Source organism: Lissotriton helveticus, chromosome 10 (genome assembly GCF_964261635.1).
Source record: "Lissotriton helveticus chromosome 10, aLisHel1.1, whole genome shotgun sequence".
Lineage (NCBI taxonomy): Eukaryota > Metazoa > Chordata > Amphibia > Caudata > Salamandridae > Lissotriton > Lissotriton helveticus.
This window is the reverse complement of record NC_136071.1, coordinates 556,824,694-556,968,872: the sequence shown is the minus strand read 5'-3', so window position 1 is coordinate 556,968,872 and position 144,179 is coordinate 556,824,694.

Genomic DNA, 144,179 nt, shown 5'->3' with positions numbered 1-144,179 from the left:
TGAGTGAGAGGATGAGTTGGGTTTCATCTGAGTAGGAAATTATGATGAGACTGTGGGATCTGATGATGTTGGCCAGTGGGGTCCTATATACATTAAAGAGCATGGGCTGAGGGATAAGCACTGGAGGACACCGCAGGTGAAATCCTTGGGTTTGGAGGTGAAAGTGGGGGGTGGATCATCTGGGCTCATTCCATGAGGAAGGAAGGGATCCATTTGAACATGTCCTCTTGGATGCTGATGTGGTGGAGTCTTTTGATCAGCGTGTGGTGGAATACAGTGTCGAAGGCTGCTGAGAGGTCGAGGAAGATCAGAGCTGCTGTTTCTCCTCTGTCGAGGACGTTTTGGCTGTTGTCATTGGCTGCGATCAGGAAGGTTTCAGTGCTGTGATTGCTGCAGAAGCTGGATTGGGAGGCGTTGAATCGCTGGTTCTGTCCAGGTGTGCCATGAGTTGCTTGTTAATGATCTTTTCCAGTACCTTCGCTGGAAATTAAGGCAGAGATATTGGCCAGTAGTTTTGAGTTTGCTGGGTGTCAGAGGAGGTTTTTATGAGGAGTGGTCTGACTTTGGTGTGTTTCCAGGTATCAGGAATTGTTGGGGTGGTGACAGAGGTGTTGAGCAGGGTGGTGAGTTCCTGGCCCATTCTTTGGTTTCCACGGTTGAAGATGTGGTGCAGGCATGGATCCATGGGAGCTCCCAAGTGGTGTATTTGATGGTGAAGGTGGAGTCCTGGGTGGAAAGGAGGCTACAGGTGATCAGTCTGTGGTTCGTGTCAGTTGCGGTGGTGACGTTATCTATAGTGGAAGTCCGTAGGTGTGGGTTGGGGTTTGAAGATTTTGTAAATGGTTGCGATCTTGTCATGGAAGAAGTCTGCAAGGTTATCGCACAACTCAGGCAAGGGTGTGATGTTGTTGTCCCTCGCAGCCGGGTAGGAGAATTTCTTAATGATGCTGAAAAGTTCCTTGTTGACGCTGGTTTTGATGGTTGGGGCAAGGGCTGTTTTCTTAGTTGCCCTCAGCAGGTGGTGGTAGAAGTTGAGGGAGGTCTTGAAGGCTGCCCTGTCGGAGGTGTAATTGCTAGCGTGCGATCTCCTCGCCAGCTGTTTGCTGTCTTGTTTTGCTGTTCTGAGTTCTTGGGTGTACCAGCTGGCCTTTTTGGATGATTTTCTCTGGATGTTGCTCTTGATGGGGACTATGCTTTCGGCCCAATTGGTGATCCAGATGTTGAGGCTCCTCACTCACTGTTCGAGGTTGAGCCAGGTCTCAGTGAGGAAGACAATGCCAGGGTGGTGATGGGATCCCATAATTCAGTGGTATGCTTGCATAGAGAGCTTGTTGTGAAGGGCGCGTGTGAGTTGGTGTTTTCGTTCAGGTGGTGTGTTTGGTGTAGAGTTAGTCAGGTGGCTGGTGTGTGTGTTGTGGCAGGTGAAGTGGCAGTGGGTGCAGGTGAAGGCACCCATCGTGGTGCATGGGTCAGAGTGGTGGCAGTGTTGCTGCATCTGGAGTCAAGGGTGCAGAGCTCGGCGATGGTGTTTCTTGAGGGAGTAGTAGGGCCATGAGTGATGGCACTGGGCATGGTTCAGGCAAGGAAGGGCTGTATTAAGTAGGTACTGGGGCATGGGAAGAGCGGGCATTCTGTTGACGTGAGTGTGAAAACCCTGGTGGAAAAACCTGGCCAGCAGCGGTGTCACTGGATCAGTCTGTAAACACAGGAACTTATGGCTACAGGCAAGTGGTAGGCTAGATGTCCAGATCCCTAGTCTAATCATGTGGCTTTCTTTTTGAATAGTTTGATTCAAGTATCCTCTGTGGATTTGCAAATCTGCAGAGGATCTGCAAGTTAAGGGTCTAGATATCTCTAGAATATAATCTTGTCATGACCAGACTGAAACATATTTTAGTGCTAATTTGTCAAAAACTACTGAACAGATTTACACCAAACCAAGTGAAGGCACTTCCTTGAGTAAAGTTCTGTGTACACTCCAAGTTTGTTGTAATTCTGTTCTGCTGTTTTTTACTGTATTGATGAGCAAAGAAACCAAAGGCAGTAAAATGGGAACAGTCACTTTTAGGACCCCGCCTATTTTTAGATCACCATTTGAAGAATTTGCACAAAACTTGTCATGAAAAACCCTAAGTGTATGTACTATTTTGAAAGGTTTCTTGGAGATTCATTGAATGATGTGATGGTTAATAAGAAAACAAAAATATGCTTTTTCAATGGAAAGGCTGACCTAATCTCAACAATAGAGGCCCTATCGCTGAGATAAATATATATATACATATATATATATATATATATATATATACACACACACACACACACACACACGCACACACACACACACACACACACACACACACACATATATATACTAGCGATGCCCAAGTGCGAGCGCGCACAAGCAGGACCACGGACACAATTGATGCTGTCGCCAATGCGGAGTGCTTTATTTAAATCAACGAAGGTGCAGTCTCCAGGCGCGTTTCGGACACAAACGGTGTCCTTGTTCACTTGGAAAGGTAAGGAGGCCTTCAAGGGATATATTTCAGGAAAACAATCACTTATTTAATGTCACTTGTGGAGAAGTTAATTCACCAAATGTGTAAATCATATAATCAAAATTTAAATCACATTGAAACATATAAACATATAAACAACAAAACACAGAGGTGTATATAAAAAGAATTTTATCAAAAAGTTCATTAAATCAGCAATAAATCAAAGAAAGCAGGTAAGGAAATGCTGGTAAAAATGACGTAATAGTACAAAAATCAATACCACAGCAAAACCTAAAAAGAACATCTATCTCAGAAACAACGTGAATCAAACACTGTAGAGATAAGATGCAGGTCGACGTTTCGGTCTCTTTACAATAAGTTTATCGAGACCATCCTCAGGACTGATGTCATTAGAACACTGCTATGAGCTGTGCTGTAATCTGTAACATAAATGTTGACAGTTACAAATCTAACGTAATTAAAAACGAATTACTTCATACACCCATGTGACATGACTAACTACAAAGAAACATACCCTATTTGAACTAAACATGACTTACTATGTCAACAAACTGACTATAACAAAACAGACCTAGTTGACAAATGAACAGACACTTAATACAAGATACAAGACAACAAACTTATAACTGCATTGTCAAGTTTGACTAGAAGACAAGTGAATTCATCTGAATTTATGTCATTTAACAACAGCCGGTTGTTTGAAAGCAATCCAGTCAGTTATGCAGATATTGTTAGAGCCCATCACACATTGAGAGCGCGAAATCATAACAGCAAAGATGCTAATGATGAAGTCAGAAAAGACAGGCAATTGCTCAAGAAAATTTTTTTTAGTATGAAACATACATAAGTCGAAACTGAATTTTGCGCCAAAGTTGTATTATTATCATAACTTCAAAATGCCCAACAAAAATAACCTGTACATGTGGGGCCACACAATTATATACAATATAGTTAGAAATGATGTCAATGTTTCACAAACATACCCAATGGACTGAGATATCACAGTGTTGGTCTCAGAAGAGGTTATGTGGCTTTACCCGGGTGGAGGCCTGCATGAGGAATGACGTGCTTAGTATGTATTTCGTGATAACAGGGTGTAAATGATAGAATTAAGTAAAAAATAGGTACCTATATATAGAGCATGACCGTCGCCCAGGCTAGAGCGCTGAGAATGTAGTGGTCAGTCAGTTAAAGCTGGCTGAAGGCGCACCGAAATGGATGCTACGAATTTAAATATAAAAAGAATGTAAGTTTCAAATATACTACTGGGGCAGTTGCAAATAAATCATCAACTAGTTTACACCAACCTCCGTGATGTAAAAAGCAGAAATCTAAACTTTTCCTTTTTGCGCAATATCTGTGTCCACGAACACGTAGTCTGCAGAAAATAAACATGAAAGCCCATTTAGCAGAACGTAGAGTTAAAGACAATGCGTAAAATAAATACGCCCTGTGGCATAGCTACCTTTTCAGTTGAAACAGATATCCAACTGGTAGCATCAACCAGCTAGGTCACTTTTTTGCATGGAGAGCTGAAAAGCCAATAAATAACAAAGAGTCAGCTTCGTGGTTATAGCTTCAAGCAGCAGAGCGCTATGTCAATAAAGCCTAGCTAGCGTATCCGGCTTACCTGCAGTATGAAACGCGGTCAAACTTAATTTGACTAGAAACACGGGAAGAGCCGAGTGGAAGGCGGAATACCGACCTCCCTCTTTAAGGCATCGTTTGGAAAGCGACAAAGGACTTAGCGCATGTCTGTTAGACCCTAACGATTTAAGCGCCATCTTTGAGTGGGGTTGGAACACAATAGAAACGAACCTTTTGAAACATTCAGAAGTCAGCCATTATCAATGCTGACAGTGGATTTGTATAGGAAGGTACTAAAAAGAGGCGCTAATCTGAATGGATCATCACAGTTGTACAGAACGTGCTGAATTTAAAGGGTAAACTAGGAAAGGGTGAAAATTTGCGTACAATGACTGATGTATGTTGGTGAAACATCAACATTTACAACATCCAATACACGAAATATAACATATTTTAAGATTAGCAAATTAAGCAGTCTAAACACTATCTCATTCTAAAATAAACAGTGCATATTTATCAATGCGTCCAAAACAAGGTATAACTAAGGGATCAAGATTCAAGACCAAGAGTAATGTCTAGGGTAGGCACGCAAGAGCATGCCATTCTGTGGCAGAGTTCAGACCCCTTTTGACCGTATCAGTCAGGCAAATTAATTTGCCTTCTCTTAGAGAAAGGATTCTGTCAACGTTGTTCTGGCGTGCATTGGGTCGAATGACTTCCAGCACCCACCAGAGCATGTCAGTTTCTTTATGCCCTAATTCTAAATAGTGTTCAACTAGTGGGGCATTCTCCTTCTTGCAGCGAATTCGTGACTGATGCTGTAAAATGCGTTTTTTGATGGGCTGTATCGTTTTACCCAAATAGTGAAGTCGACAGGGGCATTGAATGCAATAAACCACATTAGTGGTATTGCAGTTGGAAAAATTCTTCGCAGTGAATTTAATGCCATTGATCGTACACGCTTTCATGGTTGTTGTGGTTGCACATGCCACACAGTTGTTACATTTATGGTGGCCAGTTAAAGGGACTAATTGTCTCATATTGTCTACGATATTATCTTGTGCAGTATTGTCATATGCATGGATCAATCTGTCCTGCAGGTTTGTGCCACGTTTAAATGAAAAAAGTGGTTTTTGTCCAAATTCAGGTAAGAAGCGGAGTAAGCTCCAGTGTTTTGAGACAATCTTTTTAATTGCATTAGAATGCGTCCCAAATGTTGAGACACAGACTATATTGACTTTCTTTTCTTTATTGTTCACAGATAGTAATGCCTGACGATCATTGTACCAAGCCCTTTTCATAGATTTTCTTAGTAACCTTGAGGGGTACCCTCTTAGTTGGAGTTTTTCTTTAAGTTTGCGGGCTTCACAGAAGTAATCATCCTTATATGTACAGTTCCGTCGTAGACGGAGAAACTGTCCAAAGGGTAACCCGTCTTTCAGGGCCTGGGGATGGTGACTGGTGTATCGTAACAGAGTATTTCTGGCTGTTTTTTTGGTGAAAAGGCTCGTATATAAAAGATTGTTTGAGTCGACTTTGATCGTAATGTCTAAAAAAGGCATTTCAGCTGTATCATGTGCCAAAGTGAACTGTAAATGCGCATTCCTGGAATTGAGCCATAGATGAAACTCAAGGAGCTGGTCAGCAGATCCTGCCCAAACCATGAAAACGTCATCTATATAACGTAGCCACTTCAATATGTTTTTGGAAAATGGGTTGGTACAGTGCCAAATAAATTGGTCTTCGAAGTGGGCAACATAAACGTTCGCTATATCAGGGGCAAAAATAGCGCCCATCGCCACGCCTTTTTGTTGTAGATAGAACGTGTTTTGGTATAGAAAAAAGTTTTCACACAGAGGAATTCTGATACATTCCCTGATGAAAGAAGATGGAACAGAGTGTGGTCTCGGTCTGGATTCTAAAAGCATGTACAATAGCTCCAGTGCTTCCATCTGCGGGATGTTTGTATACAAACTTTCTATATCCATTGATACAAGTATGTTAGTAGCAGGATCAAAAGGAAAGCCTTCAACTTCATTGATCACAGCTGTCGTGTCTCTTATGTATGATGGGCGCTCAATGGCAAACGGTCGAATAAAAAAATCAGAGTATGTTGCCAGTGGTTTTAAGATGGAATTACAGCCCGAGACAATTGGCCGGCCCGGGGGATTAACAAGGTCTTTATGCACCTTGGGGAGCATATATATCACTGGTATTGTTGGTGTTTTGTTAACCAAATACGCAGCCTCCTTTTCATTCAGCCAACCCCCTTCGAGTCCTGAGTTGCTTAGGGCTTGGATTTCAGCTGTCAGTCTTTTGGTCGGGTTGCTTGTAAGTTTATGATAATGCGTGGAAATGGAAAGTTGTTTCATCATTTCCTGATCATATTTGGACCTTTCCCACAAAACTATGCCCCCACCCTTGTCTGCTGGTTTAAGCAAAGTTTGGGGTAGCTTCTGAAGAGTTTGTAAAGCCAACTGATGTTCTTTAGGTAGATTTGATTTGTATCTACACGGTTTTTGAAATAGAGACTCTATTTCAATAAGCGTGGCATTCTCAAAAGTGATTATGTCCTTGTGTATCATCATGTTAGATGGATAAAACGTAGATGGATTACGCAAGCCCGTGAATCCTCTTTTGGGATCCGATGTTGAGTTTGCGAAGAAGTTTTTTAGCCGCACAGTTCGAAAAAAGCGGTACAATTCCAATTTAGTTTGGAACAAATCATTCCTATATGTGGGCACAAAGCTCAGCCCATTAGACAAGACTGCCACTTCCTGTTCAGATAGATTGTGTGATGACAGGTTAAAGATTGGTATCGTCAGATCTTGGTCTACCACTCGTAGAATTGGTTCCGGGTTCGCCGGAACCCCGGGGTGTATTGTCGGCGGAACCATCCTCGTCTCGATTGTTGAGGTCTCCCCGGTGGTCTGGAGCCTCGTTGGTCCTGTCCTAAAAAAGAAGAAGACTGGTGCGATGTGGAGGGTTGTTGATCCTGTTGGTGATGGTTAGTATTAAAGGATCTATCACTGCCAGACTCCGAGCCTGTGTCTGAAAAATTGACTCTTTTATTGGACTGTTGATTAGGGCCTTGAGAGGTATAAAAGTCCTTCCTCAAATAAGGATATGTTCTTTCTTTATTATATCTCCTGATATCGTTCTGTAGTTTGTCACACTTTTTCTGAGAATTGAACTCCTCAAACTCTTTGATTGTTTGCTGAATTTTATCCAATAGGAGTTTGCTGTTGGAAATCGAGCTATCTCCTGAAATTTTATTCTCTAAGGATTGTATCTCTTTCGTCAGAATTTGTATTTGACGAAGTGCGGTTTCTATGCTCAGAACCATCCAGGTTCTCGAGCATCTGTTCGCAGAGAAACTGAAGCCGATTTTAAATTCTTCGTCGTCTACAAATATGATTGGTACATTACGTATCTGTAGACCCGCCGGTATAATATTCGCGTTCAGGCAATCAGTCAAGAATTTTGCATGTAATTCTGTGCGAACAAGCTTTTTTTTAAGTCTCTCCAACTGATTAAGATCTGAGTCAAGGGGTAAATTAGTGGTAGGCCCCTTGTTCCCCAATAAAGAGGGACCAGATGCAATCTTAAGAATATATTCGTCTGAGTACACCAAAGTTTCTGCCTCAGACATGGAATTGGCTAAAAAGATTTTTACCAGAACAACCACCGATTAAGGTGACTCACAACAGGCATACGCCTGCGCGAAATAATGATTCAAAGAGGTGAGCAACCCAGTTACACCCTTGAGGGCTTGGGTAATTTAAATGAAAAGGTAAGGAGGCCTTCAAGGGATATATTTCAGGAAAACAATCACTTATTTAATGTCACTTGTGGAGAAGTTAATTCACCAAATGTGTAAATCATATAATCAAAATTTAAATCACATTGAAACATATAAACATATAAACAACAAAACACAGAGGTGTATATAAAAAGAATTTTATCAAAAAGTTCATTAAATCAGCAATAAATCAAAGAAAGCAGGTAAGGAAATGCTGGTAAAAATGACGTAATAGTACAAAAATCAATACCACAGCAAAACCTAAAAAGAACATCTATCTCAGAAACAACGTGAATCAAACACTGTAGAGATAAGATGCAGGTCGACGTTTCGGTCTCTTTACAATAAGTTTATCGAGACCATCCTCAGGACTGATGTCATTAGAACACTGCTATGAGCTGTGCTGTAATCTGTAACATAAATGTTGACAGTTACAAATCTAACGTAATTAAAAACGAATTACTTCATACACCCATGTGACATGACTAACTACAAAGAAACATACCCTATTTGAACTAAACATGACTTACTATGTCAACAAACTGACTATAACAAAACAGACCTAGTTGACAAATGAACAGACACTTAATACAAGATACAAGACAACAAACTTATAACTGCATTCAATGTGTGATGGGCTCTAACAATATCTGCATAACTGACTGGATTGCTTTCAAACAACCGGCTGTTGTTAAATGACATAAATTCAGATGAATTCACTTGTCTTCTAGTCAAACTTGACAATGCAGTTATAAGTTTGTTGTCTTGTATCTTGTATTAAGTGTCTGTTCATTTGTCAACTAGGTCTGTTTTGTTATAGTCAGTTTGTTGACATAGTAAGTCATGTTTAGTTCAAATAGGGTATGTTTCTTTGTAGTTAGTCATGTCACATGGGTGTATGAAGTAATTCGTTTTTAATTACGTTAGATTTGTAACTGTCAACATTTATGTTACAGATTACAGCACAGCTCATAGCAGTGTTCTAATGACATCAGTCCTGAGGATGGTCTCGATAAACTTATTGTAAAGAGACCGAAACGTCGACCTGCATCTTATCTCTACAGTGTTTGATTCACGTTGTTTCTGAGATAGATGTTCTTTTTAGGTTTTGCTGTGGTATTGATTTTTGTACTATTACGTCATTTTTACCAGCATTTCCTTACCTGCTTTCTTTGATTTATTGCTGATTTAATGAACTTTTTGATAAAATTCTTTTTATATACACCTCTGTGTTTTGTTGTTTATATGTTTATATGTTTCAATGTGATTTAAATTTTGATTATATGATTTACACATTTGGTGAATTAACTTCTCCACAAGTGACATTAAATAAGTGATTGTTTTCCTGAAATATATCCCTTGAAGGCCTCCTTACCTTTTCATTTAAATTACCCAAGCCCTCAAGGGTGTAACTGGGTTGCTCACCTCTTTGAATCATTATTTCGCGCAGGCGTATGCCTGTTGTGAGTCACCTTAATCGGTGGTTGTTCTGGTAAAAATCTTTTTAGCCAATTCCATGTCTGAGGCAGAAACTTTGGTGTACTCAGACGAATATATTCTTAAGATTGCATCTGGTCCCTCTTTATTGGGGAACAAGGGGCCTACCACTAATTTACCCCTTGACTCAGATCTTAATCAGTTGGAGAGACTTAAAAAAAAGCTTGTTCGCACAGAATTACATGCAAAATTCTTGACTGATTGCCTGAACGCGAATATTATACCGGCGGGTCTACAGATACGTAATGTACCAATCATATTTGTAGACGACGAAGAATTTAAAATCGGCTTCAGTTTCTCTGCGAACAGATGCTCGAGAACCTGGATGGTTCTGAGCATAGAAACCGCACTTCGTCAAATACAAATTCTGACGAAAGAGATACAATCCTTAGAGAATAAAATTTCAGGAGATAGCTCGATTTCCAACAGCAAACTCCTATTGGATAAAATTCAGCAAACAATCAAAGAGTTTGAGGAGTTCAATTCTCAGAAAAAGTGTGACAAACTACAGAACGATATCAGGAGATATAATAAAGAAAGAACATATCCTTATTTGAGGAAGGACTTTTATACCTCTCAAGGCCCTAATCAACAGTCCAATAAAAGAGTCAATTTTTCAGACACAGGCTCGGAGTCTGGCAGTGATAGATCCTTTAATACTAACCATCACCAACAGGATCAACAACCCTCCACATCGCACCAGTCTTCTTCTTTTTTAGGACAGGACCAACGAGGCTCCAGACCACCGGGGAGACCTCAACAATCGAGACGAGGATGGTTCCGCCGACAATACACCCCGGGGTTCCGGCGAACCCGGAACCAATTCTACGAGTGGTAGACCAAGATCTGACGATACCAATCTTTAACCTGTCATCACACAATCTATCTGAACAGGAAGTGGCAGTCTTGTCTAATGGGCTGAGCTTTGTGCCCACATATAGGAATGATTTGTTCCAAACTAAATTGGAATTGTACCGCTTTTTTCGAACTGTGCGGCTAAAAAACTTCTTCGCAAACTCAACATCGGATCCCAAAAGAGGATTCACGGGCTTGCGTAATCCATCTACGTTTTATCCATCTAACATGATGATACACAAGGACATAATCACTTTTGAGAATGCCACGCTTATTGAAATAGAGTCTCTATTTCAAAAACCGTGTAGATACAAATCAAATCTACCTAAAGAACATCAGTTGGCTTTACAAACTCTTCAGAAGCTACCCCAAACTTTGCTTAAACCAGCAGACAAGGGTGGGGGCATAGTTTTGTGGGAAAGGTCCAAATATGATCAGGAAATGATGAAACAACTTTCCATTTCCACGCATTATCATAAACTTACAAGCAACCCGACCAAAAGACTGACAGCTGAAATCCAAGCCCTAAGCAACTCAGGACTCGAAGGGGGTTGGCTGAATGAAAAGGAGGCTGCGTATTTGGTTAACAAAACACCAACAATACCAGTGATATATATGCTCCCCAAGGTGCATAAAGACCTTGTTAATCCCCCGGGCCGGCCAATTGTCTCGGGCTGTAATTCCATCTTAAAACCACTGGCAACATACTCTGATTTTTTTATTCGACCGTTTGCCATTGAGCGCCCATCATACATAAGAGACACGACAGCTGTGATCAATGAAGTTGAAGGCTTTCCTTTTGATCCTGCTACTAACATACTTGTATCAATGGATATAGAAAGTTTGTATACAAACATCCCGCAGATGGAAGCACTGGAGCTATTGTACATGCTTTTAGAATCCAGACCGAGACCACACTCTGTTCCATCTTCTTTCATCAGGGAATGTATCAGAATTCCTCTGTGTGAAAACTTTTTTCTATACCAAAACACGTTCTATCTACAACAAAAAGGCGTGGCGATGGGCGCTATTTTTGCCCCTGATATAGCGAACGTTTATGTTGCCCACTTCGAAGACCAATTTATTTGGCACTGTACCAACCCATTTTCCAAAAACATATTGAAGTGGCTACGTTATATAGATGACGTTTTCATGGTTTGGGCAGGATCTGCTGACCAGCTCCTTGAGTTTCATCTATGGCTCAATTCCAGGAATGCGCATTTACAGTTCACTTTGGCACATGATACAGCTGAAATGCCTTTTTTAGACATTACGATCAAAGTCGACTCAAACAATCTTTTATATACGAGCCTTTTCACCAAAAAAACAGCCAGAAATACTCTGTTACGATACACCAGTCACCATCCCCAGGCCCTGAAAGACGGGTTACCCTTTGGACAGTTTCTCCGTCTACGACGGAACTGTACATATAAGGATGATTACTTCTGTGAAGCCCGCAAACTTAAAGAAAAACTCCAACTAAGAGGGTACCCCTCAAGGTTACTAAGAAAATCTATGAAAAGGGCTTGGTACAATGATCGTCAGGCATTACTATCTGTGAACAATAAAGAAAAGAAAGTCAATATAGTCTGTGTCTCAACATTTGGGACGCATTCTAATGCAATTAAAAAGATTGTCTCAAAACACTGGAGCTTACTCCGCTTCTTACCTGAATTTGGACAAAAACCACTTTTTTCATTTAAACGTGGCACAAACCTGCAGGACAGATTGATCCATGCATATGACAATACTGCACAAGATAATATCGTAGACAATATGAGACAATTAGTCCCTTTAACTGGCCACCATAAATGTAACAACTGTGTGGCATGTGCAACCACAACAACCATGAAAGCGTGTACGATCAATGGCATTAAATTCACTGCGAAGAATTTTTCCAACTGCAATACCACTAATGTGGTTTATTGCATTCAATGCCCCTGTCGACTTCACTATTTGGGTAAAACGATACAGCCCATCAAAAAACGCATTTTACAGCATCAGTCACGAATTCGCTGCAAGAAGGAGAATGCCCCACTAGTTGAACACTATTTAGAATTAGGGCATAAAGAAACTGACATGCTCTGGTGGGTGCTGGAAGTCATTCGACCCAATGCACGCCAGAACAACGTTGACAGAATCCTTTCTCTAAGAGAAGGCAAATTAATTTGCCTGACTGATACGGTCAAAAGGGGTCTGAACTCTGCCACAGAATGGCATGCTCTTGCGTGCCTACCCTAGACATTACTCTTGGTCTTGAATCTTGATCCCTTAGTTATACCTTGTTTTGGACGCATTGATAAATATGCACTGTTTATTTTAGAATGAGATAGTGTTTAGACTGCTTAATTTGCTAATCTTAAAATATGTTATATTTCGTGTATTGGATGTTGTAAATGTTGATGTTTCACCAACATACATCAGTCATTGTACGCAAATTTTCACCCTTTCCTAGTTTACCCTTTAAATTCAGCACGTTCTGTACAACTGTGATGATCCATTCAGATTAGCGCCTCTTTTTAGTACCTTCCTATACAAATCCACTGTCAGCATTGATAATGGCTGACTTCTGAATGTTTCAAAAGGTTCGTTTCTATTGTGTTCCAACCCCACTCAAAGATGGCGCTTAAATCGTTAGGGTCTAACAGACATGCGCTAAGTCCTTTGTCGCTTTCCAAACGATGCCTTAAAGAGGGAGGTCGGTATTCCGCCTTCCACTCGGCTCTTCCCGTGTTTCTAGTCAAATTAAGTTTGACCGCGTTTCATACTGCAGGTAAGCCGGATACGCTAGCTAGGCTTTATTGACATAGCGCTCTGCTGCTTGAAGCTATAACCACGAAGCTGACTCTTTGTTATTTATTGGCTTTTCAGCTCTCCAAGCAAAAAAGTGACCTAGCTGGTTGATGCTACCAGTTGGATATCTGTTTCAACTGAAAAGGTAGCTATGCCACAGGGCGTATTTATTTTACGCATTGTCTTTAACTCTACGTTCTGCTAAATGGGCTTTCATGTTTATTTTCTGCAGACTACGTGTTCGTGGACACAGATATTGCGCAAAAAGGAAAAGTTTAGATTTCTGCTTTTTACATCACGGAGGTTGGTGTAAACTAGTTGATGATTTATTTGCAACTGCCCCAGTAGTATATTTGAAACTTACATTCTTTTTATATTTAAATTCGTAGCATCCATTTCGGTGCGCCTTCAGCCAGCTTTAACTGACTGACCACTACATTCTCAGCGCTCTAGCCTGGGCGACGGTCATGCTCTATATATAGGTACCTATTTTTTACTTAATTCTATCATTTACACCCTGTTATCACGAAATACATACTAAGCACGTCATTCCTCATGCAGGCCTCCACCCGGGTAAAGCCACATAACCTCTTCTGAGACCAACACTGTGATATCTCAGTCCATTGGGTATGTTTGTGAAACATTGACATCATTTCTAACTATATTGTATATAATTGTGTGGCCCCACATGTACAGGTTATTTTTGTTGGGCATTTTGAAGTTATGATAATAATACAACTTTGGCGCAAAATTCAGTTTCGACTTATGTATGTTTCATACTAAAAAATTTTTTCTTGAGCAATTGCCTGTCTTTTCTGACTTCATCATTAGCATCTTTGCTGTTATGATTTCGCGCTCTCAATGTGTGATGGGCTCTAACAATATCTGCATAACTGACTGGATTGCTTTCAAACAACCGGCTGTTGTTAAATGACATAAATTCAGATGAATTCACTTGTCTTCTAGTCAAACTTGACAATGCAGTTATAAGTTTGTTGTCTTGTATCTTGTATTAAGTGTCTGTTCATTTGTCAACTAGGTCTGTTTTGTTATAGTCAGTTTGTTGACATAGTAAGTCATGTTTAGTTCAAATAGGGTATGTTTCTTTGTAGTTAGTCATGTCACATGGGTGTATGAAGTAATTCGTTTTTAATTACGTTAGATTTGTAACTGTCAACATTTATGTTACAGATTACAGCACAGCTCATAGCAGTGTTCTAATGACATCAGTCCTGAGGATGGTCTCGATAAACTTATTGTAAAGAGACCGAAACGTCGACCTGCATCTTATCTCTACAGTGTTTGATTCACGTTGTTTCTGAGATAGATGTTCTTTTTAGGTTTTGCTGTGGTATTGATTTTTGTACTATTACGTCATTTTTACCAGCATTTCCTTACCTGCTTTCTTTGATTTATTGCTGATTTAATGAACTTTTTGATAAAATTCTTTTTATATACACCTCTGTGTTTTGTTGTTTATATGTTTATATGTTTCAATGTGATTTAAATTTTGATTATATGATTTACACATTTGGTGAATTAACTTCTCCACAAGTGACATTAAATAAGTGATTGTTTTCCTGAAATATATCCCTTGAAGGCCTCCTTACCTTTTCATTTAAATTACCCAAGCCCTCAAGGGTGTAACTGGGTTGCTCACCTCTTTGAATCATCCTTGTTCACTTGGAGACACATTACAAAACCGGGAAATTTAAATCGCAAAGCACTTCCGGTTCACGTGATCGGCACATAGATAGACATAGACAAGTTACTTCGCATACAATAACTTCATGCAAAGAAAGACCTTCAATGTACAACCTCTGTTGAGAACGAGAATATAAATACATAATTGTACTTTGCTAATAAATGACATTTCGTTATAAAAGATTACTCCACATGTAGAGATAGATTACATGCAGTCTCATGTCCTAAATACATTATAGTGGAGCTATATAGGCATCGCTATAAGGGCCAGGGATAAGACATAGCAGTACTCAGAAAAATACCATTGGTCAAGAAAGTGCAAAATACGCTAAAAGACACACATATTTACAAATTGTGCAAATTATGCTATCTGAACATATTTCACAGATTATAGAAACCTGATACATGTTGTATAATCAAATGTGGCAATGCTATATTCAGGTGCAAATACGCTGATGTATACATTCCCAGAAAATAATGAAACAATCAGGTCATATTGGTGAACAGTGTGCAAATACGCATAAATATAATATGATAAATTGACAGATACTGTTTTATTGTGTATGCATTTGGCTTGTCTTTTCGCTCCCTTTTTTCTTGCAGGATTTAATCGCACATGAATATTTAATGCTTCTTTCATTTATTGTTGCAATTAATTTTTGTCTAGGACCATTTTGTCTCCTGTACCGATTGATACCCAGGTCCTTCGACTTGTTCTGGGTCACCCCATTTATATCAATGGTTTGCTATAGCAGGGCGGGAGTCGATGTTCCCGTTGTGTCATAGCAAACTTGAGGGTATGTTAACAAGTGCCATTTCGCCGCATTTTTTGTAAAAAGCCAAAAATGCAGTGAAAATTATATCACCCTATTTACTAGGTGACGTTAAGATGCTTTAATGCATGTTAGCAGCCGGTTTGCTAAGGGCTCGCCTCGTATCTCCAATGAGTTGCAATGTAGGTGTTGTCAGTGACAAGGTAGGTGTTTCTAGGAGAATATAAAAAGGTAGAGGGAGGTAAGACAACAGTTTTGTATTTACAAGGCAGCCCTGGATTTGAGGACCAATAGGAAAACTCTCTCTAATTGCGGTTTATGTCGGAGCCTAACATCTGTTCTGAAGTAGACTTAAGTATGCGATGTAGCAGATTTACAAGTTCCTTGCGTCACTATTGCATCACTTTTAACATGGAAAAAGTGACGCGAAAGTGGTGCAAGGGGCTTGTAAATCTGCTACACAGTGTTCTGTCTTAGTTTGCTTTCCTTTCTGTCATGTATTGTATTGTAATTGCATTTATATAGCGCTTACTACCCCGGACGAGGCGTTGAAGCGCTTTTTCGGCGAGTAGCACGCTACTTCGGGACCCATAGATACATTTCAAGTGGTGGATAGGTTAGTCAGTTATTTGGATTTGGAATGATAGCAGAAGGAGAGAGGAGGTCAAAGGTTTGTATTTATATAGCGCTTGTTGGCGCACGCTATTCAGGAAGCCTACAAAGGATTAGTGGTGAATTAATATGGTGAAATATAAAGTAATTTCAGTGGTGGATATTAGTCAGTTACTTGGAGTGAAAAGGATAGCGGAGGGATAAAAGATTTGCATTCAAATAGCACTTGTTACCCCTGAGGGGTGTTAAATCGCTTTTCTGGTGAGTAGCACGCCACTCCGGTACCCATATAGGATTACTATTGAAAATTAGTATAGTAAAAAAAATATGAAGTAGTTTGAGTAGTGGATATGTTATTCAGTTATTTGGGTAGTATATTAGTCTAGTTTAATATGGAATTTGAGAAGTGAACATGTTAGTCTGTTAATTTTGATTGAAAAGGATAATGGAGGGATAAAAGAGTGAAAGATTTTTTTATGTCTTAGCAATAGGAGGAGGTTTTTGGAGTAAATGAGTAAAAAGGAGTTTTGGAGGGGGAGGGCTCAGAGGAAAGAGTTTGGAAAGGTTTGTTTTAGGAGATCGGTATAGTAAAAGTGATGTCAAAAGATACAAGGAGGGGTAGAGTAGGAGAGAGTCTAGAAAGGGTTATTTTGGCAATCGTAGTAGTGGTATGGGGTTTGGGATAAATGAGAGAGTGGATGTAGAGGATATATTGATAGATGTATAGGATGAGAGATAGGGTAGTGCATTGGAAAGGAGTAGTAGAAGAAGTTTGAGATGAGTCAGAAGGTTGGGCTAGAAGATATATTGAGCGAAGTATAGGCTGCGAAATAGGGTAGTGCATTGGAAATGCTAAATTAGAAGAAAATGATAAATATGTAGATCCATAATTACATTGAAAGTATATGTGTTGCAAGAGTTACAAAGTGTGGTGGTGTGCAGTGTGTGTGTTGTGTGTTAGTGTTATTATGGTAGAAGGGAGAGGAGGGTGTTTGTTGGACAACTGATGGAAGGATGATTGCACGTTTGTTAGTGAAAAAAGGTGGTCTGTTAGGTGTAATTACAGGAGGGAGAGTGTGTCTGAATGGGATGTAGTTATGTATGGTGTTGATTGGTGTTGTGTTAGTGATGAGTGTATTGGTTAGTGGTATAGTATAGAGTTGTGTACTGTTTGTAGTGATGGTGGATATGTGTGGTAGTTGGGATGGTAGGGTGTGTAGATGTTGTTTGGTTGGGTTTGTAGTGAAGGCTGGTACATTAATCTGTGCATAGTGTTGTGCGTGGTATACATTTGCTGTGTGTGTGTTGCTCTGTTTGTGGTTGTGGATGGTGTGGGCTGGGTATTGCTAAATGGGAAAATGGGCAGCATTACTGGCCCTAGTCTCAAACAGGATCAAACAGGCAACTGCCCTTGTCCTCTCTGCTCTTAACAGGCTCAAACAGGTAACTGCCCTTGTCCTCTGTGCCCTTAACAGGCTCAAACAGGCAACTACCCTTGTCCTCTCTACCCTTCGCCTCGACGCCCGGGCTGAGACGCCCTAAGCCTGGCCTTTTTTATAGCCCTAGTAATCAGGTGACCCCTTCAGCCAATGGGAACCCTAGCCCTAACACTATTCAATCACAACACTAGCCCTAAAATCTAGGAACCAATAGGAGACCAGGACCTTACAGCCAATCTTAGCCCTAGTCCAAGCACCCAATCAGTTAAAAAACCCTGATCTCTACGTCCAATAAAGGCCCTAGCCCTACCAGTAGTCCCAAAACAAGTCCATGCAACCAATGGCAAAGGTAGCCCTAGTCCCTACTTCCAATAGAAAGCCTAACCCTACTCTAAGTTCCACACCTAGCCAAGCAACCAATCCCACCAGAAACCCTAATCATTACTTCCAATCTAACCCTAGCCCTAGTCCCACCCTACTCCCAACAACCAATAACATAGGAAGCCCTAACCCCTACTTCCAATAGAAATCCTAACCCTAGCCCTAGTCCCAACCCTACAATGATTGAATCACAGACCCAGAAACCAATCAGAACCCTCAAATACCCAACCAATGAGGACATTAACCCTAATCCAATAGAAACACCAGATACAACCACCAATCAGTGTAGACATATACCAACCACTAGCAGACCATATAAGGTCCCAGCGACCTCAGACAAGGTTTGCCGGCCAGGGAGTGGGCAGCTGCTTCTCCTGTTCAGAATCTCCTAGGACAGGCTCAATCCACACTTTGGACTTCAGCAGGTAAGGGTCCTGGGTAAATATAACGGTTTCTGTACAGCCAGTACCTTTTAACCCTACCCCCAAACTGCCTACTGCATGTTACCATAGTAACAGTTCATGGAACACTTAAGTGAGCACACAGGTTACAAGTTCACCACACAATGTTGCTAATCGAAACAGTTACTGTGCTGGAGTTTTTAAAATTTTCCATAGGAACCGTTAATCCCAGGTACAGACTCTGGTAAAGAGCTGGTAAAGAGTTAGCCTCAGTATTATACTTCTAGTTATAAACATAATTTCTATTTTAATTGTGTAATGTTTTATAAGCATATGATTATCACACTAAATAATAGTGAAATGTCAGAAAAATAAGACATATATACTTTTTTATGAATTTTTATTAAAACAACAATAAATAACTGGAAACGTAACTTTAAAATAACAATATAATAAATAACTAGAAACATAACTTTAACATAACAATATAATAAATAAAATGTTTGATGCGCTCCAATGCAAGGAAGGTAGGTGACTTGCAAAACAAAAATGAAAATAAGTGTTTAAAATTAGATCGATGTGACTGAATGAGGTCAACGATCACAAATTAAGGTAACACTTGGCAATATTAGTTAATTTGCAAATCTATAGTGTGCCTGGTACATTCCACCTCTCTTATAGGCCCGCGTTCAAGAGGTGTCTGTACGGAAGTGCCTACTGCGTCAGATTTACATTATGGACCAACAGGTCTTTAAAATGATTCAGAGATGAGACAGAATTAGGTGAGAGAGCACATCATTATGCAGGACAATATTCTTTATTTGGAAAGCATTTATTCTGAGGCATTGTGTATCTAGGCCGCTCTGCTTACCTTGTGTAAACACTGTGGCGAACAGAGTTCACAACTTCAACTCAGCTTTGGTTCTACACTGCAGACTGTATTAAATTCAGCTTTAATTTTTTTTTATCGGCAGAGTGGACAACAGTGTCCATAACTTTAAAAGAGAAAGAGAAACAATGTGAGAGAGAGAAAGAGAGAAAAAACAACATTAAAACTGTGAGAAATAGAAAGTTATAGATGGAGCAGTTAATACTGTAGAAAATCTTCATAGCTCACCTTTTTGCGTCCGTTGTGTGTCCAACGACGTGCCGGTTCATAGTGCACCCTCTAGTTTAGTGATCTGAAAGATAGTATAGAGTTAGTAATAGCAGAGTACATACAACTGCACAAGTATATTTTTGCTTTATGTGTTTGTACACTCAGGATACTGTATTTCATCAACTCCCACTGCAAGGAGGTGTCTGTGTGCTCTTTTTCTTCCAGAGTACTATATCCCATGCACTCCCACTGCATAGCGGTGAGTTCTCATTACTGCGTACCCAGACTGTTGCCCCCCATTGACTCCCAGAGTCCGGAGGTGAGTGTTTTTTCTTGCGCACTGAGGGGCAGATTTACAAGCTCCTTGCGCCACTTATGCGTCACTTTTCCCATGTTAAAAGTGACACAAAAGTGGCGCAAGGGGCTTGTAAATCTGCCCCTCAGATTGTTGCAACCTATCTATTCTCACTGCCCGGAGGTAACTATACATTCCTACGCAGTGAAGCTGCTGCACACTACCCACTCTCTCCGCCCAGAGGTGACTTTTCGTTGTTTCGGAAACAAGCTTCTTTGCTTACCTTGTGCCATTGGCGTGATTCAAAGAGGTTGCACCACGTGTCGAAGCAGCCTTCTCAGACGTTGTTACAATGGCCATGCATCATCGCAGAATCTTCGAACGTTGAGCTTTGGAGGTGTTGGGGGGGGTACGCGAATTTGTGAAACATAACCTGTAAGATAAAAAGGAAGTTAATATTGTGCGTTATTTCTTTATCAAAGGAGAGAGGAAGTGAGAGAGTGACTGAAAAGAATATTCACAGCTCACCTTTCTGTCACCAGTGTGTCTTTCACCACGTGCCAGGATATAATGCACCCTGAAGCTCTACATCTAAAAGATAGTAAAAGAAAGATGTTATGATTGGTGATTGTTACTATCTTAATGTGGAGTAGAATTACATCGCCCTTTCACACACCTTCCCTCCCGCATTTAAAAAACAACTATTTGAACAGTTCCAACTTGTTTAATAGGCTTCGATTTTTGAAAAATTACTATAGTAGTAATGTTTTTTATCTGATTGTGAAAGCAAGTGGTGCACAGTGATGCACGTGGTTTCGATCATCACGAGCGTCGGACATTTGTCCGATTATAAAAACGTTCCTGCTATTGGAAAAAAGAAATACAAATGCAATAAGACACGGTATATAGGACTGCATACGCCTAAATCGCTGCATCGCGTTGTTGTATCCAGTCTGCTGTACCCCATGTACTCCCTCCGCTGCGCACCCAGTCCTCACTGCTCACCTTTTCGTGGACAGGGCACCTTCTACATCATGCAGTCCTGCTCTGCCATCGAGAAGTCTCACATATGGTGCAGAGTTTTAATATCGCTATGGCTAAGGACATACTTGTGCACTCATCTTCATCGCAGGTTCCTCAACCGGTCAGTCTTTGCAGTACCACTAACTCAATGACCGAAGAGGCCACGCACGTAGTGGTGGGCCCCCCTGCTCTGTGGTTCAGGCCTACATGAGGCGTCCGAACCACTAGGACGGGCCATCACAGAGCTTGCGATGGGAGCAACTCTAAAATGGCGTAGCGCAAGTGTGCCCCGTCTTTTTTATTGGTAGGGTCCCATGTGTAGTGATGTATGTGCTGGATGGGTGTGGTGTGGGTGTATACCAGCCATGAGGGAGTGTGTGTGTGCCGTTGTGACAACTACACCTGGAAGTAAGAAATCACTACAATGGAAATCTGGGCCATGTATGTACCGTTGTTGTGTTTTCCTGGTAGCGTAAGCGGAGTGGGCTGGCCTGACGTATGCTAGTGCTCCCCGAGGCTGTGAACAATGACACCGGAGCTATGGGTGTGGTTCCGTTGTGAACTATATGAGCAATCAACTGATTCGGGTGTTCGTGTTGTAGTGGTGCCGTCACCCGGGTCTTACAAACAAATGTGTCATTATGTCTGTAAAGTCCCACAATATGGCTAATATGGAAGGTACAGGGTATCACTAACCCTATATTCATTCATAGTTGCACACATAGAAGATGGTGGACAAGACGTATTTCTGCGAATATGAATGTTTGTTTTACATTCAGTGGAGTGTTGTAGCTGTAGTAATACATGGCTGTGAAAGGTTTAAGTTGCAGTTTTTAGCACATGAAAGGCAGATAATATATATACGTATGTGGTCATTCAGATATACTGTCGAACTTGGTGCTGGAAATCAGTGTTCAAGCCTCGAAGTTGCGTTCACATCCTGTTACCGTAGAGTAATGACGTAATCTACGCGTGCCTGAAAATGTACTGTAAATACGGTGCTCATGTAAATTGCTAATATAGTTTGGGTTGACTTTGCACTATATAAATAGGCTTAAAAAAAAAAGGAGGAATAGCTTACTGTCAGAGGTCAGATGGTTGTATACGCTATTTATAGCACAATATAATGTGGTAGGGCGCAGGAGCAGCATTTTACAAACATAATAAATACACAGACACAGATAGATAGTTGAAGTCCATACGGGCACGTGTGCTCGACTCCATTTTATAATGTTGCTGTTGATAACAAGTTGAATAGTAATCATGATATCATACATAGATATTCAATCGTAAATGGTTTATGACTTCTGCTGTACAAAGGTAGGAGCACTACATGTGAAATAATACACAGCAGATTCTATCATAAAGGGTTCATGAGTTGTGGTGCACTAAGGTAGGGTTGGTTTGTGTGGAACCTGTGATGATGCGTGGTTCAGGCAGACCGCACTGGTAAGAATGTCTTTGGCTACTGATTTTTTTTGCCCTAATAAGGCCACGTAGTGATTATGTATGATGCACTAAGTTAGTGGTACGTATGGTACTCAGCGTGTTGCCTACTGGACTGCATGATCTGTAATCACGATTGAAATAAAAGATGAAACGTATGGAACACATTGTCGAAATATGTATGTTTTAGAGATATTATAGTTCAAGTTGTGACCTGTGCTGTCCGCAGTGTAGATTACCATTGAGTGTGCCTTTGCACTTGCAGCGTGAATTTTGTTTTTCAACTAAACCTAGAACTGATATAAAAGAAGTTTTTAAAGGAAGGCTACTAAAGGGATATTGCGTAAGTTTGAGGGACGTTATACTTTGTTTGGTACTGCACTCTATAAGTAATGAATGAAGAATCAGTTGAATTCTGACTGAATACGGCCATGTGGCGATGAATCATGGTGCACTGAGTTAGTATTAACTTTGGGACTAAGCGTGTACATAACCTGTGATGATGCGTGGTCCAGGCAGGCCGCACTGGGGATAATGTTTTTGACGATATAAAGCTATATAAAGCCTTGTGGTGATTATTTATGATGTACTGAGTTAGTGGTACGTCTGGTGTTTAGCGTGTGCTCACCCTGCGATGATGCGTGGTCTGAAAGGGCTGCACTCAAAGTATTGACTGTTGCATACTGGACTACATGTACTTTGAGAGGAAAAAAAAATACCATGGATGGTTATCAATTCTTCAGCAACAAAATGATCAGAATCAGATGATTCTTCCAGTGGTGTAGCCATTTTTGTCTCCAAAAAAGAAATACAGGTTTCCAACGAAGAAAAAGTGAGGTTCAAATTGTGACATATGCTGTCCACAGTGTAGACTGTCATTAAGTGTGCCTTTGCACTTGCAGCGTGAATTTTATTATTCAACTACATCTACAAGTGATATAAAAGAAGTTCTTAAAGGAGGCATACTAACGGGATATTGTATAGGGTTTGATAAATGTTACACTTAGTTTGGTATTGTACTCTGCAAATAATGAATCAACAGTCTAATTAATTGTGAGCTCTGATGACTGCAGTGTAGGCAGGAGGCAGCGTTTATCAAGAGCCCACGGCCACGTGGCGTTGAGTAGAGCTGCACAGTATTGGTAACTTAGTGTGTGTACAGCCAACGATAATAAGTGGTGCACAGAGTTAGTGGCACCTGAAGCAAAAAGGTTCTGTGGAGTCTGCGATGATGCGTGGTCCGAGCAGGACGCACTGGTAGCAAACTCTTTAAAATCAAGTTTTCTTATAAATACTGGTTGTCCTTTTATGGGAGTAAGTTGCAGTAGATGTCCAAAAACCATGATATGTTTTCTTCAAAATAAGACATCTGACTCAATACGGTCAGGTGGCGATGAATTATGGTGCACTGCGTTAGTAGTAGCTGTGGCACTGAGCGTGTACGTAACCTGCGATGATGCGTGGTCCGGGCAAGTCGCACTAGGAGCAATGTTTTTTGCTTAGTGAATTCTGCCTTAATAAGGCCACGGGGAAATGACTTGAGGTGCAGTTAGTTAGTGGTACCTGAAGAACTCAGCGAGTGCGCACCCTGCGATGATTCGTGGTTCGGGCGGGTCGCACTGGTACAATGTCTCTTGCCTACTGGAATGCGTCATGTTCAATCGCCATTCCACCTGAATCATGAGCCCTCACAATGTAGATCGAAGGCAGTAGTCATCACAAAGATCAAGAAATTCTTTGTGTCATATCCTTTAACAAAATCTGAAGACATAAAGTACAATTATCTCTACCTTAAATAAATCAAGGCTAAATTTCATGCTGTCCGTGGTATAGATTCAAAGCTCAATTGAAGTTGTGAACCCTGCTGTCCGCACTGTAGATCGAAGGCAGTACTGAGCACAGATATGGACAAATGATTTTTGTCTCTTATTTTAACAAAAGCTGAACACATACAGTATAATTGTCTCTGCATTAAATAAATGATGGGTGAATTCCCTACTGTCCGTAGTGTAGATGCAAAGTTGAATTCAAGTTGTGAACCCTGCTGTCCGCAGTGTACATCGAAGGAAGTAGTTGACACGAACATCAATGAATGCTTTTTTGTCACAGTTAACATAATCTGAGGACACAGTACAATTGCCTCTGCCTTAAATAAATCGAGAATGAATGTAATATTGTCTGTAGAGCTGATGCGCTTCTGGTATCAAGTAGTGAACACTGTTGATCGCAGTGTACATTTGAAGGCAGGACTCAGTACAGACATGGAGGAATGTTTTTTGTAGCATCATTTAACAAAATTGTCACTGCTTTACATTAATCAAGGCTAACGTCAATGCTATCCGTAGTGTACATGGAAAATTGAATTCAAGTTGTGAACCCTGCTGTCCGCAGTGTAGATCAATGACAGTAGTTGACACAGATATCGAGGAATGCTTTTTTGTCACATACTTTAACAAAATCTGACAACATAGTACAATTGTCTCTGCCTTAAATAAATCGATTCAGAAAAGGGGGTGGTGATGAACAGAGTGTCTGAATTAAGCAGACCACTCTTACCCAGTCCAAAGATCAGGGCTTGATCCATCACCGTTATTTAGCTCACTGCCCCATCCCAGCTCAGAACCTGGCTATATGCAAATTAGTCTGTCCCTGGCCCAGTGCATCATGGGAACAGGGCAGACCAAACTACCAAGCCAATTCTTCACCAGAAAGGAGACAAGCTACCGGGGACCGGTTTCTGGCATTTCAGCCTCGTCGGCCCGGCTTGCTTGAATCCTGATGGAGCAGTGAGCAAGGGACTCATGTCTGAGTATACCCTGCTACACCTATAGTGGCCAAAAACGATTCAGACAAGGGGGTGGTGATGAACAGAGTGTCTAAATTAAGCAGACCACTCTTACCCAGTCCAAAGATCAGGGCTTGATCCATCACCGTTATTTAGCTCACTGCCCCATCCCAGCTCAGAACCTGGCTATATGCAAATTAGTCTGTCCCTGGCCCAGTGCATCATGGGAACAGGACAGACCAAACTACCAAGCCAATTCTTCACCAGAAAGGAGACAAGCTACCGGGGACCGGTTTCTGGCATTTCAGCCTCGTCGGCCCGGCTTGCTTGAATCCTGATGGAGCAGTGAGCAAGGGACTCATGTCTGAGTATACCCTGCCACACCTATAGTGGCCAAAAACGATTCAGAAAAGGGGGTGGTGATGAACAGAGTGTCTGAATTAAGCAGACCACTCTTACCCAGTCCAAAGATCAGGGCTTGATCCATCACCGTTATTTAGCTCACTGCCCCATCCCAGCTCAGAACCTGGCTATATGCAAATTAGTCTGTCCCTGGCCCAGTGCATCATGGGAACAGGGCAGACCAAACTACCAAGCCAATTCTTCACCAGAAAGGAGACAAGCTACCGGGGACCGGTTTCTGGCATTTCAGCCTCGTTGGCCCGGCTTGCTTGAATCCTGATGGAGCAGTGAGCAAGGGACTCATGTCTGAGTATACCCTGCCACACCTATAGTGGCCAAAAACGATTCAGAAAAGGGGGTGGTGATGAACAGAGTGTCTGAATTAAGCAGACCACTCTTACCCAGTCCAAAGATCAAGGCTTGATCCATCACCGATATTTAGCTCACTGCCCCATCCCAGCTCAGAACCTGGCTATATGCAAATTAGTCTGTCCCTGGCCCAGTGCATCATGGGAACAGGGCAGACCAAACTACCAAGCCAATTCTTCACCAGAAAGGAGACAAGCTACCGGGGACCGGTTTCTGGCATTTCAGCCTCGTCGGCCCGGCTTGCTTGAATCCTGATGGAGCAGTGAGCAAGGGACTCATGTCTGAGTATACCCTGCCACACCTATAGTGGCCAAAAACGATTCAGGAAAGGGGGTGGTGATGAACAGAGTGTCTGAATTAAGCAGACCACTCTTACCCAGTCCAAAGATCAGGGCTTGATCCATCACCGTTATTTAGCTCACTGCCCCATCCCAGCTCAGAACCTGGCTATATGCAAATTAGTCTGTCCCTGGCCCAGTGCATCATGGGAACAGGGCAGACCAAACTACCAAGCCAATTCTTCACCAGAAAGGAGACAAGCTACCGGGGACCGGTTTCTGGCATTTCAGCCTCGTCAGCCCGGCTTGCTTGAATCCTGATGGAGCAGTGAGCAAGGTACTCATGTCTGAGTATACCCTGCCACACCTATAGTGGCCACAAACGATTCAGAAAAGGGGGTGGTGATGAACAGAGTGTCTGAATTAAGCAGACAACTCTTACCCAGTCCAAAGATCAGGGCTTGATCCATCACCGGTATTTAGCTCACTGCCCCATCCCAGCTCAGAACCTGGCTATATGCAAATTAGTCTGTCCCTGGCCCAGTGCATCATGGGAACAGGGCAGACCAAACTACCAAGCCAATTCTTCACCAGAAAGGAGACAAGCTACCTGAGGACACAGTACAATTGCCTCTGCCTTAAATAAATCGAGAATGAATGTAATATTGTCTGTAGAGCTGATGCGCTTCTGGTATCAAGTAGTGAACACTGTTGATCGCAGTGTACATTTGAAGGCAGGACTCAGTACAGACATGGAGGAATGTTTTTTGTAGCATCATTTAACAAAATTGTCACTGCTTTACATTAATCAAGGCTAACGTCAATGCTGTCCGTAGTGTTCATGGAAAATTGAATTCAAGTTGTGAACCCTGCTGTCCGCAGTGTAGATCAATGACAGTAGTTGACACAGATATCGAGGAATGCTTTTTTGTCACATACTTTAACAAAATCTGACAACATAGTACAATTGTCTCTGCCTTAAATAAATCGAGACTGAATTCAATGTTGTCTGTAGTGCATATCCGCAACTGATATCAAGTTGTAAACTCTACTGACCGCACTGTAGATCGAAGGCAGTAGTCAGCACAGATATTGACGAATAATTGTTGTCACTTATTTTTAACAAGGTCTGAGGACATACAGTACAATTGTTTCTGCCTTACATAAATCAAGGCTAACTTCAATGCTATCTGTAGTGTATTTCCAAAGCTGAATTTAAGTTGTGAACCCTGCTGTCCCCACTGTAGATCGAACTCAGTAATCGATACAAACATAACTCTGCGGTGCTGTGGTGCTGAGCTCGCAATGGGCCTGTATCAAGGAGGCACGTGGTCATGGTGGCAGCCACGTGGCAGGGTGAGGACCTTTGCTGTGGTGGAGTCTCTTCTCTTTGCAGAAGTGAACCACGCCCTAGGCGTAGCCTAATTATTTATAGTCTTACGCTGACGTTGCATACGTTGGACCAGCCCACTCCACTTCTGCTTCAAGGGGGTGGCGGAACACAGCTACATCACCGAAATATTCCCCAGTGTCTGAGATAATATGGTTGCTATGCATTACACTACATGTATCAATAGTATATCTACACGGAAAAGTTTTTGGTTTCTATGATGAGTTGTGTATAGTATTTCACAGGTAGTATTGGCAATGTGTTAATTATTGTTGATGTACGAGTTCCTTTCCTTAAACATAGTTGGTTGCCACATCCCTGAACATTGAACTAGTGTGCTGTTGAGGGAATATATGTGAAGGTCCGTTGTCCTGCTTTGCGCTGCCTCTGAGGTAGTAGAGGGGGAGGGGTCAGGAGGGGTGGTTGTAGTGGTGGCGGTGCTGGGTATTGTGATTTTGTTGGGTGTCGGAAATGTATAATTAGTACCTCTATCACATATTTCTCTTTAAATATGGGTGTGAGTTGGATGTAATTCACGCAGTACATAGTCGACGTCCTTACACTAGTTAAATGTTGATGTTAATTTGTTAGTGGTAAGTGGAACTATTGCCTGCTTTTTTAGGTAGCATTGCAGATTTGGTTTCTTGTTGAAGACATGGGGAAGTGGTCAACATTATAATTAGGAAATGTCATTTAAAAAAAACTTTGAAATTCATTGAAAAAAACATAGGTTTCAGGCAGGTTATAGTTAGGAATTATCATTTAAAAAACCTTAGCAATTCACTGAAAAAAACATAGGTTTCAGGGGTGTTATAGTTAGCTGGACATTTCACTCATACAAAACCATTGAAATTCCTCTGTTATAGTTAGCTGTACTAACTGTAACTCTCGCGCCCGCAATTCACTGGTGATGATGTCACATATTACATCATTCATGACATGGTCAGTGACATCACTGATGACATCACTGATGACATAAGATTTTTTAAAATGAGAATTCAGTTAAACGGGATGTTACAGTTAGGTTCAGATTTCACTCATACAAAACCAGTGACACTCAACAGTTATAAGTTATAGTTACCTGAGCTAACTATAACTTATGCGCCCGCAATGCACTGATTATGACATCACATATTACATCACTTATGACATGGTCAGTAACATCACTGATGACATCACTGATGGCATCTCAAATGACATCAATGCTGACATCCTCCAGTGATTGTGAGTGTTTTATAAAGGTTTCAGAGTGTTAAACATATATACTAAGGTACTATAAAAGTTAAATTAGTATACTTTATGTACTACTAATGAATGATTCAACTGTTTAACATATAGTATGTGAGTGGCTGTGTGGCTGTATCCGAGTGTGAGTGGGTGTCTGAGTACCTGTATGAGTGTGTGAGTGGGTGTGTGAGTTGCTGTATGGTTGAATAAATACGTGTGTGAGTAGCTGTATGGGTCAATAGGTGGGTCTGTGAGTCACTGTATGGGTGAGTGAGTGGCTATTTAGTAGATATATTGGTGAGTGAGTAGCTGTGTGAGTGGACATATGGGTGTGTGAGTGACTGTTGAGTGGCGCTATGGGTGAGTGACTCGGTGTGTAAATGGTTGTATGGGTGAGCAAATGGCTGTTTGAGTGGATGTTTGATTACCTGAGTGGGAGTGGGTGTATTGGAGAGGACTGTACAGGTTAGTAGATGTGCGAGGGCTTATATGGATGTGTGAATGGATAATAAGTGTTTGTGTGAATTTGTGAGTGGCTCTGTTGAGAAGTTGTATGGGTGAGTGAGAATGGCTGGAGCAGTGAGTGGCTGTGTGAGTGACTGTATGGCTGAGTGAGTGGCTGTGTGAGTAGTGTTTTGGTAAGTGATTGGCTTTGTGTGTGAATGAGTGGGCATGAGAGGCTCTGTAGTTGAGTATGTGGTTATATGAGTGATTGTATGGATATGTCAATGGGTATGTGAGAGGTTGTGCGGGGTGTGAGTTGATTTTGGATTATATCATCAGTGATGTCATTTGAGATGTCATAGGTGATTTCACTGACTCTGGCATCAGTGATGTAATGTGTGCGATCATAAGCAGTGCTTTATGGGTGTGTGAGTTACAATTATCTCAGGTAACTATAACTGCTGAATTTCACTGGTTTTGTATGAGTGAAATCTGTGCCTAACTATAATGCCCCTCTAACCTTTGTTTTTTGCTGTGAATTCTACGTTTTTTAAATTCTATTTTCTAACTATAACGTCCCTGTAACCTCTGTTTTTTTCAGTGAATTTCTATGGATTTTTAAACTGATTTCCTAAGTATGACATTCCTGTAACCTTTATTTTTTCTGTGAATTTCTATGTTTGTTTAAATTTTATTTTCTATCTGTAACCTGTAACCTTTGGCAGTGTGTGTCTGAGTGGCTACATAGATAGGTGAGCGGGTGTGTGAATGGCTGTATGGGTCACTGAGTGGGTGTGTACATGTTTTTGTGGGTATGTTAGTGGCTGTTTGTGTCTGTGAGTAGGTGTTTGAATGGCTGCATGGGAGTGTATGTGGCTGTGTGAGTGCCTGTGTGAGTGGGTGTGTGTGTTTCTGAGTGGGTGTCAGAGTGTTTGAGGGGGCCTGTGAGTTGGTGCACGAATCTCTGAGTGGGTCTGTGAGTGGGTGCATGAGTGTCTGTGAGTGGATGGATGAGTCTCTGTGTGGGTGAGTGAGTGAATACGTTTCTGAGTGGGTCTGTGATGGTTTTATGAGTCTCTGAGTAGGACTGTGAGTTGATGAGTGTCTGAGTGGCTCTGTGAATAGTGGATGCCTGAGTGGATCTGTGAGTGGGTGCATGGGTCTCTCAGTGGGCTGTGCGAACGTCCATGAATCTCTGAGTTGGTTTGTGAGTAGGAGTGTGAGTGTCTGCATGGATGTGTGAGTGGGTGTGTGAGTCTCTAGGACTGTGAGTGGGGATGTATGTCTCTGAGTAGGTCTGTGAGTGGGTGCATGAGTGTCTGAGTGGGTATGTGAGTCTCTGAGTGGGTCTGTGAGTATGTGTGGGTGAGTCTCTCAATAGGTCTGTGAGTAGGTGCATGAGTGCTTGAATGGATCTGTGAGTGGGTGCATGAGTATCTGAATGGGTCTGTGAGTTGGTATGAGACTCTGAGTGAGTCTGTGAGCGGGTACTCAAAGGTATGACTGGATCTGTGAGTAGGTGCGTGCATGTATGAGTGGATCTGTGAAGGGGTGAGTTCTGTATGAGTGGGTTTGTAATGTGTGCACATTAAAAAAGGAGGGGGCACTGGGGTGCCTCCTCTGCTTGTTTCATGCCTGTTTTTCCACCTCTTCGCTGCTCACTCCTGCCCTTTATTCCGCCTCTTTCTACTCGTTCTGCCCATTATTTTGCCTCTTTCCGCTTGTTTCTGACCTTTATTTTACCTCTTTCTGCTAGTTTCTGACCTTCATTTTTCCTCTTTCTGCTTGTTTCTGACCCTTATTTTGCCTCTTTCTGCTCATTTTTCTGCCTCGTCTCTGCTCTTTCTGCTCATTATTTTGCCTCATTCTGCTCAATTTTGACCTTCGTTTTGCCTCTTTCTGCTAGTTTCTGACCCTTATCTTGCCTCTTTCTGCTAGTTTGTCTGCTTCTCTGCTCTTTCTGCTCATTCTTTTGACTTTCTGACCCTTAACTTGCCTCTTTCAGCCCCTTTTTATGCATTTTCTCTGCTCTTCCTGCTCATTATTTTGGCTCATTATGCTCGATTTTGGCCTTCATTTTGCCTTTTTCTGCTCATTTCTGACCCGTATCTTGCCTCTTTCTGCTAGTTTTTCTGCTTCTCTGCTCTTTCTGTGCGTTAGTTTGCCTTTTCTTTTAATTTCTGACTTTTTTGCCTTTCTGCTCGTTTCTGACCCAAATGTTACCTCTTTCCGCTAGTTTTTCTGCCTTTTCTCTGCTCTTTCTGCTCATTATTGATAGAGCACTTACAGCACTCTAAATTGTGTGGGTGCATTATACTCATGGTGTAAACACACTTACGTATATTTTTGTCATTTGCAGTGTTTCATCATTATTGAAATGCATTCATTCAAGTAACATAAGCATTTGTAATGTAGTATGCACATTTAAGTAGGACTTTGTATGTATTAGAAAAGTTTATTAGTCCTGTATATATAATGTGCAGGATGAAATTATATTTGTACAATGTAACTGTGTGTAGGTTAAGTTGCCTGCATTGTAGGCCCAAACTGCAGGTTGTTTTGAGTTTAGTTTCTCCTTGGTTACTAAAGAAATAATTAAATGAATCCTTCTTGTATTCGAAGACAGTATGTTCTCATCCTACTGCAGGTGCAGGAATTCAACCTTGTTATTCTTAGAGATACTCAGAATGTCTTTGAAGAAGATTGGAAGGCGAAAAGGGAGGACGCCTTTTGTGTTTGGCCCTATCTGGGAACCAAGGCCACTGGAGAGGAGCTGAACAATTAAGGCTCCTGTGGAAACTTACTGAAAATGTTGGAAATGAAAAAGTTCATCATGTGACGTATTGTGGGTTGAACATTGTCTTTTTGTATTATGCGCAGGGACAGATTCGAGAAACTTCTGTTTTTTCAGAGAAGGAGCATCATAGAGCGAGCTCCATAGCCTTAAGCTGTCAGACCCATTTGACGTGAGTACTTCATAGGAAGTCAACACGTGCTGACACCTTTAGGGTATGATATAAAGGAGATAGGCAGGACCCTCATTTAGAAAAGTGTAGGGAAAGATACTTTTTGATTACTTCTCAATGAAAAGAGAATTGGACTCAGCTTCTATTCGGTGTTGCATTTTGATTTTGAAGTTCATCATATTATGCTTTTTCTGCCGAAAGAATTATATTCGTAGACTTGGCTCCGTATTGCTTTTTATGTACCTATATACTCTGATATTAAGGTGTCTTTATGTTCAATTATTTTTGGCCTTATAATAAATCCATCAAAACGAAGTCCAGAGTCTGTGGTCCTTTAAAGCATGACTAATTTGTAAGTATAATCTTTCATTGTTTTGCTCTCCTCTGCCATTTTTAGCAGGCAAATAAAAAACCATTGGTATTGAATTCAGTAGGGAAGGCAAGGAGTAAACAGCCTAATCATTATCTTCCCTCTTTCTTCTCATTTCTGACCTTTATTTTGCCTCTTTCTGCAAGTTTCTGACCGAGGTTATAAACAATAGATTTGAATGCTCGATGGACACAACTGTGCCAAGTACTATCTGTTAACAAATGTAAACAGCTCAAGACTTCAGGGTATCAGATGTGAAAAATAGCGGCATTTTCATCATGTTCTGAAGAGATGCTCACACTTATAGAGATATGCAGACCATGAAAGAGAGAGAGAATGGCGTGGGCGTTGGTGTGCATGTGTGTGCGTCGGAGACTGTGGAAGTCCATGCCCCCACCCCCAAAAATAACAAACAATATAAGTTAATTTCAAAACGCTTACTGGGACCATGAAAGCTAAATGTAAACCTGCAAATGCAGCCCCCCCACCCCACTGTGCCTGCCATATTTTGTCCTCCTCAGTCCGTGCCTTTCACCTTTAAATGGGTTTCTCCAAAGTGGAAGACCCGTGCTCAGCCAGACCTCAGCTGTTTCAAGCAAACTTTTGCGACAACTTTAAGTTAAAAAGTGCCCTGATGCCTGTTATCCCAGACATGAATACAGCCTGTCACCTACTTCTGTCTGAAAAGCTCTGTTTCTTCTGGGTCATATCATGTTCTCGGAAGGACAGCTAGGCCCAAATGACACTACGCTGTGTGCACAGTAGAGTGAGTCCGCCGGGCACAAGGCACTATACTCTTCTGAGTATCTGAATGAAGGGTGCACACGTTCTATTATATATGCACTATTTGTGTGGCTAGCGCCTCTATGACAGCTAGCCACTTCTCATCGTGAGATGCAGAGTGACGTCACCTTAGAGCCAGGGAGCTAATGTGCCAGCATGTGGAACTAACTACACTGTGCTCACAGAGCCTACACACGATTGGATTCACTGCACAGTCCGGGCCTGGACCCCTGGGGCTGTTGTTTAAGCCCCTGGTCAGCTGCACAAATCTCATCACATGTAGAAATCCCTTTTCAGGGATAGATCATAAAGTTAACTATTTTTGTGCAAATATTATTTTTTGATGTCTATACTTAAGAAATACATTATGCATTTAGAACATAGTGCGTGCACATACTGTGAGCTCCTGGCTTTTTCACTACAGCTTTGCATGTTTCTGCTCTGTGTGTATTCAGCTACAGGTATGCACCAACAGCATCAGTGCATACACACACAGTGCATATTTTCACAAACCTGTACTGCGGTGCTGTATGTCCTGAACTGCCGCTCTGCACATTATTTTATTTTGATATTTTGCAGTTTTATACAGCGCGGACTCGTGTGCTTTACATGAGCACTATACTATTTACAGTTTTTCAGTCACGGGACATTCTCATTTGCACAGAATCACATGATGTGGAGCTGACTCCGAGACTCGAACCTGCTCCCCACTTCAAGACAGCTTCAGCCGCAATCTCTTACATTTCACACTGGAGTTGTGGACGTGTCTCCTGTCCACTTTAAACATTTCTGCAACCCCAGCTCTGGACATTAATATACTGCAGCTCTGCATGTCACTGCACTCCAGCATGGCATGTTCTGAACTGCAGCTACATGTTTACTGCAATGCAACTGCAAGTAACCCTGGAGCTTCTTCTGCCAGTGCTACAGATCTGCAGGCTACGCATTGCATTGACGCAAATTTGACCCTGCAGTCCTGTGAATTCTGCACTGCACGGTTGCACATTTATGCACTGCAGCACTGCATCGCAGTTGTACGGGTTCCCAAGACCCCAGCCCAGCCCAGCCCTCCCTGTTTTACAATGCTTGCGCACACACACACACACACACACTCTGTGCATACACAAATAAACACACACACACATGTACACAAATAAACACACAAATACTAGACGCAATACATGCATCTTAGACACAGGTTCCTAACACTCACAGCACATTGTACACGGTCACACACACAATCGACACACAGGCACACCAACTATGGACACAACTGCGCCTCATTCACAGCACACTACACACGATCACAATCATTGCTCTAGAAACCTCTGAACATACCCTGCATATATGCTCACACAGCCTGCATATTCCTTTACCTTTACACACAGCCGTACACTGCACACACACGCTCACCACTCAAGCATTATATATACACACAGACACACACACACACTGTGGCACACGCTTACGCCTCGTCAACCCCAATAAAGCCCCCCCCCCATGAGGGCCCTGCATGGATCGCTCCTGATTAACGGGGCTGGTCTGCCAGAGAGCACCTGGTGCTGGTCTGCTGCGGCCACACAATATGAATCTTCTCTTGTAACTTCTTTTTACCCAGAGGAGGTCTTCGAATGCTATACGACACATCCCCACGGGGTGGGGGTTCAGGCCTGTTGAGGTGGACCGGGTGAGAGTGGCCGTGCACTTCAAGGATGCCTGGGATTCCAAGTGTACATGGACCGCACTCCTAGGGGCTGCTGGTGACTGAGGGAGACGGGAACCCTCAGTTGAGAATTTGGCACATTCTATGCCATGGGACAAACGCATGGAATACATTCCAAACTCACTGCAAGGGTGTCTGACCACATAAACTCTGGTAAATTGGAACACAAAGAAGCACACATGTTGAAGGATCATTTAGAGAGAATTTAAGAGGAGTAAGACGCAGTGTTTCTACAAACAAGCGTAGGAGCCCATGATTTTTTTTTTATTCTTGCCGCAGATTCACTGCTCCATTGCGTTTCCATAGCAAACACTTTTATTAAAAATGCTTTTATGCTCTGGCGGGGTTACAGGGAGGATCACAGTTAGGGGGTCAGGGTAATCCTACTCTGCCCCCTTTTCTTTTTTTTTTATGTTTGTTGTGGCTCTTGGCTGAAACCAAGTTTCAAGATGGCTCCCAACACTTCCTGTTTGAAGTGGTGGCAGCCAATCAGATTTCAGCACGGGGACTGTGAGATTCTCAGAGGATCCGCATCCCTATATGTACGAATTTGGATTTCCCTTAATATATCGAAATATATCCAAAACTACTGAACGGATTTACACCAATTTATAAAAAGGTCACTTTCTAAACCAACAGCTACCTTTCTGCTAATTTTGGTGTAATTCCATTCAGTGGTTTGGGCTGTAGCTATGTCTAAAATCCCTATGGGAAATTGCATGGGGAAAGCACGTTTTGGGACTTTCCCTTCTTCTCGGCCCCTGTTTTACAGATCACTCCGAAACTTTCAAGACAGCAGCTGAAGTGGCTGGCAAACTAGTTTTGTAAATTTTGCGAGAATTCATCAAATAGCGCTAAAGTTATTGGCAATACAAAAAATGCTTTTCCTATGGAAACTAGGGCCTAGCTATAACCACCTACTGGTGACTGCCAATAGGTAATATATATCCATAGTGACCCAGTAGAAGGGAATCCGCTAAAACACGTCCATTTTTTATATGGAGCAAGGATTGTGTAATGCCCTGAATATGGAGAATACAAGAATATAGAAAATAAATAAAGTATTGAAAATCTTACCTGAAGAAGTGTTGTAATCTCTCGACTGTGTGCCACTGGGTGTAGTGCTCGTGAGGAGAATGCCCAAGGAATCATATATATATACTTTGATAATATTCAGTGTAATAATTGAATCAGATTAATCGATTGAGATATGGGAATAGTCGGAACATTACTCAAGTATAAGATCTTAGGATCATAAAAAAATGTCTGGTTGTAATTTTGTAACTTAGGGCACGATCTAGCTAACTTGAATACATTTAATTATTTTATTCATTTATCTCCCGGAAATTGTGATAACGATTGAAAAGTAATGATCTGCACTAGGAAGTAAAACTTTTCTTCCATGCTCATGAAAAATTATTATGTGGTTGTAAGGCGTTCTAATTGCAATATCCTTGTACATTAGTTTTGTTTTCATGTATTTAAATATGAATTTTCATTTAGAATATTTATTTGTACATTGATCGTTTCTTTTGACGAAGAAAGGAGAGAACTCTTGTATGTCTATTGATGATGCAATATGTATTTATTTGCCATTCTGGGATGTTATGTCCGGCCGAAACGCGTTGTTCTTGCACGAATAAAAAACACTGTGGATATAATCGGTGTGGCGTTTCATGGTTATGGGTCACGGGATTTGTGTTTGATTTTGGGAGGCTCCTTCCGCCACCGCTGGCACCGGCATATAAAGGCAGGCGAACAAAATCTTGGGCAGTAATTGGTATATATATATATATATATATATATATATATATATATATATATAGATAGATAGATAGATAGACATAAATGTATATATGGCATACTGACATCCCATGTTTACCCTCCTTTGCATCACCCACCATTCGTCGAGGGTGCCGGAAGACAGGACCGAGCAGGTAAAAAAGACAGCAGGATCCATATTTCCTTGGTAACGATTTATTCTTTTTTTGGAGTATTTTTTCAATTCTCAGCGAAGTGCTAGTGCATACATGAGAAAACAGAGCAATGCGTTTTCGGACAACAGCCTTTGTCATTATATATACATATATATATATATATATATATATATATATATATATATATATATATATAGAGAGAGAGAGAGAGAGAGAGAGAGAGAGAGAGAGAGAGAGAGAGAGAGAGAGAGAGAGAGAGAGAGAGAGAGTCCTCAATCAGGTTTCTTTGGCAAAAACTTTTAATGAAGGCTGCATCGCAGACAGTTCAACACTCCACAGCATGTTCATGAAGCCTGATGTGCTTTGTGACTCTTCACTTCTTCAAAGGCTTGACACCTGGATTAGCGCAACCATAGGCACACCTACTTTTAAGTCCAATTCCAGCCCCCAGTGGGCGTTACCTCTCGCATGGCTTGCTGGATTCAGTAGTTGCCACAATACCGCTGCTGTGAGCTGGCACGCTGTCCTGGAATTGTTAAAAATTAAAACCACAGTGGGTTGCTGAGTCGAGTTGGACTAATCTCCTGCACTTCACTGTCTTCATTATCGGCACCTGCCCCTTGTAGCGCGCTATGCTTGTGGCTTCGCAGGGGTCTGTTTTGACACAGCGGGGCTCTTCATCGGCTGGGTCAGCCATAAGATACGGATGTATGACGTTACAACTCATACTTTTACAATGCATACCATTACAACAAAATTTTTACAACGCAAAAACCATTACAACGCATGTATTTACAACGCATGTTTTGCAACGCAGGTACCTTTACAACGCATACCATTACAACGTAAGTATTGGTAAGTATATATTAATTTATTTAATTTAAAATAATTGAAAATAATATAATTTAATTTAATTTAATTTAATTTAATTTAATTTAATTTTATTTAATTTAATTGATTTAATTTAAATTTAATTTTATTTTATTTTTACTCTGTACCCCTGTACCCCAAAAACCCAAAACTGACCCTGAACCCTAAAAATTCCCATGTACCCCAAAACCCCAAAACTAACCCTGAACCCTAAAAATACCCCTTTACCCAAAAACCCAAAACTGACCCTGAACCCTAAAAATACCCCTTTACCCAAAAACCCAAAACTGACCCTGAACCCTAAAAATACCCCTTTACCCAAAAACCCAAAACTGGCCCTGAACCCTAAAAATACCCTTTTACCCAAAAACTGAAAACTGACCCTGAACCCTAAAAATACCCCTTTACCCAAAAACCCAAAACTGACCCTGTACCCTAAAAATACCACTTTCCCCAAAAACTGAAAATTGACCCTGAACCCTAAAAATACCAAAAACCCAAAACTGACCCTGAACCCTAAAAATACCCCTTTATCCAAAAACTAAAAACTGACCCTGAACCCTAAAAATACCCCTTTACCCAAAAACTGAAAACTGACCCTGAACCCTAAAAATACCCCTTTACCCAAAAACTGAAAACTGACCCTGAACCCTAAAAATACCCCTTTACCCAAAAACTGAAAACTGACCCTGAACCCTAAAAATACCCTTTTACCCAAAAACATGAAAACTGACCCTGAACCCTAAAAATACCCCTTTACCCAAAAACTGAAAACTGACCCTGAACCCTAAAAATACCCATTTACCCAAAAACTGAAAACTGACCCTGAACCCTAAAAATACCCCTTTACCCAAAAACTGAAAACTGACCCTGAACACTAAAAATACCCTTTTACCCAAAAACTGAAAACTTACCCTGAACCCTAAAAATACCCCTTAAAAAAACCCAAACTTATAAAATGTAAAATATAATTATATACTTACCAATACTTACGTTGTAATGGTATGCGTTGTAAAGGTACCTGCGTTGTAAAAACATGCGTTGTAAATACATGCGTTGTAATGGTTTTTGCGTTGTAAAAATTTCGTTGTAATGGTAGTGCGTTGTAATAGTTGCGTTTTAAAGGTTGTTTCCCTAAGATACAGTCCACAAAGTTACCCACAAAAGAAGAGTCGTCAATCAGATTTCTTTGGCTCAAACTTTTACTGAAGGCTGCATACATATATATACCACTATGGTGTGTTTTTATTTATATACACATATATATATATAGGCCCTGTTTAAGTTTGCTATGTTATATGTTCCAGCTGGAACATGAGGACATCCCTAAACGAACACGTTACCAGTATTTACTTTGATCCCTGGTATTCCAAACTAGAGATCAAATGCAAGTTCATTGGCATGTCTATGTAATTTTGTGTTTGTTTATTTTTATTCACTTGAGCACTTTTTCTATATATAGCACACGCACAATACTGAACGTCATCTATTTTGTATGGAAAATCTGTTTTTACTCTCACTTATTGTCCCCAGCTCGTCCAGTAATGATGTTCTATCTTGGCACATAATTGGTTTTCTAAATCTTTTCCATCATTAGAACATCTGAGATTTCCCGTATTAATGGGTTATGTATGTGCATGTATTTGTGCGCTTTACAATCAGTTTCTGGATTTTTATCTGACATTTGCCACTGGAGTGAGAATTGTTGTCTTTTCTCCATGTCCATTCCAGGAGACAGAAATGATGTAGGTATTACGTGAATCTTTTTTTACAAATCTGGAATTTACTATAGCTATGCACTGGGCGGTTTTATATATTGTTATATTAAGCTTGAGTAATTCCGTTGTATGGTATAGTTTCCACGACTCTAATCGGTACCTCATTCCTTATGTAGCTAGTATGTTTATCATGTCTAACCACTTACCTGTGTGTCATATTACATGTGATTGCCTGGGGCATGTTCGTAACGTCACTCTGTTGTGAAAATATTGTAAACAAAAGTAAATAAATGGCAACATCAATTGGAGTCTGTGCCCGTGTGATTTAGCTTTTTTGGTAACATTTGGGATCTTCTGGTGATGATTGATATATATATATATATATCAGAGGTGTGGCGCCGCGGCCAGGGCGACTGACGCTGGAATCTTGGGACCACGGTTCGATCCCCGGCTCCGGCGGCAGGTTAGCCCAGCACCATGTGACTCTGGGCAATAGCTCGCTTAATCTTCCCGACGGCCCCCAGCGCCTAGAGACCCTTACGGGTGATTGTGCGCTTTACAAATGTGGACTTTACTTTACTTTTATATATATATATATATTACCTACTGGCGGTCGCCAGTAGGTATATATAGTTAGGATTTTTTCTCTATGGGATTTTTGAAAATTCTATGTCTAATAACTTTGCCGTTTGTGGACGGAATTGGCTGAAATTTTCAGGAAAATGGCACATTTTGTTTCTGAGCAGCCTTTGAAAATTTGGGGGGGGTTCGTCAAGGGGGGGCCGAGAAAAAAGGGGGGTCCCAAAACGCGTTTTTCCCATGTTAATTTCCATAGGGCGGTTGGCCTCACTTTTAGCCCGAACGGCTGAATGGATTTGCACGAAACTTGGCAAAATTGTAGGGACTGGTAGCCCGATGTGCCTTTTGTAGGTCTCAATATATGTGCTCCAGTGGATTTTGAGAAATTAACGTTTAAAAAAAGATATATATCTGTAAGCGCGGACCGGGCAGCGGCCTAGGACGCGTACTTTTCGCGCAACGGAGCTTTGTGAAGCGAAGCTGATTGGTTCTCCGGCGTCTGTCAACATTCCAAACAGTCCGTAGTGGCCGCAAACAGTCCGTAGTGGCCGCCATCTTGTCTCTCGGTAGGATCGAGAGACAAGAGGAGGCCAAAGCGAAGGGGCAAATGACCATAAGGGGGAATAGTAGATCCTCGCTGACCCCCTAGGTTTGATGTGGAGGTTTTAAAAGGGCCCCGCGGGGCAAAAAAAAAAAAATATTATAATAATCTTACGGCTGAATGGATTTGCACGAAACTTGGCAAAATTGTAGGGACTGGTAGCCCGATGTGCCTTTGCTAGGTCTCAATATATGTGCTTCAGTGGATTTTGAGAAATTAACGTTCAAAAAAAGATATATATCTGTAACAGCGGACCGCTTCGCGTACTTTTCGCGTTACGGAGCTTTGCGAAGCGAAGCTGATTGGCTCTCCGGTGTCTGTAAACATTCCAAACAGTCCGTAGCGGCCGCCATCTTGTCTCTCGGTAGGATCGAGAGACAAGAGGAGGCCAAAGCGAAGGGGCAAATGACCATAAGGGGGCATAGTAGATCCTCGCTGATCCCCTAGGTTTGATGTGGAGGTTTTAAAAGGGCCCCGCGGGGCAAAAAAAATAAATAATAATAATAATCGAACGGCTGAATGGATTTGCACGAAACTTGGTAAAATATTAGGGACTGGTAGCCCGATGTGCCTTTGCTAGGTCTCAATATATGTGCTTCAGTGCATTTTGAGAAATTAACGTTCAAAAACAAGATATATATCTGTAACAGCGCTCCGCTTCGCGGAGATAAAATTATATCTGTATTACGTAGCTGTTGCTAGCACCAGTTAGCGACGGCTAGTAGGAGATAGCGACCATCTTGGGCCCCACTTTGCATGTGAGTGATATTTATCACTAATGACATGCAAAGTGGGCATGCCAAGATGTTAGCGACTGGAAACAGTCGCTAACATCGCTATCTCCTATTATCAACTTTTGGAAATATTCGAGATAAGCGCGAATATCTCCAAAAAGTAACAGCTGCCCTGAGCAGTTCTTAGCCATGTTATCCAATGGGAGGTGGATAACATGGCTAAGAGCATTAGCTCGGTAATGCATGAATATCGCGGAGTTTTCAGCGATATTAATGCATTGCGCTCGTTTTTTATCGTATTTGCGATAAACCTTGATAATAGCAAGGTTTATCTGCGATAATTTCTGACGGTAAAAAAATCTTTGCAATGCATCGTTAGGGATAAATATCGCTTAACTTTGGTAATATGCCCCAACGTCTGTTAACGTTCGATTCGAAGGAAATCAGGAATTGTTGAAAAACATTGTGTGCGCCATCTTGTCTTTTTTCAAATGCCACACTTTTGTCGTGCACGGCAGCCATTTTAGATGCCTTGACCAGATGCACTCTGTGCACGCTGTCGATCCTTAGCATGGCTCCCCACCCTCGCAAGCATCTCCCCCAGGCAGTGGTCACCCCCGCTCTCTGTTTTATGCATGGGTAATAAACCTCCCCCCATCTGCGCTGTTCTTCCCTGAGAATCACACCCTGTGCCCGCCCGACACCTCCCTTTCGCCCTATTCACTACCGCACCCTCTGACACTCCTTTTCCTCTGTGTCCGATTGTCCAGGCCGGTCCTAGGCTATCAGCTAGCCCTGCAGATGTAGTTTATAGCCACAGCTGTAAAGAATCACCCGTCTTCAAAGGAGTTATAGTAGATCAAGGCCCACACTCGATGAGATCCGTCACAGCAGAAGCGTTGCTATTATCTGAAAACCATCCTGTATTGTGATTGGGGAGGGGACCGAGCGTGAAGCGGAAGATTCCAGGGATGACTCTTTGTACATCAAAGTTTTTACAGTTATGTGTCACATTAAAAATATATAGCACTCCGACAAAGTAGTAAGATTATAAAACTTTAATAATTTATAAATATATACAAGAAAACAAAAATAGTAATAACATATAAACATTTTTAGAGAAAAACAACGAAGTAGCGGTCGGCTGTGCGAATAGTCCCAACGCAGCACAACGTCCAGATTTCCGGCGTGGGGCGTCGCGGGGGGTGGGTGATCAGTAGCAAACTGTTGTGCGAATAGTTCCAAGGCAGCAGAACGCGCCGAAATCTAGATGACACAAAAGTGATGTCTAGTAAGTTGCCACCCAGCAAATAACGGCGTGGGGCGTCGCGGGGGGTGGGTCATCAGTAGCAAACTGTTGTGCGAATAGTTCCAAGGCAGCAGAACGATGGCACCAAGGTGATGTCCAGTAAGTTGCCGCACTGGTTTTGGTATCCTACAATGCTGCTCCGAATAACGGCGTGGAGCGCCCCGGGGGAGGCGGCGTGAACGGGCCTCTCCAGGTGGAGTCTCGTCTGTTGTAGTGGGGCGCCCCTTTACCGTTTCAGTTGCCATTCCGTCCGCTTTTGGTCCACTGTGTCAAAATCCGCCATTCAGCTGAGTTGCGCCCACTCTTGCGGTGCAGCGATAGGCGGCTGTCACAGGACTCTCAAAATGGCGGCAGGCTGTTTCCTTTTTGGGCCTGGTCCACTGAAATGGCCCTGGGACACCTTGGAAATCGGACGCTTGTCTGCTAGGTCTTGGACCCCATTCTCGAAAGCGTCCCCTCCGCCTTGAGAATTCATCAAAAGTTTTGGGGGCCCCGACTCCTGCAGGCTTCTGGTGGGGAGCGGCTGCCATGATTGCTCGCGGAATGACCACGACGGAGCTACGAGATGGTGGTGCTCTCATGGTGACGCCAGCTTCAGTCTGAAACATCCAGAAACAAGGTGGGGCTTTCATCGTTTGGGGGAAAAAAAAAGTTTTCATCCAATGAAAAGTGTTGTTTTTAGGTCATATGATCAAGCCTTCCATCATTAGGAAACCAAAAGTAAAATGAACCAATGAAAAGTTTTATAAACAAGTCACATGACCTGTTATGCGGCATAGGGTATAAAATGCGGAGAAAATACGTTGGCACGTGAGGCGGCGTCAGTAGCGGACCGATGTGCGAATAGGCCGAAGGCAACACAACGCGCCAAGATCCGGATGGCATCGAGGTGGTGTCATAGTTGAGAGTTCTGAGCAGCGGTTGTAACACTGTCTGAAGCTTATTTGCAGCTGCTGCAGCTTCACTACGCGCCAAGATCCAGATGGCACCGAGGTGGTGTGTAGGAAGTTGCCGCACTGGTGTGGCCATCCTACAATGCTGAAAGTCGGCGTGGGGCGCCCCGTTGGCCTGTGAGTTTGCGTCAGTAGCGGACCGATGTGCGAATAGGCCGAAGGCAGCACAACGCGCCAAGATCCGGATGGCACCGAGGTGGTGTCTAGTAAGTTGTCGCACTTCTGTGGCCATCCTACAATGTTGAAAGTCGGCGTGGGGCGCCCCGTTGGCCTGTGAGATGGTGTCAGTAGCGGACTGATGTGTGAATGGGGCCAAAGGCAGCGCAACAATATTTTCTACTATATTTCCGGTGTAGAAGAGACCACAAGGCGCTGAGATGCCAAGATCCGGATGGCACCGAGGTGGTGTGTAGCAAGTTGCCGCACTGGTGTGGCCATCCTACAATGCTGAAAGTCGGCGTGGGGCGCCCCGTTGGCCTGTGAGATGGCGTCAGTAGCGGACCGATGTGCGAATAGGCCGAAGGCAGCACAACAATATTTTCTGACTGACACCACAAGGCGCTGAGATGCCAAGATCCGGATGGCACCGAGGTGATGTCTAAGTTGCGGACTGATGTGCGAATGGGGCCAAAGGCAGCGTAACAATATTTTTTGTATGGAAGATACCACTAGGCGTTGAGATGCCAAGATTCGGATGGCACTGAGGTGATGTCTAGCAAGTTGGTGTGGTCATCCTACAATGCTGAAACTCGGCGTGGGTCACCCCATTAGCCTGTGAGATGGCGTCAGTAGCGGACCGATGTGCGAATAGGCCGAAGGCAGCACAACGCGCCAAGATCCGGATGTCACCGTGGTGGTTTCATAGTTGAGAGGCACTTCATCTGCAGTGGGGCGCCGAGATCCGGATGGCACCGAGGTGATGTCTAGCAAGTTGCTGTACTGGTGTGGTCATCCTACAATGCTGAAACTCGGCGTGGGTCGCCCCATTAGCCTGTGAGATGGCGTCAGTAGCGGACCGATGTGCGAATAGGCCGAAGGCAGCACAACGCGCCAAGATCCGGATGTCACCGTGGTGGTTTCATAGTTGAGAGGCACTTCATCTGCAGTGGGGCGCCGAGATCCGGATGGCACCGAGGTGATGTCTAGCAAGTTACTGTACTTGTGTGGTCATCCTACAATGCTGAAACTCGGCGTGGGTCGCCCCATTAGCCTGTGAGATAGCTGTTCTTTGGATTTGGGCCTGGCTCGTCTGCTGTAGTGGGGCGCCCCTTTACCGTTTCAGTTGCCATTCAGCTGAGTTTCGGCTGCTCTTGATGCTACAGCGACAGGCGGCTGCAACAGGACTCTCAAAATGGCGGCCTGTTCTTTGGATTTGGGCCTGGTCCACTAAAATGGCCCTGGGACACCTTAGAACTCGGACGCTCGATTTTTTTTTCCTTTCCTGTACATGCAAAAAAAGGTAAATGCCCGGTACGTTACACGCTTCATCTGCCACGATGAACTCTCCAGAGGAACCGAAAAAAAATATAGTTGTGGTAACTATACCATGCATCGTCATATGGAGAGGTGGCACCAATTAATTATAGTGCTGCATAAAAGAGAGATTTGGAGGAGAACCCCTGACCTGCTAGTACATTCATCAAAGAAGTGGCACTGAGAGCTTCAGAGGCAAGGGAAACGGTCCCAAATTTTTAGAAGAACTTTGGAAAGATTAAAATGACATGTTTAGATTGTGGCAAATTAATTTCATGTGGACAGATGAGTGTTACTCTAATAAATACAGCATATGAACATCATCATAGTCGATGGTTGGTAGAGACATTTTGACTATATCCTGGACCTGCCCGTCCTCGCCCAAAATGGCGCCGAAATAAATGGGACTCGTAACTCCTTGTTGTGTACTGGTTGCAGAACCTTGAAATCACGAGATACGTATGCAGTTTTGAAGCACATGGCGGGCGGGGACGAGAATTGATTGAATATTTCGACATCCCTATTGATATTAAGTTCTGATGTGTTATTGATTACTGTACTGTTGAAAGTTCGAATTAACGTCACCCATGGTACTTGCCCGCAAATGTATATCTAGATAATTTTATTGTAACTGGCCCTGTCGTATTTTAATTATAAAATGTACGTCCACCGATTCCGTAACTGTTAGACACCTTAGTTCTTGCAACCTAATGGCCCGCCCGTTACGTTCCTCTACAGTGTAAATGTCTACTCATCACATACGATTACAGTTTGCTCCGTGGCCGGCCCACGTGGTTATAGGCTCGTATTTGTATAATGAAATTTTCACAATAAAGGTTTTTAAAAGAAAACATGGTAGTAGTATATACATTGGTAAAGTTTGTAATAATAGTCACTGTTTTAGAATCATTAAAAGGCAAGTGAAATAAAGCAGACCAATTACATGAAGGGTAAAAGGTATAATACGAAGGAACGCAGTAAAGATAAATGGTCAAGGGCTGTTGTGTTTTCTATTCCTGCAACATAAAGTGATCGATAAGAATCTCATATTCAGGCGTATCGGCGACTAAGACAGCAGGTCGACCCTCTTTTGCTCAACGGCTCCATCATGGGACGAAGAAACGCTCTTTTTCTCGAAAAAAGAATATATTTTACTTGCAGGACAGTTGTAAAATTTCCGGGAAAGTACATTAGTCTGGAACATTATAACATATATTTAAGAAAAAATAATGTTCGGAAGTAATGAAAAGCGTAATTTTTAGGTCATATGACCAAGCCTTTCATCATTACAATAAGAAAAGTAAAATGAACCAATGAAAAGTTTTATTAACAAGTCACATGACTTGTTATGCTTACGTTACGCGCTGCGCGCCCCGGATGACTTCCGGATGCGCTAACGCGGCGCGTCATATGACGCATTACGCGACAACGCAGGTCCAGAATATAGTCAAAATGTCTCCACCAACCAGCGGTCGGAACACAACCCCTTTCAGCAGGCTAAATAGTTCTGTTAAATGACAACAGAAGGGACAGGCAACAAGAACCATCAGTCAAAGAGGGGAGGGCTAGTTCTTCTCTACCGGGTTACATTGGGGCGCTACCGGAACTGATCGAATTGGTAGTCTACAGTGTTTCTGGATGTTTCAGACTGAAGCTGGGGTTAGCATGAGAGCAGCATCATTTCGTAGCTCCGTCGTGGCCATTCCGCAACCAATCATGGCAGCCGCTCTTTATCGTTATTTTGGGCGGGGTGGGTGGCGGAGCCGAGCTGTTTTGCAGCCATCATTGTGTGGAGTTCAGTTCATCTCACTAGTTTTGTATTTGTCATGAGGGGTTGTTCCTAATGTTTCTATTTTAGCGAGGTCAAAAAGAGATCCCATTAGTGGCCTACTGATTTTGCTCGATTCCTTTTCTTTTTTTTACACGATTTTTCGTTATCTGCAAAGACTAAACAGAGTATTGCGACTCTGTGTTTGTTTGTAAATAGAGAATGAACCAAAGAGAACTAATTCTAAAACAGTAAATACTTGGATAACAATCAATCAAATGGAGAGAGAAGCAGGCACGATGGATTACAACGGGGGCAAAGGCCTGCGTTAACTACCTTTCACTATCTGCAAAGAGAGAGTACTCCTAATAGAAATGAGGGGGGGGCACCATTCAAAGCAGATCAGTGTGCATAAACACGAAAATGTTTTCACTTACCACGTACTTGACATTCGACAGCTTATGATATTTGCTATTAAAAAACCATTGAAATTCACTGAAAAAAACATAGGTTATAGACCATATATAGTTAGGAATTAGCATTTACAAAACCTTGAAAATTCACTGAAAAAACCATAGGTTATAGACCATATATAGTTAGGAATTAGCATTTAAAAAACCTTATTTTACTCACACAAAACCATTGAAATTCCATATATAGTTAGTTGCACTAACTATATATTGCGCACCCGCAATCCACTGCTGATCATGTCACATATTACATCATTCATGACATGGTCAGTGACATCACTGATGACATCACTGATGACATCTCAAATGACATCACTGATGACATCACTGATGACATCTCATTTGACATCAATGACCACATCACTGATGATATTATTCATGTGACAATACAATGCATCTCTTCACATTTTAATATAACCTCTGTTTCACCCAGTGTTAAAAACAGAGTATAATTTTTGAAACCATTGACACACCAATACTAGTTACTACATACGTACTCACTGATTCCTACGTCTACACACACATTCACTCATTCACCCATACAATCATTCATACATACAATCACTCATGTTTACAACACAATCATATGCACTCATACACCTATACAGACACTCACACTCTGCCACTCATCCATGGAGTTACTCACACACCTAGTCAGTCCTGTAAAGAATCAATCACACTTCCATTTTCTACTCTATACAGTTAAACATAGAGCACCTTACGTTTTCAACCATATACTAACACATACTTACTCTCTTATACAATCATTGATACAAGTACACATTGATCTGTACAGAGTCACACACCTCCCATCCAGCCACACACACACTCAGTCTCCCATGCAAATACTTGGGCAATCAATCAATAACCCATATAGTTACTCATATAGCTACTGATCAACACATGCAGCAGTTTACAGAACAACAGACATAATGATGCACAAATTAAGACAGTTTAGTCACTAACCCATGCACTCAGTGAGACACATTTAATCACTCACTCATACATTCAGTCATGCACCTACTAAATCCTTCGTCCAGACACTTATACATCCACTCATTCTTCAATATGTAAGACATATTTTAACTTTACAGAAACATAGTCACTGGATGTTGTCATCAGTGATGTCATCAGTGATGTCATTTGAGATGTCATCAGTGATGTCATCAGTGATGTCACTGACCATGTCATGAATGATGTAATATGTGACATGATCAGCAGTGGATTGCGGGTGCGCAATATATAGTTAGTGCAACTAACTATATATGGAATTTCAATGGTTTTGTGTGAGTAAAATAAGGTTTTTTAAATGCTAATTCCTAACTATATATGGTCTATAACCTATGGTTTTTTCAGTGAATATATATATATATATATATATATATATATAATGCCAAAACGATCCTTCACCAAGATGCGCACAGCTGTGGGTGCTCTGCAGAGGGGCCGGATCCTAGCCCAATTCAAAAGAATTTAATCCAAAGATGCGGCACACAGGTAGGGTAATAGACCCCGATCTAACTAACTGAAATATCGTGTAAATATCTTGTAAATATGGTGAGGCTGTTACACTAATATACATGTATTAATTAATGTATATATATTCATAGGGTACTATACCCGACCATTTCCATATAAATGATTTAATTCATACATTTTGATATAATGAGCGCGAATTAAGCAGCCATTTGAAATCGATCAAGTAATGTAGTAGGAGCGTCCCCAATGCACAAACATTTTGTAATATACAATTGTTGGGAATTAGAATGGGTTTAGCTCCCTGGTTTAGTCCCTGGTCTAGTCTTTTTTCATTTACTTTGTTTTCTATGGTGTCCTTCCTCTGTTTCCTTGTTTTCGGTAACCCCGCCCCCCTTCCCTCCGTGGATTTAGGTCGCCAGCACTGGGGCTCTGTGCTTGGTTTCTGACCTTGTTGGCGTTTTTCGGACGTCGGGATTTCGCGCACTCCTGGATTCTTTGTGGGAACCTGTGGGACTTTGGACACTCGCTTTTCAGCATACGGAGGCTTTCTGCTGCACGAGGCTTCGTGTCAGCCGCCCGGATGGGTGCAGCTCTGGTCGGCTTCCAGCGAGAGTGAGCAGCGGCGGTAAAGGAAGCGGCCGCTTTGAAACGCGAGTACACTTTCTGTTGCTGTTAATTCGGGACTGTGTGAAAGGGTTTCCTCGACGGGAGACCCTTGTAAGCTTTACCGGGTCCTGGTCGCCCGAGGTTAGTGTAGTTTTTTATTAGCGCTATCATGGTGGCGCGTTTAGTCTGTGGCCACAGAGAGTGGGGATTTTGTTGGATTGTTTAGTGCCCAGTGCGCACTATACGTTTTTCTTCCTGGGGTTTTTTATGTCAGACGTATGACTTTTTTCCCCCTGTCACGTGAATCGTGATAAGTAGGATTTGGACTCGATTTTGGATTGTTTGCTCTCCTCGGATATTCCCTCAAATGTTACACAAGTAAGGAGGGGATTGGGGTGTGTTGGATGTGTTTATTGTGTGGGAACGGGGAATCAAAGGAAGGAGCACTGGGCTATATGTTAACGTATTCTTTCGTTTCTGTATTTCTTTTCTCTTGTGGCTGCAGGTCAGGATTCCCTTCCCCAAGCTACAGAAGAGGGTCTGCTGAGCTGTAACGGAGAGAGAGCATTGGCTTTGCTTTTTCTTTGTTTTACGTTTTTCCTACCTTCTCCCTTCTCTCGGTTCGCGTTTCACGCTGTACATAAGTGCGTGGGGCGATCAGAGAGGAGGCAGAGGAGTGGGGCCATCCTCGCTTCCGTGGTTGTGGGTTGAGTCGGCGAAAGATCCAACAGAAAACCAAGCCCACGAAATTGCAACCACCTGAGCGAGTATGGATGAGGACGGGAATGTGTTGGAAGACAGGGACCCTACAGTGCAGGAACTAATGGGGGCTGTTCATGCACTTCAGATTAAGGTGCAAGAATTACAGCAAGAGAACCAAGGGTTACGTCAGGAAATGAGTGCAGGGAAGGCTAAGGCTCCGGTTTGGGGAATGGGTAAACCTTCTATAGTACAGCCTGCTACTTTTCAATTTGATAGGGGTGCGAGTACCAGTAATCCCCCCCTAACAGTGAACGTGACAACACCCTCCCCTGTACCTCTGGCAGTTCCTGAAAGATTCACTGGAGACCCCAGTAAATATAGCATCTTTATGAATCAGTGCCATTTGCACTTTATGTGTCGACCTGCATCGTTCCCTAATGATTCTACCAAGGTGGCTTTTGTTATATCTTATTTAGCCGGCACTGCGGCGTCTTGGGCCGTGCCCCTGGTAGAGAGAGATGACCCTGTTCTGAATGATTATGGGGCTTTCAAGGAACAGATGCGTTGTCTCTTTGCCAAGCATGCGTTTATGCAAGCGAGCGACTCTGAATTATTGAAACTGAGACAGGGAAGGCAAGACTTAATGACTTATGTGTCCACCTTTAATCGGTTGGTTTCCGAAACCCATTGGCCCGCTGAGAAAAGGACTTCCTTATTTTATCAAGGATTGTCTGAGGACCTAAAAGACATAGTCTCACAGGTGGTGAATCCACCTGAAGACTGTGTAGAATTCATTGATCTTGTGGTGAAGCTGAACCACAGGCTGACTGAACGGAGAGGTGAGAAAAACCGCTTTCAGTTCTCTCGCGTGGTTCCCCCTAAGGTGGAGGTGAAGAGCTCAACAGAGAGTAGGGCGATCACTGAACCTATGGAGATAGGAAGTGTGCGGGGCCCTTTAACAGCTGAGGAAAAAAGCAGAAGACGAACTCAGAATCTGTGTTTGTACTGTGGGTTAGGAGGACACTATGCCAGGGATTGCACTGTCAAACCTTCTTCCTTCTCTAACAGGAAGGTGGTGGCTTGTGTACGGCCTTCTGCAGAATTGGAGATGACAGATCGACGTAATCCTTCCTACCAGATTTCTGGTATAGTCAAACGAGTCCCCAAACATTTCATGATTACTGTCTGCTTAGTGATTTCTAACAGCCACAGGACTCCGGTGGCAGCCTTATTGGATTCAGGGGCCACTGGCAATTTTATGGACATTAAGTTAGCGGAACAATTGAAAGTGCCCTGGATTCTGAAGGAGCAACCCGAACCTGTGAGGGCCATAGACGGAACAGAATTGTCCTCAGGTACTATTACTAAACAGACTGAGCCTTTATGCATGGTCTGTGATAATGGACATTCAGAGTACCTTGGGTTTGATTTGATTGATGCCCCTTCGTTTGGTGTTGTGTTGGGGGTTCCTTGGTTGCAATCACACAATCCTCGCATTGATTGGTTTAGGAGAACAGTGACTCTTGATTCTGTGTTTTGTTTGCAAAGTTGTTATAAAGTTGCTACTGATTGGGTTACGCCTCTCTCTTGTGCAGTTGGAGATGGCTTGCGGTGTGACGTGCAGACAATCCCAGAAGCTTATTTGGAGTTTGCGGAGGTGTTTGACAAAGGGCGAGCGAGGGACCTGCCTCCCCACCGTTCTTTTGACTGTCGCATAGACTTGATACCTGGGGCAACTTTACCTTGTTGCCGTGTCTATGCCTTATCTGGGCCGGAAGAACATCATTTAAAGGAGTACCTAGACGAGATGCTGGCTAAGGGTTTCATTCGATCTTCCTCTTCTCCTGCCTCTTCGGCTATCTTTTTCATTCCCAAACGGGAAGGTGGTCTACGCGCCTGTGTAGACTATAGGGCGCTCAATAAAGGGACTATTAAGAACAAGTACCCTCTCCCTTTGATCCCGGTATTACTTGATCAGCTGAGGCACGCGACGGTGTTTACCAAATTAGATCTCCGAGGGGCATACCATCTCATACGAGTCCGTGAAGGCGATGAGTGGAAGACCGCCTTCCGGACTAAATTCGGACTGTACGAGTACTGTGTTATGCCCTTCGGGTTGTGTAATGCCCCGGCTGCCTTTCAGTTTTTTATCAATGAGATACTGAGGGAGTTTCTGGATGTGAGCGTGATAGTCTACATAGATGATATTCTGATCTTCTCAAACACGGATGCGGAACATGTCAAACACGTTCGGCAAGTGTTACAGACCTTGAGAGATCATCAATTGTTTGTCAGACCTGAGAAGTGTACTTTTCATACCGACAGGGTTGAGTTTCTTGGGTTTGTTGTCTCGGTGGAGGGCATTAGGATGGATCCTCGGAAGATCGAGGCAATCACCTCGTGGCCAGCGCCAAAGAATGTGAAAGACGTCCAGGTGTTGTTAGGATTCGCTAACTTCTACAGAAGGTTTATCTCCCATTTCTCTGAGATAGTGGCCCCTATGACGGTATTGTTGCGGAAAGGTGTTCCTTTTGTTTGGTCTTATGTGGCTCAGATGGCTCTGGATCAGCTGATAGAAAGGTTTACTTCCGCTCCCGTTTTGGTCCATCCAGACCCGGCTTTGCCCTTTTTTGTTGAAGCTGATGCTTCCTTGGGTGCTGTGGGGGGGGTGTTGTCACAGAGGGATGTAGAGACCGGATTTATGCACCCCATAGCTTTCTTTTCGAAAACCCTGTTGCCTGCCGAAAGAAACTATACGGTTGCTGAGCGGGAATTGCTGGCCATTAAATTGTCCTTTGAGGAGTGGAGACATCATTTGTGGGGGGCCCGTCATTCTATTACCATCTTTACAGATCATAAGAATCTTGAGTTCTTTCGATCTGCTCGGGCCCTTACCCCTAGGCAGATGAGGTGGGTCTCATTCTTCAATGAGTATGATTTCATTATCACCTACAGGCCCGCCGCTCAACAATTGAAATCGGATGCTCTATCTCGCATCCATGTCAAACCTAATGAGTGGGGGACCGATAAGGACTCAGGGTGTTTTATTCCATCCGAGAAGATAGTGGGGAGTATCACACTGGATGATTTCGTGGCCTCGGTGAAAGATAAGCTGAGGAATTTGGATTTAACATCTTGGTCATCTCTGCCTTCCTTTTCTCAGAGAGATGGGTTACTGTACCACGGCTCGCAGTTGTTTATACCTCCCTCTTTACGTGACCTTGTGGTGGAATGGTGTCATTCATCTGCTCTGGTTGGGCACCCAGGAATTCATAAAACCAGGGAATTCTGTTTACGTTGGTTTTGGTGGGAGTCATTGACTCAGGATGTGCAGCAGTATGTAGCTTCTTGTCCGGTTTGCGCTGTGAGTAAACCATCTCATTCCAGCCCATCTGGCCTGTTGAGGCCCTTACCTGTACCTCCTGCACCCTGGCATACGATTAGTATGGACTTTGTTACCGACCTACCTTTGAAATCAGGTTGTACGGTGATTCTTGTCGTGGTTGATTCCTTTACAAAGATGAGCCATTTCATCCCCTTGCCTAAACTACCCACGGCCAAGGAAATGGCATTGATATTCGTGTCATCTATTGTGCGGCTGCATGGGTTGCCTTCCTCCGTTGTGTCTGACAGGGGTTCCCAGTTTGTGTCCCGGTTTTGGACTGAGTTAGGGGAGGCCCTTCAAATGAAACTCTGCCTTTCTTCAGCCTATCATCCCCAGTCCGATGGTCAGACAGAGAGGGTTAATCAAACCATGGAACAGTACTTGAGATGTTTGTTGACTTCCCTAACCTGTGATTGGGTGGTGGCCCTCCCTCTTGCGGAGTTCGCGTACAACAACAGCTTTCATTCCGCGTTGGGAATGTCTCCCTTTTACTGTTCTATGGGGTTTCATCCCAGGGCAATTCCCATTCAACCCACTGGTCATGTGCCTGCTGTTGATGCTTTAGGGACAACCTTGAGCCGAATATGGGATTTGGCAAGGGAACATCTGGTAAAGGCTAAAGATGACATGAAGCGACAGGCAGATAGACACAGGATCCTTGCTCCGTCCTATGCCGTAGGGGAGAGGGTGTGGCTGTCTACTAGGAATCTGCACCTGGATGGCCCTAGGAAATTGCAGCCTAGGTTTGTGGGTCCTTTCCCCATAGCTAAGGTGATCAACCCGGTTGCAATGAGGCTGGAGTTACCGGATGAATATCGCATCCATCCGGTGTTTCACACCTCACTGTTGAAGCCATATGCAGATACTGATCAGACCTTGCCCCCGCCCCCTCCTGTGATGGTTGAAGGTGAGGTGGAGTTCGAGGTTCATGCAATCCTAGATGCAAGGAGGAGACGAGGGAGGCTGATGTACTTGATTGATTGGAAAGGGTATCCCCCAGAAGACCGTTCTTGGGAACCTGCTACTGAAGTGCATGCCCCCAGACTGGTTAGGTTATTCCATCTCCGTCACCCGACCAAACCTCGCCCGGTGGGGAGGCCTTTGAGGGGAGGTACTGTTGGGAATTAGAATGGGTTTAGCTCCCTGGTTTAGTCCCTGGTCTAGTCTTTTTTCATTTACTTTGTTTTCTATGGTGTCCTTCCTCTGTTTCCTTGTTTTCGGTAACCCCGCCCCCCTTCCCTCCGTGGATTTAGGTCGCCAGCACTGGGGCTCTGTGCTTGGTTTCTGACCTTGTTGGCGTTTTTCGGACGTCGGGATTTCGCGCACTCCTGGATTCTTTGTGGGAACCTGTGGGACTTTGGACACTCGCTTTTCAGCATACGGAGGCTTTCTGCTGCACGAGGCTTCGTGTCAGCCGCCCGGATGGGTGCAGCTCTGGTCGGCTTCCAGCGAGAGTGAGCAGCGGCGGTAAAGGAAGCGGCCGCTTTGAAACGCGAGTACACTTTCTGTTGCTGTTAATTCGGGACTGTGTGAAAGGGTTTCCTCGACGGGAGACCCTTGTAAGCTTTACCGGGTCCTGGTCGCCCGAGGTTAGTGTAGTTTTTTATTAGCGCTATCATGGTGGCGCGTTTAGTCTGTGGCCACAGAGAGTGGGGATTTTGTTGGATTGTTTAGTGCCCAGTGCGCACTATACGTTTTTCTTCCTGGGGTTTTTTATGTCAGACGTATGACTTTTTTCCCCCTGTCACGTGAATCGTGATAAGTAGGATTTGGACTCGATTTTGGATTGTTTGCTCTCCTCGGATATTCCCTCAAATGTTACACAAGTAAGGAGGGGATTGGGGTGTGTTGGATGTGTTTATTGTGTGGGAACGGGGAATCAAAGGAAGGAGCACTGGGCTATATGTTAACGTATTCTTTCGTTTCTGTATTTCTTTTCTCTTGTGGCTGCAGGTCAGGATTCCCTTCCCCAAGCTACAGAAGAGGGTCTGCTGAGCTGTAACGGAGAGAGAGCATTGGCTTTGCTTTTTCTTTGTTTTACGTTTTTCCTACCTTCTCCCTTCTCTCGGTTCGCGTTTCACGCTGTACATAAGTGCGTGGGGCGATCAGAGAGGAGGCAGAGGAGTGGGGCCATCCTCGCTTCCGTGGTTGTGGGTTGAGTCGGCGAAAGATCCAACAACAATGTAATGAACTACTAGTCCCAGAATGCATCTTAATGGCTAACTGAGATAAATAGTAGACATAGAAGTATGCTCACTTACCGTGAACAAAGCCTATACTAGGCTGAAACGCGTGGGTACGAGCATTGGAGTGAATAAAGACATTTGGTGATATTACCCTACCTGTGTGCCGCATCTTTGGATTAAAATATATATATATATATATATATAAAGTCCAAAATATCCTGGCCCACCTTCTCAACTCGATGGGATACCCCAGGTACAGACCACACAGATTGCCACAACGTCCACAGTTTGCCGTTCAAAAACTGTGCTTTATTCCTAATCCATCACCTCAAATCATAACAGACAAGTGTCCGCCATGACGTGTTTCGATCGGAAAACCGATCTTGATGCAGGTCGAACTCTTTGAGTTTGAATTCAGGAGCGCCGGCATTGGCAGGCATCGGGGCTGCTGTGTGAAGTGAACCGGTGCAACGTGCAGTGCCCTCAGGTCACAGGGCAGGCAGCGGCTTGGTGACTGTTGTCCAGCGGCGTCTGTAGACCCAAGGCTGTGGTGCGAGACTGGGCAATGTAGTGTGTGGGTTCCACAGTTCGCGGTGCAGGCAGCAGTTGAGGAACTGGAGTTGATGTTGCTGTCGTCAGTGGGCAAAGGCTGTGGTGTGGGACGGCCATTACAAAAAATGGGGTAACCCAAAAATGCTCACGGACCTGGGTACAGTATAATACAAAAAACAGTGGTCCTAGACCTTCATTTAGAAAGACATTAATCAATTTCCTATTTGGTGTATTTCAGTAACAAATTTCATGAGCATTTCTAGGGCACAATGTACTTGCTCATAGGATTAGATAAATTATTTAGAATTTAAACCAAGAAGTGCAACAAACCATAATCTAAGTTACTATGCATTTATCTTTTATATGCCAGACGGTGTACAGATTAGAGAATTTTTCATTGACTGTACGTTTATCATTGAGTGTAGAAGGTTGCTCCAGGGGGAACGTGCATAGAAGAAGGGTGCTCAAGTGTAAGGGGGTGAAGAAGAGACTTCAAATTAGTGACATAAGGAAGAACACTTAATATTTTAAACAGCTGGACTGGTTATAATTCACCGTCCAATCGAGCCTGGCCACGTTTACAGTAAAGAGTCACAATTTGGTTACAATTTCGGTTTACATAGACATACATTCTTGTGTGGCACATTTAGGAGTGTGTGAGAGGTCCAGGCTATTTATATGCGCGTCAACGTTTTGACCCGTCTTGTGGCCATGAGGGTGATTCGTGCCTCGGCCTTGCGGTCTTCTTCAGGACAGGGTGGGGCAACCTGGATAGGTATAGGGCCAAGTCACATACCCACCATGATTTGCTGGAAGTGGAGTCCAAATCAATGGTGGGGTCCTAACAAATAGTGGCGGTCCACGGAAGTTCAGTGGCCATGTGCAATTCCGCCGGTAATTGCGCTTCAAAGCAAGGGCCGGAAGCTTAAAAGTGCTGCACCAGGTAAATTCCAAAGTTTTTAAGGGCTAACGGTCCACGTGGTGAAACGACCATAGAGTAATGCCAGCAGTGACTTACGGGAGCAAGATCATTACTTATGCGCTTTGTCAATCCGCATCAACGTTCCGCCACCTCCGGCTGGAAACTAGTTGAGGAACTGAAGTCGATGTTGCTGTCGTCAGTGGGCAAAGGCTGTGGTGTGGGACAGGGCTGTGCATCATATAACTTACAAGCGGTGCCCCCAAAACACGGTATGAGCACCGGTGTCGATATCAGCTCGGAACGGCATTGTCGGTGAGACCAGGGATGCGGTGCGAAGCGGGACAGTGGTCCATGTTCTCCACGAGGGGTAGCTGCAAGTGCAAGCAGCGGTGTAGGTGAAGGTGTTGCGGCTTCAACGGGGATACCAAGGCGGTGGTGTAAAGCGAGGCAGTGCAAAAAAAGGTGGTGTCCTCTGCAGAGCCGGCAGCGGCGTTGTTGACGGTACCGGGTTGCCTTTTTCCTCTGTCACATCTGAAACATCTAGTTCCAGAAGCCGGTACCCAGAAGAAGTTGAAGTCCTTAATTTCCCTGAGACTTCCAACTGGAGGCATGCTCTACATTAAGCCCTTGGAGATATTTAGAATGCAGAGAGAACAGTCCAGTCCTTTTCCTGCCCAAGACAGAAGCAGCAACTGCAGTCCAACCCAGCAAAGCACACAGCAAAGTGGTAGTCTCTCCTCAGAGCTCTTCTTGACAGGTTCCTTAGTCCAACAGTAATCTAAATTTCTGTGGTCAGGACCCCAATATTTATACCAAATTTTCCTTTGAAGTTGGTACAAACAAAGTTCCTCTAGCACATATAAACCAGTTCAGCCTGGCTCAAGCGAGGTTCACCACAGGAGGTGGAGACAATTTTGTGAGAGGTAGCCACAGTCCATTCGGGTGGAAGCAACAACTCCTCCCACTACTCTAAATGCAGCCAGGTCTATTCAGCCTGGCTATGAGTCAACCAGGAAAGGCAGGACACACCTCAAACCCCCCGTGTCTGTCTAATGCAAATGCATATCCCCTGCTCCTCCTGTTACTCTAAACCCAGACAGGGAATATACATCAGGCAGAGACTCACCGGATGGTTAATCCAGAAATGCCCACTTTCTAAAAGTTGCATTTTCAAACACACAATATAAAAATCATCTTTACTAAAAGATGTCTTTATATTCTGAGTTCAGGAAGCCTAAACTCCATTTCTATATCGTGTTCCCATGGAAAGTTACTTGTAAGATGTTACAAAGCAACTCCCATGTTAACCTATGAGACGGATAGCCTTGCAATAGTGAAAAACGAACTGCCCAGTATTTTACTATCAGGACATGTAACACACACCAGTACATGTCCTACCTTTCACATACACAGTACCCTGCCCATGGGGGTATCTTGGGCCTACCTGAGGGGTGTCTTACATGTAACAATAGTGAAGGTTAAGAGCTGGCAAGTGGGTGCACTTGCCAGGTCGTCATTGCAGTTAAAAACGGAGCTCAGACACTGCAGTGACAGGTTTGAGAAGGTTTTGAAAGGCTACTGGTGTGGGTGGCACAATCAGTGCTGCAGGCCCACTAGTAGCATTTGGTTTACTGGCCATGGGCACACGTGCACATTACTAGGGACTTAGTAGTAAATCAAATAAGTCAATTATGGAAACACCAATCCATACACAATTTACATGGAGAGCATATGCCCTTTAGCACTGATTAGCAATGGTAAAGTGCCTAGAGTCATAAAACCAATGAAAAACAGGGCAAAAACAGAAGACCAAAAAACAAAAAGTCTGGGGGCAAACCTGCTGAAAAAGCCAAGTCTAACACTGGTGGGCACAGTCTTCTGTGTTAAGTAGAAATTGTCATGCTGAGACGAGTCAGTCTAATAACTCAAGGCTACCTACAATACTTAGTATGTAGAATCTTTTCCCTGCTAGAAATTTTTCTGCAGTACCAAAAAATGTGTGTGGAACATAATTAACTCAAATCGTCAACTGTCACCTACACACAGTCAACACAAAGATTTATAACATGTTCAATACCTCTACACACCTATGATGCATTAGAGGCTCATGCATTTTTTAAACAATTACACCCATTAGCTGGACACCGGCTGTAAAAAATTAGGTAGAAGGATAATATGGTACTTACCTGTCACCATGTAAACTATAAAACAAACTAGCACACTCTTCAGATTATGTCATCAGGGATGTCATCAATTATGTCATTTGAGAGGCATCAGTGATGTCATAAATGATGCATTGAACATGTCTTGGGTGATGTAATATGTGAGGTCATTAGCAGTGCATGGCGGGGGCTCAAGTTATAGTTAGCTCTGCAAACTGTAACTGGTAATTTGTTGTGTTTTTTTTAGTTCAAAACATTAATGTTGTCACTGACATATTCACCTAAATATAACATCACTTTAAACTTTGATCTAATTCAGTGAATATATATAGATAGATAGATTGATAGATAGATTGATAGATAGATAGATAGATAGATAGATAGATAGATAGATAGATAGACAGATAGATAGATACATAGATAGATAGATAGATAGATAGATAGATAGATAGATAGATAGATAGATAGATAGATAGATAGATAGATAGATAGATGTACAATAAAGCACTAAAGCATTGGATCATATGATCATTTGATATATACCGCTTTCGATGAACCTTTGATTTAATTAAGTGAATAGATAGACAGACAGAGAGACAGAAGGAAGGACAGACAGACGGAGGGACGCGCGGGCGGACGGGTGGTCGGGCGGATGGACAGACGGATAGATAGATTTAACAAGATGTACAATAAAGCACTAAAGCATTGGATCATATGATATACACCTCTTTCGTGGAACCTTTGATTTAGTTAAATGAATATATATATATATATATATATATATATATATATATATAGATAGATAGATAGATAGATAGATAGATAGATAGATAGATAGAGAGATGGAGGGACGGACGGACCTACAGATAGATAGATTGATTTAACACGATGTACAATAAAGCACTAAAGCATTGGATCATATGATATATACCTCTTTCGTGGAACATGGGCCTGATGCACATGACACGGCCACGGCTATAAACTAGTGCTAATTCCCAGTTTAGCCGGGTTTTAAAGCAGCAATCCTTAAATTCTTGGCCCCCGTCCAGAAGAGAACAGATGGCATGCAGGCTGTGGTGAGCGAAAACTAGGCCTTGTGATCTCCAGGAAATGAAGCCTGGAGATACTCCCGACCAACGTGAAAGGGTAATCTGAAGCCTAAAGTGAAATAATGCTGTCCTATGGAACAAGGAAGGGCCTTGTGTTTACATCTGTCTGCTCCATAAAACAAGGCCTCTGGCCGCACAGAGGCATCTGCACAAGCAGCGGAAGACAAATATGCTCGGCTCTTAAGGGGCCCATCATTCATTCCAGGATTGCCTCTTTTCTACTCTCGCTTAAGCCACACTACACACCTTTCGCAACACAGCGAAGATGCGTGCCTCTTTCTTTGTGCATATGAAATACAAAGCTTTTTAAAGTGCAACATACATTCAGCAAAACATAAAGTTGTCCAAGAATCATATTAGCGTTAGAAGTCAGGCAGGAGAGGTCACCGCATCAGTTCTGGATCGAGATCGAGAGGTTTGTTATGCGGACTTGAGGGCAACGGTCCTGAGAGCCTCGCACCTATGGCCGCGCTGAGGCATCGAGCTCAAGAGCCCTTGTGGCCACCGTCGGATTGGTAACGCGGGCACTCGGGCAATGCCCGAGGGGCCTGTGCAGAGTTTCAACTGTGGGCTGCCTTTTTTAGCAGTCTGGGGGGCAGATTTGGGCTGTGTCACTGTTGTTCAGATTCAGCCAGTGGTCCAGTGGGTGTCTGAGTGGCCTTTCTGGAGGCAGATGGGCGTTCATTACCCCACGTTTAGCAACAGGCAGAGGTGTCACTTTCTCTCTCTCGCAGGGCTGGCCCATTAATGTATGCATACCTAGCAGGGCAGGGGGCCTGAGCAGAAGTTGTCTCACTTGTTTTCAGTCACCAGTGTAAATTAATCTGTGCATTTTTTTGTATTCCCCACCCCCATTTTTTAATAAAAGTTTGCTGAAGTAGTGTTTTGAGGAAAGGCAATATGCAAATGTGGGCCACTTTTTTTTCAGCGTGCCCGGGCCGATTTTGAATCCCATTCCAACCCTGCTCGTGGCAGTGGCTTGCAGGAAGCCCCCGAGCACCGGGTGTACACGGCTCAAATTAAGGAGGCACTGTATCACTCCCAGGCACAAACATTTCTCGTCTCTTGACCAGTGTGTAGGCCTGTTACCGATGGCCCTATTCAGGTCCAATACATCAGCAAAACCCTGGAGGTTGAAGAGTGGGGGAGGGAAACATTCCAACACAATTTTGAGGCAGGAATATTACAGGAATCCCACAATACCGGATATCTGCCTGTACAATTCAACCTTTACTAGAATAAGTTCCTTTGTCAAGAAGAGGTGGCCCACGGAGGGCAACTTGTACTACAAATTGGACCAAAATATGGCTGCACAGCTCAAAACCATGTACTGCACTTGTGAGCTGTACTGAACTGGGGGGCATAAGTACAAGCCCCTATCACCACGGGAACGTCCCTTTTTGATAGGGATGTGATCCTCCAAGCGGCCAGGAGCGCTCTACCTTCTAACCAGACTTTACGCAGAATGTGCAGCAGAAGCGACGATCTTTTCTGGAAATTAAAAAGAACCTCTGTGTGCAAGATATTAAGTACTTTATACTTTTTACGGCAACCCTTAGAATGAAGGCAGAGGGCAAGGTTTGGTGATTTGACCCTCCCAGTGACGCTCAAGATTGGCTAGGCGGCTGGAGGACGGTTGGGAAGTTACAGCGCCGACAGCAGGACACTCTGAGGGAAGATGCAGAAGAGCCCGGGGATGGGTCTGGATAAACATGCTAAATGGCAACAGAGACAGCCCTGCTGATGACAGAGCACTGCTGAAGTGAGAGACTTTACATAGCAGTGCAAAACGGAAGGGACAGATTGAAATACTCCTGGCCCAGCCTGGCAAAAGTGAACTGAGAAAAATGATAGCTTGCCAGATGAAGACCCTGTGTGCAGATAAGATTTGGGTTTCTTCTTTATGACTTAAAATGATGCAATATTGATGTACCCGCCTAGTTATAGAATGTTTTAACACCTAAGACAAGTATACTGATGGGGGATTGGGGAGAACAGCGGACACTCCGGCGTTGGGCTGACCCGAGTTGGGTTTGTTACTATGGGGCGACAGGCACTCTGCGAGTTGGTGTACTGTAGTTCCTATATTCCCAATAGGCTCTGCGCATTGGAATAACACAAACAATAGTTTAGACGTAGGACTGAGGTCATCTAGGTCTTTACTGAATATGTTAGACTTAATTAGGTATGCCAGCTAGCTCAGAGGTCACTAGAAACTTTTTTGAATGAACAGGAAGGAGTTAACTTTCCTGATTAGATAAGAAGGGATTAGTTTCTGACAACCGCATAAACATGACAACTTTGCTCCCACCAGAACAAAGGGTATATCTCCAGAGTCATGTGAAAACAATAGACAGTTATTTCACTCAGTCAATCGTGCATACTTGGTTTCACCAGGAGTGCAGAGAAATAGAGAGATGGGCGTTTTCAATAAAAGTTGTTATTTATTGAGCAGTCCTCTTTCTCATGCAAGAGAAGTGAATTGCCACAATTGCAATACTTATCATGAAGTAAAGTGCGTACAGTAAAAGTAGTATTATGAAATAATACTGTAAAAGCATTGATATGGTTTCTGAGCCATATGATACTTAAAATGGATAAAATATATACATACATAAACTCATTGACTAAACGTACTCAACTGGTGCTTCTAAGATACGCCTACCCCGGTGTACCTGACCTAAGCCTAATACGTGGGAAGGAGTAAGTAAGTTGCAGTTTAAGTTAAGTTAGGTTTTTGCCAAGAATCTGCATCAAGAATTCTCTAAGGATCTAATCAGCTCCGTACCTTGGTTTTAGAATGAAGGAGGTCTTGTATCTCTTTCTCAGGACTCGATCTCCCAGCAACCCGAAAGGGTGACTGGAAACACCGGAGCTGGATTTCTCGGCAGGAGAAAAGACAGCGTCTCTCTCAATGCGTCAAATGGGAGGGTCGGCTTCCTTCGGCACTCGCATCAGCTGGGCGTCGGGCAAGTAGATAGCCGCTCTGCTCCAAACCACCGTGTGTTTGCTCAAGCAACGTTGGTATATTTATACTTGGGAGGTGCCGGGTTTGACGTAAGGTTGGACATAAGACGTCACTAAGAACTTACAATTCTTTCTGGACTCCAGGAGTTCTTGTGCAAATCAAAACAAAAGCAGGGGGAATTCCCGGGCTGCTGGAGGCTTGGTTTGTTTAAAGAACGTGTTGTACTTTCTAGGAGTCTATGGGAGTAGCCTTGCCGTATTTGGACTGCATTGGCTATGACTAAATATGGACATGATTCTTATGCCTTTATAAGGCTATGTTTTGTTATAACCACATAAGGGCATGACTCGGGAATATTTAATTAGGGTCCTAGATACATTCACAACATTGGGGGGGTGGGTGGTTTTTAACCCACTGTGCAGGGCAGCAGGGAGTGTGGGGGTATAGGCTAGGGACACAATATTGGTGTGGCCAGCAGAGATTTGGCACAGTTCTAATGTTTTATTTGTTGTTAACCTGGCTGGGGGTAGATAGAAGACGAGACATGCTTTAGAATAGACCCCTCACACACATAGGACATAAGGTACACAATCCCGGTGATCAACCATATACTCATGTCAGGGAACGAAACGGCTGAGTGTTAGGCTGCCCAGGGCCAGGGTCAGGACTGAGGCTACTGACCTGGAATGTCAATGGGCTGGGACACAAGATTAAGCGGACTGTGGTGCTACAGTATCTCCTTAGGCAGAGTCCTAATATAGTCCTGATCCAAGAAACCCATCTTAAAGGCACGACCTGAAGGGCACTTGACAGGTTTGGGTACAAGTTACTGGCTCATGCAGGTTTCACCACTGGGTCGAGAGGGGTTGGGATCTTGCTTTGCATGACTTTGCCCTTCATTCCTGGTGACTTATGGCATGACCCTCTTTACAGATACATAGCCCTCACAGAGAAGTGGGATGATAAGGTGTTAAATATTTGCTCGATATATCTACCACCACGATTACACTCTGCACATTGAAGGAGTTAGGGACCCTGCTATTGGACCTACTAGAGGTCTTTTTAATAATGGCTGGGAACATGAATGCCACAATGGATCCAGGGCTGGATAGAATGTCAGCGGCGAGCCGGGAAAGGGCACAAGACCCATTAAGGGACTTTGCAGGCGTGATGGAACTAGCTGACCTTTGGCACCTACACAACCCAGAGGACAGGCAATACACATTTCACTCTGCCTCCCACGGGGGTTACTCACGTTTAGACTATATGATGACGCAGGAAGTACAAGCACAGTGGTTACCGGGATGGTGCACCGGGCACGGGGAATCTCTGACCACTCACCCGCAGAAACCCATTTGAAAGTGTAACAACCTGAGATTCCCGGGATCGGGAAAAGGCACGAATACCACAAGATACACAACTTGTAAGTGGCTAATGCTGTCTTTATTGCAAAAGAAAAGGAAACGACAGATCTAGCCAACTAGTAATCACAAGTAAACAAAATTAAGGCAAGTCTACAATACCCTTCAGCAGCACCTGACTCCCACACCGTCCTCCGCATGTACACCGGTCCCGGTGTACGCCAACGGAGGGCACCGTGCTAAGCAACGGCCGAAAATGCCGTTTGACAGCTGCTGAAGGTACTCTGTCCGTGTAACCGCTCCTGTGCCCGTTGTGAGGATGCTCTGAACTAGCCAACGACCGTGGGAATGCCCAGCCGGGCACTCAACCTTGGGGGTCGTGTGTGGAGCCAGGGAGCAGCCGCTCGACCTTCTCCTAGCTTATGAGCACACTCAAGGGCGAATGGAATGACCCGTAGTTCTGCTGCAGAGACGCGGCAAGCTCCTCCTCGGTGTGCGTCTCTGAGCGTTACGCAAGGGAGCACTCTCAGGGTAATTGGAGGGGCAGAGAGCAGCCGCTCGATCCGGCCTCTTCCTCCCAAACTGTAAGTCTCTCTAGGGCCCCTCTGGATAACCGCGTCCAACACCTCTTCGGTGTGCGTCTTCCAGTGCCCAAACAAATGCTCTATGTAACGGGGGCGGAGAGCAGCCGCTCAGCCTTGCCTCCGTTTCCTGTCGGTAATAGCACTGTCCGTGCCCTGTAGCTGGGACGCAGCAAACACCTCCCCGGTGTGCGTCTCAGCTAACGAATTCAAAGTGTCACGAAGCGGGGGTAGGGAGCACAGTTCACTCTTACCTCCGTTTCTCTGGTCCTCCGGTCAGCCGCCAAAACACCAGTGTACAAGTCCGGTCTGCAATGCTTGTCGGGATATCTCCACAGTAGGTCCGGCGGTTGTAATTCACGTCGGCTAAGGGTCTGAATATCCGACGCTCCGTCCTCGTTGGGAGACGCTTATAAAGGCGTTTCCGGTCCGCTCTTGTCCCGCTATGCCTGCTGGTAGATGTAGTCCCTGACATGTGGGGACGCCGATATTCCGCGCTGGATCGCGCCGTAGAGTGCGGGAGGCAGGGGCGCTGAGAATCATTACAGAAAGGAGCTGTGAGGAACTACACTCTGCCTCCTAGAATGAACCCCTAGTTTTTCAAAGATAAGCAGATTAGATATAAGATAGGAGCAAAGACAACAGAATACTTTGAAGACAATGTTGGGACAGTTGAATCCGTTTGCACTTTGTGGGAGGCCTACAAGGTGGTTATGAGAGGGTATGTGCAGGGCCTTGTGGGTGGGAGAAAGAAGGAACAAAGTATCCAACAGGACACATTAGAAAGAGATATCCTGCAACTGGAGGGGAAGCCACGAGAGACGGTGGTACATCACAGCAGGCTAGACATCGGATTTGGCTCAAACAAAAAGAGATAAAAGACATAGTAGAAGAGGCAGATAAGAAACATGCTAGAGTGACCCAAAGGTGGTTATACGAGGTCAAGATAAGGCTAACAAACTGCTGGCATGGTTAGAAAAGAGGGACAAAGAGAGAAGCTGGGTTTTAGGGATAACGACTCCACAAGTGGAGACCAAATTGACTGGAGCGGGAATAGCCTCGGCATTTGCTGACCATTATGAGGCTCTATATAAATCGGGATCAACCATTACGGGGGAAGACTGCATAGACCTCCTTAGGGACCTCCCCGTTCTGAAACTCTCTGATGACGACAGGGAGGCGTTGGACAAAGAACTCACGTCGGGAGACATAATAGGGGCTATGGGAGACTTCTAGTTGGGGAAGGCTGCTGGCCCTAATGGAATGCCCATAGAATTCTGCAAGGAAGTAGCTTTGAAAGTGGTCTGCACAAGCTAGCCATGTATAAAGCAGCTCTCAAGGATGGCATTTTACCAATAGACCAGAGATTGGCCACAATTGTGGTGATACCAAAGCAAGGTAAGCCGCCGGATGACTGGGTCTTACCGCCCAATATCTTTGTTCAAAGTAGAAGTGAAGCTATTGTCTAAGGTGTTGGCAAATAGGTTGGTAGCGGTCATCTCCACAGTAATACACCTAGACGAGTCTGGGTTTATGCCCCACAGAAGCACTAGGCTTAATTTGAGAAGACTATACAGGGTGCTACAAGCTACGGGGTCGAATTTAGGCAAGACGCGGTACTGCTATCTCTAGATGCTTGTATGGCATTTGACAACATAGAATGGCCATATTTGCAGATGGTGTTGGAGAGGTTTGGCTTTGGTCCTAGTTTCTGTGGATGGGTGCGGTTGCTATATGAGGGTCCGCCAACGAGGGTGCGGGTGAATGGAGTCACCTCGAGGGTCATACAGTTGCATAAAGGTACAAGGCAGGGCTGTCCGCTCTCACCCAGGTTGTTTGCGCTGGCGCTGGAGCCCTTGGCGGTGTGGGTTAGGATGGACCCTTTTATCCGAGGAATAAGCGGAGTTGGGGACTAGGTTGAAAAGATATCTCTGTATGCAGATGACATACTATTATATGTCACCAACCCTGTGTCTTCTGTTGGCTAAAACTTGCATATATTTCAACTGTTCGGAACCTACTCTGGATATAGAATAAATTGGAACAAATCTCTATTATATGTATTGGCAGGCGCGACACCACGGTTGCCCACTAGTGCTCGCTCTTTGGAGATAAAGGAGACATTCAAATACCTGGGTATAATAATATCTAAAGGGAACACCCAGTTCCTGGAGGATAACTTGTTCCCCCAGCAGGAAAGAGTGCGAAGGGACATTGTGCACTGGAGGAAACTTCCCCTGTCCCTAATGAGACGTGCCGCCTTATTCTAAATGATGGCGCTGCCATGGTTCTTGTATGTTTTACAGAACACCCCATGTGAAGTACCACCTAGCTTCTTTAAGCAGATAGATTCTGAGTTGAGGCTCCTTTTTGTGGGATGGAGGCCAGGCCAGAATGGTGTTACGCAAACTGCAGAGTAGTGTCAACGAAGGAGAGCTGACGATTCCGGATATTAAAAAGTACTACCGGGCAGCACAAATGATAACCATCAATGAGTGGGTGTTCGCGGGAAGAGAGTAACCTGCCTACAGACTGGATCAGTACGGGATGGGAGAGGGAGGCTACTTAGCAGCGCTGTATGGGCATTGAGCGATTGGTGCGCTATCCACGCATACTACAGTGACGGTACAGATCTGGATGGAGGCTACCACATTCCTGGGATGGAAAGATAAGCTGACTGAACGTACACCATTATGGGTCAACAATCACCTAAAGTAAGTGGGCCAATTATCAGGATTCCGGCAAAGGCAAACTGTAGGGATTGAATTCCTGGGAGATATATGGATTAGGGGTAAACTGATAAGTTTTGAGAATCTAAAAACGGAATATCAGATGTCGGACAAGGAATTTTTAATATACCTGCAGTTGAGACATGCGCTAATGAAACATGTACTAGATGGAGACCAAATAGCAGAATATGCCCCACTGGAGGATAGACTCCTCATGAATCCCATGCCAGAGAAGGCGGTTTCATTGGTATATAAACCCCTAAGGGATAACCCCTTGTTAGCCCTTAGGGAGTCTGGGACAAGAGATTTAGGTACATTAGAAGCTGACGACTGGATAGAAATAATCCAGAGTCCAAGAGAGGTGGCGATAAGGGCGAGATTTTGATTAATACAATTGCGCATAATGCACAGATCATACACCTCTTCAGTGCTACTACACCAGATAGGGCGGAGAGTCTCTGACCTGTGTGCACAGAAATGTGGGGAGGCGGGTACATTCTTTCATATAATATATAATCCTGCCCCAAGGTACAACAGTTTTGGAAGGATGCCATCCAGGTCATGTCAGAAGTAACCAAACAGGAAGTTCCAAGTGAGGCAGGGTGGCATATCTTCTGTGTGAAGGGTGAGTTAAAATAGCCAAAATATTCTAAGATTTGGCTGACGATAGCTAGTACAGTTGCTAAACAGAACATAGCGAAGGAGTGGGGGCCGAACCAACCACCAAGCGTGCTGAAATGGCAGGAAGATCTAGACTGGTGCTGCAATGGTGAGAAAGTGGTATACAAAGGGAGGGGGTGCCAAAAGAAATGGGACAATATATGTGGAAGCTGCGTACAATATAGGGGACTTTAATTGCTGGTTAATTAACCATGTGTAAGAATTGGGGTATATTATGTACTGCAATCTATGAATATGTACTCTGGACCCTGCCTTGTTACAAGGATTGTGTGCGCTATGTACCAAATGGAATTTGTAATGATGCATTTGCCCAGAATGTACTTACTGTCAGACATGCTGCTAGGTTTTGTTTATTCAATAAACAGATGTTTAAAAAAAAAAGAAGTTGACACAGTCATGGCGTTTTTACTTACCAAAGCAAGTAATCTTTTTTCCACATTGCCTAGCATAACACCATACAGTCCTTCCCTCTGATAATCTGTATAGCACATTAGTGTGTTTTACTGTATTCTCGTTCTATTGGATATTTCTGTTGTTGCATCCCTCAGCTCTTCATGACATTGAGGGGCATATGTTAAAGGAAGTGGCAGAGTGAGGTGATAGCCGTCATGGCTTAACGCCTCACTCCGCCACTTCAGAAACGCAAGGCTGCACCATATTTACAACAACATGGTGCAGACTTGCGTTTCCCACTGTGCTGGCCCTACACATAGCAGTGTAGTGCCAACACAGGCACCCTTACACCTTAGTGCAAGGGTGTATGTGTGGAGGGGAAAGATTGTTTATGTACAGGAAAGTCCCCCTTCCTGTACATAAACAATCTTTAAATGCCATTTTGTCACTTCTAAGTGTGCTGCTTAATGCAGCACACATAAAAAAAAAAAAAAATAAAGATTTTTTATGTGCAGAATGGGGGACCTTCCTGTACATGAACAATCCAAGGCATGTGCACAAGGCAACACACATGGAAAAGCAAAAATGAGGAGAAATAATACATTTCTCCTCCTTTTGCCAACTTAAGACCGGGTTTCCCTGGTCTTAATTTTGGCTCTGCCTCCTATTTACGCTGCCCTTGTAAATAAGGGGCAGCGTCAAAAGTAATGGATATTGCAGTGGAACACCCACTTCCCACCCCTTTCACGCTAAGCATAGCGTGAAAGGGGGTCTTATTTACAAGGGAGCACCAAGTCACGTTAAGTGGCTTAACGGTGCCTTGTAAATAAGGTAACTCCCCTATCACCACCACAACGTCATAAAAAGTGACGTTATGGTGGCGATACGGGCTTCTATATATGCCCCTGGGTTTGGTATTCTTTTTAAGGGTCAGGATCAATTCTGAGGGGCCCATTGGCTTGTGAGAAGCATTTGGCACTGCTGCTAAGAAACTGTTTTCTGTCTCTGAAGGCAAGGTCAACAGAACCTTGTCTGGCAAATCCTCCAAGGCTAAGCCTATTCCACACAGCCAAACTCTAGCTAGACAAGTCCATGGGAAGGGGACATATGCAAATCCACTTCCTTATTGATACGGGAAATGTATAACCAAATGGTATGAATCTGCCTTCTTACCCTCTTGCTTGACTCTGCTAAGAGGAACATGAGGTAAGAACAGGCTTTTCCAAGCCTTAGCAGCAACTAACATGGTGTGCATTAGCTCCACATCGATCATCCGAACAGAGTTTAGGGAAAGGGCCTGCCACAAGCAATGACAGTGATACAGTATGAAGCCCTTACATGAGAGCGGAACACTGCTATTCGCAGGTTGCCTACAGCTGAGCTCTCCTCCTACTTTGTGTCAGTGCATGCATGTATTGGGATTTATTAAGCGTGAACATAACTAGGAAGTCATTGGGCACTCTACATGGCAGAGGCAAAGGGATGATTTGACAGGTAAACAACGTTTACCCCGAAACTTTTTATCCGCAGGGATTCACAACGCGGTCATTACAACGACCGCGTTGTGAATCCGCATACCACTACTCCGCAAGTCGGAACAACGACTTGCGGAGGGGGGGAGGTGTTGGATTTAAAATCCAACACCTTCCCTAGTGTCCGCACAGACTGGAGTTGGAATAGTAAATTATACTATTCCAACATCCAGCGCCCGCCCTCTGCAAGTCGTTGTTCCGACTTGCGAAGTAATGGTATGCGGAATCACAATGCGGTCGTTGTAACGACCGCGTTATGATTCCCTGCGGAGAAAAAAGCTGCGGGATTTCAACACATATTCATTTGACATCACATGCACGTAAGGAAGGCATTCTTATAGGCGGACTCAGAAGGCGGAAGGAGCTTCAGGATATTTATTGATTGATAATGAGCTGCTTCTCAAGATTTGTTTCCAGTACCTCTGAAATAGAGACAGGAAGGAGCAAGCCTAATGTTTGAGAGGATGGTATTCCATATCTTGATGCATAACACAAACATATTTGCTTTCTGGTCTTCTCTTTTTTGCTCTCCTTTGCTTTCGATCTAGAGATGTCAGAGCTTCATTTGTTGTGTGGACCTTAGGATATTTGAATTTCTCTTAAGGAGAGACTCCCAGCTCCCCCTGCCTTCCTACTCACACTTGCCACCAGTCTTCATTGACATCATAACAAAATGCAGAACTCCCCAGAACCTGACATAGAACTGAACTGCTGAAATGGCAATGGACTGTTTGCAGCTTGAGTATAAAGATGGGGCATAGTGTAAAGATGTCAATGTGCCAAGATTTCCTGACCAGAAGACTCGGCTCCCACACCAGTGGACAACAGGAGATTACTTTGAGCCACAGGGTTGAGGTGCTTGAAGGCGCCGTTCCTCATGCCAAATTTGGGACCACTAACCTGTGTCCTGTGCTTCAAGGGGATGCTGCTCAGAAGTCAAGTCTGTGAAGGGGCTCAGAAAGGTAATGCACTTCTGTGACATGAGGTGTAAATCATCAAGAACAGGAAAGAAGTTCCAGATGCCTGGACCTGTCTACCCAGTAGTTGACAAATGAACGACGGGCTCAGAATGCCTGGTAAGCCGCCAGGAGGCTTCCTAATTGCGACCTAGGATTGAAAAGTGCTGCAGTGCTAAGACTGACTCAACCACTGAATACAGTTAGACTTCCAATAAAGAGTTCCAGTACCTTGAGAAATCAAGATCCACAAGATGAGTGTCTTGCTGCATCCCTGGGTGGGTGCTTGCTTCTTTGGGAAGGAGGTTTTGAGGTTGGGCCCAAGTAAGGCCCAGGACCAGAATTAATTAACGATACTGGTCGGGATCTCCCAGTGAGATAATGAGAATTACAAGTTATTTCTGCCCCCTAATGGAGAATACAGAGGCTCTCTTTTGCATTTTTCCTTTCTAGGAGAAATAACATACACAAAGAGGCATTTATACTTAATATTATGAGGCGTTTTTCCTTTGCTTATGGGGTGTTGCATAGGGGGCCAGAGGAAGGTAGATCCCTTTTTACTTCAGGTGGGGTGGATCTTCTCCTGCTCCCGCTAGCTGAAGGATGGAGGCAGGCAGGGGCTAGGAGCAGGAGTTCCCGGCAGCTCTGTTGGGGAGTCAGCACTTGATGTTTCTGGCCCCGAATTATATGGTCTGCAGTTTGTTGTCCTATTAATTTCGGGCCCGTACACACCTGGAAAGATGTAGTTGTCTGGAGCGAACCCCCAAGGATACCACTCCATGCAACTTGCAATGGCGCCCTCTTTGTCTTCGGTACACAGTATTTTTCCAGTGTGTGTAGTATTCAAGTATTAAAGTTTACTGAACTTTAAGTACAGACTAGAAAGTCGTTTATTGACTGCTATATGAGGCCTAGTGAGTGCTGAGTCTGTAACCCCATACCACCTCCACGAGGAAGTCTTGAACTGCTCAACTTCGCTACTGTCTACGTCAAGTGTTAAAGGGCTGTATCTGGTGATCAGTTTAGGATCCAGCAGTAAGGTTAAGCACTGGTCACCAGTGGTTAACGGCTCTGCTTGATACAGTCTGAGCCAACAAACCAGTGACTACCAGAAATTCCCAAAAAGGTTTCCGCATTCATTCATAAACTTTATTCGACACTTAAGTCATAAAGCACATAATAAAAACATTCATTGAATACAAGATAAGACCACCATAATATAATGGTTAATATAAATAAATAAGATAAAATAAGGTTAAACTCAATCCAACAACCATCGAATGTATTATTTTTAAAATTATATCAGATAAAATTATTTATAAGACATTTATCAAATTCCTAAAAGGGAGTTATTAACATATTCTAATTCATCTTGTGGAATATAGAATAATCCAGTAACGCACAGTAACTGCCAATCAAACAAAAAAGAACCCAGCCCCAAGACTCTTTCTGGCAGTACATTTTTTTACCGGGGTAAGGATGGACAAGTAGGGCAATGCTCACTTAACAATAGCATCTGTTTCGATCGAATTATCCATGCCCATTTCAAAAACTTTGCCACTGCTATAACGATGGGGGGGTTGGGGTCTGAACCCAGAATTCTCAGGGCCTCTTCATGTCTTCGAGTGCCCATTAAATGACAGATTGATGGGGGGGTTGGGGTTTGAACCCAGAATTCTCAGGGCCTCTTCATGTCTTCGAGTGCCCATTAAACGACAGATTGGTTTAACCCACTTTTGACGAGGTGCAGTATATAAAGGACAAAAGAACAAGATGTGACTTGCAGATTCTTGTTGGTCCGTGCACCTAAAGCATCTGTCATTAGTATTCCCCACCCATTTTGCAGTGAATAGCCTTGTCGGAAGGGTTACCACCCTAAATTGAAAAAACAGTTTACGATCTAAAGGCTTTTCTATAGCATCTCAATACCTTTCTAGCACTGGCCTAGACTTAAATTCAAGGAATCGTCCAGTTAGGTGAGACGCAAGACCCTTTGAACATATTAAAGCAAAGACCATCTCCCAGTATCTTCCTTTCAGGATTTTTTTAGAGGGGAAAATTGCATTTAGAGGGTCATCCCATAATTCTATCATTCCCAACCTTAGTAGCAGGGATCTAATTTCCTTCAACCATCTAATTTTATGGAAGGAATCCTTATCAATAATATCCTTAAGAACTTGGGAATAATGTGAAAGCTCCTCTAATGTCCATATTCTGCGCCAGTACAATAATGGGCGCAGAATAGCCAGATCTTTGACTGCTTTCCTACCAAGATCTCATAAAAGTGGTATTAATGGAGTACTTTGTGGGACACTGGTAAAGTTACGTAAGAACTCATTTTCCGACAAAGACAGGCGTTTTAAGGTTTCGTAACCCCACAGTTTGGCACCGTAAAGGGCCGAACTTAATACCTTCATCCCATAGATATCAAGGGCTGGACTAATTGTATTTTTCGTACTAATTATAAGTCTAGTGTCCAGCAAAACAGCGGCACTTGTCGAGGGGCATCCCAAACACCCAGCAGGTTGCAGTGGCTGATTTTCCTCGCCCTCCCCCAAACTTGACGTTATAGGTTGAATGGCAGGCTGCTGGGGGATTGGAGACCGGGCCTTTGCCAAGATTCCCAATGAGGATCTTTTGTCAAGAGCAATATCAAGCGATAACCTCCTTTCTGTCAGCTCGATCTCGTGAGCTAAGACAGAAGACGCTCTTACAAGAAAATTGTCTAGAGTTACTATTAATGACCCTCCGGTGGTAGATTTTCTGACATTCCCACCTGTAGATGAAGCTATGGTTATGTAGGGGTATAGCCAGCTCCTCTTTAAACTAACAGATGATGCCAAGTCAATAACAACCAACTCAAGGCTACATACACGCACTAACCTTGTATTCAGGTGTTAGGGAGGTGGCCCGTCCCGTCCTCGACCGTGCTAGAACGGGCTAAAATGGGCCCGGCATTGGCCCGGGCTTCACCCGTGCGTGTCCAGCGCTGCGGGAGGCGCCCTGCTGCCTTATGCGCCTCCGGGCGCTGATGAGTGACACGGCGAGGGAGCGCCGCGTGTGGATGCCGGGAAAGCGAGTCCCCCACTGGCGCTGCTGCTCAGGGAGTGTCCGGTAAGTAGCCCCCAACTTGGGCTGCTACTCAGAATGGGTCCGGTGTATCAAGCCCCCACTGGCGCTTCTCCAAAAGATCCCGTGCTGCGGGAGGCGCCCTGCTGCCTTATGCGCCTCTCCGGGCGCTGATGAGTGACGGGGCGAGGGAGCGCCACGTGTGGATGCCGGGAAAGCGAGTCCCCCACTGGCGCTGCTGCTCAGGGAGTGTCCGTTAAGTAGCCCCCAACTGGCATTGCTGCTCAGAATGTGTCCGGTGTATCAAGCCCCCACTGGAACTTCTCCAAAAGATCCACTAAAATTATGGGGCCCCTCACGACATTCTACAGGGGGCTCCATCTTTTTGCTTCACCCCACCCACCGAATCTGTCAGAATGACAGGGTCCAGAGCGAGCCTACTGGGACAGAGGGTAAAATCCCAGAAAGAGAAATAAAATGTGGACTTGGAACATTTCCAAGCAGTGTAGTATCCATTCTTCTGAACCTGTTTGACTGATAGCTTTGCTTGCATGACCTGCTGTGTTTCGTGCCCAAGCCTGATGAAGTTACAAATATCTGTAACAAGTTTTCACTTGTCTTTGCAATAGCTCGGAACAAACAGCCTGATTCATCAAGCTGATTTGCGCTCGCAAAGGGCCAGATTCTGAGAATCTGGCCCTTTGCGAGTGCGATTTTTGCATTTGGGATTCATCATCCCAAATGCAAAAATCACTATTACCGAAATCGCATATTTGCGAGGAATTGGATTTAAGGAATCTCTAATAGAGATTCCTTAAATGCAATTCATCAACCAATTAGAAATAGCGAAATCGCAATATTTGGTCTCAATTTACCACCAAGTCTGACTTGGTGGTAAATTGCGAAAATAGTGTAAAAAGCACTTTAGTGCATTTTTTTCTTTTGCATGTTACACACACACATGTCCTTTGGACATGTGTGTGCGCAACACCTGTTCAAATGTGCATTTAAGGGGTGCTACAGGGTGTCCTTTGGACACCCCTGGCACCCTTAAAATCGCTATCTTATTTGCGAGTAGCAAATTGCTACTCGCAAATAAGGGATACTCCCCATTCATTCCTATGGGCCTTCTGGCCCATAGGAATGAATGGGGAGTTATTCCTTATTTGCGAGTAGCAATTTGCTACTCGCAAATAAGGAATGTGTAGGAATCGCTATTTATTTAGCAATTCCTACATGAATACCGTTTTGCGAGTCCTCAATAGCGATTCGCTATGAATCGCTATTAGGGGCTCGCAAAACGGCCCGTTGATGAATCAGGCTGTAAGAGTAGTAGCTGACGAGGGGGGTTGTTGACAGTTTTGGAGGCGGAATGGACAACTGACCCTAGATAGGGGCAAAACGTAACCATGGTTAGAATGGATTGGGGCCCCTACACGCCTAATCACCGGTAGCCCTGCGCCTGCTGCACTATTGATAGCTACCCCCCAGACAGGGCGCTAACACCCACCGAGAAATGGAAGGCTCCGCAATAGAAACCCTTTGGCACTTTTACGATTATTTCAACACTGTAATTCTCAGTTCCAGAGACACATATTAATGGCCTTTGTATACGGTTAAAAAAAAACCAGATAAAATGCGTTCCTGCTCTAACAAGAAATGCCATGTTCTTGGCAGCGGGGACTTGTACAGTAGATTAAAGCCCACAAATGGCCTGAGCTGAGCCCTTTGTGCAGGAATTGTAACACTGCCAGCCATGAGCCCAAACAATAGTTAAAAACGCCCTCATCACTAAAAAATGTTCAAAATGGAACCTCAGTTCTGCGTTTTATCCCTTTCGGGAAAACCAAGTCCAAATTACCGTCAACATTTATAGTGGTTTTATTAGGCACTGTAATGCACTTATCTTATTCAGCTAATGATTTATGACACTTGAAATATCATTTGCAATACTACAAATTGTATGAATAATGTATTATCTAAAGCAAGTACTTGGCTGCATGGTAGATTAATGTGACAATATAAAAACAAAGCAGAAAAAGACCACAGAGCTCGTCAGGTCTGTCCGTTTCCACAGGCATGTAGCACCTAGAAGTTTATCTTGCGCTGATATCTTATTAATAATTATAAATCGTGGGCCTCATTTATGAGGCCTTGTGTCAGTTTTGCGCTTCCGATGCATCACTTTTTGTGACGCATCGGCGGCGTAAAACATGCCTCCTGTTGCGCACTATTTACAAAGTGACGCATCTAAGCAGATGCGTCACTTTGTAAACCCCTGCGCTACATTATACCTGCGTCAGGTATAATGTAACCCTGGGCGTCCGAATCGGCTACGCCCACGGAGTAGGCGTAGTGTTGCCTTCTACGCATTTTGCGTAGACAGCGTAGGCAACACTACCCCCACTCCGTGTGCGTAGCCGAGTCGGCCGCCACCCGCCTCCCTCCCGCCCTCCCCTACATACATTATTTAAGCAACTAACCTAATAAAACAATTTTAAAGCACTTACCGTGTCCGGTGTTCGCCTGGGGCTCCCTTCTTGGAATAGCGTCCTTTCCTGGATACCAATGCGCATGCGCGGCCGCCCGTGCATGCGCATTTCTCGGGAGAAATGCGCGGCCGCCCGCGCATGCGCATTGGTATCCAGGACGACGCTATTTCAAGAGGGAGCCCCGGACGAGCCCCGGACACGGTAAGTGCTTTAAAATTGTTTTATTAAGGTTAGTTGCTTAAATAACGTATGTAGGGGAGAGCGGGAGGGAGGTGCGTAGTGGGGCTACGCGGAGTGCGGGAGTGGGCGTAGCTTCTCGCCCACTCCGCGTAGCTCCACGGAGCCCCACTACGCCCACTACGCCCAGGGTTATTATAATGTATACAGGGGGGGCGTTCCCCCGTAAAAAGCCTCGTAGAAGTGACGCAGTGAAATCTATTAGATTTCACTGTGTCACTTTTAGGACGCTGTTGCGTCAAAATCTTGCGCCTGCCTCACAGCAGGCGTAAGACTGGCGCAGGCCCTTTCACATGGGGCTTGCCACATGTGAAAGGACGCATTGCTGGAGTTGCGTCACTTTTGTGACACACTCCAGCAATGCGTCACTTTTGCGCTTACAGATACGTCAGAAATACTGACATATCTGTAACTCCTTGCGACATGATGCGTCATACATTAAATATAACGCATCAGGAATGTCGCAAGGAGTGCGCACTGAGAAGTGACGCATCGCTGCTTTCACGCAGCGATGCGTCATTTCTCATAAATGAGGCCCCGTATGTTTAGAATGTAACTTGGCCTAGGGCGCTCGCAATATGCAAAGCAGTACAAACAGCATAGGTCATTTTGGACGAGCAAAAGCATTTTTTAATTTAAATATACAGGGGCATATTATCAAGGACGGGCGATAAAATTATCGCCGCTTTAGCGACAGAAAACAACCGCTAAAGCGGCGATAAGCCCATTATCGCCGCTTTAGCAACAGTTTTCTGACGCTAAAGCGGCGATAATTTGATCGCTGTGCTTGATAATAAGCCCCACAATTTTTACAAGAGCTGCGCTAAGTGGATTTTGTGTCGTGTAGCGCCAAACACCCTATCATAATTCACATAACGTGGGCGAAACTGGACAGGCTCAGTGCAAAGCCTTAAGGAATAAAGCAGCAAAAGATAACTGTTGCAAATAATGGGTGAAAGGAAAAAAGGAGACTTTTTCCATTGATGTGTGTAATTTCCGCAAAATGACAAAGATTAAGCAAATTGGCACATGGGAAATTGGATACTGGATACTGGACTATATTCATATTTATTTTAAAGAAGAAAACTTTATCAGAAAATTAGCTGTTTTAGAATCAATCTAAGTACAGATTGTCGATGTTTAGGTGTAGATTTTATTAGAGGAAACTTGCTGCAATTCAGGCTGCAATATTTCAAAGTATTTAAAGACAATGAAACAGCTGTTGAGTAAAATCTTTTTAATGTGGGTTGAAAAATCATGAATCTTGGAGCACGGAATGGCTTTTGTGACAGCCACAAAATCTTGTTGATGTAAAATGCCTGGACTTGTTAAGTGATTTGAGACTCTTATCAGCAGAGCTAAGCACACAATGTACCCGATGTTCCATTGAAAGGGTGGGTTGTAGATACTGGATGCAGATTATGAAGCCTGTGGTACTTCGCTAGAGCTAAATGAAAGCTGCTGATAATGAAAAGGTCTGAAGAGCTGAGGAAAGGTATGTTATAGCAGGTATAAGGCTAAAAGACAATGGGGCATATTTAAAAGAAAATCGCGCGGTGTCGCAAGCAATTTCTGCTGCAGCAAACTGATTCATTTTCTAAGTGCAGGAATGTGCCGTCTTTACAACAGTACGGCACATTCATGTACTCACCCCTGTACAGATGCAAAAAAAGCAGCCTAGCGCCAACCCAGACACCCTTGCACCATGATGCATGGGTGCCTGGGTTGCAGGGATGATTGCTGTGCAGGAAGGGACATCTTCCTTCACAAAAACAATTATAAATGGTGTTTTGCTCCTTCTATGTGTGCTGCAGAATGTAGCACACATAGAAAGAGCAAATAACAAGGAGAAATAAAAGTATTTCTCCTTGTTGCGCCATTCTTACACCTTCCCTAGAGAGGCAGAAGGTTTTGGCGCTGCCTCAGATTTACAGATCCTTGTAAATCTGGAGCAGTGTCAAAAAGCAATCGGTGTTGAGTGGGAACGCCCACAGCAACACCCAATGCACGCCACTTTGCTGCAGAAAACGGAGTCAAGGAGGACCATTTATAGGTCGTGCCTGGGCAGCGTTTGCGCTGAAGGCATGCTGTATTCGAGTATGGACTTGAAGCCCCGCCCACTCTCCGCCCATATTTGTCATTGGCTTGTGTCAGTGTCCTTCATAAATGCTGGCTTTGGATTCGTTAACAGGCTTGTTAGTCCCTCGTTGGTGCCTCATTGTCTTCATTGGTAACCTCCCATGAGGACTGCCCCTTTTACTTCTGTTGTTACACGGTTATTTAGTCTCTAAGCACTGTTTTCTTTAATGAGTTTCTCCCACTGCAGGCATGATATGCTTTCCTGCAACATTCAACGCGCCATGCATGCTGTCACTTTCCAAGCAGCCCGGGACAATAGCGGCCGCTTCTTTAAAATTAAATAAGTCTTGCATTGATACGAGTTTGAGCTATAGACATTGTAAATGACAATACCTTTTATTTGAGTTAATTATCAAAACAGATAAATAAAAGGCATTGTCATTTGCAATGACAATAGCTTAAACTCTCTCAAATGTGAGACCTATCGCATTGCAAATGCTTGTTACAAGGGGCACTAAGCAATGCAAAGTGGCTTAGCGTTGCCTAGTAAATATGGAGCAGGACACAGTGCCACCGGAACGTCGCAAAAAGTGACGCTACGGTGGCGCAATGCACACATATGCCCAATATTTTGGGGCCAAAAGGCGGTAAGAGCAGAACATCACTCAGAAGGCCTGCAGTGTCCAGTCAGAAGTTGCTGCTCTATATATTGAGGGAACCAGAGCACCTGCACACTGCAAGAATTTGATTACTGAAGAGAATATGTTTGGAAAACAATAACATGTTCAGAACGAAATAGCTAATAACCTGTCAGTGGTTCGTCTGAGTAAGAACATTGTAAACATTTAAGCCAAAATAAATGTACATCAACCCGAAAATTTGAAACGGATTGCTCTATTACTTACCAGTAATCTTCATTACTCCGGGTCTCGCTGTCCTCGTCCCACTCATAACAAAGTGGAGATAACCATCTCCAAGAAGAAAAAAAGAGCAGAGGAATGCTGGGGGCCCTAACCCTGCCAAGCAGTACTTACCCAACATTTCGCCTGAACTGCCAAGCCCCCAACAGGAAGGCCTGCTGTCCGGGAGGGAGGGTAGGGCGTATGAATGGGATGAGGACAACAGGACCCGGAGTAATGAAGATTACCAGTAAGTAATAGAGAATTACCCCAGGTCCCTCCTGTCCTCATCCCATTCTTTACAAAGTGGAGAATACCAAAGCAGAAACCCGACCATCTAAAACCCACAAACACTCCCCGGAAACCACCCCAAAGGCAGCAACCCAAGGGAAGGAAAGGAAGAGCGCAAAGAAACAACAGGCAGAGCACTCAGACAGGAAAGCACCTAACTAAAGCAGGGATGCAACCACCAACACAAACGGGAGACGGCCAAGCAGAAGAAGAGGACAACCTGCAGAGGGCAACCAGCACACACCAGGAGCCCGCCCACCTCCACGAGTGAGAAAGAGTGAGAACACGCCAAACAAAAAAAAAACGACAGAGGCCGCCCACAACCAAAGGACAGCGAGGAGGCCAAGCAAAGAAGAAATCCCCCAGACGCACAACCTGCCAGCAAGCCAGAACAGGCAAGCAGGGCACAACCAAGGAACGGAAACCGGGACCAAGGAAAACAGAAGGCGACAGCAAGGAGGCAGGCCACCAGAGAAACCGGAAACAGAGCACCCAGGCCAACCAAAGGGAACCCCCAATCCACCAGGCGGAGGAGAACAAGACAAAAGGCGACCCGGTCAAAACTAAGCCGAAACGGAGGCCCCCCAAAGAGTCCCCAAAGGCACAGCCCCAGAAGGAACACAGGCGCCAGAGCAACCAACACCCTGGACTGCAGCGGACCAGAGAAATCGAAGCCAAAACAGGACAAGGCCAAGTACGCCCACCGGACACAAAGGCCAACAAGCCCAGCACCACCAGGAAGGCCAGTGCCAGCCAACAGGGCACAGGCACAAACCCAAAGGACCAACCAAAGGCATGACCACCCAGACCAAACCAGGAAGGAGGGAAGAACCAGCCAGGCACCAGCCCCCCCAACCAGAACGACCTGGCCCCCAGAGGGAAGAGCCCCCGAACCCCTACAGAGGAGGACCAGGCACCAGGATATACCGGCCAGCACCAACCACCAGAGCGACCATACAACAACCACCAAGCACCCACCCGGGGAGGGGAACAAAAGCGAGCAAGAGCCAGTAAAGGCTAAGGCACACAGAAGAAAGCGAGGGAAACAGACTGTCCCCCTGAAAGGCCGCCCCACAAGGCCCACAGAGCCAGAAGGGAGCAGGCCAGAGAACCCAACAGAGCAAGCCGAAAGACCGAAAGACCAACCAGGAGAGCCAGACACCCAGACCCCAACCAAACCGAAAAAGACAGGGGAAGAGCCAGAGACCAGAACTCCAGGAGGCCAAACACCCCACACAGAACAAGGCCACAACACAACCAGGGCCTGACACAAAACACCAGAGCAGCAGGGGCAGGCGATGCCAACCCCCAAGGCCACCAAGACCAGAACAAACAGAAACAGTAGAAGAACAAGCCAGAGATACCCACAAAGAGACCAGGCAGACAGCCAGACCAACAACAGACAGGCTGGGGCCCAACCACCGGAACCCGCACAGGAGCGGAAGGTGCAGGACAGGGCCAACAGCCACAGTCCTGAAACACCCAACCCCGAGGGGAGGGTAAACAAACCCCCAAACCAGCCAAGCCAGAGAGGCAACAGAAGACCGGGTGGAAGCCAAACAGACTGTACATGCACACAAACTCCAAGGCCCAGCACGCACCAAGGGCAGGCAGGAGTAGGGGGGAAAAACCTGGGCAGAGGGCAAGAAACCCACAACCAGCCCAACAGAGCGCAAAAAGCAACCAGGAAGCCAAGGCCAAGGCAAAGCAACCCACCCGGGCAGGAGGACCCAGCGACCCAACCTGCACCTGGGAAAAGCCAACGCAGAGTACCGGCCAAAGCAAAGGGCAGGAAAGTCGACAGAGACCCCCAACACAGAACCGCCGGACAGCGCAGCAGTCGGACGACAACAAGACAGAGGCCAAAGCCAAAGAAAAACAGAACCGCGTGAAGAGAGACAACAGACCGGGAACCATAGGGAGCAAAGAAGTCGGAGGCACAAGACCCCGGACAACCAGCAGCAAGACGGGCAGGCCCCAAAAGCGGCAACACAAAACACCACGGGACCGCACCCCGACAGGGGGGAGATGGCGTGGACACGCTGTGAGAAAGCGCCATCTTTCTTGCATTGGTATGCCCACACTTTTTTCGAACAGCTGATGTGCTTTGACTGAGTGTGCCCTGGGTTCCTGCCAACCAGGTACCCAGGGCCTGTGTTTCTTCCCTAAAACTGTGTTGAAACTAAAACCCAATTGGCATCTCTGGCCACCTATCAGCCCCTTGTAAATGGTACCCTAGGTACCCAGTGTCGGGCGTGGAAGTACATCCAGGCAGAAATCCAATCTCCTCAGAAGCGACAATATTATCACTCCCCTTCCTAAAGATATCACCCTCACAGTGTCTCAAGGAACACCAAGGAGAGGGTAAACATTTCACGAAAAGGGAGAGACCATAATCAAAAGGTCTGCCAAAGGAAGAGCAAAGCAACTCAGGTGGGGCTTCAGATCAGCGACTCTCACTGCAGTAGGGAAAAAGACAAACACAATATAGCAACAATAAGTTCAAGTGCAATGGACAACAGATGACCTTACAATTAGCCCCTGGTTGTGTGCTATCCCACACTCACCTGACCTGGTGACCCATGGGAGTCTAGAACGTGTCCAATAGTGGTCTCAAAATAAAGAGGAGGAAGAAGGTGCTATAGTTCGATCTCCCCGTGAGAGCAATAGTAGGGATGCAGCAATGCTCTCTAATTACAAAAGAAGAAGGTGGAAACGCTTCCTCGCGTTTTCGTGATAACTGGAGCAAAATAACAACGCTACCTCGCGTTCAAAATATATAATGAGGTGCCCAGGAAAAGACGCGTCCTGCGTCTAACACGGAAGAGGCACACGCGCCTCTGAGAAGAAACAAAAATAAACGTGTCCTCGCGTTTCAAGGTAAAAGCGGCTTGTCAGTTTCTTTAGTTCACGGGGAAGCTATAAACACAGGAAACAATGGTGGCAGGTAACGGAGCTCCCAATCGCTGCAGGTAACGGAACTCCCAATGGCGGCAGGTAACGGAGCTCCCAATGGCGGCAGGTAACGGAGCTCACAGTGGCGGCAAGTAACAGAGCTCACAAGGGCATCAAGTAACAGAGCTCTTGAAAACTCACGGCAGATGCAGGCAACCACGGGCGGCGATGTCACCTCAACAGCGCTGCAAGGTGCAATAAAGTTCAATTGAAAGAAGGAGGGGCGTGGCCACGGAGCCGACAAGCATGGATGCCTGAGCCCTGAGCTCCAGGCCGATCTCGGGGATTATCCTGTTTGCAGACCCCCCCCGGCGGCGCCAACACCCGGGCTCGCCAGCTGAGAGCCACGGGTTGCCTTAGCGCCGAGAGGGACCGCGCTGGGTCCCGCAGCAGCGGAGAATCGCGCCCCTCGGCGGGTTCCGCGAGAGCGCCAGCCGGCCATTTTGCCTGGGCCTATGCGTGACGGCCGATCCCCGGCCTAGATTTCTGAGGGCCGCCGGAGCTTCTCTGACGTGGGAGGCTGGCGGGCGGCGCTGACGGGCGCCTGAGCACTGGGAAAGGACAGCGACGCCCTGGGGTCCTGCGGGCCGGACCTGAAACACCGGACATCGGCGGGGCGGACGCCTGGACACCGGCGCAGCAGAAGGTTAGAAGCGGCTGCTGGGGGCGGAGGTGCCCGACGTCGAGGAACGGTGCGGTAGCCGCCTGGCGCCTTGCTCCTGTGGCTGAGTTAGTGGAGCGCCGCCGGCCTGGTGCCCGGGGGCACTGATTTGGAGGCGGGACTGTTGCACTCTGGCAGAGCTTGCCGGGACTAGTGGCCACAATCGTTGGGGGGGCCCTGGGATCACCGGAAGGAGCCCCCTTGTGTTTTGCGGCGACCGGCGGCGCCGGTGACCCTGTCCCTGCGGACTCCCTGGGACGACCGGCTGGTGCCGAGGAGGGCCTGGGCCCGTTATACCCCCGTCACGGACATTGTGCAGCAGGCGGCCGGCGGGGACGATTTGGACGCAGTGCAGGATCCCTGGCGGCCTACGCTGTTGGCGCCGGAGGCCTGGGGCGCAGTGCACCTCTTTGGAGATAGTGGGGCCGGGTCCTGGCTGTGCTGGCTGGTCACCCTCCCTTCCTTCCTTTTTCGTCCCTGTGCTGGGTCCTGTTGACCCGACAGGCTTCTTGGCGGACTACCTCATTTGGCCTTGTTGCGGACCCAGGTTGGGTGATCCTGCGGGGCTGGTGGCGCCGTGATCGCCGGCTCGCTGCCATGGGGAAGCCACGGAAGGGAGTGGGCGCCGCGCAGCCGGACCAGGTGGAGGATTCGACGGACCCCCTGGATCAGCAGCAAACTGCGGGTGATCGGACAGCGGGGTTACAGCAGCAACAGCTGGACCAGATTCTTCAGGCTATTGGGGACACGAGGGAGGCGCTGCGCCAGGACATCGCCCAGGTATCCACGAGCCTTGGCCTTCTGAAGGCGGACCATGGAAAGCTTGCGGACCGGGTCAAAGCCACAGAACTGGCGATAGAAACGCTGGAACCAGCCCAGAAGGCGTCGGACGTTGCCCTGGAAGACCTAACCCGTAGGGTGCGGATGTTGGAACGGAGGGCGGCCAACGCAGAAGGACGCAACAGACGCAACAACATCCGCGTGGTGGGATTGCCCGAAAATATCGAGGGGGACGATATGGTTGCGTACCTGGAGAAATGGCTGCGGGACGTGGTGGTCACTGAGGGCTTGACGCCCTTCTACACTTTGGAGAGGGCTCATAGGATCCCGGCGCGTCCCCTTGCCCCGGGCCGACCTCCGAGGCCGGTGATAGCCCGGCTGCTCCACTTCAGGGACCGGGACCTTATATTGCGGCAGGCCAGACTGGCTGGCCCCTATAAGGTGGACAACGCCTCTGTATCGATCTTCCCAGACTACTCCCAGGAGGTCCAACGCAGCCGCTATTCCTTTATAGCTGTCAAGAGAGCTCTCCGTGATGAAGGGGTTCAATACTCTCTGTTGTTTCCTGCCCGCCTGAAGGTGCTGGTGGACGGAGTAGCGACGTTCTGTGATTCCCCGGACGACGCCTGGCAGTGGTTGGAGCGATACAGAGCGGGCAAGGATGGTTCGGGTACTTGGACGGAGAGTGCAGAGACCCGGCCGAGACCGCGCAGGCGCAATCGGAGGAGAGAGCAGGGCAGGAGGTCACCTTCAGCTTCTCAAACTGCACAGGAAAGGAGAGATGCCCTGCAAGCAGTGTCGGACATCTCTGGAGTGGTGCATCAGACTCAGGTGGCAGACTCGGGCTCGAAACAGGATTCGGATGAGGCAGAACCAGGAGGGTCAGATAAAGCTTCGGACAAGGACGTAGGGGAGCGGCTCCGGATCACGCCGCAAACGGCGGATGGCCTACTGGATGAGTGACTACGAGCCGTTGAGTACCAGACAGTAAGGGGAACTGCGGGCCCGGCGGGGTGAACATACTGAGAGCCCCGGAGGCCCTGTGCCCTGGGCGCCCAGAGGGGCACTTGTGCTCCGCATCCTATGTAGGGTGATGGGCTTCGGGCCTGGTTGTTGTTGTGGGGTGGTGCTGCCGGGGGTGGGGTGGGGGAGGACTGTTAATAGCCGGGATCGGCACCTCTGGTGGGATGGGTTTTGGCTGTCCGGCGGGTTGGTGAGTGGACACCTCCTCGACCTCACGTACTTCGTGAGTCTCTGGTACTTACCAGAGTTTCCCTCGTAATCGGGGGTGGGGTTTGGATGGGTGACAACTGTTTGATGCCTGTTCTGGGGGTGGGTGGGAGGGGCGTTGGTTGGGGATGTTATGGGGCTGTTGAGTTGTTGGGTACTGTCAGTATGCTGGTGAGACTGTGGGGTTTTGGACTACGCTATGTGCCCATTGATGGCGGCTAGATTGGAACTGAAGTGCATTACCTGGAATGTGCGGGGGCTTAACTCCATGAGGAAGAGGTATAAAGTACATGCATATTTAGTCCGAAGGGGGGTCCAGGTGGCTTTCTTGCAGGAGACGCATTTAACTTTGGCGGAGGGTCAAGCGCTGCAGCGGCGTTGGAGAGGGCAACTCTTCTATACTACTTATTCTGCGCATGCGAGGGGGGTACTCATTTGGGTGAGGGTGGGTGTCCCCTTTCAACCGTTGATCACTAGAGTGGATCAAGACGGGAGGTTTGTGGCAGTGTTGGGGAGGCTGGATGGCCGGGATGTGGCGTTCTGTAGCGTATATGCCCCCAACTTTGATCAGGTACATATAAAAATGGCCAGAGTCTATTGCTTTCATATACAACAAATGTCAATCAACATCACATTTCAACATTATACAGTTAAGAGTCCATAGGTGCAGTGCATATTTTATTTAAGCACATCATAGAATACTGGGGATCAATCTCTGAACGATGAGGTACGAAGAAATCAACACTCAAAGCAAATCAAATCAATTACTTCATTAGATTGAAGAGAGATTAGGGAATACAAATTAAGGAAAGCAAATGTGTACTTTCAGTCAGACAGTCATTTACAACCGCTTGAAGTCTGAGCTAACCTCGCGGTGCCGCCGCTCGATACTTCCCTGAGGTTGCCGTCAGAGTAAGACGATCATCACGGTGCAGAATAGATACCACCGGGTTGGTGAATTTAGCCACGCACCACCATGACCAGCGTGGGACAGATGATGACTCCGAACTATATGGAATAACCTTCTGGAAAGCTATTCCGTCCCAGCCATCTTCAACCACATAGGAACCAAGGAAGGTCCTATCGGTACGGCCATTGATCTGGCCGCATGTAAAGCGCTCCTGCTTCTTTCGTGTCCTGATGAAGACCCCACCATGAGGTTCTCAATAACCCTAACCACAGGGGTCGAAACGTAGACATCTAGCCCATGGCATTCTATCTGGGCATAGGAACAACTAATGGATAAATACAGATCCTGTGCCTAAGACCTATACGGAACCACCGATCTAACCCAGACTGTAAAGGCTATATTGAATTTCACTGTGATTGTCTACAAGTCACAACACCTTTACCCGGTCCCCACCTTTATCCCATCACACCCATACCCTCTAACTAATCCATTTTCTTGTTCACTTTTGAGCGTGTTGATATACCATAAATGTAAATGACTGTCTGACTGAAAGTACACATTTGCTTTCCTTAATTTGTATTCCCTAATCTCTCTTCAATCTAATGAAGTAATTGATTTGATTTGCTTTGAGTGTTGATTTCTTCGTACCTCATCGTTCAGAGATTGATCCCCAGTATTCTATGATGTGCTTAAATAAAATATGCACTGCACCTATGGACTCTTAACTGTATAATGTTGAAATGTGATGTTGATTGACATTTGTTGTATATGAAAGCAATAGACTCTGGCCATTTTTATATGTACCTGATTGACTGACCCCGGTCAGAGAGTTCTTAGGGTTTACCCCGTTATAACTCATTACCCAACTTTGATCAGGCAGCGTTCTTCTCCGTCTTGTCGAGTCGACTTTCGGATGTGCTCGTGAGTACGGTGTACATGGGTGGGGATTTTAACTCGGTGACAGATGTGGAGTTGGACCGTTCTCATCAGCCGCTGGCTCGGTCGGTGGTGCGTAGAGTGGCCGCGGTCCGGAGAGACTGGCAGGACCGCTGGGGACTGCAGGACGCGTGGCGGACGTGCCATCCCACGGATAGGGATTATTCGTTCTATTCGGTACCGCATGATTTACATGTGCGTCTTGACACGTTCCTCTGCTCAAGTGGGGCCCAGGAGCTCACGCATGATAGCGAGTACCTGGCGCGGACCATATCGGACCATAACCCTTGCCTGCTTACGGTCATCTGGACCAGGCAGCGACAGCCGGTCCCTTCGTGGCGGCTGAATCCGTTGACGCTGGAGGACCCAGTCTTTCACGCTGACTTGCAGAACTGCATTGAGCGCTATTTCCTTGAGAACTCGGGGACAGCGTCCACTCGAGCAATTGAGTGGGACGCCTTCAAGGTGGTGGTGCGAGGCGCGTGCCTCTCGTCCACGTCGGGGGTTCGCCGGACGCTGTTAGCCGATGTCACGCGGGAGGAAACTACACTGCGCCTGGCGGAGAGAAACAGTCACGAAGCGGGTGGTAATAAGGACGATGTGCTGGAAGCTCGGGAACGGGTGGCCGCCCAGGTGGAGAGGCTCCGATGTTATGACTACCGGGAATACATGGTCCGGGCGCATGCGGAGCGAGATTGGGTCGGCACGCTGCTGGCCTGGCTGGCGACCCCTACTACCAGGGGCACACCGATCCTGTCGTTAGCTACATCGACCGGGGGCGTGGTCCATTCGTAACTGGAGATTAACACTCAGTTCCGGGAGTATTATGCGGAACTCTATCGGAGTAGGATGACGGCTTGCCCTGCGGAGCTGGGTGCTTTCCTTGAGGAGGCCCAGCTGCCACAGCTAGAACTAGAACAGGGCACTTCACTTGGGGCGGCTATTACACAGGGGGAGATTAGGGCGGCGATTAAACATATGGCCAGGAAGAAGACACCGGGGGGATGGTCTACCTGTGGAGTTTTACGCGGCGTATGTGGATTTGCTGGCACCTCGCCTCCACCAGGTGTATGAGGAGGCCTGGGAGCGGGGTGAACTACCGACGTCGGCACGAGAGGCGATTGTCATCCCGCTGTTGAAAAAGGGCGGCGTCCCTACGGCTAGAACGGCGTATCGGCCGTTGTCGATGCTCACGGTAGACTACAAGGTGTTGAGCAGGATATTAGCGACGAGGCTATCAACTCATATGTGCTCGTTGGTTCATCCAGACCAGTCGGGATTTATCCCCACTAGGAACACCTCGACGTGCATAAGACGTCTTATAAGAATTATGGATGTAGAGGGGGAGGGCCCTGCGGGGGCGGCGGCGCTGTCGGTGGACATTGAAAAGGCCTTCGACAGCGTGGATTGGCCTTATTTGTACTGCGTGCTCCTTCGGTTCGGGCTGGGTGAGGGCATAGTCCGTTGGACGAGGCTACTCTATGAGTCGGCCACTGCTAGGGTCCGAACGGGCCGCTCAATATCGGCAGCATGCGTGGTCGGGCGGAGCACTAGACAGGGTTGCTCCTTGTCCCCGCTCCTTTTCGCATTGGCAATCGAGCCGCTGGCGGCTCGGGCCCGACAGGGTCGGTCCTTTGCCGGAGTACTATCCCGAGGCGACGTGCATTATATCTCACTGTATGCAGACGACCTCTTGTTGTTCCTGGCGGATGTAGATTTGTCCGTGTCGGGGGCACGTGCCTTGCTTCGAGAATTCGGGGACCTATCGGGCCTTCGGTTTAATTGGTCCAAGACCTGCCTCTTCCCCTTAACCGCTCGCTGTGTTCAACCGGCGGTGCTGGATGGTCTGCGCTGGGAACCGGATTGCCTGCAGTATCTCGGAGTTCATATATATCACACCCATTCGCTACTGTACGAGGGGAATGTGGGAAGGGCCATGAGGGGCATCAGAGGTAGTATGAGGTTTTGGCATGTCCTTCCATTATCTGTTGCGTGGCGGATAGCCTTGTTAAAAATGGTGGTCCTGCCGAGATTCCTTTATTTTTTCCGTACGTTGCCGGTGTGGATCCCATCCTCCTTCTTCCGCACTCTGAGGTCCGTGGTGATCGGCTTTATTTGGGGCACTGGCAGGCGACGGGTAGCCCTGAATACTTTGCTCTGGGCCCGGGATGAGGGTGGTATGGCCGTACCAGATTTTTAGTGGTATTACTTAGCTGCTCAACTTCAATGGCTCACGCAGGCGGTGGCGCGAGAATTCAGAGGACCGGACGGCCCGCAGGGTCGGCTTGTGCAGCGCCATGTTCTGTCCTTTATTGTGCTCCAACAGGAACTTCGGCTGGAGCAGCTGACCCTTGAGGAGCGTACTCTTCGCAAGTGCTGGTTGCGCTGCCACAGACGGGGGGGGTGCCGAACGCCCTATGCACCGGAGATACCACTGGGGATGTGTACTGCCATCCCGCACGGCGGAGATTGGTCGGCGCTTGCAGGCTGGGAGGACCTTGGGGTCCACATGCTGGGTGACTTATATCGGGACGGTGCCTTGCAGCCGTTCGGTGCACTACAAGAGACATTCGGGCTCCCGCGGGGTGACTACCTGTTGCACGCGGCTTTGGTTGCCGGGATTCAGAGGCGTTGGAGGATGGGGCTGGTGGAACCGCCCACGTCACTGGGCTGCCAGTACGTAGTGATGGCGGCTGGCACGCATAAGGCCATCACATGCTTATATAGGAGACTGGCGCTGGCTGAACCCCCTCCCCTTGATGGGCTGCGGGAGCGCTGGGAGGCTGACCTCGGACGGCAGATACCGGAGACGACTTGGCCCCAGCTAGTACGTAGGGCCTGGAAGGGCACCCGGAATCTCCGGTTCCAGCTGGTTCAATATTATACACTCCATAGGGCATATTGGACACCTGCCAGGATCCATCGAATCTTTGGAGGAGCGCAGTCGCCCTGTCCACGCTGCGCTGCGGGGGACTCTGACTTTGCACATATGTTCTGGTCCTGCACGGGGCTCGGCACGTACTGGATGGATGTTTTCGCTTGCCTGAACGCGGTCACGGGTCGGCAGATTGATGCAGACGCGGGTGCATGCCTGCTGCTTTGGTTTCCCCATACTCCTGCCACTAAGGTCACTAGTAAATTTTATGATTTGGGGTTCATAATGGCCAAAAGGGAACTTACCCTACACTGGAAATCTAGAGGGGGACCCAACTTCCTGAGGTGGCGGAGGTGTTTCCTGCAATGGGCCTCTTCTGAGAGCACTCTCCGCTTGCAATTAGCTAGGCGCGCAGCTAATGATAAAGCGATGGAGACAGCAAGGGCGTGGAGCGCACTAGTGATAGAGTTGCAGTCGCTAATGGAGGCTGATGATGGTGGGGAGACTGGCGAGCTGGCGAATAGGGCAGGGGGCGCGGGACGGAATGGGGTGGAGGCCGCAGGGATGGAGGGAAGGAGTTAAACTGAGAACCGGAGGCAGGGAGGGGGCGGATTGAGGGGTTACCGAGCTCCGGGGTTGTGATACTGGAATTTGGCAATGCTGGATTATACCTGGAATTCTATGTGGGCGGTGAATGAAGGGGAGTGCCACCCGCTGTCGCAATGTTGGACCAATCGAACCGTAATTGGGGATGTGAGGCACACTGACAAGGGGGGGTGGGGGTAGAGAGGGAGGTGGGATGTTATGTTTAGGATTTGTTGAACGGGTATGTGTGTACAAGGCGGGGAGAAACGGAATATGAGTGGGATGATCTGAGAATTGAAATTGTCTGTTTTGTGCACAAAATTAATAAAAACATTAAAAAAAAAAAAAAAAAAAGTTCAATTGAAAGAAAAAATGTTCCTTGTTGTTTGTTTGGCAGCGAGGGAGGCACCCTTCCGATGATACAGGCAGCGCGGTACCACAGGCAATGTAGGTTCCGGGGTTGAGGCACAAACAAGGGAAACACGAGTCTCTAGGCTTCAATAACAGATAACTAGGATGACAGGATTACAGGCAAGGAGAGGAGGATGTCTAGTTATCGAGGGTTCAGCTAGGAAAACCAAGCACCGCCATCTTCTCTGGAGAGGCTTAAGTACCTCCCCTCATGTCACATGGTTGGTCCCTAAGCAGTATGGGACAGCACACAATCCCCCACTATGGTGATGCATTCTGGGATTTGTAGTGAGGTGAGGGTGCACATGCATCTAGTCCTAACACCCAGGGCATGGTGACCAGAGAAGACCCCTGAGGACTGCAGCACTGATTGTGCCACCCTCAGAGGCCCTGTATCCTGACACCCACACACTGCCTTTGTGCCATGCCCACAGAACCCACTGCCCTGGCATACTTCAGTCACCCCTCTAGCTGGGTGCCCTATGCCAGAGGTGTGGCCACAGGTGCATGAGTCATGTGCCCCTACAGTACCCAGGACCATTCCTGGGCACTGTAAGTGCAGTGATGCCATTAAGAGTATATGGTGCTGGGAGGTTGTCATTACGAACTCCACAGCACCATAATGGCTACACGGAAGACTGACAAGTTTGGTACCAAACTTCTCAGCATATTAAACCCGCACTGATGCCAGAGCGAGATTTAATTTAAAATGCACCCTAGGGCATCTTAGAGATGCCCTCTGAAAACCTAACCTACAATCCACGTCTGGGCTGGGTGGCTGCAGAGGCTGCCACACAGCAGACATGTTGCTGGACCCCTGGGTGAAGAGCCCCCCACTCTCCTGGGCCTGCAACAATGCACATCCTGGGCGAGGTGCTAGGTCTCCTCCCCCAGGATGGGCAGGGGGAAGCTTCAAAGGCATGCCGGCTCTGTGAGTTTCTACAGACCATTTTCTGTACCCAGCAACTGGCCACCACCAGTCCTGACCCCCACTCTGACGGGAAGACTGGCAGGAAAAACTACTTCAGGAAGGGGGGTGTGCCAACCTGTGTCAACCTCACCCCTCAGGTGGGGGAGACGAGGTGAAGCACAACCCCGGGCTCCGGCCATCTTGAAGATGGGAAGCCCTGCCCAATCACAGCTAGGTGCCTGCCCCCCTCCCACAGGAGAGGAGCAGGTTAGGGAGTGTACCCACCCCAGGACAGGGACCTATTGGTCCCTATCTTCGCCCTACCTTATAAAGCCCCTAAATTCAGTATTTAGGGGCTCCCTGAACCTTCCTTCCTCAGATCCAAATACGAAAGGAAGGAAGAAGATCAAGAGAAAGAGGACCCGGCGCGCAGCTGCTAACAACAGGACGACAACAACTGACTTGGCCCCAGCCCTACCGGCTTGTCGACCCTGGAACCTGCTCCTGCCTATCCCTGGCGACTCCTGCGGACAGCAACCTTGGGACACCCAGAGGACCTGCCTACCTTGACCCTCCTCAAGATTGGGACTCCCATCAGCAGAGGCTCTGCTGCAACAAACCCCCTGGTGCCAGCCAGGAAGCTCCGAACCAGCCCACTCTGCACCCGCCAAGCCCAGCCCGTGCCCAAGTGAACCAAGACCACGAGGACGTACCCCGGGCGACTGAGACCCGAAGTCCAGTGCCCAAAGACCCTCCTCGACGAACCAGACGACACCTGCAGACTCAGAACCAGGGGCCACCCCAACCGCGACCAGCTGCGGGTAAGCTTTTCCGACACCCAAAGACCCCCCTGCACCCGGCGCCCTACAGCTCCCTGTGCCTCCCTTTGGGGTACCTACCTGTGATCCAAGATCCCAACTTACCTCTCGAAGTGCTGGTCGCCCCTGGAGAGTCTCCGTCCCTGCAACATTTGTTCCTTTTTGACCTTTCCCATTGGATAACATTGAGCGACCGACGGCTCAAAAGCACCCTGCACCCAGCCGCCCGAGTGTCGCTGGCTGTGCCACCTTTACCCTATCCTACTTCCTCCTTTGCCCTGAGCAAGTGACCAGGAGCCCAGCTCCCACAGCCGTGTGGCCTGCTAGCCAGCAGCCACCATCCGGAGGCCCCCTGACCCGCATTGGATAACATTGGGCCTAACTACCTCTGCACCCGGCCGCCCCTGTGCCGCTGTGGGTGAACCAACTGTACCTACCTGACCCTAGGAGACCCCTGTGTCTAGGCCTAGAACCATAACTTCACCAGTCGAGTACTCACCTGGAAACCGGTAACTCACTTACCTGCCATTGAATAACATTGACTGGCTTGACTCGAAAAATCTTTTAAGTGTGAAGTTTTGGAAACTAACAATATTCATATAAAATCACCCAAATTCCGAATTCCGAAGTACGCACCTGTGATCAAGAGAGAAGCCAGTACTGTACCTTGTAGCCCAGTACTGAATCGTAAAAGTAAACCTTGCTGGGTTTACTAGCAATCTGTATTTTCTCCATAGGAATCCATTGTCTGTTTTTCTATGAAATTTCTTCTGTCTACTTCTGAAAACTTGAAATATTCTTTAAAAATTATAGGAAATACTGAAACACAATTACCTACCTGTTTTAAGTTGAGACCCCAGTGCTGGACCTAAGAACCCAGTACTGGATTACAAAAGTAACAAGTTCGTACTTTACCTGCAACCTGACTTTTCTCCCATTGGATAACATTGCCAGATTTTCATTGAAAAGTTTCTAAGTGTGAACTTTTAAAACAGCTTTATATTTCTGAAAAATCACTGCAATACCTAAAACGTTTTTACTAAATTGGTTTCAGCTTAGACCCCAGGACTGAATCTAGACTCCAGTCCTGGAACTACTAAAGTACCCATTGAATTCAATGCTATAGTGTGTTTAGAAGTGTGTTGCCTACTGCAACCCCTGTAATTATTGTGTTCACAAAATTCATTGCCTCTTTACAAAGTAATTACATGAGAGTACTCATATCGAGAAAAGTATATTTTTATGCCTGTTGGATCTAAAAATAAAACAACTATATCTTTTTGGAGTTCAGTCCTTGAGTGTGTGAAATCCTTTGCTGACTGAGTGTGTACAACAAATGCTTTACACTGTCCTCTGGTACTGCCTCACTGCTCGACCAAGCTACCCCTTTTGAGAGTAAGGTCAGTCCTGACTTTAACCTCTGTTATACCTCTGGGGTTTGTGGACTCTATACACACTGTACCTCATTCTGGTGTGTATAGAGCCACTTTCTCACACACGCCGACTGACAGACACCCACACCGGGAGCAAAAACCCGGGCCACGCAGGGAAGACATGAGCGGGAGGGCAGGCAATGAAAGGCCGAGCTCGAACCACGAGGCCACAAAGGCAGGAACACCACACAACAGCAAGACCCGGGACCTGACAGCAGAGGGACCAACCACCCAACAGGCGGAGAGTATACAAGCCAGGATATCAACACCAGGAAAATGGGCAGGGGGATGCCAGGCCAAACACACCCCAGAGCCGGCTCAAACCCAACAGCACAGTCAGCCCCAAACACAGCCCCATCAGACCGCCCAGGAGTGCTGCAAGCAAGCGCCCGGGCAACACAGAGCACACAGCCCCCCGGAAACACAAGCAGACACCCCACCAGGCCGTAACATGACCCGAACCAGGCGAAGCCGCAGGCAGAAGAGTAGGCAGTGACACCAAGGAGGCACCTCCGGGTGCAAAGCCGAACCAGCCACAAGCCGGCAGTCCAAGAGCGACCGGAGACAAACCCCAGACCACCAGCCACAGAAGGGGAAAAGAAAGAAGAACACCCACAGCAGCACAACGCAGGGTGAACTATTCAAAGGAGGGGCCTGGGACCCCAAGAGCCGCATGACTGTGCCAGAGAGCAACAGACCCAGGTAGACAAAGAATGAAAATGGAAAACGACCCAGAAGCACACAACAGCAGGGTCCCCATACATGCATGAACAAGGCCAGATGCAGCCCAGGGGCAAATAGGGCGTAAAGGCCACCGGCCACAAGATAGGCAAATGAAGGAGGGACGCCGGGGCAATGGGGGAAGACAACCAAAACCCGGAGCCCAAATCTGCCAAAGAAACCCAGCAGAACCAGGCAGGAAAACACAGGCACCCAACAAGGGGCGAACCAATCCCATGAAGAGAACAGCGGGCAAGAGCAGGCCCAGGAGAGGACGCAAGAGAACACGTGAGGGAGGAAGCGACCACCCCAGGAGCGCAAACAGGCGAGCAACGACAAGAGGAGCATGCCCATCACAGAAAGGAACTAGCGGCCAACAGATCAGGCATTAACCAGGCCCGACCCTGCCCAAATCCAGAGAGCAGACAAAACCAGGTGCCCCCAGGGCAAAAGTCAGGGGGCGGAAAACAGGTGCAAGGCAAAGCAGGCGCACCAGTCTCCCAAGTGGACCCCCAACAGGGAGAACTGTAGAGAAGAGAGGGGACCAGGTGCCAACGACCAGGACACAGCTCCAGCGAAAAGACAGCCCGGCCCACACAGCAGGGGCACGAACCCCGAACACCCAGGGACTAGCACCACACAGAGCCCCAATGCCAGCAACGTACCGAGGAAGCAAAACAGGCCGCCGCCACAAGGAACTCACCCGGGGGGGGTGGGCGACATGAACAAGGCTCCCCCCAGCCAGCCCAAGGCGCACCACCAGCCACCAAGCCAGGGAAGGAGGAGCAACCAGCCCGGGCGCCTGGCACACCGGGGGAAGCAAAGACCAACCAACAACCAAGCCGTGAGGGGATCGGGCACCAAGGTATCCAACGGACACCCAGAGGCAGACCCCCAGAGGCAGATCCCCAGCCGCTCCGCACACCAAAGAACAGAGAAGAGCAGGAGCCCAACACACACCAGCAACAAAACAGAGTTGCTCATACAGTGCGAACCAGACCCCAGGTCGTCAGGCATCCGAGCGCGCCACAGGAGAACCAGTTTGGATATAGAGGGACACAGTCAGTTGTGTCAGGCGCGGGGAGAGTATGTGATACGCCCAAAATCACAGGATGGTGAGCGTCGACGTCAAGACACAAACCCGGTAGCCCCTGCTTAGAGACCGACTGCTCCAGCCGTAATGCTACATCCTCACTGAAATGGGAAAAGGGGAAGGAGAACACACAATGCAACAAAGTACAACAGCCAGAAGCACGAGCTGGAAAAGAAACAACAGACTGCAGCACACAGCACGTAAGTGGCAATTATCAGGGCATTGCGCCAACCAGCCAGCCGAAGCAAGAAAGGAGACATGTAGCAGCCCAGAGGCAGAGCGCATGCCGCTCACAGGCATGAGGCCCCAGGGCAATCCCCGGCATCCCCAGGCTACCCCACATGTAACCCAGAAGGCTGGCCAGCCATCGTGAGAAAGATAAAAGAGCTGCAAGGAGTGTCCGGCCGTGATTGCAACACCAGCGGCCTCCGCTCGCGATGGGAAGCCGGTCGGAGGGAACCTGAGATCTGCGAGCCGGAGGAGATGATACCAACCCACCCCCACTGGTGGGTTGCCCTGCGGGAGGTGCGAAATTGCCGGGACGGAGAGAGTCCATGATGCCCAGTTCCCCTTCTGTGTGATACCCGGTTATGCTAACAGCCCTCCCTGGGAACCGGTGGGTGACTCCCGGGCGGCAGGGAGCTTGTTTAGCCTTTCGGTGACTCTCCTTTCTGCTGCCTGCCCTGACTATTGAGATCCCGCTGTGAATCCTGCTGCTCCCGGGGGTCGGGCCCGCTCCTGAGGTGCGGTGGAGGGGAAAGAGAACGTGACGGCTGCAATGGCGGATGGCGCCTTCCCGTGCGCCCCTCACCCGGGCAGAGAAACCGGTGCGCAAGAGAACCCCGGGGTCTGGCTATATGAGAAACCGCCCACGCCCAAACATATACTGGCTGCACTAACAACCCTGAAGACAGCCCTGATCCGGGAGGCCCGAGATTTGGAACAAAGGATGGCCGCCATTGTTGCCCCGCCATCTTGTAACGGCACGGATCGCTCTCAGGGAGGCGGCGCTGTGTCTGCCTCTGCTTCGTCGCCGTATTCCCCGGATGAGTCTACATTCTTAGAGACGTGGATAGATTTGGTTCCTGAGCCTACTGTAGACCCATCTGTGGCGCATGTGGTTGTCTCACTGGGGCCTTTCTCTGATCGGCGAGTGGAGGAACAGCATTGATACACGGCTTGGGTGGCCCCGTTGGGGCTTTGGCGCTTCCCGCTTCGTGTGTTTCCCTTTCCGTGTCTGGCAGGACTGTGTTCGGACTCGAGACTGTTGGTGGTGTTGACATTGTTCCACTCTGACTTCCGCCATGCATCATCGGCGAAATTTCGGTGGCTGGGGCCCTATGGAGCGGCGACACTGCCTGCTCCTCTCGATGTGATCGGACCCTTTGTGCTACTTTGTATCCCGTTTGAGGGATGGTTCACCGTTGGTACTATTGACAAACGTGGCCAGGGTGAATTCGATTGGCACATGGAGGGACTCATGGCTGGTTGATGGTGATTTGAGGGGCGCTTAGCGGGGCTGTTGTTGATTGTGTTCTACGTGATTGCTGCTACCTGTGCTTCTTTTATCATTACTGTTTATACGATTTATGCACGCGGTGGTGGGAGGGGCCGGATGACCGGATAGAGGGCCGTCCTCCTGTACTTTTTGTCTTCTTTTTCTCTTTTCTTCTCTGTATTTCGGGTCTCTTATTTAGGGCGACAGGCACGCTGCTGGGGGGTAGGCCGTAGCCTTTTGCAGGGGTGCAGGGTTGAGGGTTGGGGGATGGGTTTGTTATTTTGTTCTATCTTGTTTCTATGGCCCTTTGCCCTTTTCTTTTTCGATGTCGTCGTCTTCCATGTCTCCCATATTGTGTTTCGCCTTTAGGGGTGGGGCTAGTTCGCCGTGCTTGCTTGGTGTCTATTGCATCTATCCTGATTCACATACCCCCTCCCCCATCCTTCATCTATGTACATCATTGGCGTAAAATCCTTGCTTTAGTTAGCTGTATTAGGGGGGTGTGTGATTATGCGACATTGATTCTTGTTTTCTTTTCCGTTATTATAAAATGAACCGTCTCAGATCCTTATTATCGCATGGTGCTTCAATTATATGGTATATCCTGGATGGCACTCAGCTCTTGACCTCCGGACCGCTGTATGTCTTTCTAATACATTACTTTTTAATCGATTTAACTAGCGGCCGGCCGGACTGGTTGTAGGCCCATGTTTGTATCTTCGTATCATGTAATAAAGGTTCTTTAAAAAAAAAAAAAAAAGAGCTGCAAGGGAAATGGTGTTGCTACGTAGCTCATGCAGGTGAGAATGTGCAGCGTTTAATGGGTCAGCACGCTCCTCAGTCACCGTTTCACAAGAGAAACCCCATACAGAGGTGGCAAGATCCCCTGAAAAGAAGGGGAAAACCGGTACCGCTATGCGTAACTCACCTGGGGGGGGGGGGATTGCAGGGAGACACAAACATGGCCCCCCCATTAAGCCCAAGGCGCACCACCAGGAGCTCCGCCAGGGCAAGGCAAACATCCAGGGAGAAAAAAGCGACCGTGGCGCGTCTTCCACCCTGCCAGGACCCAGGAAGATGCGCCCTTCAACCCGGAAGAGGCCCGGAGGCCGATGCACCAGCCGCAAAGGGCCTGCCGGCACACAATAGCCAGCCGAGAACAGGCCAGTCTTCCAGCAAGCCTGGCAGGCCGGAAGGCAGGACAGCAGACACCTGACCGAACAGCCAGGCAGCCAGCCGGGGAGTTCCGAGGAAGAAAGACACTTAAGCCCAGCAGGAGAAGCACCTCGTTCCACTTCTGTCGACAGACAGAAAAAAAGAACAGGCGGAATGCTGGGTGAGTACTGCTTATGTACTCCCAGTGGGAGGGGCAGGGTTAGGGTCCCCAGCATTCCTATGCTCTTTTTTCTGTCGGGAGAAGTTTATCTCCACTTTGTAATGAATGGGAGAAGGAAAGGAGGGACCTGCGGGTAATGATAAGTTTACTATAGATTTTCCCTCTTTAGACAAGAATGCATATTGAGAATTTAGGATTGGTTACTGATATGTCTGGTCCAATGATCTAAAAAACTGTCCCTTTACACCATTAAGGAATTATCTGTGGTCCAATTGCTTTTTGAAGTAGACTAGCTCCAGGAAACATTGCTTGAATAGAACATGAATCATTATATCAAACAAGCCAACAAGACAGACCTTGAGTTACACCAGAACATGATCTAACCAGTCGAGGCAATGAATATATTTGCAAACAATAATTTAATTTATTTTACCAACTCCTACTAAAGGCCTTAAACAATACGTCAAAGTCAGTAGCAGTCTTCAAGCTTGTATAATGTATTTTCTAGGAAACAGTCAAATACATAGAGCCCTGTTCACAGACCTTTGCATACTGACATGTAACTTAGGTGTGCAAAAAAGATTTTTTGGGGTTCAAAATTCCATATCCTGATTCCCTGAATCGGGAGTAATTATTGTTTCAAACCGCAACAAGCACTTAGGATGCTGGAAAATCTGCCAGTATAGTTGAATTTACAGCACCACAAGTTGAAGGGTATTTATTTGGGAAAGTAGAGAGGGGTTTAAGGGGATCATGGCAAAATGTAATGACCAGTCACAACACACACATTTGTAAGTACTCACCAAAATGTTAAAGGTAGTTTGTCAGCTGAAAACACATATAATACTCCTGTTAAAGGCTGACCTGTGGCATGCTCTTACCTTTCTGTGCTTAGCCGGCATAGCAGTGCAATAATCCAAACTTGAAGGCCCTGCTCGAATTCAGAGATAGAAGAGGCCTGCCTTGCATGTGGAGCATAGGTGCCTTTTGGAAAGAGGCTTTGCAACTTCGCCGAAGGAAGCAGGGTGCAGCTTATATATAGACTGCCCCGCCACTGCTACGGACTGTGTACGTCTTTTAACCCCTTCCATGCTCATAACGAGCTCATCTCGTCATGCAGTACACTGCTTGTGTGCTCATGACGAAATGGGAAACATGGATCTGCAGCACAGAGGATGAATTGCTGTAGCATTGATAGTGTTAAAAGAAATCTAAGGATTGCCTAATCTCGTCTGCCGTAACAAGTATTTCAGTCTCATGCTGTAGTAGTGTTATTTTTACTTTGAGAGACAACATCTGAAATTGTGACGTTATCGATTGCATCTTGGACAATTTTGAATCTTGTGATATTTCGAATTTCTGAGCACCTCATGGGAATCCTGAATCACTTGTGTATCTAAAAAACATACAGATACAACTTTTACAATTTTGGGCCTTGAGAAAGTCGTCTACACGAGGAAACACGTGTTGGCTGTCTGAATGTACACTCCAACTATGTGTCACCAAATCAAGAATTGATCCATTTATGTACTTTTACTTGGACTCTATCACATTGTTTGCTTTGTGCTGCAGTTTCGAAATGACATTTTACTGACAACAAAGACAGTTTGAATTGTACGTTGGTGCTGTGCTCTGTTATCTAATTGCAATTGAATAAGGATTTGGAGATTTTTTTTTTACATTTAATGAATAACACTGCTTGGTGGTCCAGTGTTTACATTGAGCATGCTATTTATTACATTAGTGAATTAATAATTGCAAACAGAATGGAGGTGCTGACTATTCTTTTATTACCACTGCCATCTTTTTTCTATGTGATGCACTATGCAAGGCATCTGAAGGTAAATCAGGAAAATACATTTACCCTGAAGCCATGGAACTCTCACAAGGTATAAAATGGCGGCAACCAGTTTGAAAGTATCAGATATAAGTTCCTTGTGGTCCAGAGCATCCTTGATAAGCAATGGAGATACATTTTTGCTGCAGCCAAGACCTTTTTAGCAGAACATATAGAAAATCTTGAGGAGGTTTAACATTTTGAAGGCATGTTTGAAGGTTCCTAGGAATCCAGTTATATTGCAGAAACAAACTGCCATTGTTGAAGTACTGTTTCAGTGATATCCTTTAAGAAGTATAAACTTATATTTTCTTTTGAATTTTTTTTGCTAATCTACGTGAGGAATTGGAATGATCCTTATCTCTTTAAAAGGCTTTTGATACTTTTCTCTAGACGCATATATTGCAATATAGTAGTTATGTGAGATTAGGGGAGTAATTATTTGGTATCAGTGTGGTCTATATCATTTCTGATAAATGTTTACAGTTTAAGAAAACAACCTCAAATGTTCATTCAAACTAGAGAGTGCGTTCTCACAAATAGAGTAGTTCCCTTTATCAGAGAAGGGAGTGAGAGGATTCCAAAGCTCTATGACCTTGACTGTATAGAAATTATTTGTGTTGCAGTTCCATAAATGTCAGAGTTCCACTAGAACACAGAGTATGAGTTATAGAGATATTCAGAAGGTATATCATGTTTTATAAGTGTTTGATGCTACAATACCTTGATGAGATACTAAAAATATGTATTTTGCCTTTAGGTATCTGCTAAGATTCAGTAGAGGCCAGTGCCAAGAAGAGTGAAGAGCCAGAGTGGGGTTCATCGTCTCTGTTTTCTATCTTATCCCAATTTCGATATCCCCATCTATACTGCTAAGAAACATATTCCTATTGTGTATGGTTAGCTGTGGATTTGAAGAAGTGCAGAAAATGTCATCGCCCCCATTGGATCCGGAATACAGGTTAGCACATTCTTATACTGGCAGTTGGTGGGGAAGGTAAAGGAATACTGCCCTATTTTATTGGGGCATCGGGGGCCGTATTACACGTTATCACTGTTTGTGCCCGGCGCACCTTTCAAAAGGTGCGCTGACACAAACAGTGATAATGAGCCCTATTATGGCGAATGCACTGTCCCCAGGGAAGCCACGAACACGTGCTACCCCCAGCGCAGCGCATTCTTGTGAAAACACCGAGCAGCTGCTCTGTGTTTTTACAGTGAAGGCGGCACCGGCCTGCCCTTTCAACGGGGTTTAGAGATCCCCTTGCAGGCGGGTGCAGTTAGTGACTGCACCCGACTGCAAGGGGATGTCTTGGGGTCCATGGGACCCCCTTTAACCCCTGCAGAGGGCTGTTGTCAGGAGGTGCAATGACAGTGCGCCACCTTTTAAATGGCGCACAGTCAGTGCGCCTCCTGAGGGCTTCTTTGACTCTGCGCCGCGTCTGTAATATGGCGCTTGCGCAGAGTCAAAGGAATTCCCTCATTTGCATAGGACACGCCCCAATGCAAATGAGGAAATAACCTCTGTTGATAGCGCTGGCGCTTTAAGTGTGCCAGCCCTATCGGTATTATAGAAGGGGACGCACAAGCGTCTGCGTCCCCTTCTATAATACCAAAGTGCCCAGGGCGCGCAAAGCGGGCACAAAGGCCTGTTGCACCCCCAGGGCACTATCTGTAATACGGCCTCAGTAAGGGGTTTACCACAGGAAAATATTTTCTTTATTCAGAAAAAGTAAAAAGTTCCAATGCATGTTTCTGCATGGTGTACTAATAAAGATCATGCATAAAGTAAGTTTGGGGTTTTAGGAGTAATCCTGTAAATCTGTCTTCAAACCTGGAAATTCAAAGTAATTCAAACTACTGACAGAAAAGGGTTTTCTAAACGGCCAATCTAGATTTCAGGAATAAAATATAAATATATAAAAGCTGAGTATGTGGGGGGCATTTTCCGGCGTGGCAAAGGTGCGGACACTTACCTTGTGGCAGGACGCTCCTGGGGGGCTAACGCTGTAGGTCACCCCGCCGCCGCATTCCAGATCACCGCGGCCGGGGGACTACAGCTCCCAGCGAGCTTTGCGAGGACTTCCTACTTCCCGCCCACATCGCGCCCGGAGGCGCTACTTAGTTGGAGTTGCTCCCTCCGCGTCGCGGGACGCGCAAGGGTGACGCCGGGAGAAGCCCGGGACAAGGGCGGGCCCTCTGTGGCCCTCAGAGGCACGAGGAGGCCGGGACGGGCCCCCCCATTTGGCTCTAACGAAGGAGGAGGTATCGGGTTGTTTTGTTTTATTTATCCTTGTTATTGAACTCTCATTGCACCTTTTCTTTGATTTCCTCTCAACATGTCCATCTGGGAGGAGTTGAATGCCTTGTGTGGCACGAACTACGCCCAGGATGTGTCTACCCCCTCCATAGTGGGTAGAGATCCTGACGCGGAAAAAGACAATGACGCTGGGAATTCACCTAATCCCGATAAAATGTGCACTAGCCCCTCATTATCTCCTCCCAATCCACCTCTATTATTGCCGATTGAGACCGTGAACACAATACCTGACTCTGTATCACCACTTCAATTGTCCTTACTGGCCCAGATAGAGCAACTGTTAATATCTGCATTATCACCACTGGTCACAAAAATCGACGCCCTGGGAGACAGGTTGACCTGTATTGAAAAAACAATACCAAGGAGCTATACTCCAACTGAAAAAATTGCTACACCCTTCCACCCCATTTTTCCCAGCAAAAATGAAAAGCTTAAGCCTATGACAAGCACGATAGCTCAAACTCCTGAACCCCTTATGTCTATACCCAATCCAATAAGCCGGAATATCACTTTTAACTCTGTACCTGTACCCCATAGAGTTCCCAGGACCGCACTCCGGATTAACTTACCACCAGAAGCCGCCCCCTATGTGGCTGTTCTCTCTGGGGTCCCTGCAGCAAGGCTGAAATTTGAAACTCATCAAGACCTGTTATACAAAACCATGTCCTGGCTACAACAAAACAGACCATTGCCATCTGTTTTAGATGGTGGAATTCTGAGTGTCAGGAGGGTGGGGTGGCTAGGCACGTCGCCCAAAGACATCCCGGGCGACTTGATTTTAATTAAATTTAAGAGTAAGAACATTGTCCCCTATTTGCGATCTTCTCTGCCTAAAGAGGGAGATGGCCCCATTTGCATCTGGGACCTGTATGATTTTTATCCTGGCCCCCGACTCAATTCGCCCAAAATGCAAATGACATTGAACCACAATTCTTGGTGAAAGGGGTTTCTAAGAACTTTGTGCCACTAACCATCTACCCTTTTTGTTTTCGCACGTACACTGTCAATTTGATTTTAGTTGTTTTTAATAGTTGGATCTTTCTTATTTTGTATATAATCTGCTGAGTCATTTATACATGTATGTATTTTCATTTGCTGCTTTTATGGTTTCAAACAAAAGAAACCGAATAAAGCTTATTTTGATTTTGATAATGTGGTCTTGCTTTTACTCTCATGATGCCCACAGAAATTAAAGATGGAAATAGGGATGCCTATAAGTGATGTCCTTAACTTATGAATAGGCTATCCTGTTTTAGGTTTAAACCTATAACAACTGACAAAAACCCTCACCAGTGTAAACATATAAACACTGAAAAAACACCCACACAACCACAAACTAAATGCCATTCAAAGAAAGGAAAAGGAGAGTGAAAGTGTCATTTTTATTTCTTCCTGAAAGGGCCAATACAATGTAACTTTGTTAATGAAGGTAGCGGCAAGAAAAACTGGGCTAACATTACTCTGCTTGAGATTTGTTGTTTAGGGATGTCACAAAAATATTGTTTCTTCTCCCTTTTACTTTTTTCAGTTTTGTGGTCTTTGGTCTAAAGATGCAGAGTTTAGAAGCATGTTTTAGGTATTTTTTAATTATTTGATTAACTGTAGAGAATAAAGAAGTATCAAAATCATATTTTATATTTTGGCTACATTTGATTCTTTCACGGATAGGTAAAATGGCTGGTTTCATAAGAATCTTCCCAATATGTACCATCATATTTACCTACAGAGAATAGGTAAATACCCATGATACACCAGCCCCCTTTTCTAGAGAGTCAGTATTGATAGTAGGTGTATTGTCAAACAACCCAGGCTTTAAAAATAAATACAATGTGTAGTGACCGTTATATGTGAAAAGAGTGCTGTTACCAAGCATCTGGGATAGTGATAAAAACATGACAACCGACTTTTGGAAAACATGGAACACAGTGTCACTTAGAATGCTACTGCAAAAAGTTCTTACCAAGTTCAACAATAATTGGAGTGATATTGTTTGTATATGCAGTGATTCAGCTACATAGATGAAAATGTTGTATGATGACCCATCAAAATACATACCTGAGCTGAAGTGCTTCCCTGTAGAGATCCTTGGCTCTTGCTAGATGGTATACTGAAATCATCTTTACAATCCTCAGAGTTAATGAAGAATGCTAGTGCCCTTTTAGTCCATTCTGGTGCACTGTTTTGTTATGCGCGGGAAGTAAAACGCAAATATTTCCCATTTTGTGCTTTGTGGCATCTAAGAAAGAGTCATCCCAACTGTGTAATTTAGCTGGTGGCACTCAGTCCTAGAGGCTGTGAACGCTATATTATCCATGTGGCTACCATTTAGAGACTTTTTGATGAGTGATGATGCCAAAGGCAAGAATTGTCAGGCTCTTCTGTCGCATATTGATAGTGATGTGAAAAAAAGTACATTCTACTTCATTCATAGATTTTTACAGAAAAACATGACTGCTGTAGTGAAGATAATGAAAAAAACCTGGAGTCTGGAAACACCCTATCAAGTGTTCAGCATAATTGGTGTTGATGTGAAACATCTCCGAGAGAATAGGCTGGGCAATACTTTTAGTGACTTTGGCACTGCAACATCTTCCATGTTAGAGTGCTTGTCACTTGGTAAGCAAAGAAATGTTGAGGAGCAATTCAGGAAATTCTATTTTACAATGTATGAGAAATGGCTTGCAATGATGCATAGAAATGTCCCTTCACCAACCATGGCATTTGAAGTCAATAAAACCTCACTGTGGTACTCTGCACAAGTTCTAGATCCCTTCCATACAGGAGAATTTTCTCCTGACTTTCAATAGTGCTGCTTCATTTGTGACCGCTTCAATAATTCTAAGGGCATGTGCGCGCAGTTGAATGCATTTGTTGCAGAACCTGTTCCAGAGAATCGCAATCTTCAGGTGCACCAGTATTGGCATGGAGCGCTATGTCAGTAGTCAGAGTTAGCAAATTGAGTATTGGCCTTTTTGGCATTGCCCATCTCAAGTGCCAATGTTGAGAGAGCCTTTTCACAGATAAGAGTTTATATCGGAAGGAAAGAGCGAGTGCGGATGACCAAAGACTCACTGAAGAAGTATTGTATGATGTACTATAATAAGTGCGGTTTGTAGAAATGTATTTGGACCTCATATACATTGTATGTACACTGTCTATACACCATGCACTAACAGTGCAGAAAGTGAGCAATATTTAAAGCAAAATGTTCTAAAAACACCGGAAAAACACTGTTTCTGTTGTTTTTAATGGTGCGAAAATGTGAAACCACTGATAACCATTGATTTTTTTAAGATATTGAATTCACTTGAAAACACTGGAAAAAACAACCAGAATTTACCAGAATTAGAAACTGAAATCAGGAAAGCCTACCTATGATTTTTGGAATTTGCTTTTTCAGGCAAATTAAATAATCTCTGAAGGAATAACAGTATTACTTTATTGCTTTTCTATACATGATCAAAGGGCTTAAGGACACACTTAAAATCACAGTGATCAAAAGAAGGGTTTTCTATTATCATCGAGATTAATTAAACCATAATGACAAGACGTTTCACTCTTTTATATATCGAGATCTGAAGACAATGAGGATCACTGATAAACATCAAGTATTACGTAAAGGTCGAATTAAGGAGATATGTACATCATATTCATTAATGAAAATAAAACAATTATTTTACCATTCATATGCATTTGATCTGTGATTTCTAGATAGACATGTCATTATTAAGCTATTCATTTATCTAGATTGCAATACGTGCGCTGAAAACTGAATTAATTCCTGGCAAATATCTGACTTGGCTAATGCACAAGAATGTGATGTCATTTGTTAAGGTGTTCCTGAAGGACAGGAACAAGAGGAAGACACAGATGAGCAAGTGAAGCTGGGCCTTGAACTTAAAGACCTATTGAGGGAAATCATTTGTCCAGCTGCTCATATTTTGGAGAAAGGAGTCAAGAACAAAACTGCTAGCAGAGTAGAGGTGTAAATGATTTTATATATTCTTTTAGTATTCGAAAATATAAAGTAATACGAAACCAGGGCATGTACCAAGACAATTCCTTTTGGTTTAAGGCAAATGAGGACATTTTGGGCACTGTGCTGAACAAGACGGATTAGTTTCTTAACTGTAATCCTAGTTCTCTTCCAGGGGTATCCTCATCAAAGTCATAAGCATTAGAATATTCCCGCCCATGTGCGGGAGCCCGGAAACACTATATTATATGTGCCCCACATTACCTACTGGCGGTCGCCAGTAGGTATATATAGTTAGGATTTTTTCTCTATGGGATTTTTGAAAATTCTATGTCTAATAACTTTGGCGTTTGTGGACGGAATTGGCTGAAATTTTCAGGAAAATGGCACATTTTGTTTCTGAGCAGCCCCTGAAAATTTTGGGGGGGTTCGTCAAGGGGGGGCCGAGAAAAAAGGGGGGTCCCAAAACGCGTTTTTCCCATGTTAATTTCCATAGGGCGGTTGGCCTCACTTTTAGCCCGAACGGCTGAATGGATTTGCACGAAACTTGGCAAAATTGTAGGGACTGGTAGCCCGATGTGCCTTTTGTAGGTCTCAATATATGTGATCCAGTGGATTTTGAGAAATTAATGTTTAAAAAAAGATATATATCTATAACAGCAGACCGGGCAGCGTCCCAGGACGCGTACTTTTCGCGCAACGGAGCTTTGTGAAGCGAAGCTGATTGGTTCTCCGGCGTCTGTCAACATTCCAAACAGTCCGTAGCGGCCGCCATCTTGTCTCTCGGTAGGATCGAGAGACAAGAGGAGGCGAAAGCGAAGGGGCAAATGACCATAAGGGGGCATAGTAGATCCTCGCTGACCCCCTAGGTTTGATGTGGAGGTTTTAAAAGGGCCCCGCGGGGCAAAAAAAAATAAAATAATAATAATCGAACGGCTGAATGGATTTGCACGAAACTTGGCAAAATTGTAGGGACTGGTAGCCCGATGTGCCTTTGCTAGGTCTCAATATATGTGCTCCAGTGGATTTTGAGAAATTAACGTTCAAAAAAAGATATATATCTGTAACAGCGCTCCGCTTCGCGTACTTTTCGCGTTACGGAGGTTTGCGAAGCTGATTGGTTTTTCGGCGTCTGTAAACATTCCAAACAGTCCGTAGCGGCCGCCATCTTGTCTCTCGGTAGGATCGAGAGACAAGAGGAGGCCAAATCGAAGGGGCAAATGACCATAAGGGGGCATAGTAGATCGTCCCTGACCCCCTAGGTTTGATGTGGAGGCTTTGAAGGGGTCTCGCAGGGCAAAAAAAAATATACAGTTTTTTTAGTTTTTTTGCGTGGAGTGCGCCCGGTTCGCGAACCGGGAAGCGTTCTGGGGAGCGTACTTTCTTGAAAATTAGTGAAAAAAGTTAGAGTAAAATAATAATTGTGAGTGATCAGATGTAGGGTAGCTCTGAGAAGAGCTTTTGGGTTTATGGTACATTTAGGTACTTATAAGTAGGTACCAATGCACATTCTTAAATTCAGAGTGAAAACTCTGTTGCCCTCATCTGAGAAGTGAACTCCATCTCCTCTGTAGATATCTTGCATGTAGTAACGCAAGTTATTGTTGTACAGGGAGCCCATTCCATGGTCTCTCATGTAAGCTGAAACAGATTTGTTTACATGCTTCCTCGACTTCTCAATTTGTGGACAAAATTGGTTCGACCACCTCCATTTCTGTCTTTGGCATATATTTGAATATACCAAGGCAGTCTGAGGAAAAAGTGCCATCAATTGCTCAAAGGTGTCCTTTAAAAGCATTTCCAGACCTACCCCAGTCAAAGTGCCCAAATCATTACCTCCACAGTGCACAATTAACAGGTCAGGTTTTGGCAAATGCATAAAGGTTTTCACCAATGGTATCAATTGGTGACATTTTAATCCTCTGTGGCCAAACCACTTAATTTCCACATCTTGTAAATTGAGGTTAGGTAAATTCCTGTTTTCAGCGTACCTTTGAGCCCAATAGATGTAACTATGTCCAACAATCCAGACAGAAAACATGGTGAGAGAAGGTTCTGCTGCAGTCAGATGAAGTGTGGCAATGAAATGGCAGTTGAAAAAATGAGAGTGTAAAATGAAAAAAACTGAGGAGTTTCTGTGTTAATGAAGCAGTAAGAGTGATTGGTGGATTTTGATTGCTGAAAACAGAAAGTTAGTGTGCATGGATGAGTTCGTTGAAAGATGTATTTTGAGTGGCGAAGAAAAAATCATTAAATGAAAGAATGCTCTGGATATGCAGGTGCACTGAGAGTTCAGAGTTCAATTGCAACATTGTTGTGTGAGAGGTCTTGCAAGAGGTGGTTGCTATGCAGAAAAAGCAGAGAGGGGGCAGAGGGGGGAAGGGTTTTGCTTTGAAAAAAAGTGAGGGAAGAGTTTTGATTGGGTGACATGAGAGATATGTGTGAGGAATTACAGCATTTCTGTGCTTTTGATAGCTGCAGACTCTGGAGTGCATACCTTTTGCTCTGCTGAAGACAAATTGGTGTGTTTCTGAGACTGTTTTGAAACTCAAAGTATTTGCTAAGGTGAGAAAAGATTTCTTTAATTTAGATAGAAAATAGTGTGCTTTAAGGAGAAAATTATGAAGAAAGTTGTGTTTTTCAAATGTTGCTTTGTCTCAAGTGTTTCACAAATAGATTTTGTTTCTTTGAGAAATTGTAATTGGAGAAAATGTGAAGTATTAGTACTGACAGGGCTTTTATGTGCATAGGAGCTGTGGAGTGTTTTCAAATTATGACTTGTAAATCGTTTTTGAGAAAAAGCAATGGTTTTAATATTGATGAGAAGGACATAATGGTGTCTGCTTCTTTATAAGGTAATTGAGAGTCTCTGATGTTATTTTTCCCATTTCAATGTAAGAAGTTTGTCTGTGGAGCAAATTGCTTGTAAATATGCTCCCACCTGTGCATGGCAAATTTAGATTTTGAATGTTTCCGTTACATAGGCATGTTAAAGGTGACTGAAACATGCTGCAAAGGCAATCAAAAAATGCTTTTATGTGTCTTAAGGACATTTTAAGTCATTTCCCCATGTGCAGTGTTTTCAAATTATGAGTTGAAAATCGTTTTTGAGGTAAAGGAATGTTTTCAAAATTTATGTGCGCCATATGACCCCAAATTTCTTTTTCAGGGGTGCAGCAGGGTGTTCTTGAGACACCCCTGCACCGTCGGAAAAATTCGTAATTTGCGATGAGGTAATTGCTAATCGCAAATTGCACCTTCATTCCTATGGGCCTCCTGCTGCATGGAAATGAATGGGTAATTTGTAATTAGCAAATAGGTCATCGCAAACTAGGAATGGTAAAGAATCGCTATTTATTCCTTAAAGTTCGCTATTTAGGAAATGCAAAAAACTTTGATGATACATATGGCGGTTTATCTCTAACAAGATAAGAAGCATAGGGATAGATTTATGATGACTGGCGCATCACCAGGGATGTGTTAGTCATTCTGTGCCGCTGTTCCGTCAACTATGGTGTGCTGCATTTACAATGCGGCGCATCATGGGGCAAAAACAGCACAGATGCGTGACGTATTTGTGCCGTAAAGTTGGCGCATTGCTGGAGTTGTATCGCAAGTGTGATGAAGCTCCAGTAAGGTTGAGGGGTGCCCCTGTCGCAGGGTTTCTGTTCTGACACAGAACTGTGGACAGAGGATTGGAACCTCGGCGAATTAGGGTGTCCCAAAACTCACCTTAGTAATCAAAACCCCTTAGCAAGCTAGGTACAGTGTCACATTGGATATAACAAACTCTCAATGTTTAGACAATCCAGAATATGAACTTATAGTACCTCAGGATACGTGGAACTCATGAACAGTCGGTCGTTATATATTTCTTAGAAACGAGAACATGGAGTTAAGAAGAACACATGTGTATTTGAAATGTTTATTTACTAATGCCGTCTTCTCAGGCGTAGTATCTTAGATTATACAAGTACACATATTATCAGTAGCAAAATTACCAGCATAGTCAATAGTACATAAAAAGCGAATGGTGACAGTATGTTAACATGCTGTAAATGAATAAGAGTTAGCAACACTTATAAGCAGCCGCGGGCCGTGGAGGAAGTTACGGTGGGCAGGGAGGCGGGGAGGGGGAGGGGTAGGGTGGAGAGGGCTCCACCCTGCCCCTCCCCCTCCCCGCATCCCTGCCCCACCGTAACTCCCTCCACGGCCCGCGGCTGCTTATATCTCACCCTCCCTAATACACATAATATATTATTTGCTAAGAAGGTCTCTTTGTGTTGGTTTAGGGCGTGCCGATACTTTAGTGTCTTAGATTTGAAGGAATCACATCAGCATAGAAAACATAATCCATATGCCGTGCTTAATATCGCCAACGGCATTGTGCCATAATATTCTAGCATGCGATTGCGGAACAGTGTCAGCAGCTGCAGGGCGGGAGCTTGCACAGGAGGGACATCCATATTTAAAAATGTAAAAAAGCACAAGAGCGTCCGCTGGTAATGCAAGTAAAAATGGGAATCCACGAAGCAGAGTGGAAAAAATAGAATGTAAGAAAGCAGGGATGACTCCAAAGATTTTCTCAAATGAAGTCACGAGACCACTGGTAACAATTTTAAAAAAGTGCGCCAGGCCCTTTGTGGAGGACGCGTTAGAGATAGTCCGAACCATCTTGCTGAAATGGAAAGGCGAATCTGTATTTAAAAGGGTCTGCACCTCTGTACGGGTGTTCGCTGTGTGAAGCACGAAAGTTTCACGGGCCGAACTCAAGGCCACCTCTCTCTGAGACAAAATAGCTCTTATTCTTGCCATGCCGTTGAAATGTGCTGCCAAGGTTGGTATTTGTGGCCAGATTGAAAACTCCCTATGTTCATGTGTGGGAGGAAATAGAACATTTCTGCAGCAAATAACCCGTTCATTTACTGTTACGATAAAATGAATACTTTTAATTAACCCAGAACAATCTTCATTATTGAGCATCAAATAACTACCATTTTCCAAGAACTTGAACGTGGGGATGATAGCAGGAACTGGTGTGCCTTGCAACACGCAAGCCATATTTGGTCGGTGTTTGTTGCATGAACCGTGTAACTGTATGTGCCTACACATTAGTGAATGATCTGGCGTCTCAGTGCATTCCTCTCCATTCAGATAAAGTTCTTGATCATCTTTGAAAATCTGTATGTGTATGGAAGCGACCAGACTTCATGAAGAAAACCACTACCTAAAGGTTAATAACGACCTATTGGTATATATTTCATACAATTTGAAAACTTATATAAAGCAAAAGGCAGCGTTATTAAACCGTGGATAAGGCACGTTGCCAAAGCAGTCAACCTTTTGGATTTATACTGGAAATGTTAAAGGAAGAATTACGGAGTAGGGCCTGTAAATCTTTAATAGACAACGAGTAAAATTACTCCAACCATCATATTCCTCTAACTCCGGGATAGTAGGGGTGTTTAATTTTTTAGAAGTAGCCAATCCAAAGCATTTGGTCTGGGAAATTGTTTCATTCACAAACAACATATGTTTTGGGATGAGACATGCACGGTGGAAAGCCTCAGTGCCTTGTACATGCCAGGTTCGTGAACCCCAAACTGATGTAGATCCTGGATATTTTTACTCTGTATTACGTTAGCATGGTCTCATTACTGGTTTAAACGCCATTTTTCCTTTTTTGTAACTTCTGCACACGACACTTAGTTGTTGCTTTAGCTTTCAGCCTACCTGCGTCAAGATCTATGCCTGCTTCAAGCAGGCGCAGGGTTTTGATGTAGCTTTGTCCTATCTGATTGTAAATGCGGCACACCATGGGTGGCAGAGCAGCGGTGCACGTTAACTGGTGCATCCCTGGGGATGTGCTAGTTAATATAAATCTGCCCCTTTACATTTAATTATGTGCAGGGGACACAGAGTAGGTGAGGTTTATCCAAGGTTAACCCCTTCCACACTCATGACGAGCTGGGCTCGTCATGCAGTAGCCTCCCAGCACGCTCATGACGAGCCCAGCTCGTCATGAATAATGGGTTTTTGCATATTCCAGCACAGGGCTGGAACTCATCGAGCATCGATGTGGTTAAGAAGAGATGAGTCCTGTTCAGTGAAAAATTGGAGATAGGCTTCAGTATATTATATACTTAAGTAGTGTGTTAAGTTTTTGATGACTGTTATTAATTTACTGTTGGGTAATAGTGGTTAATAACATTTTTTATTATATTTTACCACAGATTCAACTGCAGATTATTTCAAGATTTTAGGATGCCTAGCAAAGAAAGAGTAAGAAAGGCTGCAAAACGTCAAAGACAGCAGGACCATGGAATAATGCAGCAGTCCTCTAACAAAAAGATTTGTCAAGTCACCAAGAAAGCACCGGGTAAGAGTCGAAAAACAGTCATAAGAAATATGTGTAGTAAAAAAAATATTACTACAGAAAATGTTTCAGTCCAGAAAAGGAGAAAGAATTCAAATGGTAAGGAAAGGCCAATGAGAAATGTTACTGCTAGAGTAAGAGATAACTCTATGCATGAAAGTAGAAGGAAACAACAGTTTAGGGATATTCGTAAACGAATGTTCCGCAACAGGATAATTGGGAATTTGTTAAAAAATATTAAGAAAGGTCAGCAGAAAGTGGTTTTTTATAAGAGAAAAAAAATAGTTGAGAAAGTTATTGATCAGGCATTTGAAATTAAACGTAAGTTATTTATTTTGACAATCAATAGAATTAGGAAGCTAAACAAGGTAATTTATGATTTCAAAAGAAATAGTAGATGGAAGAGAATAGTTAATCGTAGTAATTTTTGTGAAATTTTTTCTGGAGAATGGATGCATAGTTCAAGCTCTGAGGCATTTTTTAATGAGGAGAGTTATTTCCAGGATAATGATTTGGTGCATGCAGTTGACACCAGTGGTCGAGCTTATGAAGTGAAAGATGGTTGTCCAGTTGAAAAAGAAAAACTTGTGAGAACAGAGATAGAAGAGGTGTTAGGTAATGAGGTTTTAGGGAGACGTCCTAAGGGTCCTGTGTACACCTGGAAGTGTAGTAGTATTTGCAGTGTACGACAGGATTCCATCAATTTGCTTTGTGATTTTATACGGTCATTTAGTAAGAAAAGTTTGAAGCAGAAAATGAAGTTGTTGCAAGAATTAGATCCTTGCAGAGTGAGAGAAGTGATAGGTTTGCATGGTCATTCACTGGCTTGTCTTTCCAGGAGAGTATGCCAGAGTGTTTTTCATCATTTCAGGATGCTAGCAGTGCATCATAATAAAGTGAGGAAATTAGTTAGAATGTGTACAGGTTTCCAGTACAGATAATTTCCAGAGGGAAATTGCGACGTTTGAGGTGAAATCAAGTGAGAGGCCAAATTTCACTTGTGTGTGTTGTCGACGCACTTATTATAAGAATCAGACTAAGTTAGTGGATTTATATGGAAAAAGTGAAAGGGAAAATAATAGTGAATGGAAGGATTTTACAACATACTTGATGGTAGAAAATTGTTTTGATTTGGGATTGGATCAACGTGTGTGTACTTATTGTTGTAACAAATTAAATCAAAACCAGATGCCTGCTAGAGCAGTTCATAATAATCTGGAATTGGTTGAGATTCCTTCTGAATTGAAGGATTTAAATACTTATGAATCTATTTTGATTCAAAGTATCCATCCCTTTCAGGCTATTGTAAGAATGGAGCCAAAGACAGGGAAATTGCCTCCATCAGATTTACAGAGAGGATTAAAGGGAAGAGTTGTTTATTTGCCTCTAGATTTGAAGAAAAACATTAACACAATTGGAGTAGAAAAAGTGGAAGAGGAACCTCTTGTTATCTTAGTTAATGGGGTTCCGACAAAGAATAAGAAAATATGGCAAGATTTAGTAGATGTTAGGAAAGTCAAAAGGGCAACATTGTATTTGAAAAAATATAATAAATACTATAAAAATGTATATGTTGCAGAAGAGGAAGTAAGTGAGGAAGAGGATAGCGATTTGTGTGCTGGTCAAATTGAGAAAGTAGAACCCTGTACTAGTGAAGAAATATATGAACATTATAGTGTTCATCCTTTGCATTCCAAGGAAGTCATGGGGAATGCTATTGAGTTGTTTCAAATGAAACAAGCGAAAGGGAGTCCCATTAGTGTTTGGGAGGAAAGTTTGGAAGCTCGGTGTTTCCCACAGCTTTTTCCAACAGGTCAGGGAGGAAGATATGATGAGCGACCTCATCAAATTCCTGCTTCTGAATACCGGACTTTGCGATTGTATGCAGGAGATCCTAGGTTTCGACAATGCATTCCTTATTTGTTTCATCTCCTGTTTGAAAGCGATCTGTCTGGACTGTCATATGCAGTGAACCACATCTTGAAAAGTGGTATACACATGCAAAACATCTCGGCAAGTGACTTTATGGATAAAGTAAATGTCCAAGACAGTATTTTGGATTCTCACCTGATTAATCTCATGGCGTGTCAGCGTGGTACTAATGAGTACTGGTACCGTCGTCATGGTGATTTAAAATGTATGCTGAGGAACTTAGGAACTCCCACATGGTTCCTCACTTTGAGCTGTGCTGAGTATGGCTGGGAAGACTTACTTGAATTTCTACGAGAGGCAAATGCTAACGTAGAAAACATCGAATTCAAGACACCCGGAGAACTGTGCTCTTTGGATCCAGTCAATGTATGTAGGTACTTCAATCATAGATTTGAAGGTATGATGTCTTTCATCATGAATAAGAAGAATCCACCTCTTGGAGAGGTGTTGGATTTCTTCTGGAGGAAGGAGTACCAAGCAAGAGGTGCTCCTCATATACATATGTTGCTGTGGATCAAGGATGCACCTAAATTTGGAACGGATGCAGACGACTCAGTGATGAGTTTCATAGAACAGTATTCTACGTGTGCTGTTCCAAACGCAAAGGAGAAAAAAAGCCTAAGAGAAAAAGTTCTACGTTTCCAAAGCCATCGATGTGGAAAGTACTGTCGTCGTAAATTCCGGAACGAAGACAAGTTCTACACCAAATGTCGTTTCGGCTTTCCACGATCGGTGATTTCTAAAGGAAGAGTGAACAGTTTGATGTCTTCGCTGCGACATAATGTGATGAAGAAATCACCTAAAAACACATACAATTTGAAGAGGAACGAAGAGTCTAAGTACATCAACGACTACAACCCGGTGATTTTGTCCATGTGGAATGCTAACATGGATATACAGTTTGTGGCTGATAACTGTATGGCTGTGGCTCGGTATGTGACATCTTACATCACCAAAAAAGAGAAGACAGAATTGAAGGATATGTGGGAGGACATTTCCCATGAAAAGAGCCTCAGCAAGAAGTTGTACAGTTTCAGTCTGAAGATGTTGTCGCATCGAGAAATCGGAGCTTACGAATGTTCTGACCGGTTGTCTTCAGCAAGTCTCTATGCCAAGTCCAGGAGTATCGTTTGGGCGAGTGTTGGTCTTGCTGCAACGCGTAATCGAGTTCTGAAACCTGTGCGGGAAATTGAGTATTTGGCGGAAAAGGAGCCAAACAGTACCGACATTTTGAAGAGCAACATGTTGGATACATATTATCCAAATCGAAGCAGTCACCTCAAAAATGTTTGTCTGTATGAGGTTCTGCAAAATTACATATTCAAGAGGAACATCAAAGAAGATACTGAGAAGGGAGTGTATGCTGTAATAGGAAGTGAGGGATGTCTGGTCAAGCAAAGAAAATGCCACTTGATAAACCATCGAAAATTGAGTGGCGAATCTCCTGAAAAAAAGGAGTTTTTCTATTTAGCACTTTTGCAACTTTTTAAGCCTTGGCGTGCAGAAGAGGAACTGCTTGGAGATTTCCTTTGTTACGAAGACTCATTCAATGCTGCCAAGGAGACCATAGAATGTCCTGCTTTTCCCAAACATGTAGAAATGTTGAATGTGGAAATTGAGCAGGAAGCAACGATTGCAGCCGAGATTGCCAGAGACAGTTCTCAGGACAGTCAGAGTTCTGCTTCATTGAGTCAGGATCCACTAGGAGGACCTCTTATCGAAAATGAAGCTGCCACTGCTATGAATGAAGTGGAAAGAGCCATGGCACATGCTCAGGAGGATGTGGTTAACTTAGAAGAGTTGGAAAGACAACTCAACGTTGAGCAGAGGAAAATATATGACGAACTTACCATGCAAATTGATCATGGATTAAGTCATGACAAGAAAGAGTGCTCATGTACGTCGTTGAAGCCTGTCCGACTGTACGTGAGTGGAGAAGCAGGAACTGGAAAAAGTTTCCTTATTAAAGCAATTTCATGTTATTTGCAGGAAAGGACAGAGTCATCGCTGTCTTGTGTTGTCACCGCTCCAACTGGACTGGCAGCACATAACATTAAAGGGATTACTTTACATCGTTTACTGATGCTGCCAGTGGAGCATGACAACAAATTAGAATATCACAAGCTATCTGGAGATGCTTGTTTTGAAGTTTCAAGAGTCTTGAGGAAAATGAAACTTCTTATCATTGACGAAGTAAGCATGGTTTCCAATGTCATGCTTGCCTTTGTGCATTTGAGAATGCAAGAAGTTCTCAAAACAGAGTATGATGTGTTATTTGGTGGCAAACACATCATTGTTTTCGGAGATCTTCTGCAGCTGACACCAGTGAAAGGGCAACCTGTGTTCAAAATGCTCACGCATGAAGATACCAGGAAGTGCTTAGGGAGTATTGGCAACGTCAATATATGGTTAAACTTCAATTATGCTGAACTGCATGAAAATATGCGTCAGGCAAAGGATGAAGTTTACAAGACTATTCTACAAGATGTTAGAATTGGAAAAGTGACCGAGCATGGGAAAGAAGCTTTACATGCACGATTACTGACAAATTTATATCCAGACGAAGATGTTGTGCCTGAGAATATTTTTCAGAAAGTTACTGAGAAAAAATCTGGAATATGTTTGATGCCAACTCTTGCAGAATGTGCCAAATTCAACAACAAAATGTTGGATTTAGAAAAGCAAGAGATTGTGAAATTGGAAGCTATTGACAGAGTAGAGCATATGGGATCAACAATTATTTTGTCTGAGAATCTGAAAACAAAATTGGATTCATTAGAGAAGAGTATATCTAAAACTGCGGGTTTTGAAAAGACTCTGAATGTGTGCTTGAACTGCCGTATAATTTTAAGAAGGAATTTACATGTTGAAAGAGGCCTGGTAAATGGATCAATGGGTAATGTTGTTGATTTTGTGAAATACAGAAATAGAGATGGAATTGAATTTTTAAAAATTAAATTTGATGGCATTGAGGAAGTACAGCTAATTGCTCGTTGTTCTGCTAGATTTTTGCTTGTAAAAGACTTATATGTTCGTCGTAAGCAGTTTCCTGTTTGCTTGGCATATGCGGTGACAATCCATAAATCGCAAGGTTTAAGTGTAGACTGTGCATTGGTGAATATTGGCAGTTCTGTGTTCAAGGAGGGTATGGCATATGTGGCATTGTCACGAGTTAGGACTTTATCGGGATTGTACTTGATTGAGTGTGATGTCACAAACATTTGTGCGGATCTAGATTGTGTTAAGGAATACAATAGGTTGAGAAGAGAGTATGCGCCACATTTGCCTCAGTATCCTTTGTTTGAGAAACGTGTGGTAGGCCGGAAACGAAGAAATGTGACCAATACTGGGGAGGTTGTAGCAAAAAGACGAAAAGTCAATGAACCTGAAATTATAAGCAGAAACAAAAAGGATTCTGTTGAAGATGTTGTTGGTTTTCAATTTGAAAACAGTTCTGGTGTCAACTGCTATGCTAATGTAGTGGTTAATGTTTTGTTTTCTCTACAAAATGTAAAAGAAGAGATTGTGGTCAATTCTGATCAAAGATTTTGCAGTTTGTTAAATTCTGTGTTAGAGAAATGTAGCACTGATAGAACAAACATAGAAAGTGTGTCTGAAATTCGAAATCTGTTAGACAGATGTTCAGGCCAAACACAATTCTCTCAAAATAGTCAGCAAGATTGTCAGGAGTTTTTAATGTATATGCTTGATGTATTGTATGCTGAAGGTGTAGATGTAGATCATCTGTTTGGGCTTTCTTATCAATGGCAGCATGACTGCGAGAACTGTAGGGTATCAAGTAGTACTAGTGTAGACTCAGAAAGATTTATATATTTAACTTTGCCAGACAGTAAATCAGTCTCTTTTAATAAGCTAGTAAAAGCAGCTGATCACAATATGGAGTGTAGGCAATGTAAATCTGAAATGATGTCCACATTATTTATACGAACATATGGCCAGTATGTCATTTTAATGTTCCAACGATGTAGGCCTGATGGAACAAAATTGACAAGTTTAATTAAAAATGTTGTGGCTTCACAGTTGTCAATATCAGGAAGGACTTTTGTAACTGTAGCAATTATATATCATGATGGTTCTTCAATAACATCAGGACATTATACAGCTTATTTAAAGTGTAGAAATGGCTGGTCATTCTGCAATGATTCTGTTTTAATTTAAAAAAAAAAATTGCCATATGACCTTAAAAACTCTTACCTGGTGTTTTTAAAACCAAAATTTTAGGGAAAGAATCTCGGGATGTGCTCTGAGGAATTTCAAGAAGTTCTCATGGCTCCTACACTATTTGGCCTTGAAGATAAGTGTAGTACAGAGACATAACTTTTTACCATAACACTGGACGTTATTGAGAAATACGTGCACTTTGAATGAGTTCAGAAAAACTATTTCTTTTTATAAGCTAATTGAAGCAGCGAATCAAAACATGGAGTAGAGGGAATGTAAGTCTGCAATGCTGTCTACTGTTTTACATTGCTTTGTGATTAAAAGTGATGTAGAGAATTAAATAATTGTACTAGTCATAAAGGTAGTGTAAGTCTGCTTCATAGTAAGCAGTATCAGTGTGATAGGAAATGTAGAACATGATTGAGCAAGAAGGGGAAGATATTACTAGTCCAGGATTGTGTAAATGATCTTCAACATTTTAATTCTGAAAGTTGCGGAAATGCGAAAAGACGGGATTGGCTAACAAGAAATCCAAGAGTTAAACATGGCTCTGACAAGATTTGGCCTTGTGGAATCTTGTGGTAGAGAGCAAGAAGTCATTTATTGTATGTAACATGTTTTTGAAAACGATGGAGGTTTTCTTTCAGAAAGTGGCGGGTTGAAAGTAATAACAGCACAACAGAGTGTAAGCTGTTCATAGGACATCCTTGGCCGTCATGGAAAGTAAGTTAACTTTAAGGAGTTCTGAATTCTGATTTGTAATGTTGTATGGGTTTTTTAAACACAATCATTTTGATTGTGTTTTTTTTTCCCCGCTGTTATATGATGAATACCTTCAAGTCACTGTTTTAGTGAAATTTGATACATTCTGAGAACAGCAAAAATAAACCATTTAACATGTATAATTAATTCTGTTCTGTTTGCATTTATGATGTACATGTAGAACTGTGTAGGAGGCATGGAGAAGGTGAGGCTTCTGTAAGTGTCAAAGTTGTTGCATACAGTGCTCATATTCTACGTAGTCTTTTATATTTCATTACTTTCACTGTTTCTGACTGATCTAAAAATTTTTTTTTAAAAAGAACAGTAAGTATAAGGGAAGGAAACAGACAGTTATGTTAAAAGAAACACAGCTATAGGGAATAAACTAGGGATACTGTTACCCGCAATCCTCTGCTGATGATGTCACTGAGCATGTCATGAATGATGTAATATGTGACATCATCAGCAGTGGATTACGGGTAATAGTATCTCTAGTTTACTCCCCTATAGCTGTCTTTCTTTTAACATAACTGTCTGTTTCCTTCCCTTATACTTACTGTTCTTTTTTAAAAAAAAAAATTTTTGGTTCGCTTCCGGTTCGCGTACCGGGGAGCGAACTGGGAAGCGAACTAAGAGAAATAGAGGTTGGCACAGTTGCAAATATTGTACCAATTTTTTAATAACGGGGAGGTAGTTCTGAAAAGAACTTTTTTTTAAATTGTTTTTGTTGTTTTATATTTTTTTTATTATTTTTCTGAACATTTTTTTACTTTTTTTGAATTTTTCTGAACAGTTTTATATTTTTTTTGTTTTTTTTCGGAGGGGCAACGAAAACGATTCATTGTAAAGGGCTCAACAGGAGCAAGAAAACAAAAAAAAAGAATTTATTGTTTGGGGAGTTTCGGACAAACATGAGCATGATTGTCAATAGCTCTGTTGATCAGAGTGATGCTACTTTCTCCGTAGCAAATGAATCCACTGCAATGTACGCAGACTTGTTTTACTTCACGAAATCTCGTTTGTATATTTGGCACCATCTCCCTGCCCTCTGGTCCCGTTACTTCCGGTACAACAGATCTTCTGGCCATAATAGGGAGATTATCTAGGTCGTCCTGTTCCTCTTCTTCCTCTTCTTGCTGAATTATAACTTTAGCAGGTGGTCCACTCTTCCTTGGATGTGGTGGAGGTGGTGGGGAAGCACCAGCTGAAGCTAGTAAAGAAGCCATTGCTCACTGGTAACAAAGGGTCTTTCTCTCACAATGATGAAAGTCAGAGTGAGGAAAGAAGGAGGGATTTTCACCATTTGGGAAAAAAAATAGTTCTCAACCAATGAAAAGTGTTCATTTTAGATCATATGACCTAGTCTTACATCATTAGGAAACCGAAAGTGAAATGAACCAATGAAAAGTGTTATTACCAAGTCACATGACCTGCTGTGTTTACGTTACGCGCTTTGCAGGGCCTCCCGGTTTGCTTCCAGAAACCTGTGCTTTGCGACTCGGTAAGCGTACGAGTTCGCTAACGTAGCACGTCATATGACGTATCACGCGACAACGCGAAACGTCATGCGGACGGGAGGCGTCACGATGTTGTTTTCTAACGCGGCAGTTGCGGTAAAGAAACGTTTACAGGCTCGCTGTCTATTTCGCGGCATCAAGGTCAGCTAACGGGAAGCTTCCCGATTCGCGAAGCGGGAACGAAGAAAAAAAAATATAAAAAAAAAAAGTTATTAATAAACATATAAAATATATTTTTGGATTTAAAGAAGAATACATTTTACAGCTACAGATATTAGCTGTTAAAAAACCAATGAAATTCACTGAAAAAACCATAGGTTATAGACCATATATAGTTAGGAATTAGCATTTACAAAACCTTGAAAATTCACTGAAAAAACCATAGGTTATAGACCATATATAGTTAGGAATTAGCATTTAAAAAACCTTATTTTACTCACACAAAACCATTGAAATTCCATATATAGTTAGTTGCACTAACTATATATCGCGCACCCGCAATCCACTGCTGATCATGTCACATATTACATCATTCATGACATGGTCAGTGACATCACTGATGACATCACTGATGACATCTCAAATGACATCACTGATGACATCACTGATGACATCTCAAATGACATCACTGATGACATCTCAAATGACATCACTGATGACATCACTGATGACATCTCATTTGACATTACTGATCACATCACTGATGACATCATTCATGTGATAATACTATGAACCTCTTCAGACTCTAATATAACCTTAGATACACTCAGTGTAAACAGACACTCACAGACTGTCACTCATCCATGGAGTTACTCACACACCTATTCAGTCATGCAAAGAATCAATCACACCTCCATTTCCTCAACTATACAGTTATACACACCTTACTTATTCAAACATATACTAACACATATTTACTCTATTATACAATCCCTGATACAAGTTCACAGTGATCCATACAGCCACTCACACATTCACTGGCTCTTATGCACAGTTATTTATATATGTCAACTCTCACATGTACTGTGTTTTACATATGTACTTACTTTGACATGCAGCACTGAGATATCCATTCACTCACCAATACACTCATGCACACAGTCAACCGCCCATACAGCTGTTTCCACATGCACTTTTGAACCCATACATCTAGTGAATCAACTGCTCACACATCTATGCACAGAGTCATACACCTCCCAGCCACCCACACACACACTCAGTCTCCCATACAAATACTTGGGCAACCAATCAATAACCCATATAGTTACTCATATAGCTACTGATCAACACATGCAGCAGTTTACAGAACAACAGACATAATGATGCACAAATTAAGACAGTTTAGTCACTAACCCATGCACTCAGTGAGACACATTTAATCACTCACTCATACAGTCAGGCATGCACCTACTAAATCCTTCATCCAGACACTTATACATCCACTCATTCTTCAATATGTAAGACATATTTTAACTTTACAGAAACATAGTCACTGGATGTTGTCATCAGTGATGTCATCAGTGATGTCATTTGAGATGTCATCAGTGATGTCATCAGTGATGTCACTGACCATGTCATGAATGATGTAATATGTGACATGATCAGCAGTGGATTGCGGGTGCGCGATATATAGTTAGTGCAACTAACTATATATGGAATTTCAATGGTTTTGTGTGAGTAAAATAAGGTTTTTTAAATGCTAATTCCTAACTATATATGGTCTATAACCTATGGTTTTTTCAGTGAATATATATATATATACACATATATATATATATATATATACATATATATATAAAACCATGCAATAGCAGCCAAAATAAAAACAGAGCTGAAATATGCTGTAAAGAATTTGCACCATACATGAGTAATAAGCATTAGAAACATGAGAAACAACACAAAGTTTGTTTTAGAAACTGTTTTAATGCTCAGAAAGCAGTAGAAATTCTCATAACTCACTGGAAGCATAGAAAGCTCCCAGGCTGCATTGCAAACACACAGTCTAAAAAGACTGAAAAGCTAACCTGTAGCTGCATAGCAATAAACTGACACCGTACCTTTAAGGCACCCATGACCCCCAGTATCCCATCATGCCTCAGGGGTGACAGTTAGGTCAGTTGTTCTTTTCGGAGACTGAAAATAAACCCAGTAACAGATAGGTTAACAATATCTCCTTATTAAAGAATTTCCTTTGCCCGGGGAGGCGGGAGGGTTGCTTATGACTTTGATGAGGATACCCCTGGAAGAGAACTAGGATTACAGGTAAGTAACTAATCCTTCTCTTCCAGGGGATCCTCATCAATAGTCATAAGCATTAGAATAGAATAGCGAGCCTCACCTCATCTCCCTGCGGGCAAAGGAGTAACAATACAGTAATAACCATATTAAGCCTAGTAACCACTAAGCTCGTACAGGCCGTAGGCTACCCAAATAGATTCCTCAAAGAGGCTTGTCCTACTTGAGTATCGGCCCTGGAATCAGATTCTAGGCAGTAATGCCTTGTAAAGGTATGAACTGATTTCCATGTCGCAGCCTTGCATATCTCTGACATTGGAATGTCGTGCAAGAAAGCTACTGTAGCGGCCTTCCCTCTAGTGGAATGCGCTTTGGGTGACCTCAACAAAGGCTTGCCTGCAAGCTGATAGGCCAATTTAAGGCACGAGACAATCCATCTCACGATGGACCTCTTGGCCGCTGGAAAACCTGTTCGCATTGAACCATAGTTCACGAACAGTTGATCCGTTTTCCTAATCCCTTTGGTCATTTCCAAATAGAACTTGAGCACTCTCTTAAGATCTAAGGAGTGAAGCGACCTCTCGGCTGGGGTCGTAGGATTTGGAAAAAACGAAGGGAGGGAAATGGACTGATTTATATGAAAATCAGAAATGACTTTAGGCAAGAAAGATGGATGAGCCCTTAGGACTACTCTATTGTGATGAAAAACAGTATATGGTTCTTTCGCACAGAGCGCTTGAATCTCGCTTACTCTGCGCGCAGAGGTAATCGCCACCAAAAAGGCCGCCTTCCAAGAGAGATGTTGCAAGGAGGCCTTGTGGATGGGCTCGAAAGGAGGTGACATTAACCTGGATAGAACCAGGTTCAATTCCCATGGAGGAGAAGGATTTCGCACAGGGGGATACACTTTTTTCAAGCCCTTAACCACTGGAACTTGAAAGAAAGAAATCTGATCAGGTGATTTTCTGTATGCTACTATGGCTGACAAATGCACTCTAATAGAAGCGTACTTTAAACCAGCAGTTGCCAGGGAAAGGAGGTATGGCAAGATGACGTCCTCCTGCCCTTTAGTCGGATCTAGGTGATGATCCCTACACCATAAGTAAAACCTTTTCCACTTGAACGCATAGGACGCTCTCGTGGAAGGCCTCTTAGCCTCTTTTAAAATGTTCATGTATTCGGGAGGCAAGTTCAGATGTCCATATTGCAGGACCTCAGGTGCCATGCTGTTAGGTTCAGCGATGGGAGGTTGGGATGCAGTATCCTCCCGTTCATCTTGCTCAACAGGTCCAGCCTGCAAGGGAGTCGTCTGTGTGGACACACAGATAGATGTAGAAGGTCCGGGTACCACCACTGCCGCGGCCAATCTGGAGCTATCAGGATCATTTCCATGTTCGACCTGCGGAGCTTGGAAACTACTTTCGGAATCAGAGCCAGTGGAGGAAACGCATAAGCGAATGTCCCTGACCAATCCATCAGTAGAGCATTGCCCTGCGTCCCTGGCCGGTGGAACCTGGACGCGAAGGCGTGGCATTTGGTGTTTTCGTCGTCTGCAAACAAGTCTATGGTTGGACAACCCCAGCAACGAAAAAGCTCTTCTACTACTTCGTCGTTTAGCACCCAGTCTGGCTGATCTTCGAAGTGCCTGCTGAGTGCGTCTGCTTTTACGTTCAACTCGCCTGGAAGGTGCACTGCCACTACCGTGAGGCCTCGAGAGAGGAGCCAATGCCAGATTGTCTGAGCCTCTCGAGAAAGTGGGCGAGACCTTGTGCCTCCTTGTTTGTTCAGATAGAACATGGTGGTCGTATTGTCCGTCTGAACTAGGACTGAGTTGGACTCTATCGCTGGAAAGAAAGCTTTGAGAGCCAGAAATACCGCTCTGAGCTCCAGCATATTGATGTGGTATGTCTGCTCCTGCGCAGACCACTGGCCTTGAATTTGAAGCGGACCCATGTGCGCTCCTCAGCCTTCCAGAGAGGCATCCGTCACTTTAGACTGGGATGGAAGAGGTTGGTGAAACAGTACCCCCACCAGTAAATTCTTTCTCCAAGTCCACCATTTGATGGCATCTTTCGTCGCTTGGGAAAGCATGATACGATCTTCCCAACGTCCTGTCGCTTGGTCCCACTCATCCTCCAGAGCCTGCTGTAGAGGACGCATTCTCAGCCTGGCGTTTGGGATGAGAAAAATGCAGGACGCCATGGAACCCAGCAGGGATGCTACTTGTCGGGCTGTTGGAAGCCGAGACTCTAGCAGGAGTCCACATTTCTGACTCATGGAAAAAAGTCTCTCCTCCGAAGGAAACGCTTTTCCCACTTTTGTGTCCAGAACGGAGCCTAGGTAGTGGATGGACTGTGTAGGCCGCTGGACTGACTTCACCAGGTTCACATGGAGGCCGAGCCTGCGCAACTGGTGCAGACACAGATGTAGATCGTGCTTTACCTGTACCGGAGATGGACCTTTTAGGAGCCAGTCGTCCAGGTATGGGTAGATGAAGAGCCCCTTCTTGTGAAGAAAAGCCGCCACCACTGCCATGCATTTGGTGAAGACTCGTGGTGCGGACTTGAGACCGAAGGGTAGCACCTTGTACTGGTAGTGTTTGTTCCCTACGACAAACCTCAAGTACTTGCGATGTTGCTGAGCAATTGGGATGTGAAAGTACGCATCTTGCAGGTCCACCGAACACATCCAATCTCCGACCTGAAGATGCGGGCATATTTGGTGAAGCACTAACATGCGGAACTCTTCTCTGACGATGACTTTGTTTAAAAGTCGCAGATCGAGTATTGGTCTGAACTTGTCCTCCTGATCTTTTTTGGGGACAAGAAAATATCTGGAGTAAACTCCCTTTCCTCTTTGAGCGAGAGGAACCTCCTCTATCGCTCTTTTTTGCAGTAGGACTTTTACCTCTCTTCAGAGCAAGCTTAGCTGGTGAGGGCAAGAGCTCTTTGGAGGAATGTTCTTCGGAGGCGCACGGAAACGTAGCCTGTATCCATTGCGCAGTATATTCAGCACCCACTGATCCTTTGTGATGCTGACCCACTCTGCCAGGTGTTGTGAAGCACTTCCTCCCACTGGAGTGGGTAACGGTGCCAGAGGAAGCCACTGCTCAGGCCTTGCCTCCTCTTGTGGTGTTAGAGGATTGTTGGTGACCTCCTCTACCTCTGCCGGGTTTGCCTCGAAACTGGGATTTCCCCTGGTTCTTATTTTGGGACCACTGAGGGGTTTGAACCCTCTGTTGAGCCCCTCTCCCCCTGTTGGTCTTGAAGCGGCGTTTGAATTCTTTCTTCTTCTCCAAACCCACCGCTTTCACTGTGCCCAGTTCCGTCTTCATTCGTGTCATTTCTTCGTCAGCATGTACCCCGAAGAGAGCGGAACCCGAAAAGGGGAGATTAAGGATGCGATGCTGAGCATCCGGCTTCAGACCTGTAAGGCGCAACCAGGCCGACCTCCTGGCACAAACCCCATGTGAATAGGAATGCGCCGCAAGGACAGCACCATCCGCAGCCGTGCTGATCACCTGATTCGCCACCAGACATCCTTCTGTCACAGTCTCTTCAAAATCCTGCTGGTCTTCTTTTGGCAGCTTGGATTTGAACCTTTCCATGGAGTCCCATAAAGATCTGTCATATCGACCCAGAAGCGCAGCCGCACTAGAAACCTTAAGAGTGGATGCCACTGAGTTGCAAACCTTGCGACCTCAGGAGTCTTGAGATTTGCTGTCCTTGTCTGGTGGGACTGAAGAGGAACCGGCAACTGCATGTGACTTCCTCGCCGCTGCCACAATTACAGAGTCTGCTGGAGGGTCAGATCTTACAAAAACCGGGTCAGAAGAGTCCGGTTTGTATTTTTTCTGAATGCGGGCTGGCACCGTTCTGATAGACGCTGGAGTTAGGAAAACCTCTTTGATAGGACCCATAATCCCCGGGACTAAAGGCAGCAGAGGACGGGAGATAGCTTTTTTGTGTAAAGTTTCAAAAATGACTGTCGTTGTAACCTGGGGGACAGACATTTCAATGCTCAGCTTCTGAGCTCCTCTTTGCAGGACATCTAGATACATGCCAATGTCATCCACTGGAGAGGATCTGGACGTAGGACTGTCCATCAACGTAGGGGAGTAGTCCCTCTTGGAAGACCTGGTGGAAGAGGTAGATGAAGTAGACGGAGTTCGTCGACGTCTACGGTGAGCACTGTGCCTCCTCTCCCGAGATCTTTTTGAACGCTCCTCCCGCCTAGGACAGCGAGATCTGATCCGATCTTCTGAACGAGGTCCTTTTCTGGGAGATCGGGACCTTCTGGGAGATCTGATTAGTGTTCTCACAGGTGATTTGCGCCTGGGAGGACTACGCTTGTCCATCTCCTCTACCAGATCCTGAAGAGGAGACCTGTGCTGTGGGCTGGCATATTCTTGCATACGTTTGGAAGCCCCAGAATCTCTCCAATGGTCCAAAGACCTGTACCATCTAGGTGATAGTCTGATTTGCCCAGCCGAAGGGTCCGGCCGGCGCTCAGGAGATTTGCGCACAGGACTTCTGGGCTTTGAAGATGCAGTTGAGGAGCCAGAGGACCGTGAAGTGGAATGACGGGAAGCTGACTCCGTTACCATAACCACATCTGAAAACCTCTACGTCGAGCGATCTTCCCTTGCCGTCGAGCGCCCTCGGGGAGTCGGCGGGTCAAACAATCTCGACTTTGATTGTCTATGCGAGGATCTATGGTCCCTCGACGTCGAGCGGCGATGACCCGCCGTCGACGGAGTTCTCTGTCTCGACGTCGAACGGCGATGACCGGCCGTCCACGGAGCCCTCTCTCTCGACGTCGAACGATGATGTCCAGTCGTCGACGGAGGCTTCTCTCTCGACGTCGAACGACGATGTCCAGTCGTCGACGGAGCTCTCTGCCTCGACGTCGAACGGCGATGACCAGCCGTCGACGGAGTCCTCTGCCTCGACGTCGAATTTCTGTGCGACGACGGCAGAGGGGTATTGGGCACCCTCGACGCCGAGCGCTGACGAAACACTGACGGAGACTGCCTCCTCGACGCCGATCGACTTTTTCCTGTCGACGGCGGAGGGGTCTTGATCTTCGACGGCGAACGTCGTTTTTTTAGACGACGGCGGAGGGGTCACACTTCTCGACGCCGGTCGTCGCCTGGATGACGACGGCGGAGGGGTGACCTCCCTCGACGCCGGTCGTCGCCTTATTGACGACGGCGGAGGGGTCTTGGATCTCGACTCCGACCGTCGCCCGGCTGACGGCGGCGGAGTCACCTTCCTCGACGCCGGCGGAGGGGATTTCAACAACGGTACTGGATCCTTCGACGCCGTCGACGTACCTGGTCTTCTTTTCGACGGCGAGCCCGCCGTCGACGGTAGTTTAGAAGAGAGATGATCCAACGGTGGTTCTTTTCTCAGCGCCGAGCCCAACGCTGAAGGTGAAGGGTGTGAAGACTTCTTTTTTGAAGATGTATGAGCCTTCTTGGAGCCCTTCTTCACCGGAGACCTTCCTCTTGATGACCTGTGAGCCAGGCCATAAATGCGAATCCTCTCCCTGTCCTTGAGAGTTCTTCCTGACAGGTGCTCACAATGAGGACAGGTGCCTGGATCATGATCTTCAGGCAGACACAGGATACAGACGTCGTGGTTGTCTGATTTTGCCTTCTTGTTGCCACAAGAAGGACATTTGTCAAAGAGTGAAGGCATTCTCAAAAAAACTGTTCACTAAACTGACTGAAAAAGACAGTATCTTACTTGACTAGGTGTTAAATGTCAAAGTAAGAGCAAAAGTTGTTAAAAGTGAAGTATTTTTCTGTCAAAAAACAGAAAATTAGTGGAGCTGTGTAACCAGGGTCCTTCTCTGAAGGAACCGGAAAGAACAACTGACCTAACTGTCACCCCTGAGGCATGATGGGATACTGGGGGTCATGGGTGCCTTAAAGGCACGGTGTCAGTTTATTGCTATGCAGCTACAGGTTAGCTTTTCAGTCTTTTTAGACTGTGTGTTTGCAATGCAGCCTGGGAGCTTTCTATGCTTCCAGTGAGTCATGAGAATTTCTACTACTTTCTGAGCATTAAAACAGTTTCTAAAACAAACTTTGTGTTGTTTCTCATGTTTCTAATGCTTATTACTCATGTATGGTGGAAATAAATTCTTTACAGCATATTTCAGCTGCTTTTATTTTGGCTGCTAATCGTTATTAATATTATAAAGAGAGAGCTCAAACCTTTGAGGCGGGTAATCTCAGTAACCACAGCACCAATCACAACACCCAATACAGCGTTGGAAAGGGCAGTTGCCACAGAAGGACATAGGCTATGCAGACGGCCACCATATACATTTTTTTTTAATTGTTTTTATTAACTTTTCAAGAAACAGTGGTGTTCATCACAATCATACAGTGCAAGACATACAATTGTACCGTAGGACACCATATACATTTAAAAGGTAAAAGAACCGTGTCAGCAAAGTAGTCCCTTGTGGGCGTGTCTGCGTTGTGCTGTGGGCTGTGGGCATGACTAACGCTGGGGGCGTGTGGTAGGGCCATTACATCGTGGGCTGTGGGCGTGTGCTGGGGGCGTGACAAACGCTGGGGGCGTGTGTCCGATTTTGATGTCATGTGAGTCGTACATACAAGCGCCAATTACGTTGCTGCGCAGCATCAAGGGGCACGCTGGGGGCGTGAGAAACGCTGGGGGCGTGTGTCCGGCCTTCATGCCATGTGAACACAATTGCGCCGCATCAAGGGGCACCCTGGGGGCGTGAGAAATGCTGGGGGCGTGTGCTACGTTCCGCCCTTCATGCCATGTGGGTCATACATTAATCAGAAGATCGTCTGCTGTGGGCGTGTGCTGGGGGCATGACAAACGCGTTCAGCTGGAGGCCTGGTAAGTAACATTACTGCAGCCTCTCCTGCACGCTGTTACTGAACTCTCTCATTCAACGAAATTAGACGCGCCTGCTACCATCAACCAGGGCTCTAGCCGGGCTCAGGCGGGGAACACGCGCCTGCTAACATCAAACAGGCCTGCATCTGGGCCTCAAGCGGGGGTACACGCAAATGAGCGTGTCTGCAGGGACAATTACTGCAGCCTCTCCTACTCGCTGTCACTGAACTCTCTCATTAAACGGATTTACCCGCGGCTGATAACTCTCTCATTCAACGACATTACACGCACCTGCTAACATCAACCAGGGCTGTAGCCGGGCTCAGGCGGCGTATCACTACACCAATTACATGCGCCTGCTAACATCAACCAGGGCGGCAGCTGGCCTTTCTCCGTCCCAATTCTAATGAAACAAAAATTTGTGTCTACAGCGAGATTTTAAAATAAATTGCCCTTGCCAAATACACACATTACACACATTCTATTTCATACCCGGGCAACGTCGGGACGGGCTGCTAGTTCTTGTAATACAGAGAACACGCATATGCTCTCTTGAACATATCAGAGGTTTGAGGAATATAACCTTTGGGCCTGGGCCAGTTTAGAGACCTCCTCAACGCCACCAGCCCTAGACATCAGCACTGCCTTACATATAAGTGGATTCCCAATAAAGGTGAACTGGAGGTGATTTTTGGAAAAACACTCACTGCTTTTTCCTTACCTTTTTATATTTATTTTTTTTGTTGCTTCCATACCATGTTTGCCTTATACTATCTTAATCATGGAGTATCACTCTGATACCTCTGGGTCTAGCAAACAATAAAAAAATAAATGAGCATTTTTATATTTAGGCATTGGAATTATTTATTAGGAAAAGAGAGAGGAGATGTGATCACTGGTTTTGGCGAGGAGAAGATGAAAAATCAAGATGCGACAAGGGTGAAGGAGAGTGAGCCATTGACACTTAGAAAGGTGTATGTAGATAAAAGTCAGAGTGACAGAGAACAGTGCGAGAGTGAGTTAAGAAACCTAGGGAAATAGAGACAGTCAAAAAATGAAGAGAAATCGAGAGAGTGGGAGAAAGATAGCGCTAGTCACAACGAGGGATAACGAGTGAAAGAGAAAGAGAAAGAGGAAAAGCAGGAGATAGAAGGAATGTGAGAGAGAGAGGGTAAAGCTGCACGAGATAGAAGAGAGAGAGATAACACGAAAGAGAGAGGAAAGAGAGAGAAATAGTTGGAGAAACTGGATGAGCTGCTGACTTGAGCTTCCATCTTGAAAATGGACTTGGCAAAAGAGAAACTGGAAGACAAGAAAACCTCAAGACAGAGGTGAAAAAGCTGTGAAGGTCCCCCTGAAGTTTAGTGACAGTGACTAAAGTAAAGGTCCTCATTGCAAGATTCATGTGAATCGCGCTTCAGGCTCAAGCTCCCGCTTGCAACAATATCATGATTGTAATCAGTAGCAATTGTGCAAAGCAGTGTAAAACCAGGTTCGAACTGTGTCGGGAAAAATGCATGCCCTTGGAGTTTGCTTAGGTCTGACTGGAAGCGGGGTTGGGTGTAAGCTTGGAATGATGTGCAAACTGTGCACACCAAAAAGACCACACCCAGTAGTGTCCCTCATTTTGAGAGTGTGTAATTCAAGATTCAGTCAGAAACAGAATTTTTGGTGACAAAATGGCCAAAAATTAGGAATTACCTGGTGAACTGGGGGGGGCCATTCTGATTCCTGGGTAATTTCCCATTTCTCAGAGCAACATCAGGGTGGCACTTGTAATTGGTAGGTAATTTCGCTTCCTGAAACTACTGAAAGGTGTGGTATCAATTATTTCGAGTACAAGATTAACGATGCAGATTACCGCAAAACATTCAATGGAGGCTCCATTATGAGCCCAGTATCGTTACTTACCAGGTGCGCAATTGGCACATTAAATCATAGGTAACTTGTAATGAGTGCCTAAAGAGCGGTAAATACATCTCTAAAATGTTGCCTGTATTTCAGAAATAAGAAATCATTGCATATCATATTGCATTTTGCAGACACGCTTTTCATCGACTTATTTTTAGTGGAAGTTTATTATTCATTTTCTGTTAAACAGAACCTCCAGTAAAGGTTCACTGGAGTTGCATGCATATAGCTACGAGCTGTTCCGGCTCTCAGAAGAATCGTTGGTAATAGTTATGCTTAGTTCTCTCTTGAAATTGAAAGTACTGCTTTGAAGTTTCGAGCTGCTCTTCTAGCACTAAAGTGCATCTGTTCTCTAGACATTAGCCAGTTACCTACATAAACGTTCATACTCTGGAAAACGTATCTCTGGCAGTGGCGGCTGGCGACATTTCAAAGTGGTGCTGCGAGCAAACATCCACTGAGAGCGTGCCTGGTGGCGCCTGCCATTTATTGTTCAGTCCAAACCTATAAAACGGGTGATCCCATCTCGGCTGAGCGGTTTATGTAACCCGCAAAGCACAGAAGCCACCATGCACCTCCCAATCACAGTTTATATCCAGCGCTATGTGGTTTATACACCGAGAACAGCACGAGTGCGCAGCATGCTTCTGTCATGCACAGTTTATACTGGTCTAAAAAGCGCTATATCTGATCTAGGCCGACTGGTTTAGAGCGCAGATTATATGCCTGATTCATCAAGCTTAATTGCGCTCGCAAAGGGCCAGATTCTGAGAATCTGGCCCTTTGCGAGTGCAATTTTAGCATTTGGGATTCATCATCCCAAATGCAAAAATCGCTATTAAAGAATTCGCATATTTGCGAGGAATTGCATTTAAGGAATCTCTATTTGAGATTCCTTAAATGCAATTCATGAACCATTTTAAAATACCGAAATCGCTATTTTGGGCCGCTATTTACCGCGAGGTCAAACTTCGTGGTAAATAGCGAAAACTTAGAAAAATGCATTTAAATGCATTTCTCTAAGTTGCATGTTACACACACACGTCCTTTGGACATGTGTGTGCGCAACACCAATGTAGATTACATTTCAGGGGTGCTACAGGGTGTCCTTTGGACACCCCTGGCACCCTTGAAATCGCTATCTTATTTGCGATTAGCAAATTGCTATTCGCAAATAAGGAATGACTCCCTATTCATTCCTATGAGCCTTTAGGCCCATAGGAATGAATGGGGAGTTATTCCTTATTTGCGATTAGCAATTTGCTAATCGCAAATAAGGAATGTGTAGGAATCGCATTTCTTTATGCAATTTCTACATGAATCCCGTTTTGCAAGTCCCTAATAGCGATTCCTTATGAATCGCTATTAGGGGTTTGCAAAACGGGAGAATGATGAATCAGGCTGTTAGTGCACAGTACCTACCCCATGTCTTTGGTAGCGCTATTTGTTTTTCTATAAACCAAGGGCCTTATTTATGAAGGCCTTGCGCCGCCGGTGCGTCACTTTTTCCCATTTTAAAAGTGACGCACCGGCGGCGCAAGGCCTTCATAAATACGGCCCCAAGTGAGGATGAATGGCGAGTCGGTGCTGATGTCGGGAGGGCGCACACGAGCCCAGAAGCGTGCCGAGAAAGCCTCTGGCTGAGTCAGTGCTCTGGTTAGGCTCGAGCTGGGAGATTGTAAAGCACATGAGGCACGAGGGTCCAGCACTAGTGTTCTGGTGCTGTCTCCAGTCCTTCTTACATGGCCAGGTGAGGTCCCCAGTGCCAACTCCCCTAACCAATCTATTCGCTGCTCTTATGCTTGAAAGCAGTGCTAGAATTGGTTGGAGCAGGCTGGCTCAGCGCTCATACTGGCACTGAGGGCCTGTGCTCTCTATCAATCAATCAATCAATCAATCAATCAATCAATCAGAGCATTTATATAGCGCACTACTCACCCGGAGGGTCTCAAGGCGCTGGGGGGAGGGGGTCCGCTACTGCTCGAACAGCCAGGTCTTGAGCTGCTTCCTGAAGGCGAGGTGGTCCTGGGTCAGGCGGAGGTGGGTCGGAAGGGAGTTCCAAGTCTTGGCGGCCAGGTAGGAGAAGGACCTTCCTCCTGTGGTGGCTCTTCGGATGCGGGGGACGGCGGCGAGGGCGTGGTTGGTCGATCGAAGCTGGCGTTTGGGAGCGTAGAAGTTGAGGCGGCTATCCTCCCGACTGTCTAACACAGCTGGAGTTTGAGAAGTTTAAATTGCACATGTCAGGTTGGCAGTCACAAGTCAGCCGGCCAAAGTGATATGCGCAGTTCAAACTGGTGTAGCAGGCACCACTATTCCCAGTCTACACTGCAGCAATGGCCCAGCCTACAATACCCTCACACTCAGCTGTAAAAGACACACAGTTGATGGACGGAATGCAGAACAAATAAAAACATTCACCCGCAATCAAGAGGTCTTGGCTAAATCCATCATTCTTTTTCTCACCATGCCACCCCAGTTTAGACCTGGCCATATGCAAATCAGTCTTGACCCTGTACCTCATGGGAACAGTCCAGCCTGAACTGCCAAACCAGGTCCTCCCTGGACCGGAAACAAGCATCCTAGGACCGGTTTCGGGGTTTCACCCCTTATCATCCAGGATAGCTTGAACCCAGTGGCACAATGAGCCCGGGACTAACGTCTGGACATACCCGGCGCACTTAGGGCGTGTAAGCAAAAGAGACACAGTTGATGGACAGAATGCAGAACAAATCAAAACATTCACCCCCAGAACTTGCCATATGCAAATCAGTCTTGATTGTGCTTCATGGGAACAGTACAGCCCGAACTGCCAAGCCAGGTCCTCCCTGTGGCGGCGAGCAGAGCAAAAAATAAATTGGTAATAAAGTCACTTTATTATCATTTTATTTTTCACTTTTGCTATGCTCACTGCAGGTGGGTGACTCTCCTTCACCGAAATGGAGAAGCAGCCGCTGATCCCTGGTAAAGCTCTTGGTGGACAAAACGTTACTCTATTAGACCCCTATTTCAAATTGTCCCTGTAAGATGGGATAGTTATCACATCCAATAAAAATCAGACACCAAGATATTTAAAATTTATAGTGTGTGGTAATCGTTGCTTGTGGCAAGTTTTTGGGGAATAACACGTGGGTTCTGGTGCTTACACAGCCGCGGCCCGGCAGGTAAGAGCGGTGGGGCGTGGGGCCAGGTGAGGGATTTCAATGGACGATGGCCAGGGCAAAATAATTATTTATTTAATTTTCCCTGGTCATTGTCCAACAAAATTTCACCCCCACCGCTCTTACCTGCACAGGCCGCGGCTGTGCTTACAGCACCAAAATCTATACCTTCCGGTAAATATTGAGCCTTGCCCAAGAAGCGCAATTTATGAGGACACTTGCGAGGGTTGGCACTAGTTCCTTCTCGTTAGGAAATTAATCAATATTAACACATTGTCTGGATTGCCTCAGGATTCCAAAAGCATAGTGTCTCTGCTATGAACTGATTGGAAATACTACAGCTTAATTCAGTTAATACAATTTATGAGAACTTTCTAAAATCATTAAGAAAGGGCCTTAATAAAAACATTTCCATTCATTAAAACGTCAGCATCATAATTACAAATCTTTGTGCAACTGTCAGACACTTTTTCAGAAACTGGGTATAAAATGTAGGAACTGCACTAAAGTTTGCATTAGAATCCCCTTAATTGGAAGCAGGGCTTGAGTCGGGAGTACACGCAGGTGGACAGCGTCCGCCCACTATTTTCACAGGGGGGATGCCGACCACCCTGCCAAGAAGTTGGGCCCCACTAAAAAATATGCTGAATTCGTCCCAGTGTAATTTGCAAACACCTGGACACTTTCAGCAGCGCCTGCATGTTGTCTTTTTCGATTGCAGCAGCGTGCTGGCGGGAGGGGGCTTTCTTAGTTCAGACAGCTGCTGGGCCCAGAACAAAGGCCCGATTTGAGGGGTCATCAGGCCTCCTTCTGTTCGAGTCTCCTGGTTGGCAGTAGTCAGGAGACTCACACCTAGAAGCAAATGCAGCAGAGATTAAACAAAGGCTCACACCTTGGTACCACTACACACATACTTGAGAGGCAGCTTTTCACTTTGTTCAGTCCCTGTTTACAAGATATGCATGCGCTGTAAGAATGTCAGATGCATTGGTCTTTCCCTGTATTTACTCAAAATAAATGTAATTTATATAGTGCTTACTACCCCTGAGGAGGCGTTGAAATAATGTAAGTACCACTATTTTTTCTTGTAAAGCACTATGGGAAGATGAAGGTTGCGTTGACAAAAGACAACATTGTTTAATGCATAGCTTTCAAAAGTGTGAATCTTCTGCCTAAATCAGGAAGGTTTGCATGTATACTCTAAATATGCTCCAATGTACTCATGATAGACCTGCTAAACATATATGTGAGGGCTCAAGATCTGATGTCATTTCTTAAGATGCCACTTGTCGCGTGCCGTCACACACCGTGATGTCACACGCCGTGATGCCACTTGCATTCTGATTAACTTGGTTAGTCCCCCACTTCTTTTTTTAGGACTTGAGCCCTGATTGGAAGTGCTTATACATCGTTACAAATAGGTACTTCAGGACTGATTTACAAAGAAAATGTTCTGACTTAACAGCTAAGGTTCACCAGTAAATAGGAATACCTCATACTTGCATAAATACACTGTATTTATGAAAGTAAAAATAAACAAGCATTTACAATGCAACGGTTTTGCCTTTGCAGCCAGCATGCGATCCTACACGCAGAACCCCCAACAGCACAATTTACAAACTACAAGCATTGGCATTGAATTTAAAGCATATTTAATTATATATGATGACAAAAAAATAATTTAAAAAAAGCGTTGGCCAATCCTACGAGTCGAAATGCACATGAGATCTCTTATGACCAAGTAAATTCCAGCAGCAAAAGTCCCATAAACCAACACATACCATAAACACAGCACCTCAACACACAAGTAGCGTTTCAAAGCACTGCTGCCCCTCTCTAATCACATGCTGATGGATGTACCCCGTCCTAAGATTAATTCACACTTCTTTCGCAAAGTTTTAACCTCAGACCCTGCTCTCAGTCACCCTAGTGGCCCTCTCCAACTCATGCACTGAACTGCTCCTTCCTCTTGAGAATTTTGCAAATGTATTAATGTATTAGTGATGCTTTACAGTTTTTACTACCTACCAAAGTATGTGTAGTTACAACCTTGGGCATGAAAAGCATACCCTCAACTACACCCATCAGTACATTAAGTAGGCAAGGCAGCGATGCCTTAACAATGCATGCCTTTTTCAGACAACCTTTACAGAAACATGCACAAGTCCGACAACGACACACGCTCACCACACTGGTATGGATGGCAAAGGGTTGTCAGGCTAACAGCACACCCTACTCACACAACTGCATCTCAACCGACCCATAAGAAGACAGCAGCTAAAATATATCCATGGCCACTGAAATTATGCGGAAGGGAGCATCAAATTATGCATCAAGTAAATGCAAATTATGTGACAAAATGCGGCACATCGTTTGATAATACTACTTCATTATTTTGACATTTTTAAACATGGGAATACTGTCGGGAATTTTTTTAACCTGATTAATACCTGTTTAACAACGAAATAGCAAAATAAGCAACTGAAAGATGGCTAGTTAACCTTGGAAAATGGCATTCCACTGCTCTTAAACGCATTACAACATTTTAGTAACTTTTTGTCCATTTGTTCTAAAAACAATTGTTTTTTTGTTAAAATCTGCAGATCACGCAGCACACGGTGGAGTATGTAGCAAACCAGCAAGTCTATTATTATGCAGAAAAAGCAGCGGCCGAGGCATTGCATAATTCCAGTGGCCCTGAATATCTCACACACTCTCGTGCAACAAAGTTTTGTAGCTACAGAGACTGCAAACAGTATTCAACAGCACTAACATTTCCTGCCGGAGAGAAGACTTAACCTCATGGCACGAATGGAGGGGCAAGGTCCTATGCAGACACACGCATATAGGCTCAGTCACATAGGTCACCATCGCTAAACAACAGATAGTCTGATACTCACAGAATATGCAGACCTCAACTAGTGCGATATTTTTCATTAGTGGTTTGGTTTCATGACGTCCTTGCAAACACAGTTAACACAGTTTAAACTAATCTACGTCCACTACCTCTCGACGCCACAACCAACAGAAAGTTTCACATTATCCGCACCGTGAGCCCCTGCAACTCGCTTCAGCATATATACGGTGACCGAAAATCAGAGCGTTTAATTATTGAGCTATAGCCCCAGTCTAGTGGAGTAAGGCTGTTATTGACACGAAAATCACAGTATCGCAGTACACACTGAGAGCAGGGGGGGAGGGGGGGCAGGGGCGGGAACGGGCACACGGGCCTAGGCAGATCTATTTTGTCATATCTGTGAGCTACCCACCCTTCTGAACAGCGCCTATACAGGCACAGCACCGCTAGTTAGACACCTAAAGCCAGCTTTTACCCCTACTGGGCTCACGTCTCAGGCTGTATTAACTCTTCTCAGAGGCTTTAGCAACTGGTTATTAGTATACCCGGTCAATGGCTCTAGTTACTGACGTTGCAAGTGTATGGCCGATTGCCCTACCGATGAATACAGTATGTTCCAAAGTGCCCAGAGGCCACCACGAGGTTGTTAGTAGCGCTTTCCAAAAACCCTAAGTTAAAGTCGGAACCTTGTACCAAAGGCGCATACCTTAATCGGACATTACACACTACTTACCTATAAATATATGTGTAGAATGTACCAGGAGGGGAAACTGCTAAAACCCTATAGACACGCTTATTATTCATATTTGATAAGGACAAACCAGAAGCACGTGAGTATCACTAAGATCAAATGGCCCTGCAGTGTATCGCCCTCCCTCTCCCACAGTCGAATCTAGCACAGTCATCCCAGAATGAATACTAAAACACACAATGCACCCTGGTTTACTCATGCATGAACTCACCTTGTAGCGCAGCGCCTGGTGGATGTCCTCAGCCAGCTGCCCCTTCCACCATTGCCCCTCCAACTCCATGGCATGGGAGAGGCGCAGCTCCGGGACACCCGTGTTGACGTCTGTTGCCAAGGTTTTATAGTGAAACTTAAAGTCTGCCAATCACCAGGCCGATATAAATCATAACGGTTTATTGATAGACGTTTCATGTTCCTGGCGGTCACTTCCTTATTCCCCAGACTATCACCAGCAAAGAGGGCATTCACTGGTTGTGTTCGTCCAACACAAACGCCGCTCCCATGACACACAAAGAGACCAGTACTGCTCTTCGGCTGCTGCCTTCTGTCCTGTAGTCACCTTTCCAGCCACAAATGGGCGGGGTCATACCAGTGTCTGCGCCCCCACAAGCCAGGCTCCCTTGGTGCCTAGGGGCTGCCTGGGCATGTCCTTGCGGGTCAGTGACGCTGAAGAAGTTTCTGGAATACCCACTAGCAAAAAAAAAAACACACACGACCTAGGAAGACTTGGACGCACCAAAGTAAAGGCATATATTCAGCAGAGAAATTATGTCTCTGATCTGCTGCAGACATAACCGAAAGGGTGAAGATATGCTAGGTATATCTGTACATAAATACTGTTCCCTCAGTTATACCTATATACGATGATGCACTCACTGCATGCTTCCAGTGGACCGGCTTAATTAACACTTCACAGATTAGCCAATGCACCGTGGTCCGCAAATCTACCACGCCCATTTTATGGCCCCCGTTCACAGGGCAGCCCCAAGAACAGAATGTCCAAAGGCAAACCCAAATGCTCAAAGTTACTGAGAGCGTAACAATAATGTTCCCAATCCGTCTCCGCTCAAAACACCTCTATACATCACCGCCAGTTTTGGGGTACACCCGATTCGTTTTATTTCAAGGGTAACATGGGGGTCTCACCTATAAACCTGGGGCTAATGTTAAGGCCACTTATTGATATGCAGGTGATAGGTGCCCTAAGGGTCCGGATCACTGGAGATCGATGAGGGTTGCGGGGAAGCAATTGTAAACGGGAGCAAAGAAAGGGAGTCAAATGTGTTGCTTCTAAGATTATGCAGAGCAGGGCTGCGCAAATGTAGGATTGGGCTAACCGGAGTACAGTATGTGGCTCAGAAAGGCTTCGAGGTTTTGTGTCCAAATCAAGCGGGGGGAGGGGTAGTCTTGTTCCCCCACCGAAGGAAGATAATTAGCCCTGGGCCTTACTCTATAGGGGGAGGGGTGTTACTAGCCATTCACGCTTTTCAAGATGCGGAAATTGTTAACCCTGATGGTGGCGGTAAAGGGGTGCAGTCCAGACCTTGAGGGACTTTGCCTGGGTGCTGTTCCAGTTAAATTGACGGGGTAGGGGGGGATGGTCGCTCTATGCTTATAGTCCAGGACTCTCCCAACGGATTTACTTTTGGGCGCAGCTCGGGTGTGGGACGGTGCTGATCCTCAGTTAAACTTGTCAAAGCGACACCCCCTCTCCCCCCCCCCCTCCCCACACACGTCAGTTTAACTCATATAAGCAAAACCCCTTCGGGACCTTACCTGCTCCCTAGCCCTGAAATACTGGTCTCCCCCAGACTCTCTGCACAGCAGACTGGGCGTACTGCCGCACTCGGCGTACTGAAGGGGTAACAAGGGGCCTACGCGTCTGGGAAGCAGCTCCATGTCTCCGGCTCCACTCTCTACTTCAGACGGCGACACTCTCCGAAAAATTGGGCAGCAACAGCTGCTTATACGTCTGCGAAGGGATTGTGACGTGCCTGGATCTTTCACCAATCAAAAATAGAGAAGCAAGCTTACTTCGCCATAAAACATTTTATGTGGTTTAGATGGCAACGGAACTTTACAACAACGGAGACTGACTTCTCTGGACTGCATTGAATTACTATTAGAAACCGGGATTCGGTCTAAGCAATCACTGCTGTTGGAAGCTTGAAACAATATATAAAGGCAGCGGTAGGGGGGCAGGAACGGGGCCGGGGAGACACAGAGAGCGAGGCAGCGGTAGGGGGGCGGGAACGGGGCCGGGGAGACACGGAGAGCGAGGCAGTGGTAGGGGGGCGGGAACGGGAGCCGAGGCAGCGGTAAAAAGCAACAAAAAAAAGCAAGCACTCACCTGGACTTCTTCCGGGTGCCTTCAATGGCGGACCAGATTCGGGGGCGTTCCCGGCTTTTGGCTGACGTAGCGTGACGTAGCCAAAAGGGAAAAATTCTCGGGAACGCCCCCGAATCTGGTCTGGGATTGACAGACAGAGCCCTCTACCAATGGCTAGCCTCCATTTATGGAGCTAGCCAATGGGAAGAGGGGGCGGATACCCGACCCCACATAGAGATATCATTAGATTTTGCTAGCGCATGCGTACTTCGTACGCATTGCCAGCAAAACCTAAAAACTGGTTGGAACTTACAAACGTGTCTAACTTACTTACACTTAATTTTCCTCTTACGGGTGTTCGCAGGGATTTGTCAGGGAAATTAATTCCTTGAAATATGATGTACACCCACTCTGGTGTTATTTTTTGGTATTTCCAGGCATTTTATGCATATTTCCCTCAATTAGCTGCACAATTAAAATACAAAGAAGGTACAGTAGTTAATGCTCCAGGAAGTATGTGGAAGGAGTACTAATTGTTCATAATCTTCAGAGGTTTGGTGGAGGAAGGAAGGGAAGTATTTTCCAGTGAATCTCAAAAGTCTCTCGTTGGAATTAACAGAAATGGTGCAAGAGTTTTATCAGTTACCACTGGCAGAAAAATATCAGAACAGTCCATATTAGATAATAGGATCAAATAATTTTTAGGTCTCGCCTAGCGACACAGCGCATACGCTGTTCGCCTTGGCGAGATCTGTTGTTGTGGGTTTTCCGTCCGAAGGTGGACAGGAGATGTATTGTATTGTATTGTATTGTAATTGCATTTATATAGCGCTTACTACCCCTGACGAGGCGTCGAAGCGCTTTTACGGCGAGTAGCACGCTACTCCGAGACCCATAGAGGATTAGTGTTGAATTAGTATAGTGAAACATGCAAGAACATTTTAAGTGGTGGATAGGTTAGTCAGTTATTTGGAATTGGAATGATAGCAGAAGGATAGAGAAGGACAAAGATTCGTATTTATATAGCGCTTGTTGACGCACGCAATTCAGGAAGCCTACAAAGGATTAGTGGTGAATTAATATGGTGAAATATGAAGTAATTTCAGTGGTGGATAATAGTCAGTTACTTGGAGTGAGAAGGATAGTGGAGGGATAAAAGGGGAAGAAAGATTTGCATTCATATAGCACTTGTTACCCCTGATGGGTGTTGAAGCTCTTTTCTGGCGAGTAGCACGCCACTCCGGATAAAGGATTACTG